The sequence below is a fragment of the Phyllobates terribilis genome, unplaced genomic scaffold (genome assembly GCF_046119375.1).
Source record: "Phyllobates terribilis strain yellow unplaced genomic scaffold, ASM4611937v1 Scaffold_3__8_contigs__length_932513732, whole genome shotgun sequence".
Lineage (NCBI taxonomy): Eukaryota > Metazoa > Chordata > Amphibia > Anura > Dendrobatidae > Phyllobates > Phyllobates terribilis.
The window spans coordinates 428,692,783-428,836,961 of NW_027362763.1; positions in this window are offsets into that span (position 1 = coordinate 428,692,783).

Below are 144,179 nucleotides of genomic sequence, written 5' to 3' on the forward strand. Positions count from 1 at the left end.
AAAATGTATGTGGGATGTACAATCAGAAAATTGAAAAAAAGAATTTCTGAATATGTCTCTGATATAAATAATGTTTCTACAAATAATCACAATATATCTCATGCTTCTAGGCACTTTATACTTCACCATAATAGAAATGTATCCTCATTCCAAGTTATGGGCATTGAGAGGGTTACTCCGAATCCTAGAGGGGGAGACTTAAGGAAATGTCTGCTAAACCGCGAGGCATATTGGATAATGAATCTCAACACCTGCAATCCCACTGGCCTCAATTTGCGGCGTGAACTTATGTATCACTATTGATATTTAAATTGCTTTTTGTATCGGCTCATCTACATGTGTGTTTTTTCTATGTAAATGTTTTTAGAATGTATTGCAGAAATTCTTCTTGTATGTGTCATATTAGATTATATTTTGTATGCTTTAATCATGTGCTTTTCGCTGCTCTGACAGCTAATCATGTGATTTTTATCTTTCATTGGATTGGTGTATTCTTTATATTTAATCACATCTGTTGATTAGTCATATAGCTTTGACAAAGGATGCATATTGCATTTGAAACGCGTTGCTATGGCTAAATATTTTTATATGGACTTGCCATTACTCAAATACAAAACTCTTTTTATCCACGATGGAAGCTGGAATGTATTACATAGCATACCTTACATAGCGGCAGACAGCCTGGCTGTTATGAGGATCATGAGTGGGGATCCTTATCACAAAAAGCTCCAGACCTTCCCTTCCCCACCCAGTGTCTGGATTTCAAAAATATATATATCCTTGGGATGAAGATACAGTTGAATACAATGATGGAGGAAAGAGTTGATGGCTCCCTTCTTCGCCATTCCGCCTGTGCATCAGATGCTGGCATCAGTGAATCGTGTCTGCTGCACAGAGCATCAGGATACACACTGCATAGATCAGTGTGTAAGGTATTTACAAAAATCCTTTAAATTGTAGAGTGTTCGAATTTGTGGGAACCTGTGAATTTCAGAAAATTCTACTCCAAGTTGATTCTCAGTGGAACAATCCACTCACTCTGCGAAGTGTTAAATGTCACATTTACGGTTACAGTTAAATGTCTAGATTTTGGGGAATTTTCTTTTATCTTTAAACAAAAAAAAAAAGATTTCCTGCTTCACAGAAAGGATTGAACAAGAAATGCAAAAACTCAATTAAGTCGCTTTTGACAAGCAAGCAGACCATCTCTGCCTCACAATTATTTCAATAATAAAATCTAGGGTCCTTGAAACACTAATGGTTTTTCTAAATGTTCTATTATTATTTTCTTTAACTTTCATAATAATAACACACATTATGACCATATTCAGTCCTTAAACCACATTCTTGTCTTCAAAGCTGTGTCCACTTATTCTTTCAGTGTCCAACTTTCAACTGATGACTATTCTGGGGACTGTAACCTGGCTATTACCCTCTAGAAAAAAAAACACTTGTCTTTTAGGGAAATAGCTGGAATCGTTTAGATTCTACACCTCAATCAAGCCACAACTAAACCAGTTGCAGCCATAAGGTTCCACACGCTAAGGCATGCGTTCCATGTCCATTTAGTCTTTCAATTTCCTTATCCCCTGTATCTTTTAGAACTATTTAATGTTCCTATGTCAATATCTTAGGCCGTTCAGAGATTTGATGATATATACTGTATATAAGTAAGGAATGGTCCTTTAGAGATTAGATCATAAGATTATGACTTGTTCATTGCAAAAATTGAATGCTCAAGAAATTATTTTGTATATCTTGCACATTTTATCTTATCCTTTTAGAGCATTAGTTCAGAGACTGATATCAGTTATATCAGTTTGCAATAGACAAGATGTTTGCACAAAGATCTGAGAATTGAAAGTAAAGCTGTCAAAACTCTATTACTCACCTACATATAAAACAAATAGTTTACCAATTCTTTTATAGAGGAAATTCCCAGCCGCCTGAGGCCTTATTAAACAGTTAGGAAAAGCTCTACACTGTTTATATTCATTCAATTAATTAAAGATGGCAAAGAACATCCAACTACAGAGAGAAGGAAATTTTATTTTATACAGATCATCAAACCTCTTGACTGACAGTGACAGAAACAGTACACAAGGGAAATGAGGAGTTTAATGCTGTATATCGGTTGGTATCTATAAATTAACCTTTAGACACTAAATGGCTTTACAAAAATTCTCTGAATATATTAAGTTAGACATATCTAAGGTGAATGCTAACAACATATTAACATTAATGAGCACGATGACATTTATTAGCCAATTAAAATATGACAATCAAAGGCAAATTATTCCTGCAATCCTCTAACTTGTCAGTCCCACATATGCTTTAATAATTATAAGAAATTGCCACATGATGCATAATATCATAGTATAATATTTCAGTAAAATATTTGGTCTTCACAAAGTTATTTAATTGTATGTCAAGTACCTTTTAGTAAGTTATCACGATTGCTTTTGGAAATTTGCATACAGTAAATGCAAAAACTTTTGTACTGCTGAAAATTTAGTCTATGGAGCCTTGCATTGCTCAGTAGTGTTTTCAGCACTTTTCTTTGTAGATATTGTAAGCCCATGCCCTCTTCTTGTACACAATATTTATATAAATATATATATATTTTTTTTTTATTAGAAAAAATGTCAACAGCCCTTCTCAAATATGCAATTTATGCTATATTTGTTCAAGGATATTAGGTCAAATAATTAACAGAACTGTATTAATAATATACTCATATAATTTTGATAATTTTATAAACTCATATAACTTTGATGTTTTGTCAGTGTAGATATTCAACTTTCCTGCTCCCTTACCACAAGCGGAAAAGGCCTGAGGAAAGACAATAACTCATAAATGCACAACATAAGATAAAAGTAGTATGAATAAGGCTTTTTGATTAATCTACCAAATTTTAATGGTCAATGGTAGACTTCTGTTTATTGAAAATGTGATTTGGCAGATTGATTTTTTTTAATTTGTGATATGCTAAGACTATCCATCTTTGGAATCATTGGCGACTTTGATCAGGCAAACTACACTACAGTAATTTTTATATGCACTTTAGACTACACTCAAGGTTTGTTTGTAGTCTTAATCTTGAAGACAGAAATGTGTAAATATTGGCTGTAGACCCAAATCAGTACCATGGATATATGTGCTCAACTATTTTCAGCAATCTCATAGTACAAAAATGAAGCAAACAGTCGGTCTTTGAAATCTTTTTAAGAAAATGTATGACTTTTTTATTGCTCTGTATGTAGATTTAGATTGAGAATTTTGTGAAATAATCTTAAAACTAGAATTTTGCTACTTTAACTTAATCTGGACAACTCTCATTCTGGCAAAACCTACTTCAACCTTTAACCCCTTTTGTTTAACCCACTTTTGTTTTTTCCCAAATTTAATATTTTTTTTAAATTCTTCCAAGAGCTATAAAAAAAATATTTAAATCAACATAAACGCAGGAAGATTTGTTTTTTGCAGGTCTCTTATCAACAGCTGAAAAGAGCTGCAGAAAGACAATAACTTAATAATTTAAGACATAATATAAAAATATGGTGAAAAAGCCTTTTTGATCAGTAGGAAAAAATTTTGATGGTTATTGGTCAATAGCTGCAGGAAAATTTGATTTTGGGCTGTTCAAGTTGTAGTTTTGAAGGATACTGTAATGCTCACGCCCGGGCTGAGCGGCGTGTGCGTGTGATTCCACTGGACCATGCCGGAGAGTGAATGCCTGGAGGGGCGCAAATAGGTATTCACCCGATCCGACCAGGGTCGCACGACGGCATACGACGCCAGTGCACCAAGGAGGAACCGAGCAGAGGGACCAGGTGCTACTCCAGGACAGACCCCGGACACGGCTGTTGACCCACACAGGGGAATACAGGAACAGACAGGTTAGACTGGCACACAAACTGGTGGGTATAGGCAGGCACGACTGGTATGCAGGCAGGCGGGTATGCAGGCAGGGGAGTACAGGCAAGCACGGCTAGAGTGCAGACAGGGAGGCACTAGCAGGTAGGAACACAGGCGGGATAGGACCCAGTACACACTGGGACTCAGGAACAGAACCACAGATGTGGCGGACAAACACAGCAGAGTAAGACCGCCCAGAGTGGTGAGCGAGAGCAGGGCAAGACGAGACCGCCTAGAGAGGTGAGCGAGAGTAGAGCAGGACGAGGTCGCCTGGAGCGGTGAGCGAGAGTAGAGCAGGACGAGGCCGCCTGGAGCAGTGAGCAAGAGTAGTCAGAGCAGAGCAAGACTGCCGGAGCAGTGAGCAAAGGGTCAGAGCAGAGCGAGACTGCTGGAGCAGTGAGCAAAGGGTCAGAGCGGAGCGAGACTGCCGGAGCAGTGAGCAAAGGGTCAGAGTGGAGCGAGACTGCCGGAGTAGTGAGCAAAGGGTCAGAGCGGCGCGAGACTGCCGGAGCAGTGAGCAAAGGGTCAGAGCGGAGCGAGACTGCCGGAGCAGTGAGCAAAGGGTCAGAGCGGAGCAAAACTGCCGGAGCAGTGAGCAAAGGGTCAGAGCAGGCCAGAACCGCCAGAGTGGTGAGCAAAGGCAGAGCAGGCTAGAACCGCCGGAGCGGTGAGCAAGGCAGAGCAGGCTAGAACCGCCAGAGCGGTGAGCAAGGCAGAGCAGGGGGACAGGGCTCTGTACACACGGAACAGACAGGAAGGGAAAGGCAGAACCTGATACCCATAGGGTACTTACAGTGAAGTAGCGAGTGGACCACTAACTCACAAACGGAAGTACAGTGACAACGAGCAGGAGTTAGGTACGAGTTCAGACTCTGCAGAAAAAGGAAAGGTACGGACATAGAGAAACACAGGAAACAGGCTAGAAGAGTATACAGACAAGAACAGACACAGTAGCAAGATACAGGAACGGGTCTAGGTATGCAGCCCCTAGAAGGCGGGAGGAACAGGCTAGGAGCGTGTTCAGAAAGGACAGACAAGATACAGGAGCGGGTCTAGGTATACGGCCCCTAGAAGGCAGAACGAACAGGCAAGGAGCGTGTTCAGACAGGCCTGGAAATACAGCCTCCAGGAAGGGCAGGCAAGCAATCACAGAAGGGGACCTGGCACATTCAGAGTGAAAGAGCACACTGAATGATACACAATGCTCAGGCAGGGATTCATTGGAGCAGCTGGGTTAAATACCAGGTGACAGACAGCAATAGGCTGAGGACGCACAAGGGGTGCGCCCGCAGCAGGTACAAGAAACAGGAAGTGATCCGGCGCCGCCCTTAAGCAGCAGAAACAGAGGCAAGCAGACAGCATGGAGGGAAGCCAGGCTAGCAGACTGGACTGGAGATCAAGTGCGCGCTCTTGCACAGTGAGAGATGGACCACTATGCAAGGACGCCGCCAGGTATGTTACAGATACCATTCACATTACCACATATTGTACTGAGGAATGATTAAAAAATGCTATTCTGTAATTGCTTTGGGGGTTTTGTATTCACATCATTCATTGTGCAGTAAATTGACCATAATTCTCCAGGTCAGCACAACTACTTTACAATTGCTTGTAAAATACATGTGTACAAAACACTGCAATACATTAGTATAAAACACTGCATTACTTTAGTATTACAGTGAATTAACACTTTACGAATCTCATAATAAGCCCAAAGGCTGGGCTTCATACGCGTTTCAAGTTGAAAGTGATATGAGCCTTCAGCCGACCCTGGTTGCACTGGTCACCCATTGAGTTAAGTGTGGTTGGAATGGGCAATAAAACGCAAACCCCTAGTATCTCTAACACTGGCATATAAGTAGTTAAGCAACTGTGTTCAGCAGTAGTTCCATTTGCTGCTGTTAGAAGCATGTACCAGGTGTATAACACAGCTTGCACCTGACATGATAAGATCAGGTTAACACATATAAATGGCTCAGCACAATGTGCATGATATAATGAATGGAAAGAGCAGCACCAAATTATCACCCATGAGAACAAAGAATTGGTCATGTTGAAATCCAATATACTGTACAAGATCCATTTTCCAACCAACACATTTTGTTTGGAGGCCTGTCTTGAAGTTTAGTAGTAAATAAACCATTTAAACATCATGTGGCAGAGCGTTCCAAAGTCTCAGTGTTCTTATAGTAAGGAATCTGCTTCTGTGATTATGATTAAACCTTCCTTCCCTTAGATGTAAATGATGCCCTCTTGTTCCCGTCGCAGGCCTAGGTGTAAAAATATCATTAGAAAGATCTCTGTACTGTTCCCTAATTTATTTTTGCATTGTAATAAGATCGCCCCTAAGCCTTTGCTTTTCCAAACAGAATAACCCCAAGTTTTATAATTACCTGTCTTAGTATTGCAGTTCACCCATTGTCTTAATAACGAGGACTGATCTTCTCTGCACCAGTTTTAGTTCAGCTATGTCCTTCTTATCCACTGGAGACCAAAATTGGCCTTCTAAGTGTGGCTGCACTAGTGTCTTGTATAGAGGCAAAACTATGTTCTCATCATGGGCATCTATTAGCCAATCCTGCTAAAAGCAGTGTAGTCTAACTTTTATCTCATGTGTACGACCAGCTTTAGTCTCATAGTACAATAAATAAATATGCAATGACGTATTTTTTATTTAGTTGTACAGTTTTTTTTGCAGCGAATTATAATGATATTTACTTAGTCTTCAGTTACCTTTCAATCCAATTAGAAAAAAAATCCAGTAATCAGTCGACCATTTATATATATTGTGCAGCCTTGCTTGCTTCTTTATTACTAGTAATAAAAGAAAGTCTAAGTCTTTTTAAGCTAAATATTGTTATTTCCAAGCTGTAAACATTTGTAGAATCCAACTGAATTATATTTTCTAACAACCCATTGTCATTATTTCCTACTTTTTATTATAGTCTGTCACACACAAGAGTTGAAATTTCAAGCAAAACACAAAAGCTTAGTTAGATGCATTTATATCTCACGATTAAATTGTGTGACAGTTATAAAAAAAAAAAAAGCCTGGAGAATTTGATTTGAAAAAAAGAAACATGAAAAGCTTCTATGCAGGCTGCAAAACTTGACCTTAGTAACATTTGCATTTCCATGCAATCAACCGAGTAATATACCGGAACGGAACAACGGCAGAACTCTTTCAACTATGTTGTTTTTGAAGTGACAATTCCATTTATTCAAGCTGTTATTCAAAGTTATGTTACAACAGCACAAAACATTCTCACATTTATACGAGTAATTTAGTTTTTATATTGCTGGACAACAAGAGCTAATGTGATATACTATAGTTCTTAAGACATACTTATACATGCAAACACTTTCTAAATAGGTTTTATATAAATCTTCTAGCATTAGCGTTTTATTTACAGAGTGACCCAGTTATTACTTAAATTGTCTTCGAAAAAGAATCCATGGTGCAGAATACTGGGATAGGACAAAGGACGGATATGCTAATAGAGAAACGGAAGAAGATAAGCAAACGGAGCAGAATAAATGAAGAAATAGAGGTCTCCAGGAAGGAGTTGCATTAGACTGACCTTTTAAAGAGAATCTGTCAGTTTGACAGATCTCATTAATTTAGGGCATATGTATGGAGCCAAATACAACTATACAAATGTTAACTGACATTGACTGATCTCCAATTCAACTTTGCTAGTGCTTGCTGACATTTAATGAGCCAGAATACAACTATATTAGTGCCTACTGACAGTTATTTGAGTCCTAATACAACGTTCTTAGTGCTTATCTGCTTTTAATGAGCTCTATTACAACTATACTAGACCTATCTAACATTTAATGTACCATAAGGCTAAAGCTATACACAGATTTTTTGTAACAAGCTCCTATAAACTTAACTATGATGCTACAACTGCTGTCCAAGGGGAACAAACTAGGCGAGATTAACTATGCAAAATGTAATTCTTTATAGAAAAAAATATGTCTTTATTGGGAAGGGTCATGGCCTAATAATTGATGTCATTTTTTATCAAGACTATTTCTAGAGTTATTATTTTTTAATAATAATAAATAATAATAAAAAAAAATCTCGAAGATATAACTTTTGTACTTTTCCATTTATTTCTGAAGACATTGTATAGTCTATGAAAAAAATGAAGGGGTGCCAATAATGGTGAGCAGCGCTGTATATATATATATATATATATATATATATATATATATATATATATATATATATCAGTACAGACCAAAAGTTTGGACACACCTTCTCATTTAAAGATTTTTCTGTATTTTCATGACTATGAAAATTGTACATTCACACTGAAGGCATCAAAACTATGAATTTACACATGTGGAATTATATACTTAACAAAAAAGTGTGAAACAACTGAAAATATGTCTTATATTCTAGGTTCTTCAAAGTAGCCACCTTTTGCTTTGATGACTGCTTTGCACACTCTTGGCATTCTCTTGATGAGCCTCAAGAGGTGGTCACCAGAAATGGTTTTCACTTCACAGGTGTGCCCTGACAGGTTTAATAAGTGGGATTTCTTGCCTTATAAATGGGGTTGGGACCATCAGTTGTGTTGTGCAGAAGTCTGGTGGATGCACAGCTGATAATCCTACTGAATAGACTGTTAGAATTTGTATTATGGCAAGAAAAAAGCAGCTAAGTAAAGAAAAGCGAGTGGCCATCATTACTTTAAGAAATGAAGGTCAGTCAGTCCGAAAAATTGGGAAAATTTTGAAAGTGTCCCCAAGTGCAGTTGCAAAAACCATCAAGTGCTACAAAGAAACTGGCTCACATGAGGACCGCCCCAGGAAAGGAAGAACAAGAGTCACCTCTGCTTCTGAGGATAAGTTTATCCGAGTCACCAGCCTCAGAAATCGCAGGTTTACAGCAGCTAAGATTAGAGACCAGGTCAATGCCACACAGAGTTCTAGCAGCAGACACATCTCTTCAACAACTGTTAAGAGGAGACTTTGTGCAGCAGGCCTTCATGGTAAAATAGCTGCAAGGAAAGCACTGCTAAGGACAGGCAACAAGCAGAAGAGACTTGTTTGGGCTAAAGAACACAAGGAATGGACATTAGACCAGTGGAAATCTGTGCTTTGGTCTGATGAGTCCAAATTTGAGATCTTTGGTTCCAACCACCATGTCTTTGTGCGACGCAGAAAAGGTGAACGAATGGGCTCTACATGCCTGGTTCCCACCGTGAAGCATGGAGGAGGAGGTGTGATGGTGTGGGGGTGCTTTGCTGGTGACACTGTTTTGGGATTTATTCAAAATTGAAGGCATACTGAACCAGCATGGCTACCACAGCATCTTGCAGCAGCATGCTATTCCATCCGGTTTGTGTTTAGTTGGACCATCATTTATTTTTAACAGGACAATGACCCCAAACACACCTCCAGGCTGTGTAAGGGCTATTTGACCAAGAAGGAGACTGATGGGGTGCTACGCCAGATGACCTGGCCTCCACAGTCACCAGACCTGAACCCAATCTACATGGTTTGGGGTGAGCAGGATCGCAGAGTGAAGGCAAAAGGGCCAACAAATGCTAAGCATCTCTGGGAACTCCTTCAAGATTGCTGTAACGTAAATAGAACCTTGAATTCTGCTGTCTACCAAAAAATTCTTAAGGAGAATGTCCGGCCATCTGTTTGCGACCTCAAGCTGAAGCGTACTTGGGTTATGCATGTAGTGCCGGCGTCCCTGCCCTCTGCTAGGCAGGGACGCTGTTCCCCTCACCGCTCTGCTCCGTGCCCGGCGTCCCTCTCCCGCTCTGCTGGCAACGCGCGCTCCTTCCCGGCCACTGTGCTTAGGGCGCGCGCGCTCTCCCTCCCTCTTAAAGGGGCCGCGCGCGCCGTCCTAAGGAGTCCCCGGCCAATGGCCGGAGGACTTTACCATATATAAGGCACCTCCTCCAAAATGGAGGTGCCCGAGCAATGTTGTTGCACTGTTCACTACTCTGCTTCAGCCCTCAGGTCCCGTTGCCAGTTACCTGCCAGATACCTGCCTGATACCTGCCAGCCTGCTGACTTAATCCTGCCTGATTATCTGCTACCTGCCTGCTAGTCTGAGGTCCGACGGTCTGCCTTACTACTCCTGTCAGTCTGTCTAAGGACCAGCCTGCCCGCTCACCTGGAGCGCACATCAGCCACCTGCCTGCTTGCCTGAGGTCCGACGGTCTGCCTTCCAACTCCTGTCAGTCTGTCTATGGACCAGCTTGCCCGCTCACCTGGGAGCGCACATCTGCTACCTGCCTGCTAGCGTACCTGGAGGCTCCGCCGTCACGTGCTGTGACCACCTGCCTGTCCAGTGACTCCTGCCCGCTCACCTGGGAGCGCTCATCTGCTGCCTGCCTGCTAGCCTACCCGGAGGCTCTGCCGTCACGTGCTGTGACCACCCGCCTGTCCAGAGACTTCTGCCCGCTCACCTGGGAGCGCTCATCTGCCGCCTGTCTGTTGGTCTTCCAGGAGGTTCTGCCGTCACATGCTGTGACCACCCGTTCATCCAGAGACTCTCGCCTGCTCACCTGGGAGCTCACGTCTATCATCAGCCGCCACAGGTCGTACCAACCCTTTACTTAGAGACTGCCCCGGTCACTTGCCGTGACCATCTGCCCGTTCATCCAGAGACTGCCTCGGTCACTTGCCGTGACCTCCAGCCCGTTCACTCAGAGACTGTCCCGGTCACCTGCTGAGACTTCCTGCCCGTCTTCCCTGGTCGCCACCCGCTCCCTTACAAGGACCGCCCCCTTGTATAGTAGCTCAGAGGTTCCGCCTCCCAGACCCGTTACAGTTTGCTCGGGCCCTGGAACCCGGTGGCACCCAAGCTCCCTCGCTCTCGGACCTGTGTCATGAACTGTCCCGTCAAAGGTCCCAACAGGAGTCCATCCTGGGTCACCTGCGGAATGTCAATACTCGCCTGGACACTCTGACTGCTCCACCAGCATCCTCCGCCAGTGCCATGTCTCGCAATCCGGCAGCTCCGCTGCCCACTAATCCATGGTATCTTACCCCGGACCCCGGCTTTCTGCACCTCCTCGCTTCGGAGGCGACTCCGCCCAGGCTCGGGGCTTCATAAATCAGTGCACCCTGCACTTTGAACTATTATCTCACCAGTTTAACTCCGACCGGGCCAAAATTGCATTCATCATGTCCCATCTCACCGGGGAGGCCCTGGCCTGGCTAAATCCTCTATGGGAGAGAGGAGACCCCCTGGTATCCAACTTGCCTGCTTTTCTCACGGCTTTCCGGAAAGTCTTCGACGAACCCGGACGGAAGACCTCATCCGCATCATCTCTGCTACGCCTCCGTCAGGAAAGTCTCACCGTGGGCCAATATGCCATACGGTTCCGTACCCTTGCCTCGGAGCTGGCCTGGGATAACGACGCTCTGGTATCCGTCTTCTGGGAGGGTCTGTCCGGCCGTATTAAAGATGAGCTTGCCGGCCGGGACATTCCTACCACTCTCGATGACTTAATAACTCTTGCCACCCGGATTGACCTACGGTTCCAGGAGCGTGCCAGAGAGGTCACCCGTGAGAGGAGATTACCACGTCTAGTTCCTACTTTTCAGAAACCCGTCACTCCTTCTGTCTCTTACCAGGTACACTCTCCTGAGCCTATGCAGGTCGACCAGACCAAGATGGTCAAGACCCGTCAGGACTTACGCCGTGCCGAGGGGACCTGCTTCTACTGTGGCAGTAAGGAGCACCGGATCCGTGCCTGCCCGGAGAGGTCGGGAAACGCCTGTGTCTAGGTTCGCTCAGAGAGGTCCACCTAGACAAGAATAAATCCTCTCCATCCCTGCTGTTGTCAGTTTCAATCGTCTACGGGGAGAACCGTTATTTCGAACTAGCCCAACTTGATTCTGGAGCAGCCGGGAATCTTATTTCACAGTCCCTGGTAGAGAAATACCGCATCCCCACCAAACCTCTGGCTGTACCTTTGTCTGTTGCTGCCGTGGATGGGGGGCTCTTACCACGCCCCATCCAACTCATCACCGAATCCATTACTCTGCAGGTGGGAATGCTGCATTCTGAAAGTATCTCCTTCCATATTCTGCCTGGACTCTCTCACGCCCTCTTGCTAGGTCTACCTTGGCTCCAGAGACATGCACCCGTTCTTGACTGGCAGACCGGAGAAGTCCTTCGCTGGGGACAGGGCTGCCATAAGACCTGTCTGGTTCCCGTTCATCCCGTCCGTCCTTCTCCTACCCCAGCTAATCTACCTGGACTTCCGATCCCGTACTGGTCTTATGCTGATGTCTTTAATAAAAAGGAAGCAGAGACACTACCCCCTCATAGACCATACGACTGCCCTATCGACCTGTTACCTGGTACTTCTCCTCCCCGTGGGCGTATTTATCCATTATCCGCTGCTGAGACCCGCTCGATGTCCGAATATATTGAGGAGAATCTGGCCAGGGGATTCATCCGGAAATCTACCTCCCCGGCGGGAGCAGGCTTCTTTTTCGTCAAAAAGAAGGACGGCTCCCTCCGTCCCTGTATAGACTATAGAGGCCTTAACCAGATCACGGTGAAGAATAAGTACCCCCTTCCGCTCATTCCGGAGTTATTTGATCGTCTGAGGGGGGCTAGAATCTTCACCAAACTGGACCTCCGTGGGGCGTACAACCTGGTTCGTATCCGTCAGGGGGATGAATGGAAGACGGCATTCAACACCCGGGACGGCCACTATGAATATCTGGTAATGCCCTTTGGCCTCTGTAACGCTCCTGCCGTCTTTCAAGAGTTGGTCAATGACATCTTCCGGGACCTTCTCTACTCCTGCGTAGTGGTGTACCTGGACGACATCTTGGTCTTCTCTCCGGATCTCCAGACTCACCGGAGGGACGTTCGTCAGGTCCTGCTCAGGCTCAGGCAGAACCATCTCTACGCTAAATATGAGAAGTACCTCTTTGAGCAGACCTCGCTTCCGTTTCTGGGCTACATTATCTCTCAGACTGGCCTACAAATGGATCCTGAGAAACTGACTGCCATCGAGAAATGGCCCCGACCGGAGGGGTTGAAGGCTATTCAGCGATTCCTGGGCTTCGCCAACTACTACCGCCTCTTCATACCACACTTCTCTTCCCGGACTGCCCCAATTTCCGCGCTCACCCGTAAGGGTACTAATCCCAAAGAGTGGCCGCCCGAAGCAGAGGAGGCCTTTCTTTCCCTAAAACAGGCCTTCTCTTCCGCCCCGGTGCTGCATCGCCCGGACGGCAACAAGCAGTTCTTCCTGGAAGTTGACGCCTCCTCCTCTGGAGCCAGAGCGGTACTTACTCAAAAATCATCTTCCGGGAGAATGGTAACTTGTGGCTTCTTCTCCAAACTCTTCTCCTCTTCTGAGCGCAACTATTCCATAAGAGACCGAGAGTTATTGGCCATCAAGCTGGCGTTGGAGGAGTGGCGTTACCTACTCGAGGGGGCTCTTCATCCGGTAATAATTTACACTGACCACAAGAACTTGGCTTACCTCCAGCATGCCCAGAGACTTAACCCGCGCCAAGCCCGGTGGTCCTTGTTTTTTGCTCGCTTTGATTTTGTTCTTCATTTTCGCCCGGCTGACAAAAACGTCAAAGCAGACGCCTTGTCCCGATCCTTTCTGGTGTCCGATCTCGAGGAAGAACCTAAACATATCATTGATCCCGCCAGAGTAATGCAGGTGGCTCCCGTGAGTCTAAATCGTCTCCCTCCCGGTAAGACGTTTGTTTCAGTACCTGATCGGGAGAAGATCCTACACTGGGGCCATTCGTCTAAACTAGCTGGCCACGCCGGTCAGAAAAAGACCCTCCAGCTTATTGCCCGGCACTATTGGTGGCCTACCCTACACAAGGACGTAATAGACTTTGTTTCTGCCTGTGTGTCCTGCGCCCGCAACAAAGTCCCGAGACATCTGCCAGCCGGACGCCTCCTTCCGCTTCCTGTGCCTGCTGCCCCCTGGCAACATATTGCTATGGACTTCATAACTGATCTCCCCGTCTCTGCCGGTTGTACGGTCATTTGGGTGGTCGCTGACCGCTTTTCCAAGATGGCTCACTTTATTCCCCTGCCAGGCCTCCCGTCTGCACCCGAGCTGGCTAAAGACTTTATCCGCCATATCTTCCGTCTTCATGGCCTGCCCCTCCACATCGTGTCGGATCGTGGGGTACAGTTCACCTCACGTTTCTGGAGAGCCACTTGTAAACTACTAGGTGTCACCCTGGACTTCTCTTCCGCTTACCACCCACAGTCCAATGGTCAAGTGGAGCGGATCAATCAGAACCTGACCAGTTACCTCCGGCACTTCGTTAATGCGCACCATTCTGACTGGGTGGATCTCCTACCATGGGCCGAGTTCTCTTATAATAATCACGAGAGCGAATCCTCCTCCAAATCCCCGTTTTTTGTAGTCTTTGGTCAGCATCCTCGGATTCCTTTTCCTGTCTCCACCTCTGTGGACAACCCGGCTGCGGAATCTCTCGTTAGCAAATTTTCCTCCATATGGGAGAGTACCCGGTCCGCACTCCTTCTGTCATCCGAGCGTATGAAAAGACACGCTGACAAAAAACGCCTGGATCCTCCACAATTTCGTCCAGGAGATAAAGTCTGGCTCTCATCTAAATATGTTCGACTCAAGATACCTTCTTACAAGTTAGGGCCCCGGTTCATCGGTCCTCTGGAGGTCATCAGTCAGATCAACCCGGTGGCCTATAAATTGAAACTCCCGGCCAACTTACGGATCCCTAACTCCTTCCATGTATCTCTCCTCAAACCCGTGGTGCTTAACTCTTTTTCCAAGTCTACAGGTACGCCTCCTGCTCCGGTTTCCGCTGAGGACGAGTTTGAGGTAGAGAACATTCTTGCCACCAAAAGGGTAAGAGGAAAGACCTTTTTTTCTGGTAGATTGGAAGGGGTTTGGTCCTGAGGAGAGAACGTGGGAGCCCCGGGAGAACATCCATGCCCCTCTCATCCTTGCTAAATTTCTGTCTGGCCTAAAAAAGGGGGGGCCTAAAGGGGGGGGTACTGTAGTGCCGGCGTCCCTGCCCTCTGCTAGGCAGGGACGCTGTTCCCCTCACCGCTCTGCTCCGTGCCCGGCGTCCCTCTCCCGCTCTGCTGGCAGCGCGCGCTCCTTCCCGGCCACTGTGCTTAGGGCGCGCGCGCGCGCCCTCCCTCCCTCTTAAAGGGGCCACGCGCGCCGTCCTAAGGAGTCCCCGGCCAATGGCCGGAGGACTTTACCATATATAAGGCACCTCCTCCAAAATGGAGGTGCCCGAGCAATGTTGTTGCACTGTTCACTACTCTGCTTCAGCCCTCAGGTCCCGTTGCCAGTTACCTGCCAGATACCTGCCTGATACCTGCCAGCCTGCTGACTTAATCCTGCCTGATTATCTGCTACCTGCCTGCTAGTCTGAGGTCCGACGGTCTGCCTTACTACTCCTGTCAGTCTGTCTAAGGACCAGCCTGCCCGCTCACCTGGAGCGCACATCAGCCACCTGCCTGCTTGCCTGAGGTCCGACGGTCTGCCTTCCAACTCCTGTCAGTCTGTCTATGGACCAGCTTGCCCGCTCACCTGGGAGCGCACATCTGCTACCTGCCTGCTAGCCTACCTGGAGGCTCCACCGTCACGTGCTGTGACCACCTGCCTGTCCAGTGACTCCTGCCCGCTCACCTGGGAGCGCTCATCTGCTGCCTGCCTGCTAGCCTACCCGGAGGCTCTGCCGTCACGTGCTGTGACCACCCGCCTGTCCAGAGACTTCTGCCCGCTCACCTGGGAGCGCTCATCTGCCGCCTGTCTGTTGGTCTTCCAGGAGGTTCCGCCGTCACATGCTGTGACCACCCGTTCATCCAGAGACTCTCGCCTGCTCACCTGGTAGCTCACGTCTATCATCAGCCGCCACAGGTCGTACCAACCCTTTACTTAGAGACTGCCCCGGTCACTTGCCGTGACCATCTGCCCATTCATCCAGAGACTGCCTCGGTCACTTGCCGTGACCTCCAGCCCGTTCACTCAGAGACTGTCCCGGTCACCTGCTGAGACTTCCTGCCCGTCTTCCCTGGTCGCCACCCGCTCCCTTACAAGGACCGCCCCCTTGTATAGTAGCTCAGAGGTTCCTCCTCCCAGACCCGTTACAATGCAGAAGGACAATGATCCAAAGCATATCAGCAAGTCCACCTCTGAATGGCTTAAGAAAAACAAAATGAAGACTTTGGAGTGGCCTAGTCAAAGTCTTGACTTTAATTCAATTGAGATGCTGTGGCATGACCTTATAAAGGTAGTTCATGCTCAAAAACCCTCCAATGTAGCTGAATTACAACAATTTTGCAAAGATGAGTGCGACAAAATTCCTCCAGAGCATTCTAAAAGACTCATCGTCATTTATTGCAAGATGTTTTATTGCAGTTGTTGCTCCTAAGTGTTGCCCAACCATTTATTAGGTTTAGGGAGAAATCACTTTTTCACACAGGGCCCTGTAGGTTTGGATTTCTTTTTCTATTAATAATAAAGACCTTCGTTTAAAAACTGCATTTTCTGTTTATTTGTGTTATCTTTGTCTAATATTTAAATTTGTTTTGTGATCTGAAACATTTAAATTTGACAAACATATAAAAGAATAAGGAATCAGGAAAGGGGCAAACATTTTTTCACACCACTGTATACTATAATAATAGTAAAGGGAATCTGTCACCACGTTTTTGCTACCTTCCATCTGAGAGCAGCATAATGTAAGAAAAGAAATTATGATTCCAACGATGTATCACTTAAAGGGGTGGTCTGAAGGCAAAGTATTTTTCCCTATTTTGTCCCATAATCTAAGCTTTTTTCTAATATATCAAACGTTTTAGAAGGGGGAACAAAACAAGGTTCAATTTATCTTTAACTTGAGCACAGCTCTGGAGTTCTCGTCGCCAGGCACACTGAACACTGATTGAGTCCGAAGGATCCATATTTACCTTCTGGATCACAACCTCCAGGTGGAGATATGGTGAACAGCCTACCACTCACTCTTCAGCTGTTCACATTATTATAATGCTATTAGCCTGCAGATTAACCACATATCTGCAGATTAATAGCGTTATTTATGGTGACAGGTTCCCCAAGATCCATGGCATTTCAGTCAAATGGAACCTTTAAAATGGGTAATGGCACTAGAGGATTATGGTAGTGAGAGATTGGAGCAGTTAGTTGACAGGTGGGACAGGACCGGCAATAGTTTACAATCTCTCTGTGACATTCAGGTCATGAGAAACTTTGAAGGACCCGCTCTTGGGCTTTGTTAATGCCCAGATGCCCATCCAAAACATGAGAATGGGCCAGATCTAAAACCCTATGCCTATAGAGACCTGGTACTAACAGTCACTCTATTACTTCCCTCTTCAGTTTAGTAACCTGTTTGAGGCAGTGAGAGGGATCATATGTGAGGGACGGTATGTTTCTCCTAGGATGTGCATAGAGGCATATTAAACCCGCTGCAGTGCATTGCAATCACAGACACAGCTGTGATTACAGTGCAGAATAGAAGTAAAGTTTAACCTTGGTCAAGCTATTTGGCAAAGTTGGATTTAAGAAAACCCGGCATGGGCTTTTATTCTTGGAGTGGACTACAGGATGGCAGTGGGGTGGTCCACTCCCTCTAGCCCGGGTCTTACAAGTAGCTCATGGCCACATATCCCTTTTAAAAACCTGCAGCAAAGGTTTAAGTGTGTCAGTGTTGGGATTGCTAGCAGCAGACCACGAAGCTGTGCAAGCCTGTGTGATGCTGAACACAGATCTATGAAGGCAACGTATCTGATGCACCCTAAGTGACACGGCCGTCTCCCACAGCAACAGGCTTTACACAGACTGTTCAGATATCCCGTCTGCGATCCGGAGGACTGACTTTGCATATGAGTTGTGGGTTTTGACAAATAAAGCCGTTTAAATTGGACTTTACTTGGGTCACTGCCTCATTTACTGCACAGTGTCAACACCGCCACACTACATTATGGTGGAGAATGCGAGCATTGTGAACGGAGGCATACCCCAACGCCAGCTGCATGTCTGTCATTAGGCCTGCCACTCTGCATTCCAGGCCCACAGACAAAATGGAGGAAATCCTGAGACAGTTGGTCCTCACACAGCAACAACAGCAACAGACTAATAACCTGTTGCTGCAGCAGATTGCGGCTCTGCGAGACACTCCACCAGCACCGACCCCGGAGCTTCGTGAGGCCCGGGACAAGGTCCATTCCGCATTGAGGAAGCTGAGTCCGGAGGGCGATGTGTAAGCTTTCCTCATCATCTATGAGCGCACAGCGGTGTGGGAAAACCTGCCAGCCGACCAGTGGGCTGAAGTGGTGGCTCCCTTCCTGATGGGTGACGCGCAGAAAGCCTACTTTTACCTCAGTTGGGAGGATGCCCAGGACTATGGGAAGCCAAAAGGTGAGATCCTTGCCCGACTGGGGGTTAATACCTATGTGAGAGCCCAACAGGTGTTTTCATGGACCTTTGTGGAGACCCGACACGCCAGGTCTTAGGCAAACAACCTGCTGCAGCTAGTAAAAAGGTGGCTCCAGCCTGAGACTTTGACACTGGCACAGATGGTGGAGAGGGTGGTGGTCGACCGGCTGATGAGAACTCTGCCAGCCGCTATACAGCGTTGGGTGGGGCAAGGGGACCCGGGCACTCTAGACCAGTTGGTTGGCCTGATCGAGCAGTACACTACCACACAAGGCTTTATATGGGACTCTGCCCCATTGCGGCTGTCACGCCGGACCCTGCAAACCCAGGAGCCGGGGAAAGGGTCACGTCCCTCTGCTGGGGACAGTCAGCCCCGAGCCCATGCAGAGGGGGTACCCCGGAGTGAGGGTGGCAGGAAACCTGTTTCCCCTAAAACAGGCTCAAGGACTAACAGGGCCTCCACTATTAGGTGCTGGCAATGCCAAGGGACTGGACATGTGGCTGCTAACTGCCCCCTGACTGTAGAACCCATGGACTGCGGGTTTACTCACTGGGTGTCCATGTATGCCCAGACAGTCGGCACCGCGAATGCAGACACGAAGAGCAGTGAACCCCAACTGTGTCAGGTACACATCAACGGGTACCCGACGGAGGCTCTCTTGAACTCAGGGAGCCTGGTGACACTTGTTCATGTGTCATTGGTTGCCAAGGACAGACCCAATGGTCGGAAATTCGGGGTTGTTAGCATACATGGGGACCTCCAAGAGTACCCGACAGCGGAGGTTAATTTTTACACCCCATGTGGAGAGATGAAACATGTGGTGGGAGTGGTGAAGACCCTTCCCTATTGGACTGTGTTGGGAAGAGACTTGCCCCTGTTCTGGTCCCTGTGGGAAAACAAAATGAACCCTCCCATGGTAAATGTCATTCTGGGTGTGGAACCCGAAGATCCTGAGTCAGGGATACCTGCCGTAGGGGTCGCCAAAATAGGGACAGAGTGTAACCCCGATAGGTTTCCCCTAGAGGTGTTGGCAGGAGAGGTCGAGGAGAGCCTGTCGATTCCAGAGCTTGTTAGTTTCCCCTGGTACATTTGAGACAGCTCAGCTCCAGGATCCCACTCTAGTCGGAGCACGAGAAGGGGTGGTAGAATAAATGGGGTGCCTCAGCAACCGGGTGCTTAGGCGGTATTTCCCAGCATGGCTGCCAGCCAGGAGTTATTATATAGGGTTGATAAAATCCGGGGTGAAATAGTGGAACAGCTGGTAGTGCCCCAGTCGTACCGTCGGGCGGTACTAGAGATGATCCACACACACATGCTGGGTGGTCACTTGAGCATAAAGAAAACACAAGAACGTATTCTGCAGCTGTTCTTTTGGCCCGGGATTTATGCCGAGGTGCAGAGGTATTGTGAGTCATATCCCGAGTGTCAACTTACCACACCCACTGCAAATTTTTGGAGTCCATTGGTACCTCTGCCCATTACAGAGGTACCATTTGAGCGGATTGCTATGGATCTTGTGGGACCTATAGTAAAATCCGCCCCTGGCCACCAACATATTTTGGTGGTAGTAGATTATGCCACCCGTTACCCAGAAGCAATAGCCCTTCGCCACACTTCGGCAAAACTTATCGCCCGCGAGCTGTTTGCAATGTTCTTCCGCCTTGGACTACCAAAGGAGGTCCTTACAGATCAGGGGACTCCTTTTATGTCCAAGGTGACAAGGGAGCTATGCAAGCTGCTCCAGATTAAACAGCTGCACACATCGTTGTACCACTCCTGACCGATGGGTTGGTGGAAAGATTTAATAAGACTCTTAAATCTATGCTAAAAAAGGTGGTCTGCAAGGAAGGGAGGGATTAGGACATGTTACTGCCCTACTTGATGTTCGCTGTCTGGAGGCACCACAGGCTTCCATGGGCTTCTCACCCTTTGAGCTATTGTATGGCAGGCATCCAAGGGGGTTGCTGGCCATAGCCCAGGAGACGTGGGAACAAGAGCCAACTCCGCATAGGAGTGTAATTGAGCACATGACAAGCATGCAGGATCGGATCACGGTGGTCATGCCTATAGTAAAAGAGCATCTAATGGATGCCCAGGCAGAGTTGCACATATAATAAAAGAGCCACGGTCAGGTCCTTTAAAGGACGAGTGCCTTTAAAGGGTTAGTGCTAGTGCCCACAGCAGAGAATAAACTCATGGCCTAGTGGCAAGGGCCATATGAAGTACGGGAAAAGGTGGGGGAGGTGAATTACCGAGTGTACCAGCCCGGAAAGAGAAAACTGGAACAACTGTATCATGTGAGCCTGCGAAAAGCCTGGAAAGACCGGGAATGTTAGTTTATGGATGCGACTCCGGTCGTACCGTTGGGGAATCCTCTGACACCAGCCAGGGATGTTGCCGTGGGTGAGGTTATGATGAGTGATGCTCTCACTAAGCAGCAGCAACGAGAGGCTCGGAATCTGGTTAAGCAGAATACTGACGTACAACTCCTGGCAAAAATTATGGAATTACCGGGCTCGGAGGATGTTCATTCAGTTGTTTAATGTTGTTGAAAAAAAGCAGATCACAGACATGGCAAAAGACTAAAGTCATTTCAAATGGCAACTTTAGGGTTTTAAGAAACACTAAAATAAATCAAGATTAAAGATGTGGTACTCAGTAAGGGTAATTTTTTTCAGACCAAGCAGAGGGAAAAAATTATGGAATCACTCAATTCTGAGGAAAAAATTATGGAATCACCCTGTTAATTTTCATTTCCAAAACTAACACCTGCATTAAATTAGATCTGCTCTTTTGTCTGCATCTAAAAAGGAGTGATCTCACCTTGGAGAGCTGTTGCACCAAGTGGACTGACATGAATCATGGCTCCAACACTAGAGATGTCAATTGAATCAGAGGAGAGGATTATCAAACTCTTAAAAGAAGGTAAATCATCACGCAATGTTGCAAAAGATGTTGGTTGTTCACAGTCAGCTGTGTCTAAAATCTGGATCGAATACAAACAACATGGGAAGGTTGTTAAATGCAAACATACTGGTAGACGAAGGAAGGCATCAAATCGTCAAGACCAGACACTTAAAGCAATATGTCTCCAAAACAGGAAATGCACAAAAAAACAAATGAGGAACAAATGGGAGGAAACTGGAGTCAATGTCTGTGACCGAACTCTAAGAAACCGCCTAAAGGAAATGGGATTTACATACAGAAAAGCTAAACATAAGCCATCATTAACACCTAAACAGAAAAAAACAAGGTTACAGTGGGCTGATTAAAAGCAATCGTGGACTGTGGGTGACTGGATGATAGTCATATTCAGTGATGAATCACAAATTTGCATTGGGAAAGGTGATGGTGCTGAAACTTTTGTTTGGTGCCGTTCTAATGAGATTTATAAATATGACTGTTTACATTGATATTTTGGACAGTTTTCTTATCCCATCAATTGAAAGGATGTTTGGGGATGATGACATCAGTTTTCAAGATGATAATGCATCCTGCCCTAGAGCAAAAACTGTGAAAACATTCCTTGAAATAAGACACATAAGGTCAATGCCATGGCCTGCAAATAGTCCGGATCTCAATCCAATTGAAAATGTTTGGTGGAAGTTGAAGAAAATGGTCCATGACAAGGCTCCAATCTGCAAAGCTGATCTGGCAACAGCAATCAGAGAAAGTTAGAGCCAGATTGATGAATAGTACTGTTTGTCACTCATTAAGTCCATGCCTCAGAGACTGCAAGCTGTTATTAAAGCCAGAGGTGGTGCAACAAAATACTAGTGATGTATTGGAGTGTTTTTTTGTGTGTTTGTATTTCATGAATCCATAATTATTTCCTCAGAATTGAGTGATTCCATCATTGTTTCCCTCTGCTTGGTCTGAAAAAAATTACCCTTACTGAGTACCACATTTTTTATCTTGATATCTTTTACTGTTTCTTAAAGCCCTAAAGTTGCCATTTGAAATTGATTTAGTTTTGTGCCATGTCTGTGATCTGCTTTTTTTCAACCACATTAAACAACTGAAAGAACATCCTCCAAGCCCGATGATTCTATAATTTTTGCCAGAGGTTGTATTCTCAGAACTGCCTGGCCAGATCTCGATGATCCAGCAGGACATTGAGCCTCGGGTAAGGGTACAAATGAAACCGTACTGTGTGCCAGAAGCCCGGAGACAAGCCATCGCAACTGTAGTAAAGCAAATGCTCCAGTTAGGAGTCATTGAGGAATCCAGGAGTGAGTGGGTTAGCCTTATTGTGCTGATTGCGAAGCCAGGTGAGTCATTACGATTGTGTAATGACTTCCGAAAATTGAATGAAGTGTCAAAGATTGACCTTTATCCAATGCCCCGGGTAGATGAGCTAATTGAGAGACTGGGGCAGGCCCAGTACTTCACCACGCTCGATCTTACCAAGGGTTACTGGCAGATGCCCCTGACAGAATCGGCGAAAGAAAAGACTGCCTTTATAATGCCGGAGGGTCTTTATCACTTTGTCATCTTGCCGTTTGGATTACATGGGGCTCCAGCCACCTTCCAGAGGTTGATGGACATAGTGTTAGAGCCTCACCAGAAGTACGCGTCAGCATATTTAGACGATATCATCATCTTTAGTACCGACTGGCATACCCACCTGTCCCAGGTACAAGAGGTGCTGGATTCACTCAGACTCACAGGTTTAACAGTGAACCCCAAAAAATGTGCGATAGGTCTCAAGGAAGCCTGGTACTTGGGGTACGTGATTGGAAGCAGGGTTATCAAACCCCAAATAAAGAAGATTGAGGCCATTCAAAACTGGCCCCGGCCTCTTACTACTAAACAGGTAAGAGCGTTCTTCGGCATCATTGGGTACTACCGTCGGTTCATACCTAATTTTGCTGGGAAATTGGCACCCTTAACCGATCTGTTAAAGGTTAAGAAGTCGGTTATGGTACGGTGGAACCCTCATGTGGAGGAAGCGTCCCAGTCCATGAATTCGGCATTGTGTGGACAACCGGTCCTCATTCAGTTCGCTACTGTACTGAAATCAAGATGAAGTTTTAATATATTCCTAATAAATGTGAAGTTTCATAGGCTCTGACATATATTTCCATGCGGGACTTTTCTATCTGCTGTTTGTCTCGCTCAAAACCCAGAACCACACTGCTGATAGCAGATAAGGTTAAATACGGTTTAGCTTGCAAAATTTTGCCATTATCATCTCAATCTGCTAATTGTAGATTTATAAAAATAAATATAGGTGCAAGTGCCTGGTGAACAATGACAGTATTCAGATCAGTGAGAGTGATGGGGTGTCAAATTTCTATTGAGTCCTAGAAAGCCTATCTAAATGTAAAAACCAAAGCTAACTTTATAGATTTGTTTTAGAAAGTTTAGTAACTTCTATATAGAGTTGAGCCAACCCACAGTGTTCGGGTTTGGTTCGGTTCGTGGAACACCGGTGTGTTCGCCGAACTGTTCGTCGAACTGTTCGTCGAAGGTGTCCAAAAGCTGACAAACTGCTCAAAAGACACAACTAACACATGGAAAAGTGACAAGTACATATAGTCATGCGAAAAGAAAAGAGGTGGAGGAGTAAAAGGAGGGGGAGACACAGATATAGGCATGTCATGCCCTTCTAAAATCAAGAAAGGCTGGAGTAAAAATCTAAAATAAGCCTACCAACACCCAGACATCGTGACAAGAAAATTAAAAAAATAAATATCTTTAGGTAGAATGGCGGTTCCATTCAGAACACTTTCCTTACAAGACGTAGTGGTATCCCCGTTGTGAGTTGTGCCAAAAAGGGAACCCAATACATTCGGACTAATCCACCATTTGTCATATCCAAGGGGCAGGTCCGTAAACGACAACATCGACGCGGAACCAAGTACAGTACTATATACTGTACATCCTTTGACAAGGCAATCAGGCGAATCAAGAAGCTGGGAAGGGTCACCCTAATGGCCAAAACAGACATTGATGCGGCGTTCCGGTTACTTACTACCTGTGCCTCTGAATAGTGTCCACCTATTGGGCTGCTTCTGGGAAGGAGCATACTATATAGATCGCTGTTTGCCCATGGGGTGGTCCAGATCCTGCTCACTATTTGAGGCGTTTAGTTGCTTCCTCAAATGGGTTGTAATGGACGTTTCTAAGGGGGCACATATTATCCATTACCTCGACAACTTCTTATGCCTGGGCCCAAAAGATTCGCCACAGTGTGAATACATGCGGTAGTCCACCTGTGAGAAGGAGAGTGCTGGAGGGAGAGCGGACACCACAGAGCCGAGGGGTTAGATGGTGAACGGAAGAAGGAAAGAGGGCGAGGGAGGTAAGGGAGTACAGTGGAAGGCCGACCTGAGCTCCCCCATGTTCCTGCTGGGCGGGGAACAGCCCTGGGAAGAAAAGCCGCTTGCGCATCCCTTTGAGGTTACGGGCGCGAGCAGGCAGAGGGACTACGCCAGAGTGCGAAGCCAACACGGCCAGTCCGTTCCTGCCCGTGTGACCTCCGTGTCGCTGGTTTTGTGCCAGAGCCGCGGTGGACCCTGACAGACAGCCCCCCTCTCCCAATACTGGTGCCTGTCCGCTGGTGGGTCGAGTCCTCCCGAGGTGGAGGCAGGTCTAAGCTCTGTAATTTAGATTGGCTCTGTAATTTGAATGAGTACACTTTAAATCCTTTTACAAGGATCTATTGGAGGGCAAGTCTGATGCCAGCAGCTGCGGTACTTCCTGTTTGGTCACTGGGAGGACTGCTGCTGAGGAGAGCGGCTGTGATTTTGGAGCTCCTGGGCCGTAAGGCTATTTTTTCCTGGAAGGGCCCCCCCTTAGATCCGGAGGAAGGAGGGTGGTTGGTGGACTATAGTGGGGCTTGTCCCCTGTCTCCCACCCTTCGGTTGATACCGGGGGTGGGAGTCCCATTATTTTTTTTGGACTGTGTGGACTTGCTGGGACTTTTATTTTTATTATTATTTCTATAGGCCTCCCCTGAGATGAGGGGTACCAAAAAGGCTAAAGTGGCCAAAGAGGCCAAGGCGGTGCAGCCGGAGAGAGTCGGCAGGGCGCTGGCTGCAGCTGGGCTGGGGGCAGAGGAGATCTCTCCTCCCAGATGGGAACCTGGTGCTTGCTGGGGTACAGCGGCAGTCCCCAAGGACTGGGGTGTCCAGGCCGCGGGGGAGCCTATAACCACCTATGGCTCCCGCCTCAACTTGTACCTCAGTGAGCACAAAGAGGTATGCAAGATCTTGCCCGGCAGGCTGCAAACTGCGCTTCGAAGAACCGGAGACCAGCCCTGTGGTCCCGAGTTGAAGAGCTGAAAAGTTCCATCACACTGGCGGAGGACAGGAAGGCAGAATTAGTGTCGAATGCGGGACCCTTCAAAGAGAAACTAATAAACGATGAAAGGTTCTGGGGGGCGCCAGTGGGGTCTGGTTGTCCGACCCAGGCAGAGGTGGAGGAGGCCAGGGAGCCTGCCAAGATCAAGGAGTCTGCCATGGAGGGGGAGGAGAAGCCGGACAGCCTGCCTGGGGACCTGGTAAGTGATCACCAGGTCACACATAGTGGGCTATTAGACCCTCACCAAGTCGCGCTCCCATCGGATGCCAGTAGTGTGGAGGATGATGGTGGGAGTAGTGACAGTGGTAGCGAGGGGGGTTACCTCATGCGCCCGATCCGGCGGCTCGAGTCCCCGGGAGTGGATTTCTCCCAGTTTACATTTGGGGGCGAGGGCTGCCTGGATGAGGCAACTGGGAAGGTGAGGAAGAAAAAAGGGAGGAATAAAATCAGAATGGAAGAAAAACTGGTGTATGTCCCCCTTCCTGGGACCCCCTGGTCCCACTATGTGCCCGCTTCCCACCCTGGCCTGGTTTCTGGTGTGGGCCCAGTGCAAGGGGGCGGGAAGAAAAATGTAACTATGGTGAAGGCTGCCATCTATGCTGGCTGTAGCATGGATAGGGGAAGGGTACCTAACATGAAGATGGTGCCGGAGGTCCGGCTGACCTGCGACCCCACCTTGGTGGGGGAGGTTGTGCTACCGGGGTCCCTGGCAAGTGTGTCATCTACTGGGTCTGCAGGGGCCCGGGGCCGGCCAGTAACAGCAAGGGGTCGGCTGTGATAGCCGCCGCCATCCTACCCCCGCCCGCACGCTCTGTGGAGGGGGCCGGCCAGCCGGTGCCCCCTGCTGGCCTGTTTCCACCTGGGGCTGCGGGGGCCTTGGCGCCGATAACATCAAGGGGCGAGAGGTCTGTCGTGGCTGAGGTACAGCTGACCATGTCCTGGACTGCACCACCGGCGGTGGGGGTGGTGTCACCGGGGTTCCCTGTGTGCCTGCCACCATCTGGGGCCATAGGGGCCTCGGCGCCGGCAGTGAGTGAGGGCGGGCGTTTGGGGGTTGAAACTGTGGCTACACAGCCGGCCGTGTCCTTGACTGCCACTTTGGCAGGGGGCACGGCACTGCCAGGGTCTGCAGAAGTCCCAGTGCCAGTTTTAAAACCCAGAGAAGCAATAACATCAGCAAAATCAGTAAAAACATTAAAAACTACAGTAGCAACTGTGGCCCCGCCCCCATCGGTGGGAGGGGGGTCACACCGTCGGGGGCCCCCGCTGGCATGGTCTTACCTGGGTCGGTGGGGTCCTCGGCGGTGGCTGGTCTCCTCAGGGGAAACGTTCTGCAGGCGGGAATGGAGGAGCAACGCTCTGCAGCAGCTCCCACTGTGGCGGCAAGCTCTGCTAAGACAGGGGGCGTGTCCAGCTTGGTCGGCAGCAGTGAGGGCTGTGGAAGGAAAGAAGAGACTACACCCAAGGCACCCATACCGCCAATTCCTAAGCCCAGGCTCCATAGGATAACAACAGCTGCTCCTAATCAGCACACTATGGTTAATGTGAGTAATATGAAATATAATAACAAAGGAGGGAATAATGAGACGGGGTCTGGTGTGAGAGTGGCAGGGGAGAGGCAGGATATGAGTGGGGGGAGAGGAAAATCGTGGGGGGGGGGGAACCAGGTTTATGGTGTGGATGGCGCCAATGGTGAAAATGGAAAAAATGGAGAAAATGGGGAATGTGTGGAAATGGATGAATGGCCAGTTTTGGGAGGGGGCAGGGTGAGTAGTGAGGCTGGTGATGCAAGGGGGGTGAATGGTGAGGTGAGGGCTGGTCCACCGTCCAATCATGTGAGGGGTGCCGGTGCTAATGGCGGCGCCGGAATGAATTTTTCACTGGCTGTGGCGGGTCTTCCTCACCTTCAGGCTCAGGAGAGGGAGATTTCCACCGCCATCTTGTGCAGGCCCTGAGGTGTGGGTATCGGACGATCCAAGTAGAGGGGAGGGATATGGACCTGTCCTTTTGGTTGGACAAATTTGGACAGGCCGCTTTCCAAGAGAAAAAGGGTGGAGAGACTGTATGGTCTCTCTCTACAGACGGGCGGGGGGTGTCCAGGAGAAATGTGGTCCGTCTCCGGTGGAGGGGTAATGATGCGTGCCCACCAAGATCAAGGGTAGTGAAGCTCCTCCTGGAGATGGGATCCAGGGCGAATGACATTTTTGCCCTGATACATCCTTTTGGCGCCTCCATCTTTGATGTTAGCTTTGTTTGGCCGGAGGGTATGGAGCTTTTCTGGTCGAACTATGAGCTGGCAAAGGAGACGCCCGGCTGGCGGGGTCTTGTCGCGGAGGCGATATCCCGCCAGAATGTCCCTAAGAAGGTGACCGTGCTGACGTGCAATGAGTCACTTTCGGGAGTCGATATCATGACCTGGCTCAGCAGGTACGGAGAAGTGGTGGAGGCACCAAAAAAGATCATGGATGAGGGCATTTGGTCAGGGGGGCTGGACCTTCATGGTGAGGTTGAAGAGGTCCGGCGGCACTGTCACCCACATCCCTTCCTCGGCTTTCCTTGGGAGGTGCGGTGATCCCACGCACTTTAGTGCAGCATGCAGGGTGCAGAAATGCACCTTGTGTGGTGGGATAGGCCTTCTCGCCGCCTCCTACGGTACGGTTTGGTGCCAACTGTTTGATGCCGTCGGGCATCCGTTCAGTCGCTGCCCTCGTTCCTTCGCCAACGCCGTCTTTGGTCAGGTGGAGGGTGGCCGTGCCGGGGTGGATCCCGGCGGTGCACCCTCTGCTGAGTCTGAGGCTGGTGGAAGCGGGGGGGCTGAAGGGCCAGTGAAGAACAAGAAGGTCTGGGGCCCCTCTTATCATCGGAGGCAGGAGAGGCGCCTGGTTGGGGAAGGGTAGGGGGATCCCCTGGTAACTGGGGTGATGACTGTCCCCTCTCCCGGGGCCTCGACCGGTGCCACTGAGGCCCTGGGGGAGGAGGCGCTGAGTGAGGAGACCAGGAGGATGGAGAGGGAGGAGGCGGCTGCGCTCTCAGATTCCTCCCAATATGAAAGTGTTGAGGAGGATGAGGACGCGTGGCCTACAGCAGAGGGTGACAGTGAAACCCAAAAAAAGAGGTGAAGGAGGAAGAGAAAGATCAATGGGAAGGGGGTTAAAAAATCTGCCCCCCCCCCTGACCAGCAAGGTGCCGGCGGAGGGCTCCACGATCTCCCCTCTGATCTCTGTCTCCAACAGGTTTGGAGTCCTCGAGGACCCTGATGTGGCGGGGGTTGGGGGCAAAGAGCCGGGGGAACCATCTGAGGGGCCTGTGGGGGACGGCAGAGTCCTTCCATCGGGGGGTATGCCATCTTCCTCTGGGGGAGGGACTGTCCCTGAACCTGGGGGTGAGGAAGAAAGGGGAGGAGGGGGTGATATGGATATGACAGTGTCCCTCAAGCGCCGTGAGCGTGACAACAAGGGGTCTTTGTCAGATGGTGAGGGGGGTGGAGGGAAGAAGAAAGCCATCTAATTCGATCACCCAATGGCTGCACCCACCCCGTTGACGCTGGCGTCCATTAATGTCGCCAGCATAAAATCAGATGCGGCTAGATTTACGGCCTTTGATTTTCTCACCCGGTTTGAGGCTGAAATTTTATTTTTGCAGGAGACCCGACTAACAGACATGGGGGCCATTCACAAGGCAAGGAGTGAGTGGAGGTGAGGGCCCTCATACTGGTCTCTTGCGGCCGAGCCGTATAGCGGGGTGGCGGTCCTTTTTAAGACCGCAGCGGTAGAATGCCGCAGGGTTTTCGAAGTAGAAATGGGGAGGTGCTTGGTTTTAGACGTCTTCATTGGGAGACAGGAGCTTCGGCTCATATACATCTATGGTCCCCAATCAAAGTGGGAACGCAAATGTCTCCTCCTGAAGATCAAGCCCTATCTTTTTATGAGTCGGCAGGTGGTCTTTGGAGGGGACTTCAACACCGTCACAAGATTAAGTGACCGGGGAGGCTCCAATGGCAGGCTGGCTTACGATAGCGTGACTCTAAATAGTATAGCTAGTGATGCTCGCCTGGTGGATGTCCACATCCGGCACACCCAAGGTCACAGTGGTTTCACCTATTATAGGGGTAGTTGTAGGTCTAGAATAGACAGGTTTTTTTTAAAGGAGGAGGCCGTCTCTTCAGCAGTGTCCGCTGTGGAGGTGGAATTCTCTGATCACTGTCTAATTTTCTTTTCCTTGAATGTTTCAGAAACCCCCCAGATGGGGAGAGGACCATGGAAGCTGAATTCATCACTGTTGGAAGAAGCGGAAGTGAGACAATCCTTTGAGGATTTTCTTCAGAGCCAGGTGCCACAGTTGGATCTGTGTAGCACTAAGTCTGAGTGGTGGGAGATGTTCAAAGATCGGGTTGCGAGTTTCTTCCGCCAGCTCTCTGGCCTCAGGAGCCTGAGCAGGTACCACCTGTACCAGAGCCTGAGGAGGAGACTCGAACAGCTCGTCTCGGCTGGAGGTGACTGTGAGGAAATCTCCAGAGTGAAGTCTTTGCTCAAGACTGAGGTGTCAGTATGATAGACACACATCTTTGGTTTTTGAGAGGGATTTCGGGAAGTACCGCTCGCCTGACCCCTACAGAAACTGTAAGATGTCAGTGAATCGTAAAGTAGTGACCGGCCTGATCGATGGTACAGGTTCTCTGAACAGATCCAAATCAGGGATCCTGGAAATCGTCAGGTCTTTCTACTCACGCCTCTTGGGAAAGAGGGAACTAGATCGAGACGTGGCGTCGACTTTCCTGGCCGAAGCTGTTCCTGAGCCAGGGGATGACCCCTCTCTCGGCGTTTTGACCGAGGCAATCGTGGAAGAGGAAGTGAGACTGGCCATTGATGGGTTTCGGCTCAAAAAATCGCCAGGTCCAGACGGCTTAACGTCTGAATTTTGTAAGACCTTTAGGGACTCTTTGGTCCCCCTCTTGATGAGTGCCTTTCCTCGGGTGCTCTTCCCCATTCAATGAGGAGGTCTGCCCTGATTATCCTGTCAAAGGGTAAGGACTCGTCCCGTAATGAGAACTGGCGTCCCATAGCGCTTCTCAATACGGACCGGAAGGTTCTGGCAAAGGTGCTTTCTAACCGGTTGGTGAAATTTGCACCCCGGCTCCTCTCAGGGTCCCAGCATTGCTCTGTTCCAGGCCGCAGCACATTTAGTGCGGTACCCGGTGTCCGAGAGTCAGTGGAGCAGGGTAGGGCTGGCCTCTGGAAGGGGTTTCTGCTGTCCCTAGAACAGGCAAAGGCGTTTGATCGGGTGAACCACGACTACTTCTGGTCTGTCCTTTTGAGGTACGGTCTGCCCGGGGAGTTCGTAAATTGGTTAAAGGCATTGTATGCAGGGGCTGAGACTTTCCCGCTGGTGAATGGTTGGTCTGGCCGCCCTTTTGAGGTGGAGTCTGGGGTTCGCCAGGGCTGTCCGTTGAGCCCGCTGTTATACATGTTCGCCATCAACCACTTTTTAAGGAGGATCAAGGGTGGACCATTGGTGGGAGTCTGGATGGACCAGGCAGCCCCGGAGGCCACCTTGAGGGCAGTGGCGTATGCCGATGATGTCTCCTTGTTTGTATCCTCGAAAGAGGAGGCGGACTGGGTGATGTCTGAGGTTGACCGCTACTCGGAGGCATCTGGGTCTAAGATCAACCAGGAGAAGTGTGAGAGTCTCTGGCTGGGGGGGGGACCCTATTTTTGGTCTCCCGGACACCCTCCCAGAACCCCAAGCCACAGCTAAGATATTAGGCATCAATTTTCTCCCGGGTGATTACCCCCAGCCAAATTGGGAGGGCAGGCTAAAGATCGCCGCTCAAAAGGTGGACCAGTGGAAGGGTTGGACTTTGACCCTAATGGAGCGGGTGAACCTGATCAAGGGTTACCTTCTGCCTTTGCTGAGCTATTTGGGCAGCGTTTGCATTTTCCCGGAACCTCTTTGGACACGGGTCTACGGCCTGTTTTTCCAGATGTTATGAGGAAATAGGCTCAACCTAGTCAAGAGGGAGGTCACGTATCGTACGAGGAGACTAGGCGGGTTGGGTATGGTCAACCCGGTGTTATTCTTAGTGAATGCTTTCCTTAAAGCTAACATAGAGAACCTCTGGCCAGAGAGGGCTCCTCCATGGGTATTCTCCTGCAGGAAATGGCTTCGACCCTTCTTCCAGGAATGGGAGTCAGGAGGGCGAGTGAAGGACCTACGTACACCGCACGGGCATCTCCCGGCTTATGCTATCCTGGTTTTGAAGGTGATCCGCTAGTGGGGTCTGGGAATGTGGGAGATCAGAACTATGCCGAGGAAATTTCTTGACAGAAAGGTTCTGTTGGCCCGTTTCCAGAAGCCTCTGGTCCTCAAGGATTGCCCCGGTTGGGATCTGGAGTGGGGGCTGAGGTTGCTAAATTCTACTCGGATCCCCTTGAAGTTTTGGGACTTGGCCTGGCGCTGCTTTCACGGGAGACTGTATGTAAGGGGCAATTTGAAATACAGGAATTCCGATGACCGGGGTTGCCCCAGTGAGGAATGCTGTGACGTGCTGGAAAGCATGGAGCACTTCCTCCTTCAGTGCCCCTTTAATACAGGGGTCTACAACAGGGTGGGTGCTTCCATAGGCTGGCCTAGGCTGGCTCGCCTCTCCTATCCGGAGTGGGCGTACGGAGCATTCGGGTCCCTGGGTGGCCGAGATCGGTGCACGTTATTTCTAGTTAATTTAGTGGTCAGGTTCTACACGTGGAATGCACGCTGTCTAATGTCCACTCAGCAGAAAACCCTCCCCATGGATGAGGTGGTTAGGAACATTCTGGGTGACCTCGGTAAAGTGCGCTCACTGGAATTTGACAGGCTGGGCACTAAGAAGGCCTTCAGTGTTACAGCAGTAGGGGCAGGTATTTAGGCAGTAGGGAGAGATACGCATAGGGACAGCTAGGGACAGAGGAGGGAAAGATAGTTAGGCACGCGGTGAGGTAGATAGAGCGATAAGGGCAGGGAGGAATAGATAGGGATAGGATTTTAATTAGGGACAGTTTTGAGATAGTGAGGGTAAGATAGGTTTATTTTTGTGTAGTAGGGAAAGTGCCTGTCTTTCCGGCTCCTGGTGGTGGGCTGTCAACTTCCACCGCAGTCTTTTGTTTTCGAAACTCTAGGCAATGTATGGGGCTCGCAAGCACCGAGCCATGGCTGAGAAATGTATTGTTTTTGGTGAGATGTAATGTTATGTCATTTTGTTCTGGGAGAAATGTGCACAGTTGTTAGTCGGCTGTGATAAATATTAGAGGAAAATTGCAGTAGTGGGGTGAAGGTAAACCCCACAGGTTAGCTTGATGGTAAGAGTAAATATGTGTTTTGAGGTGTTATATATGTTATATATGTGTTATATGTGTTATATATGTTTTAGGTGTTAAAGGTATGATCCTTTCTTTTGTGATAAGAGTTGGGGAAAAAATAAATAAATAAAATAAAATATATATATATATATCGGTGTATATAAATAAATGTGTATATATAGAGTGTGGATGGGATAAGTTTTAGTTATAGTTTGGTTTGGCGGATTGCCATATGAATTATGTTGGGGCGGTGGATCCGGGTTTTTTGTAGGTTGAGAAGTGAAGGAAGTGTGATAGAGTGTAATGCGGGCCCTTCTCTTTTTTTTCTCTCCTTGTCCTATGTCGGAGCCTGGAGGATGAAGGGTGAGGAGCTCGGGAGGAGAAGAAGGGTTAAGGAGTCAAAGAGAAGGAGAAGGAGAAGAAGAGGAGTAAGCTAAGGAGTGAAGTATAAACTAAAACTAAGGAGAGGAAAGGATCAGAGCAGAGCAGGCTGGGAAACTGACTTTTATTTACCCATGCCAGGACTCAAAAGAGACTCTAGGACTCAAAGACTCATGGACCCTATGCTCCCTCCGGTAAGGAAACTTTTTGACAGAGCCTGATGGACATCCGGTACTCCTAAAAATCTCTTTGAACTCTGCTAGGGTGTTTGTTTTTTTATTTTTGAGGTCATATGGGCCTTGTATAAGGTCTATAAAATTTATATGTTTTCTTTCCCATTTTAGTGTGGATTCAGATGAGGACATGTTTCGTTATGGTTTTGTGTTTATGGTTGGGTTGTGGTAGGGGAATTGGTTAAGTGTGGAATATGTATTTTGTATGGTTTTCTATTTTTAGAATAAAAAAAGAGTTCCAGCTCCAGTAGCGTCCACTAAAGCTGCTGCAGTTAAAAAGCTTTTATAAGGATCGAGCTTGGCGGTCCACCGCAAGGCGTGCTACCGCCAGTCCCAGCCCCTTTGCCTTGGGGCGCCTCCCCGATGCTCTTCACTGAGTGTCCTGGGGGCCCGAAGCATTTCCTTTGAAAAAATTAAGTGTCCAACCCACAGGTGGTGTAGCTTGCTTAATAGCTGGGATACTCCGCTGACTAGCAGACACTGCTACTAGGCCCAAAGTATTGCCTGGGCTAGATTTGTAATTAGATGTACAGGCGGTTGCTACTCCGCTGACTAGCAGACACTGAAGCTTTGGAGCAGACCTCTGATTCCCAGGCTATAGTATGAGTAAACAGCTCTTCAGACTCAACCATCTGTGTTACCCCAAGCCATAGTATATGTAGTTTCTTAAGGTTAAAAGGGGGGGGGGGGAGACCCGACCCACCTGGAATTGACGATGCCAACGTCATGTAAAACACAGCAAGGGGACTCCAAAAAGAGTCTCCATTTTTTCCAAAAATTGTGGCACAGACACCACTTAAGTGGCATCAATTGTCCCAGAGTTGCTTAAAATGGTTGGTGAGGTGATTTTCCAAAATCCTCAAGCTTTTAGTCTCCCCAGGATGACACAGGTGGGGCAGATGGTGATTGACCCGGCCCACTAGGACACATTGTAGCACAGTGAGCTTCACACTGCAACTTATGCTTCATATCCATGTGACGGTTCAAGCATAAAATACTCAAACTATTGTTTTTTTGGCGTCTACGCAGCTTTTGGTGACAAATGTTACAGATAACATGAGTTGGGTCATCCTTAGCGATCTCAAAAAGTGCCCAGGCTATGCAAGGTTTAGAGCCCTGCGACACTGCTACTAGCAATACTAGCAAATGATTGGCTGGGTTAGATGCAGTAAAAAATTGTTATTAGATACACAGGTGGTGCAGCTTTCTTCACAGCTGGGCTACTACGCCCAAAGTATTGCCTGGCCTAGATGCAGTTAAAAATTCTTATTAGATACACAAAGTATTGGTAGACTCTATACTAAATAAGGAAGGAGTCACTGACTGTGGTGGCCCCTCCGCGGGCCGTGGCGATTGGTCATCCCCTTTCGCTGCCCCTTACTCAACGAATTCACAAACATCTCCCATTGGTTTGGAGTCCCATTATGCCAAACAAAAACCATAGGCCCCACAACAAAGCTATCGTTCTTAGGCATCAAAATCGACACCACAGCAAGGTTGTTCCGCCTCCCATGGGAAAAAATACCAAAACATTACACCTGATCGAGGGTTTTTGCGCAGTATGGAAGGTAACACTACAGCAGATGCAAGTATTACTAGGTCTCCTCGTGTATGCGAGCCGGGTGATGCCAGTCGGAAGGGTTTTTTGTCGTCATTTATCGCCCGCAACAAAAGGGACATCAAAACTGAGTCATAGAATCAGAATCAGCAGGCAGCTACGGGCGGACTTAGCGGTGTGGAAAACCTTCTTATAATCATTCAACGGTCACATGTTATTTATGTCAGCAGAACAGTCCAACACTGAACTAAGATTATTCACCGGGGCGGCAGAATCAGCGGATATGCAGCGATACTAAATAACCAATGGTGCACAAGCTTATGGACAGAACAAGTGCTGACAAAAAAACAGACACTCCTGGAACTCTTCCCAATAGTGGTAGCAATAGAAATATGGGGCGCGAGCCTGGCTAACAAAATCATACGCTTCATAACAAAAAACACCAGCCTAGCGCACTGCATTAATAAGATGGCATCATTGTCTGTCCCAGTGCTAGGCCTACTACGACGGCTAGCATTCCTGTGCCTAAAACACAATGTATGGGTCCGCGCTAGCCACAATGCTGAGGGGTCTAACGCTGCTGCTAACGCTTTATCACAATTCAATTGGCAGATTTTCACAGAGCTCCTCCCCAATGCCCACCCATCGGGCAACAGTTGCCCACCCTCCCTATGGGATCTAGTGGCGAATAGTTGATGCCATTAATCAGAGCGTCAGTTGCCCCATCGACATGGCAAGCATATGGTAAGGCATGGGAAGAGTGGACACGACTAGTAGCAGGCAGACGGATTGACCAATGTGAAAAAGCCAGATTACAAGTCACCATAGAATTTCTCCACCAGCTAATGATGAGGGGCATATCAGGGGCGTCAGCGCAGCGGTGGCTGACGGGAGTAGCATTTCACTTCCAACTACTGAATTGGGGACATGTGACAAAGAGATTCATCATCAGACAATCCATAAAAGGGTGGAAAAGGGGTCAGCCAAGTCAGGAGTGTAGACGTCCCGTCCGGTGTCACTAAAACGGATTTCTCACATCATATCCCTAACACCATTAACATGACACTCACAATTTGAAGAAACACTACTGTCTACTGCATTTGCGATCGCCTTCTTCGGGGCGCTATGCATAAGCGAATTAGTCCCTCAATCCAAAATTACCACCAGTGGAGGCTTATTACACCAGGACGTAGTCATAGCCAATAATGCAATACGTCTACACATACGCCAATCGAAAACAGTTCCAGCGGGCAGGGGCACTTGGGTACTTCTACAACCCACAAACGGTACACCGAGTCAGGTAACAATAGTAAAAACATATATAACCATCAGATCACAAAGTAATTTCTTCCTATCACACATTGATGGAACGCCATTATCAAGATACCAGTTCCAAACTATATTTAATAAATGCCTAACATCGGCAGGGAACCACCCCAAAGATTACGGGACACACTCATTCCGCATTGGCGCGGCCATGGAAGCAGCAAGAGCAGGACTGTCAGAAACGGAAGTTCAGAGGATAGGGAGACGGCGATCCACGTGTTTGGCAAGATACATAAGACCGGACTTGTTATCCTAACGTGGTTTGTTTCTTTTACAGGTGACACTAAGCCAGCAGTGTGGGTGATAGGCCACTCGTATATATATTGGGCAGAAAAAAGGGAGAAAGTCCACCATGGCGGGAGGAAATTAGAGTTTCATAACACATATTTCAACTGGAGAGGTATTAGAGGCCTGCAATGGCCACAGGTACTAATGGAGGTAATCAAGGTAGGGAGAGAGGCAAGAGGTCCGGTCATCTTAGTTATACAGGCCGGGGGAAACGACCTAGGTCATCACAAGAGCGCATAACTAATGGCAATAATGAAACTAGACACTGAGCGCTTCAGAGAATTTTACACAAAACTAACTATAATATGGACAGAGATTGTGCCGATAGTGGTATGTCAAGGTGCGCGAGACATCACAGCCAACGAACGGACAAGGCGGGTAATAAATATTCGGATGGCAAAATGTAGAAGAGACAGAGGCGGTGTAGTGATACGACACCGACAACTGGAAGGACATAAAGAAGGCCTCATACGGCCCGACGGTGTTCACTTAATGGATATTGGACTGGACATATTCCTGTCAGGACTCGAGGACGGAGTGGAACAAGCGTTAAGGGTGATGGATGGGGGTCAGAGTCCTTCATACGAGTACGCAGGATCCTCCGTGGCCTGGAAATAGAAAGGACATGTTGGAGAGTTACACTTGTTGGCCAACTTGCCAGTGTGGAGACACAGGGCATGCTGCAACAAACTGAATTATTTTAGAAATAAAATGCCTTTCTAATGGAATGAGTATAAAGAGTTAATAAAGCTGTGACCGATCCTCACCCATCCAGTTGTAAGAGTTACATTATTGTATTGTCAAGGAAAGGGGGGCGGTAGGGGGGCTGAGCGTCTGGGTTTGGCTGGGGGTCCCCACAGTCTGCCTAGGCTAGATGCAGTTAAAAATTCTTATTAGATACACAGGCAGTGCAGCTTGCTTCGCAGCTGGGCTACTACGCCCAAAGTATTGTCTGGGCCAAATGCAGTTAAAAATTCTTATTAGATACACAGGCGGTGCAGCTTGCTCAACAGCTGGGCTACTATGCCCAAAGTATTGCCTAGGCAAGGTGCAGTTAAAAATTCTTATTAGATACACAGGCGGTGTAGCTTGCTTCAGAGCTGGGCTACTACGCTGGCTAGCAGACACTGAAGCTTTGGAGCAGACCTCTGAGTAAACAGCTCTTCAGACTCAACCATCTGTGTTACCCCAAGCCATAGTGTATGTAGTTTCTTACGGTTAAAAGGGGGGGGGGGACCCAACCCACCTGGAATTGACGATGCCAACGTCACGTAAAACACAGCAAGGGGACTCCAAAAAGAGTCTCCATTTTTTCCAAAAATTGTGGCACAGACACCACTTAAGTGGCATCAATTGCCCCAGGGTTGCCTAAAACGGTTGGTGAGGTGATTTTACCAAATCCTCAAGCTTTTAGTCTCCCCAGGATGACACAGGGGTAGAAAAGTCCCTGCGGATCCATGATTTGTTCATCTTTATGAACGTGAGTCTCTCTACATTCTCAGTGGACAGCCGCGTGCGCTTATCTGTCAGCACACCACCAGCAGTGCTGAACACACGTTCAGAGAGAACGCTTGCTGCAGGGCATGACAAGATCTCCAAGGCGTGAGTGGCGAGCTCCGGCCATTTTTCCAGATTGGAAGCCCAAAATGAGCAAGGGTCCAGTGACACAGTCATGGCTTCGATGTTCACTTGGAGATACTCCTGTACCATCCTCTCTAGGCATTGACTATGTGTCAGACTCCTTGTCTCCTGTGGCCTTGCAAAGGATGGTCTAAAAAAGTGGTGAAACGATTCCACAAAATTGCTGTTACTAGCAGATACTGTGTTACTGTTACGTTTTGAGTGATGAAGACTCGACAGTCCCACGGTTGGCAAGTTAGAACTGTGAGATTCTCCATGTGCACCACTGGTGTTTTGTGGAAAAGCACATGTAAGATTCTGCCACAGCCTCTGCTGATACTCCTGCATGAGTGAATCCCTTTCTATGGCAGGAATTATTTTGGCAAATTTACTTTTGTGCCAGGGAGTGTGGCAACCCAGTAGTCGGGATTACTTCGAATTCTGACAATCCGAGGGTCATGTTACAGGTAGTGCAGCAAGAAGGCACTCATGTGTCTAGCGTATCCAGGAGGACCAAGTCCTTGTTGTGTTGGTAGCGAGGTAAGAATCATGCTTCCTTCCTCTGCCCTCTCCCCCCAACCTTGCACAACAGAAATGTGATCAAGGTCTCCCTCATCTGATGAGTCTTCCATGCCCATCGCCAGTTCACCCTCCACTTCTTCCTCGGCTCCTGCACCTTCCTCAACAGTTTGGCTGCTACCGTGCGCCCTGGTTAATCCTTCTCCCCCACCCTCCCATGCCTACCGCCTTGGTGCTGCCGACCGTCTGGACCTTAGAGATGTTATCCCTTCCGCATATGACTCCTCATCTACTACCTCCAACTTCTCTTGTCCCACCACCTGACTCCGAATTCTGTTTAACGTGTGCTCCAGCATGTAAATCACCGGAATAGTCATGCTGATAATGGCATCGTCAGCACTAAACATCTTCGTGCCATTTCAAAACTGTGCAGAAGGGTGCATAGGTCCCTGATCTGAGACCACTCCTGCAGCGTGATTTGCCCCACCTCTGGATCTCGTTGGCCCAGGCTATACGTCAGAACATATTGCACCAGGGCTTGTCGGTGCTGCCACAGTCGCTGCAACATGTGCAAAGTTGAATTCCACCGTGTCGGCACATCGCTTTTTAGTCGGTGAACTGGCAGGCCCAACGACTTCTGCAGAGATGTAAGTCATTGAGCTGCGGGATGCATACAGCGGAAGTGAGCACACAGCGACTGTGCCCTCTGCAGAAGGCCATCTAGTCCGGGATAGTGGGTTAAAAATTGCTGGAGAACCAGGTTCAACACGTGAGCCATACAAGACACGTGTGTGACATTGCCCCGGTGAAGGACCGCACCCTGGTTTGCAGCATTGTCGCACACGGCCTTCCCTGGATGTAGGTCCAGTGGAGACAACCATTCATAAAACTGGGTCTCCAGAGATGACCACAACTCCTCAGCTGTGTGACTCACATTTCCCAGACATTTCAAAGTAAACACCGCCTGATGCCATTGAGCCCTGCTGCCAGCATAGTAAGGAGGTGTGCAGGATTCCTTCTGCCCAGTTAGAAAGTGTGTGGCATTATCAGACAGGTTTTGGGTGCAGGTGGAGGACCGAGAGGAGGTTGAGGAGACAGAAGCAGTGGAGGAACTACTAGATAAAGAGTATTGACGCACAACTCGTGAGGACGGCAAGACTTGAACAGCAGCCCCTTGTCAAGCTGTCACCATAGTTACCCAGTGCCCTGTCAGTGACATGTAATGCCCCTGTCCATGCCTGCTCGTCCAAGTGTCTGTGGTGAAATGCACCCTGTCAAACACAGAGTTTCTCAAAGAAGCGGTGATGTGTGCAACATGCTGGTGTATCTCAGGCACACCTTTCTTTGAGAAGTAGTGCCGACTGGACATCTGGTACTGGGGCACTGCGATGGACATAAGGTCTCGAAAATCCTCTATGTCCACCAGGCGGAAAGGCAGCATTTCTGTAGCCAAGAGCTTGCAGATGGTGAAATTCAACCTCTTAGCTTTCTCATGGCTAGAAGGAAATGGTCTTTTACTTGTCCACATCTGAGGGACCGAGGGCTGGCTGTTGTGCTTAGACGGGGTTGAATAGGGTGTCCCCGGCAAACTGCCGGTCTGTGAGGAAGATGGAGGCGGAAAAGTTAGGTTGCCTTGATCCAAAGGTGGTGCTCTCGATGTCGGAGAGCGCTCAACACCAGCTGGTGCTTCCACTTCCAAATGAAATGATGACCTGCCAATCACACTGGCTGTTGCGGGTAAAGAGGTGACAGATCTGCATCCAAAAACATGTGTGACTGCTGTCCCACCAGTCACAGAGGATGAAGAGGCAGCGGATACACAAGATGGGGCAGACGGTGGTTGGCCCGGCCCGCTAGGCCGCATTGTAGCACAGTGAGCTTCCCACTGCAACTTATGCTTCATATCCATGTGACGGTTCATGCATAAGGTACTCAAACTATAGATTTTTTGGCCTCTACTTAGCTTTTGGTGACAAATATTACAGATAACATGAGTTGGGTCATCCTTATAGATCTGAAAAAATGCCCAGGCTATGCAAGGCTTAGAGCCCATGCGACCTGAAGAGCCACCACGACTTGTGGTCAGAGGCAGAGTTGTGGTTGAGGATGCAGTTGTTGACGTGCTTCCAGTACTCCGTCTCTGTCCAAGAAGGCGCAACCTAACCTCGTCGTCAATAGCATCCTCCTCCACCTCCTCTGCTGAGCTCATCGACTGGCTGACTTTGGGTTGACAGTAAGTGGGATCTCCAACCTCGTCATCATCACCCTGTGTGTTCTCACACCCGTGGTCCTCAGAGCAAACCTCTTCCTGCCCTGACCGAAAAGTCAAGTTGTCGCTCCAATCAGGTATTTGAGTCTCATCATCGTCTTCATCATTGTCTCCACCAACAGGAGTTACAGTTTGGGAACGAGGGTCTACATTATGCTCAGAACCTTCTTCATCTGGTCTTGGATCCGACTCATAAAGATTCTGGGCATCAGTGCAGATCATTTCCTCGTCTGGATTAACAGAAGCTCTGGAGCAGACCTCCGTTTCCCAGGCTATAGTATGAGCAAACAGCTCTGCAGACTCAACCATCTGTGTTACCCCATACTCAGACGGGCAGCTGGAGACTTGGGAGCTGTGAAGAAGCAAGTGTGATTGGGGTAACACCTCTGAGGACTGGAGTATTTGTGATGTTGAAGTTGAGGTGGAGGAGAGCCTATTTGAAGGAGCACTTGATATCCGTTGAAGCACCTGCTGTTTTTGTGCCTCATCTGGAATTTGTAGCGATGGGCGTGTCCATAAGAAAGGGATAGGATCACATTGTCCACGAAGAGAAGTAGACATCTTAGTTTGGCTGGAAGATGGTCTTTCTTCTGCAGATGTTACTGTTGTTTTAACACCTACCCCACGGACACAACCTTTTTTCCCTTTCCAATACGCCTATTCCCCTTTCCACCAGCAGCAGGCCTTTTGCCACTCATTTTGGTGGTTAACTAATTAACAACTCTGTAGTTGTTTGCACAAAAAACAATGGATGGAAACCGAGCAGAGCTGAGTGGCCAAACTATAGTACTAGCCCAAAAGGATTGGCTGAGTTAGATGCAGTAAAACAATTTTATTAGATACACAGGTGGTGTAGCTTTGTACAGTTGGGCTACTACAATGAGTAACAGACACTGCTACAGGCCCAAAAGTATTTACTGGGCTAGATGCAGTAAAAAATTGTTATTAAATACAAAGGTGGTGTAGCTTGGTACAGATGGGCTACTCCAATGAGTAATAGATACTGCTACAGGCCCAAAAGGTTTTACTGGGCTAGATGCAGTAAAAAATTGTTATTAAAACAAAGGTGGTGTAGCTTGGTACAGATGGGCTACTACAATGAGTAACAGACACTGCTACAGGCCCAAAAGAATTTACTGGGCTAGATGCAGTAAAAAAATGTTATTAAATACAAAGGTGATGTAGCTTGGTACAGATGGGCTACTACAATGAGTAACAGACACTGCTACAGGCCCAAAAGTATTTACTGGGCTAGATGCAGTAAAAAATTGTTGTTAAATATAAACGTGGTGTAGCTTGGTACAGATGGGCTACTACAATGAGTAACAGACACTGCTACTATGCCCAAAAGTATTTACTGCGCTAGATGCAGTAAAAAATTGTTATTAAATACAAAGGTGGTGTAGCTTGCTACAGATGGGCTACTTCAAGGAGTAACAGACACTGCTACTATGCCCAAAAGGTTTTACTTGGCTAGATGCAGTAAAAAATTGTTTTTAAATACAAAGATGGTGTCGCTTGGTACAGATGGGCTACTACCATGAGAAACAGACACTGCTACAGGCCCAAAAGTATTTACTGGGCTAGATGCAGTAAAAAAATGGTATTAAATACAAAGGTGGTGTAGCTTGGTACAGATGGGCTACTACAATGAGTAACAGACACTGCTACTCTACCCAAAAGGTTTTACTTGGCTAGATGCAGTAAAAAATTGTTATTAAATACAAAGGTGGTGTAGCTTGGTAAAGATGGGCTACTACAATGAGTAACAGACACTGCTACAGACCCAAAAGGATTTACTGGGTTAGATGCAGTAAGAAATAGTTATTAAATACAAAGGTGGTGTAGCTTGGTACAGATGGGCTACTCCACTGACTTCCAGACACTGCTACTATTCCCAAAAGAATTTATTGGGCTAGATGCAGTAAAAAATAGTTATTAAATACAAAGGTGGTGTAGCTTGGTACAGATGGTCTACTACAATGAGTAATAGACACTGCTACAGGCCCAAAAGTATTTACTGGGCTAGATGCAGTAAAAAATTGTTATTAAATACAAAGGTGGTGTAGCTTGGTACAGATGGGCTACTACAATGAGTATCAGACACTGCTACCATGCCCAAAAGGTTTTACTTGGCTAGATGCAGTAAAAAATTGTTATTAAATACAAAGGTGGTGTAGCTTGGTACAGATGGGCTACTCCAATGAGTAACAGACACTGCTACTATGCCCAAAAGGTTTTTCTTGTCTAGGTGCAGTAAAAAATTGGTATTAGATACACAGGTGGTGTAACTTGCAACACAGATAGGCTACTCCACTGACTAACACACACTGCTAGAGGCCCAAAAGGATTGGCTTAGCTAGATTTAGCCAAATGCTGTGAAAAACACTTGCACAGCACTGGCACAGACCTGCCTGGGAAAAAGTGCTAGGAACTGCTATAACATAGCCCTCAAAAGGGCTGCAATTACAACTAGTCCCTACTGCCTAAACCTATCTGTCTATTTAAGAGCAAATTCGCTTGCAATTCACACAGTTACCAAGTATAGCGCCCACAGCAACAGCGGTGCCGTCTAACACTCTGCTTCAGCAGTGAGAAAATGGTGGTGACGGGGAAAATGGCTGTGTCTTATAGGGCAAGGACATGTGACATACGCAGCCAATGACACATGCCCTTGCTTGTGTGAAAAAAAAAGCACTTCGCTGTGTGTGTGCGCTGCTGATAGGCTGACAGACTGCACCTCCCCACTGTAAATGCGGGAAAGAAAAAATAAATGGAGATTGGCATTATTTCTGCAGAGATCCATCCCCTGCCCCTCCTCCTGCCCACTCTACACTGAAACTGTCTATTAACATTGATTAACAGTATTACTGTGAAAAAATCCAGTTGCGATTTTGGTGCACGAACAGCTATCGAACATAACCTCGAACAGCCGGATTTTTTGCAAATCGTTCGGGTTCGTTGAACGGCTCGAACACCGCCCAAAACAGCTCGAATTTGAGATTGGCGAACAGATCGAGTTGAACACCGCTCATCTCTATTAAGAAACACTAAAAGAAATCAAGATAAAAAATGTGGTACTCAGTAAGGGTAATTTTTTTTCAGACCAAGCAGAAAAAAAAATTATGGAATCACTCAATTCTGAGGAAAAAAATATGGAATCATGGAAAATAAGCACACAAAAGAACACTCCAATACATCACTAGTATTTTGTTGCCCCACCTCTGGCTTTAATAACTGCTTGCAGTCTCTGAGGCATGGACTTAATGAGTGACAAACATTACTCTTCATCAATCTGGCTCCAACTTTCTCTGATTGCTGTTGCCAGATCAGCTTTTCAGGTTGGAACCTTGTCATGGACCATTTTCTTCAACTTCCACCAAGATTTTCAATTGGATTGAGATCAGGACTATTTGCAGGCCATGACATTGACCTTATGTGTCTTCTTTCAAGGAATGTTTTCACAGTTTTTGCTCTATGACAGGAAGCATTATCATCTTGAAAAAAGATGTCATCATTCCCAAACATCCTTTCAATTGATGGGATAAGAAAACTGTCCAAAATATCAATGTAAACTTGGGCATTTATTGAAGATGTAATGACAGCCATCTCCCCAGTGCCTTTACCTGACATGCAGCCCCATATCATCAATGACTGTGGAAGTTTGCATGTTCTCTTCATGCAGTCATCTTTATAAATCTCATTGAAACGGCACCAAACAAAAGTTCCAGCATCATCACCTTGCCCAATGCAGATTCGCGATTCATCACTGAATATGACTTTCATCCAGCCATCCACAGTCTACTATTGCTTTTCCTTAGCCCATTGTAGCCTTGTTTTTTTCTGTTTAGGTTTTAATGATGGCTTATTTTTAGCTTTTCTGTATGTAAATCCCATTTCCTTTAGGCAGTTTCTTACAGTTTGGTCCCAGACATTGACTCCAGTTTCCTCCAATTCGTTCCTCATTTGTTTTTTTGTGCATTTCCTGTTGGAGACATATTGCTTTAAGTTTCTGGTCTTGACGCTTTGATGTCTTCCATGGTCTACCAGTATGTTTGCGTTTAACAACCTTCCCATGTTGTTTGTATTCGATCCAGATTTTAGACACAGCTGACTGTGAACAACCAACATCTTTTGCAACATTGCGTGATGATTTACCTTCTTTTAAGAGTTTGATAATCCTCTCCTTTGTTTCAATTGACATCTCTCGTGTTGGAGCCATGATTCATGTCAATCCACTAGTTGCAACAGCTCTCCATGGTGTGATCACTCCTTTTTAGATGCAGACTAACGAGCAGATCTAATTTGATGCAGGTGTTAGTTTTGGAAATGAAAATTTACAGGGTGATTCCATAATTTTTTCCTCAGAATTGAGTGATTCCATAATTTTTTCCCTCTGCTTGGTCTGAAAAAATTACCCTTACTGAGTACCACATTTTTAATCTTGATTTCTTTTAGTGTTTCTTAAAGCCCTAAAGTTGCCATTTGAAATGACTAGTTTTGTGCCATGTCTGTGATCTTCTTTTTTTCAACAACATTAAACACCTGAATGAACATCCTCCGAGCCTGGTGATTCCATAATTTTTGCCAGGGGTTGTATATGCCCAAATGCAAAATTTGTGAAGGGGATCCCATTCCCCACTTAATATGTAATTTATGATACTGGGGTCTTCTTATGTTGCAGAAAGGCTTTTGAGTCTTCTGAGGTACCACAATTCTGGTGCAACTGCTCACTGTGCACCAATAGCTACCTCCCTGAACTTTGTAACAGTGGATATCCGTTGTACTGCAGTAGATGCTTTACAAAAATGATGTCAAGGAACATTATTCCATGCTGATTTTAGTTGAGTTATTTTCCTTCAAATATAAGCCCCGTCAAAATATATGAAATGTGATTATTAAAAATGTACAGATTTCCAAAAGATCCAGAATATGTGATAATACATTTTCTGACCAGGCATCTTATCTAAATAAAACCAGGTTATGCAGAGATAGTGGCCACATGTAGCTGTCTTATCACTGTTACTGATTCTGACTTTGATCCCCTAAAATAGATTTATACCTTATATTTCAATTTGTAATTCCATTTTCATGTCTTCTCTATTCACTCCCCCCCCTACAGTGCAGGAAATTGTAATAAAATTCAAAATATTTATGTGGAATAGGTTTAGGATTTCCCACATGTCTTTTTCATATTTTATTTCTTATTTTTTTGCACTGGAGGTGTTATTTCAAGCTTTACTGCTGCTATACAGTGGATACGGAAAGTATTCAGACCCCTTTAAATTTTTCACTCTTTGTTTCATTGCAGCCATTTGGTAAATTCTAAAAAGTTCATTTTTTTTCTCATTAAAGTATACTCTGCACCCCATCTTGACTGAAAAAAAACAGAAATGTAGAAATGTTTGCAAATGTATTAAAAAAGAAAAACTGAAATATCACATGGTCATAAGTATTCAGACCCTTTGCTCAGACACTCATATTTGCCTGGAGAAAATTTTAATAAACATTCTTTCCAGGGTAATGACTTATATAGAAGACAAAATAAATAACCAAAACCAAAAATGCTCCTCCACACATCTTGACTGAAAAAAAACAGAAATGTAGAAATGTTTGCAAATGTATTAAAAAAGAAAAACTGAAATATCACATGGTCATAAGTATTCAGACCCTTTGCTCAGACACTCATATTTGCCTGGAGAAAATTTTAATAAACATTCTTTCCAGGGTAATGACTTATATAGAAGACAAAATAAATAACCAAAACCAAAAATGCTCCTCCACACCGTGGGCTATGTTCACACGTAGTGTTTTTGATGCACTTTTGCAATGCTTTCAATGGTGAAAAATGCATACACCAATAAATTTAATTTTAACATGTTACTACCTTATCTGGCCATGTGGTGTGTGAGACATGATCAGACATTTCCTGTTTCATTTATAAAAGAGGGACTCTGAAAGTCACAAAGCCTATTTTTGCAGGGCCATCAGGAGGCCCTTACCATTGTTAAAGGGCCAGCAGTAGGACCTCACTATTGTGAGAGGACCATCAGCTGGCTATGCTTTGGATAGCCGTATATTGCTACTGCAATACAACGTATCCCTCTGAGGTGGTCAAATTTTCTTTTTTGTATATATACTATATATTCTGTAAAGTTTGAAATTTGGATGTTCAGTAGTGATGAGCAAGCATGCTCGCTACTGCTCAGTGCTCGCCGAGTATTTCCGGGTTGCTCGGACGGGAACTCGGGTCCCCTCCCTGCATGTTTGCCACTCTTTAGAGAGCCAATGAACATGCAGGGATTGACTGCCATGCACTGTAATGCCGTAGCCATGTTGGTTGCGGGCATTACAGTGATTGGCTGGCTGCACAGCGTCATCAGGTCTATATCAGACCTGGCGCCGCCATGCTCGTCACAGTCACTCTGGATCAGACAGTATAGGGGGAGCTGCTGCTGTGTCAGGGAGAGATTTGATCGTGTATTAGGTAGTGTAGGGAGAAAAACCGTATATTACACATATCCATCTTAACAAACAGTCCTTCTGAGGACTAATCCATCTGCAGAGATATCAGGCAGGCAGGGTGTACAGGCAGGCGGTGTATATAGCAGACTGCAGTGCATATAGCACAAGAGGCTCCATTCCAATTCTGCCTTCTGCTGCTGTGAGATATTTCTATACAAAGGCCCAGGTCTCAGGGGCCAGGAATACTTTTCTTTGGATCTTAATCCTCAATAAATGCTTAAAAAGCAATCCAGAGAACACCGCTTTTCTGCGCCATTTGCTTGTTTTGGGAGAGGTGCTGCTGCGTCAGGGACAGATTTGCTTGTGTATTAGGTAGTGTAGGGAGAAAAACCAGAAATTACACATATCCATTTTAACAAACAGTCCTTCTGAGGACTAATCTATCTGCAGAGATATCAGGCAGGCAGGGTGTATAGGCAGGCAGTGTATATAGCAGACTGCAGTGCATATAGCACAAGAGGCTCCATTCCAATTCTGCCTTCTGCTGCTGTTAGATATTTCTGTACAAAGGCCCAGGTCTCAGGGGCCAGGAATACTTTTCTTTGGATCTTAATCCTCATTATTTGCTTAAAAAGCAATCCAGAGAACACCATTTTTTCTGCGCCATTTGCTTGTTGGCACTGCAGAATACAGCCAGGTCCTTTCTATATTACATAGTAACATAGTTTGTAAAGCCGAATAAAGACTTGCGTCCATCAAGTTCGACCTGTTAGTTCTGTAATTGCTAAAGTTGATCCAGAGGAGGGCAAAAACCCCAAATGATTTGGCCAATCTTCACCTGAGGAAAAATTCCCTCCCGACTCTGAAACCAGCAGTCAGAATAAATCCCTGTATCAACCTACTATTTTATTTTATTTTTAAGTATATGCTGAAATCTGCCTGGTATCTAGAAATGCATCCAGTCCCCGCTTGAACTGGTGTAGTGAATCCGACATTACCGTCTCCTCACTCAGTGAATTCCATATTCTCACTGCTCTTACCGTAATCCTATGCTGGTGCTGAAACCTTTTCTCTTCCAGTCTTAGTGAGTGCCCTCTTGTTACCGTAATATCCCTCCTTTTGAACAAATCCCGGGCAAGATCTCTATACTGTCCCCTAACATATTTCTACACATTTATTATGTCCCCCCTCAACCTTCTCTTTTCCAGGCTGAATAGTCCTAGTTTTGCCAACCTCTCTGGGTATTGCAGTCCCTCCATTCCCTTTATTAATTTTGTTGCCCTCCCTTGTACCTTTTCAAGCTCATTTATATCCTTTCTATATATTGGGGCCCATAACTGAGCACAGTATTCCAAGTGTGGTCTGACCAGTGCTTTGTACAGTGGAAGAACAATGTTCTCATCCTTTGCAGCTATATCTCTTCTGATACATCCCATTACCCTGTTTGCCCTTACAGCAGCGGCCTGACTTTGGGCACTCCAATTTAGTTTGCTATCAATCAAGATGCCCAAGTCCTTCTCCATCTCTGAATTCCCAATGATTTCCCATTCAGTGAGTACTGGTGACTTCCATTTTTCCTTCCCATATGTATGACCTTACATTTCTCCTCGTTAAACCTCATTTGCCATTTAATGCTCCACCTACCCAGCTTATCCAAATCCCTCTGTAGGTCTGCACTGTCCTCTTTTGTATTAATTGTTTTACATAACTTTGTGTCATCTGCAAATATTGATATTTTACTATTTATCCCGTTGACTATGTCGTTAATAAAGATATTAAATAACATTGGGCCTAGTACAGATCCCTGTGGTACCCCACTAGTGACGCTTGCCCAATCTGAGTATATTCCATTTATAACCACCCTCTGCCTTCTATCCTTTAGCCAGTTAGCTACCCACTTGCAGACATTTTCCCCCAGCCCCATCATTCTCATTTTGTATACCAGCCAATTATGTGGCACGCTATCGAACGCTTTTGAGAAGTCGAGATACACGACATCCACTGGTTCCCCCTGATCTACTCGAGAGCTAACCTCCTCGTAGAAGTTAATCAGGTTTGTTTGGCAGGAGCGATTCCTCATGAATCCATGTTGGTTCGGGATTAAAAGATTATTAGCATCAAGATGCTCCGTAATTGCCTCTTTAATGAAGCTTTCAAAAATTTTGCCCACAACGGACGTCAGACTCACCGGCCGATAGTTTCAGGCGTCACTTTTCGCTCCCTTTTTGAATATTGGCACTACATTTGCCTGTCGCCAATCAAGTGGCACAGACCCAGTCTCAACAGAGTCCTTAAATATAAGATATAGCGGTCTGTCTATCACATTACTTAGTTCCCTTAGTACCCGTGGGTGTATGCCATCAGGTCCTGGTGATTTGTTTATTTTAATGTTACTGAGGCGTTTCTGTACCCCAGCTTGGGTTAGATTTGTCATACTTAGTGGAGGATTAAGTTTGTCACTTCTCATTTCTCCTGTTAGTTCGATTTCCTTTGTGAAAGTTGTCGAAAAAAAATTATTTAATAGATTAGCTTTATCCTCATCTTTCTCTATGATTTTGCCTTCCTCACTTTTTATCGGTCCAATATTATCCGATTTAATCCTTTTACTATTTATATACGTAAAGAACAGTTTGGGATTTGATCTACTTTCCCTAGCAATACGTTTCTCTGTTTCCTCCTTCGCTATTTTTATTTGTTTTTTACAGGTTCTCGTTTTTTCCTTGTAACACATTAGTGCCTCCTTACTGTTTTCCTGTTTTAATCTCTTGAATGCCTCTTTTTTGCTATTTAACGCCCCTTTTACGTTCTTGTTCAACCATATTGGTTTCCTCTTATTTCTGGCCCTTTTATTCCCATACGGTATATATCTCTCGCACTGAGTATTCAGAATTCTTTTGAAGGTTTCCCATTTACTATTCGTATTCCTTTGATTAAGAACTTTGTCCCAGTCAATAAGTTGAAGGCTTTCTTTCAGCTGATCAAACTTCGCCCTCCTAAAGTTTAATGTTTTTGTTGTTCCCTTATTGATAACCCTACTGAAGGGCATTTTGAAGTCGATAATATTATGATCGCTATTACCTAGGTGCCCCCCTATCTGTACCTCAGTTATTCTATCAGGCCTATTAGTCAATATTAAGTCCAACACTGCCTTCCCTCTCGTTGGTTCCTGCACTAGTTGGGAGAGATAATTATCCTTAATATTTGTCAAGAACCTTTTTCCTTTCTGAGATCTACAGGTTTCTGTTTCCCAGTCAATATCCGGGTAGTTGAAATCCCCCATTACAATCACTTCATTATGTTTTGCTACTTTGTCTATTTGTCCTAATAGCAGATTCTCGTTCTCCTCTGTTATATTTGGTGGCTTATAGCAGACCCCCAGTAATATTTTATTATTATTTTTAGTTCCCTCTATCTCTACCCACATGGACTCGACCCCCTCTTCTCCCTCTCCTATATCTTCCCTTAGTCTGGGTTTTAGACATGACTTTACATATAAGCAGACTCCTCCGCCTTTCCCCTGTTTCCGGTCCCTTCTAAATAAACTATAATCTAATAAATTTACCGCCCAGTCGTAGCTATCGTCTAGCCAAGTCTCTGTTATACCTACGATGTCATACCTCTCCTCCGATATAAGCGCCTGCAGCTCATCCGCCTTATTGGTCAGGCTTCTTGCGTTGGTCAGCATGCAAGATAAAACTTTGGGGTTATTTAGCATCCTTCTCTTCTCTAACGATCTAACTGTACTATCCCCACCCCCCTCTCCACCCTCATTATATTCACTTCTCCCCTTCCCCCTTGCTTGCCTCACATCCCACCTATTTCCTTGGTTCCCCCCCCCGTCTCTAGTTTAAAAACTCCTCCAACCTATTAGCCATCTTCTTCCCCAGCACCGCTGCACCCTCCCCATTGAGGTGCAGCCCGTCCCTACGGTAGAGGCTGTAGCCGACCACGAAGTCGGCCCAGTTCTCCATGAACCCAAACCCTTCTGCCTTGCACCAAATCTTTAGCCACTTATTCACCTCCCTAAATTCCCGTTGGCGCTCCTGTGTGGCTCGCGGGATTGGTAGTATTTCTGAGAAAACTACCTTGGAGGTCCTTGCCCTAAGCTTCCTACCTAGGTCCCTGAAATCATTTTTAAGGACCCTCCATCTACCACTCACTTTGTCATTGGTGCCAATGTGGACCATGACCGCTGGGTCTTCGCCAGCCCCACCCAGTAACCTGTCAACCTGATCCGCGATGTGCCGGACTCGAGCGCCAGGGAGGCAGCACACCGTTCGGCGATCCCGGTCTTTGTGACAGATTGCCCTGTCTGTCCCCCTAATAATAGAGTCACCCACTACCAGAACCTGTCTTGCCTGCCCTACACTTCCCCCCTCCCCCTCATTACTGGAGCATACACTCCCCCGGCGGTCAGAGGATCTGTCGTGCTCCAATAATGCCGGTTCTGAACCAGCCTTCCTATACTTCTTCCCTCTATCCCTCCTAACTGTTATCCAGCTCCCTGCATGTTCAGCCTGCACTTCCCCTCTATGCTCCACCCCCAGTATTGACCCATTGAGTGTCTGCTCGGTGAGCAGCAAACTCCGTTCCATGTTGTCGATGCTCCTCAGTATCGCTATCTGAGCACTTAGATCCAGAATTTGGGCTTCCAAGTGCACGATATGCTCACATCTCTCGCAGCAGTATGGATCCTCGAGCGGTTGCTCACGGAATGCATACATTGCGCAAGATGTACACTGCACGGCTCCGGCCAACATGGACGTCATTCTAAATATGGGGATACAGTCAGTATATATATACAAGTACAAAATACAATTATTTATATATAGGTGTATGGACGGGGATCAATTAGGGATGTGCAAGTGTATCAATTAGATATCGGCGGGGGATCAGTTAAGTATCAAGTATGGACGGGGGAATCAGATAAGTAGGTCAGGTGGATTAATTAAGTAAAAAGTAAAGTAAAGAAAGAATGAAATACAGTCAGCAATTCAGTCCTAAGACTTCCCTTCCAAACTCCCTGAATCCAAAGTCACTGAAAAACAAGTCACACACTTACTTTCGTTCGCACTTACGCTCCAGACACACGCAGCTCGTTCACACTCACAAACTAAGAGATTTAAAGAGTTTTTTTTTTTTTTCTTCCTTTTCCAGCAATGTACCCTTCACCTCAATGCACTTCCAAAGGGAGCGCTAGAAATCCAGCTATTTAAAACAGTTTTTTCTCCATCAAACGGAACACATATACCTTGTCAGAAAATACTGCCATTTCTGGCCTCCATTAAAAATTTCCTTTAGTGTGTCAATGAAGCAATTCACACCAGTTTGCTGTTCAGACTAGTTACCTACAGGCCAGGTATTTAAAACTGTGTTTTCTCCATTACACGGATCACATATATGTTGTCAGAAAATACTGCCATTTCTGGCCTTCATTAAAAATTTCCTTCAGTGTGTCAGTGAAGCAATTCACATCAGTTTTCTGTTCAAACTATTTACCTACAGGCCAGGTATTTAAAACTGTGTTTTCTCTGTCAAACGGATCATATATACGTTGTCAGAAAATACTGCCATTTCTGGCCTCCATTAAAAATTTCCTATAGTGTGTCATTGAAGCAATTCACCGCAGTTTGCTGTTCAAACTACTTACCTACAGGCCAGGTATTTAAAACTCTGTTTTCCCTATCACACGGATCACATATAAGTTCGATCCAAACTCAGTCATTTGTAGTGAGCGTGGAAGATACTGTCCTCCATTTAAAATGGGCAGGGAACGTGGTAAGGGACGGGGAACTGGATTTGATGATAATGGTGCATGCAGAGGCCGAGAACAAGGCCATGGAAAGCCGGAATTATGCCACAACAAACACCCACATCTTCTCACCTGACCTTCCTGTCCCAATTTCTAGGGGAAAGCAGCACACTACTATTGAACCCAGAGCTGTGTCAAAAGGTTGTTGGTTGGATAGCGGATAATGTTTCCAGTCACTTAGCCACCACCACCACCAGCTTGTCTTCCACACGGTCAAGTCTCAGTAGCCGTGAGTCAGGACCGCATATTCCTCACCCTGATCCTCCTTCCTCCCACCATGCCGAGTACCCAAAGACAACTGATACCACACTTGGACACTCTGAAGAGCTATTCACTTTTCCATTTATAGATTCGAGCCTCTCGTCTGGTCCACTTGAAGCGGGGCAAGAGGAGATAGCGCCTAGCGATGCCCAAATATTTGAGCAGCCACGGTCACACGAAGGTGACGGTGGGAAAGTGTCACAAGAGGTCGACGATGATGAGACACAATTGCCAGAAAGTCAGGAGGAGGACCAGGGTGTGGAAGTGGAAGACTAGGTGGTGGATGATATAGTAAGTGACCCAACCTGGCAGGAGGACATGCAGAGCGAGGACAGCAGCACACAGGGGGAGGGAAGCAGAGCACCCCAACAGGCAGGAAGAAGCAGTGTGGTGGCTGCAGACAGAAGGCAGGCAACTGATCCCCGTAACACCAACACAAAGGAAGTTGTCAGTACAACTGTTAGGTCTTCCCGAGTCTGGTTGTTTTTTAAAGACTCTGCCGATAACCCCAAAAAGGCCATTTGCACCACCTGCCAGGCCAGCATCAGCAGGGGTGGCAAAGTGACCAGCCTGACCACCACCAGCATGATCAGGCACATGGCAGTAAAGCACCTGACTTTGTGGGCCGAACTCCAGGGTCCAGGAACAGTGTCTGCAGGTGGCACCATTGCTTCTTCCGCTGTTGTGCATGCAAGTTAATCCCCTGTCCATGGTGCATGCTAAGATGCCTCCTGTCCTGCACCTGTCGTTGCACTCTCTCAAGTAGCAGCATGAGGAAGCATGTCCATGTCCTTGTCCCAGCGCAGCATTCAGTTGTCCATACCCCAGTCCTTGGAATGCAAGCGCAAATATGCAGCCAACACCCCACAGGCCACACTACTAAATTCTCACATTTCACGACTGCTTGTGCTCGAAATGTTGCCTTTTACACTCGTGGAGGCGGAACCATTCCGCAACTTGATGGCGGCGGCCGTACCTCGGTACTCGGTCCCCAGCCGCCACTATTTCTCCAGGTGTGCCGTCCCCGCATTACACAAGCACATGTCCCAAAACATTAGCCATACTCTCAACAATGCAGTTACCTGTAAAGTCCACCTAACCACGGACACGTGGACAAGTGCTTGTGGGCACGGATGGTACATCTCGCTGACGGCACACTGGGTTAACATAGTGGAAGCCGGGACCCAGTCGGACGTTGGGACGGAACACGTCCTCCCGACGCCAAGGATGGTGGGCCCTAGGTCAATCAGGGTTGCCCCCACGGTCTACAGCTCCTGCACCTCACCCTCCTCAGCCCCCACCTCCTCTTCAGCCTCCATCTCCGAAATGACCACATCAGTCACAAGCTGGAAAGACTGCAGCACTGCCTCGGCCAAGCGGCAACAGGCTGTGCTGAAGCTAATATGCTTAGGTGAAAAACCACACAATGCTGAAGAGTTGTGGACAGCTCTGAAAGAGCAGGCAGATCTGTGGCTCACACCGCTGAACCTAAAGCCAGGCATGGTCGTGTGTCTCAATGGCCGGAACCCAGTGGAGGCTCTGAGGCGAGGCGAGCTCACACACGCCTGGCCCATGTGCTTAACCTCGTGGTTCAGCGGTGTCTCAAGTCCTACCCGGAGCTGCTGGATCTGCTTGTTAAAGTACACCGATTGTGTGCCCATTTTAGAAAGTCAGCTACAGCTTCTGCCGCCTTTGCAGTGTTTCAGTAGCGCTTGTAGCTTCCAGCTCACAGACTGATGTGAGATGTCCCCACGTTTTGGAACTCTACACTGCAGATGTTGGGAAAGATTTGTGAGCAGAAGAGGGCAGTTTTTGAGTACCAGCATCATACCAGCACCAGGCCATCAGTTTTCATTTCAGACTCCACACATAAGACCTCAGGAGTGGACATGGATGTTAGACATATGTACCATCCTCCAAAACTATAAGGACTCCACCAAGATGGTGAGCGGCGATGATGCCATAATTAGCGTCACCATCCCGCTTCTCTGTCTTCTGAAATGCTCTCTGCTCACAATAAAAGAGGATGCATTTCAGGCTGAGCATGATGAGATGGAACAAGGAACCATACAGGGTGATTAAACACAGCAAGCCTCATCTCATCCCAACGTGGATTGGGTGACAATGAGGAAGAGGAGGAGGAGGAAGGACAAGAGCTAGTTTCATGCACTATAGATGGTACTACCTGCACAGCTGTCATACCGTCTGTTCAGCGTGGTTGGCAAGAGGACAGAGAGGAGGAGGAGGAGGAGGAGAGCATGGTCAGTCATCCTCTTGGGGAGGACACGGAAGTCTTGCCTGTTAGTAGTTTGGCACGCATGGCTGAGTATATGTTACGCTGCCTTTCCCATGAACCTCGTGTTCTCAAAATTTTGGGTGACAGTCATTACTGGTTCATGACACTTCTAGACCAACGCTACAAGGAGAACTTTATATCTCTTATTCCTGAGGCGGACAGGTCTACAAAAATGGGGCAGTACCAGAAGGCCCTTGTTGCGGAACTATTAAAAAATTCCCACCTGAAAACGCTGGCGGCAGAGGGCACACTTCATTGGACAACCAAGGAGTACAGGCGAGAGAGACACAACTTCAATCCAGCAGAGGCAGGGGAACACTGTCAAAGTTCTGGGAGAGTTTTCTCAGACCCTCCCATTGCACAGGCCCTGAGGCGCGGGGTACTCTCACAAGGAGTGCAAAGTTTGGGAAGATGCTGAGGGAGTACCTTGCCGACCATTCCAATGTACTCTGTGATTCCTCTGTGCCTTATAATTATTGGGTAACCAAGCTGGATACGTGGAATGAACTTGCTCTCTATGCCTTGGAGGTCATGGCCTGCCCTGTCACCAGTGTTTTATCAGAGCGGGTTTTTAGTGCCGCTGGTGGAATTATAACTGATAAGAGGATACGCCTGTCAACTGGAAATGTTGACAGGCTGACTCTTATAAAAATGAACAAGGGCTGGATTGGGCCTGACTTCTCAACACCACCGAATGATAGCAGCGTAACATAAACTCAAATCCAGTGTCTTTTCTTGGGAGGTGTATTCCCATGCACCTTCTCACACCCACACATGGGTATACGCTTCCTGATTTTGTCTATTTGCTCTTGTCCTCCTCCTTCTCCTCATCCTCCACCACCATATCACCAGGGTGACCGTGGTCCGTGATGCAACACCCACATAATTTTTTTAAAGGGTGTTTATGATGCCCGCGAAAATTTTTTTTATACAGTATGTTCATGTATACCCCCCAGGGGTAAATATTTGTCAGCCCATACACTTAGTGCATGGGCATTACAAGTATAGGAGACCCACTCCTTTCTAATGGGAACATTTTTTTATGAGGCCCTCCTCCACGTCTCTTCCAAGGGGCATTGAAGTGCCTCCAAATTTTTGGAAGCCCTTGCAGTCACTGCATAATCCAACACTATGGGAGACTCTCTCCTCTCTAATGGGAATTTGTCGTTACTGTTGCCCTGCTCTGTGTGTCTTTAAATTCTTAGTGGGGTTTTTCCTAAAATTGGTCAGCTGTTGGACTCACTGCATACCCTTAAACTGTATAGCAGACCCTCTCCTTTCTAATGGGAACATGTCGTACCTTGTTACTGTGGCCCTGCTCTGTGTGTCTTTATATTCTTAGTGGGATTTTTCCTAAATTGGTCAGCCATTGGACTCACTGCATACCCTATAACTGTATAGCAGACCCTCTCCTTTCTAATGGGAATATGTCGTACCTTGTTACTGTGGCCCTGCTCCATGTGTCTTTAAATTGTTAGTGGGGTTTTTCCTAAAATTGGTCAGCCGTTGCACTCACTGCATACCCTATAACTGTATAGAAGACCCTCTAATTTCTAATGGGAACATGTCGTACCTTGTTACTGTGGCCCTGCTCCGTGTGTCTATAAATTCTCAGTGGTGTTTTTCCTAAAACTGGTCAGCCGTTGGACTCACTGCATGCCCTATAACTGTATAGCAGACTCTCTCCTTTCTAATGGGAACATGTCGTACTTGTTACTGTGGCCCTGCTCTGTGTGTCTTTAAATTCTTAGAGGGGTTTTTCCTAAAATTGGTCAGCCGTTGGACTCAGTGCATACCCTATAACTGTATAGCAGACCCTCTCCTTTCTAATGGGAACATGTCATACTTTGCTACTGTGGCCCTGCTCTGTGTGTCTTTAAATTCTTAGTGGGGTTTTTCCTAAAATTGGTCAGCCATTGGACTCACTGCATACCCTATAACTGTATAGCAGACTCTCTCCTTTATAATGGGAACATGTTGTACTTGTTACGGTGGCCCTGCTCTGTGTGTCTTTAAATTCTTAGTGGGGTTTTTCCTAAAATTGGTCAGCCGTTGGACTCACTGCATACCCTCTAACTGTATAGCAGACCCTCTCCTTTCTAATGGGAACATGTCGTACCTTGTTACTGTGGCCCTGCTCTATTTGTCTTTAAGTTCTTAGTGGGGATTTTTCCCAAATTTTGGCAGCCCTTGCAGTCACAGCATGGGCATTAACACTATAGGAGACCCGCTCCTTTATAATGGGAAGTTTTTTTTTACTGAGACCCTCCTCTATGTCTCTTCAAAGGGGTATTGGGTTGCGTCCAAATTTTTGGCAGACCTTGCAGTCACTGGTTACGCAATAACAGTATAGGAGACCCACTTGTTAATAATGGGAACAACAAAGCATAGCCGGCTGATGGCTCTCTAACAATAGCTAGGGCCGACTGCTGGCCTTTTAAGAATAGTAAGGGCCGTCTGATGTCCCTGTAAAAATAGGCTTTATGACTTTCAGAGTCCCTCCATCATAAATAAAAAAGGAAGGTGTCTGATGATGTGTCACATACCACATTGCCAGATAAGGTTGTAAAATGTTAAAATGACAATTCCCGGTGAATGCATTTGTCTTAAAAAATACCATAAAAAAACCCAAAACAATAGGATCTTTCTTTAGTATAAAAAACAGCATCACCAATTTAACCTCAAAGTAATCACATTGTTCAGCTCATGCACCTCCTCCTCCATCTCCGAAATGACCACATCAGTCACAAGCACTGCAGCACTGCCTTGGCCAAGCGGCAACAGGCTGTGCTGAAGATAACATGCTTAATGCTTAATTGCCAAACTGCCCAGCGCTGCAGAGTTGTTGAAAGCTGTAACACAGCAGCCTGATCTGTGGCTCTCACCGCTGAACATACAGCCAGGCATGGTCGTGTGTAACAATGGGCGGAACCTGTTGATGGAGAAATGACAGCCGAGGTAGATACGGTTTCCCTCTATGACAGTCCTTTCACTGAGCTAAAGAATATGGCTGTGCTGAAATACAACTCCCACTGAGAAGCTGTTTAAGATTGAAAAACATTGTACCCACCAGAGGATTTAATTCTGAGGGCTAACCTTTCTCCCCTGCTCAAGAGCCCCATAGCAGCTGCAAAGTTAGTGCTATCATGAACTCTCCTGAGGTAGAAGCCAAGTCACACCAGAGGATTCTCTCGTGGGCCCGTCCAACCCTGCCGAGAAGCAGTCCTGGCTAAGAAAAGTGTGTGGGAAGATTCCCGGACACTCTATGGCTGCTTTTTTACTGAGGAGGAAACACACGCAAACATTGGGAGAACATGTAAAGTCCTTGCAGATGTTGTCCTTGCTGGGATTTGAACCCAGGATCCCAGCGCTGCAAGGCTTCAGTGCTAACCACTGATCCAATGTGCTGCCGTTCACCCTCTAATATCTAACAAGCTGGAGAAACTTGCACATATTGCCACTCTATCTTCAGCTCCTTTGTGAGAAAATGTATTTGGGCAGCCACTCAGCCTACCAAATAAAATTCCTGAGAAGGAAATTGGGGATGGCTTTGCTACTGGTACTGGGGGCAGTGCTAATACAATGGCGTCATACTATAGTTTGCTGAAAATATTCCAGGCTGATAGGAGGCAAGAAAATTCCCACAGAAAAGTACCAGCAGTAATGTTCAGGCCAGATTTCAAGTGCAAGCAGCTTTAGAGGACTTCCTGGGAGAAATGACACGCAGGGTATGCCAGTCCTTTCACCGAGCTAAATACAACTCTTAGCAAAAAAAGTTGTGGACTGGCTCCGTACCGTCCCTGGCCACATTCACCTGTCCACGTGTTTGTGGTTAGGCGGTCCATCCCAGTAAGTGCACTAGGGAAGGCACGGGTAATGTTGTGTGACCCGTGCTTGTGGAAGGCGGAGGCGATACCGGGAAATATAGTGGCGGCTGGGGACCAAGTATGGACACCCGGCCGCCGCGGGCATGAGGTTGTGAAAAGCTTCAGCCTCCATGAGCTTAAAAGGCCCCATTTCAAGTGCAAAGAGCTGCCCAGAAATCTGGCAGTTTAGTGTTGCGGCCAGTGGGTGGGTGGCTGGCTGGCTGAATACTTGCACTTGCATTCCAAGTAACAGAAAACTAAGCAGATGGTGGCCTCTATCAACATCATGAACTCACCTTGGCACTATGAACTATCCTGAAGGAGAAGCCAGGGCCCGCCGGAGGAGTCTCTGCTTCTCTGGTGAGCCTGTCCAACACTGCCGAAAAGCAGCCCTGGCTAAGAAAAGTGTAGGGGAAGGTTCCCGGACACTCTAAGGCTGATTTTTTAAAGTGGATTGGCCATGCTTATGCATGTTATTTCTCAAAATGCATTACAGATCAGGCCATTGTCCAACTCTGTATTTAAGAAATTAAATACGCAAGGAAAGATGTGTGTGTGCCAAAGCAGCACCGACAAGTGCGAGTTGATGTTGGACGGGCTGCCATTGCTTCTGCAACAAGCTCAATTACAAGACTTCCTGGGAGAAATGACACGCAGGGTAGATACGGTTTCCCTCTACGCCAGTCCTTTCCCCGAGCTAAATACAACTCTTAGCAAAAAAAGTTGTGGACTGGCTCCATACCTTCCCTGGCCACATTTACCTGTCCACGTGTTTTTGGTTAGGCAGTCCTTCCCAGTAAGTGCACTGGGGGGGGGAGGGGTAATGTTGTGGGACCCGTGCTTGTTGAAGGCAGAGGCGATACCGGGAATTATAGTGGCGGCTGGGGACCGTGTATGGACACCCGACCACCGCCGGCATGAAGTTGTGAAAAGCTTCCGCCTCCATGAGCCTAAAAGGCCACATTTCAAGTGCAAGTAGCTGCGCTTGCATTCCAAGGAATGGGTTAGGGACAGCTGAACTCTGCAGTGGGACAAGGACGTGGACGGTGATTGTTGCAAGTCTGCAACAACAGATGCATGGCAGGAGGCATCTTCGCATGCGCCAAGGATCACTTATGATGGGCACACTTTTAGGCAGTGACCTGGGAGTCAGAGATGCTTCCAGAGGTCTTCCCCATGCTGTTCCCATGTCTTTTCAGCACTGTATGCATGTGTCTGATGATGTGTCACACACCACATGGCCAGATAAGGTTGTAAAATGTTAAAGTGACATTTCCAAGTGAATGCATTTGTCTTGGTTGAAAGAAATTCAAAAGTGCAAAAACGCATCAAAAACACTACGTGTGAACATAACCCAAGTTGTGGAGGAGTATTTTTGTTTTTGGTTATTTATTTTGCCTTATATACAAGTCATTACCCTGGAAAGGATGTTCCTTAACATATTTCCCAGGAAAATCCATTTCAGTTTAGTTTTTGTATGTTTTATTGTGAGTCCGTAAAAGTGGCATAATACTCTGACCACGCTGCTGACAGCAGTGATCTGGGAGTCAGAGATGCTTCCAGGGGTCTTCCCCATGCTGTTCCCATGTCATTTGAGCACTGTTCACATCGATTTCGGCAATTTTTAGGTCCTCTGCAGATGGCCAGGGGGAGCCGCCTGGAAAATGCTTGAGTTTCCCATAGACTTACTTTGGGCTCGTTGCTCAGGTCGAGCACCCGAATATTCCAATTTGCTCGACCCGAGCAATGAGTACCCGAGCATTTTAGTGCTCGCTCATCACTAATGTTCAGCAGGCGACCCTCATAATTTATGGATGTCCAGCAGGCAGCCCTCACAATTTTTAGAGTGCCAGCAGGTGGCCTCCACTATTTTTAGATGGCCAGCAGGCATCTTGGGGACAGGTGAGACCAAGATAGAGCTTTTTGGTAACGCACACCATTCAACTGTTTACTGTAAATGGAATGAGACCTACAAATAAAAGAACACAGTACTTCTAGTCAAATATGGTGGAGGTTTAAAGATAATTAGGGGTTGCTTTGCTGCCTCTGGCACAGGATGCATTGACTGTGTGCAAGGCATCGTGAAATGTGAAGATTCCCAAAGGATTTTGGGTCGCAATGTAGTGCCCAGTGTCATAAAGCTGGGTTTGCATACTAGGTCATGGGTCTTACTGCAGGAAAATTACCCCAAACATACTTCCAGAAGCACCCAGAAATGGATGGAAACAAAGCACTGGAGAGTTCTGAAGTGGTATTTCCAGCTCCAGTAGCGTCAAATCTCCCACCACAACCTCTTACATTCAAAAGCTACAGAGAAACTGCAAATGGACACATTAAATCAGGAATTTTTTTTAAGTATGATTAATTTCTGTCAAATTTGAAAAATTTCTGCCAACTTTGATGAGTTTCTGTCAACCTTTCATTTCTGAGTACAGATCACCGTAAAAATTATGAATTGGTCAATGAGTGCATGGAAAGCATCAATCAAGTTATGCACTGTGGAAGATATGTATGAGACCGGAATATGAACCCTCATTTCTAGCTGATGATACCTAGCACCTGTCCCTATTGTAAAAGCAGCTAACAGCGGTATCAATAGGGAATTGAATTTTTGTTGCTGTTGTTGTTGCAGCACACAGTATAAGGCATAAATCCCTGGCTGAATTCGTGTAATACGATATCCATACTGCAATAGCTCACCTGCACACAAATTTCAGATAAGAGAGGTAATATTGTAGAATACAAAATAGGTTTTAATCGGCTTCAAAGAGGTTTTTTTGGTACATTGCAGTATAAAACTGTGTAGGAATGCAAGCCACCCTGCCTAATTTGATGAATTTCTGAGTGCAGATTATATTAAAAAACATGAATCTGTTGATGATTTTTGGAAAAAAATCAATCAAGTTATTAGACAGTGTAAGAGATGTATGCAACCAGAATGAACACTCATTTACAGCTGATGATAGCTGCATTTAGAATAGAAACAAGTGCTAGGTAACAACAGTATCAAGAGTGGATAGATTTTTTTTGTTTGCTGGCAGCAGCAAAAGTATAAAGCAATAATCCCTGTCTGGATGCGTGTAATATGCTATCCATAGTTCGATAGCTCACCCGTACACAAATTTCAGATAAGAGTTAATATTGTAGAATATAGAATCGATTTGAATTGGCCATCACATTATTTAGAAATGGGTTTCCTACACTGTTATTGCATATGCAGTAAGTGCAAAGGCTGCACTGCAATACCAATTTGAAGAGACATAGTGGAGGGCCTCAGTGAAAAATAGATTTTCCATTATTAAGGACTGGGTCTCTTATAGTGCTATTGCGTATGCAGCAAGTTCACGGGCTGCCAAAAATTAGGGTGCACTCCATTACCGATGTGAAGAGACGTAGTGGAGGGCCTCAGCAAAAAAATGTATTTTCCATTACTAAAGAGTGGGTGTCCTATACCGTTATTGCATATGCAGCAAATTCTAGGGCTGCCAAAAATTAAGACACACTTCAATACCAATTTGAAGAGACATAGTGGAGGGCCTCAGAAAAAGTGTTTTTAAAATTATTAAGGAGTGGGTCTACTATACTGTTATTGCGTATGTAGCAAGCTCAAGTGCTGTCAAAAATTAGGACGCACTTCAATAACAATTTGAAGAGACATAGTGGAGGGCCACAGTAAAATAAATATTTTCCATTATTAAGGAGTTGGTCTCCTAAACTGTTATTGAGTATGCAGTAAGTGCAAGGGCAACCAAATATTAGGATACACTCCAATACCAATTTGAAGAGACATAGTGGAGGGCATCAGTAAAAAATGTATTTTCCATTATTAAGGAGTGGGTCTCCCAGACTGGTAATGCCCATGCACTAAGTGCATGGGCTAAAAAACATTTACCCCTGGGGGGTATACATATATAGGGGTATACATATATATATTATATAGAATGTTAGAGGTAGGCCTCTAAAAATAGGTCTTACAGGCATCATAAACACCCTTAAAAAAATTATGTGGGGGTAGCATGATGGTCACTCTGGTGATATGGTGGTGAAGGATGAGGAGAAGGATAAGGAGGAGGACGACATAAAATAGACAAAATTCTGAAGTGTATATCCATTTCTGGGTTTGAAATGTGCATGGAAATAGACCACCCAAAAAAAACACTGGATTTGAGTTTATGTTTTGTTGCTATCATCGGGTGGTGTTGAGAAATCTGGCCCAATCTAGCCCTTGTTCATTTTGATAAGAGTCAGTCTGTCAGCATTTTCAGTTGACAGACGGATGCCCTATCAGTTATAATATAGAAAAAAATAGAGAAATTCTCCAGCAAAGGCAAATAATTAAAAACTCATCTTTATTATAGAAAAGTAAAAAAATAGATGCACTGGTCACCATGGGACATAAAGTAGAGAACAAACAGAAAACTAACGCGTTTCAGCTAGAAGCCTTAATCATGGTATGCAAATGAGACTACATTGCTTTCTTATATACCTACAAACCCAAAGAAAACCTACAGGGATCTGGATAATCATGTCCCGTCTAGGCCATGGGTTTTGGATCAATTCCAGGAGCTTGTGGAAAGAGAACTACATTTAGTAGATCAAGAAAGCAAAATGGTCAATGATAATCTTTCATCAACAGAAAGAATTGCACTTGCTGAATTGGAAAAAAAATTAAGTTCTTTTGATTATACCTGCTGATAAAGTGGGGGAATAGTTTTTCTTAATGCCTCCCTATATCGTAGAGAAAATGTCTGTTCGTAATGATAAAAACTAATCGAACTAAAATATTTTTATCAGAATTATCCAGATTATTAAATGAAGCAGCTTGCACAGGAGCGATTAACATCAAGCTTTCAGATTATTTGTATATTGAACATCCTACAGTCCCAATTTATCACTATCTCCCTAAAATTCACAAATTAACCCCCCCCCCTCTCTTTAGACCCATTATTGCAGGTATTAAGGGCTTAGGAGAGAAACTGGGAGAATGGGTTGATCTATTCTTACAACCTTTTGTCAGATCATTGCCGGGATTCATTAGAGATACCAAGATGCTTATTTCGTCTGTAAACAAATACACTTGGTATGGGAATTTCAAATGGCTCAGCTGTAACATGATTCATTTATATTAATCTATTCCCCATAATGTTGCTATGTCCAGTTTAAATTTTTTCCTAAAGAAACACAGTACATATAAAACGGAAATCCAGGATTTTCTTCTTTCATCGGTTTCCTTTTTTGCTTTCTCTCAATTATTTCACATTTGATGGACAGTTTTTTCTCCAGACATGGGGAGTTAGCATGGGAGGGAAATTTTCCCCTTCCCTAGTCAACATTGTGGTTGCAGTTTGGGAAGAATGATGTCTTTTTTCATGTAATAATAATTTTGGTTATCTTATTGAATTTTATGGTTGTTACATCGACAATTTAATCATTATTTGGAAGGGATCAAGTATTGAAATTGAGGAATATATTTCATTTCTTAATAATAATGAATTTAATTTATCACTTACCTATAAAACATCCACTGGTAGTACTGATTATCTAGATGTTACCTTATCAGGGAATATTGACATAGGGAAAATTGATATTTCGCCATATAGGAAAATAACTGGTAGTAACTCTATTCTTTTGGCAAATTCTTGCCATCCACACCATGTTGTACAAAATATCCCGGTGGGAGAATTGATTAGAACAAAACACAGTTGTTCTTCTGACATGAGGTATAAAATACTAAGTCCAAAAAAGTTTTAAATAGATTAAAAAAACGAGGCTATACTAATCGTGCTTGTCCAAAGCAGAACATATAGTCAGTAAAATAGATCGTAAGGAACTATTGTTGGAAGGTCGCAACAAATGTAAAAATAATAATTGTGACTCTATTACCTTCACAACCCAGTATAGTCCCCAATACATGACTATTGAAGACATCATTTCCCATGTTGAATGATGATCCAAAACTTGCCGAGGTCCTAAAAAATTATATATTAGATATTAGATATGTAGCAAAAAGGGCTCCAACTTTAGGCAATATTCTCTCCCCTAAGCTATTCCATACTAATAAACAGGTAACACAACATACGTGGCTCTCACTAAAAGGGTTCTATAGATGTGGACACTGTCCTTGCAAAACATGTATGTATGCTGATAACGAAAATATTTAATTCAAATCCATACTGACAAATAAAGAATTTAATATTAACAGCTTCATCTACTGTAATGCCACAGGTGTCATATACCTAGTAGAATGCTCAAAATGTGCACTCCAATATGTTGGCTGCACAGTGGGACCTCTTAAAAATTGCAGGCACCTATCAGATGCTATTAATCCCACTGAATGCAATATTTCAGTGGTGTCTAAACATTTCTCTCAGATGGAGGAGATTTTAGTCCAATGAAAATTTCTGGTATAGAAAAAGATTTCAGGCCAATAAGAGGGGGAGATTTAAAAAGGAAGATATTAAATAGAATGGATTTTGGATTTTTAAATTAAGTACTAGAGTTCCCTACAGTTTAAATACTCACCAGGATTTGATATTACAATATAACTGACTAATGGGATTTTTGTTTGTCCTTTTTTGTATATATTCTAATCTGTAATACATTTAGCAAAAATGTCTACAGACACATGTTCAATAAACAAACACCCCCATAGGGATGTGTTGCATTGGAAATTCCACACGGCAGGTGTAGCAGGTTCAATACATATCACAACACATATCCTATAGAAAAAGCATGTACAAAAGAACCACCTGGATATGTAAACCATATCAACTCTTCATTACAACAGATTATACAAACATTAAAATCACATGAAAAACATATAAACATAGAGTTAACCATTCTATGGCACCACAATACCAATAAATGCCATCAGCATACAGATCTTCATCAGTCATCAATAAATACCCCCTACAAGGTCTGGTATTAATAAAATCATCCTAGCTGAATCAAGCCCCTAAACCCTTTTGGGCCATAACGTATATTAAAGTTATTTAGAGTAATACCTTGACACGGATGTGGTGCCAGTCTCAGATCCTTAAAAAATAAATGACGTACGTTTCGGCCAGCACCTTCTTCAGGGTCTGGCTGGAAAAAGGTGCAGGCCGAAAAGTACGTCTCTTTTTTTTTAAGGATCTGGGACTGGCACCACATCCGTGTCAAGGTATTACTCTAAATAAGTTTTATATAAATTATGGCCAAATAGGGTTAAGGAGCTCAATTTAGCTAGGACGATTTCATTAACCCCTTTACAGCCTGGGAGTAGTTAGTACGCACCAGGCTGTAACCCCGGGTTCAGTGAGGGCTCCGGCGCTGAGCCCGCACTGAACCGGGCACATGTCAGCTGATTATTACAGCTGACATGTGCCTGCAACAACCACGGGTGGAATCGCAATCCACCCGCGACTGTTAACATGTTAATTGCCGCTGTCAATCTCTGACAGCGGCATTTAACAGCGCCGCGCCGGAAGCGCTTCACTTACCCCGCCCATCGGTGACCCGGCACGTGATCGCGGGTCACCGATGGGTGGTCATGACAACCCTGGGTCTGCAGCAGACTCCAGTGGTTGTCATGAGCTGATCGCTATGAGCGCCACCTAGTGGTCGGCGCTCATAGCACAGGAGCATTTCTGCTGCATACAGGGAATCTACTCGTCCCCTGTATGTAGCAAAGGCAATCAGACAAGTGCTGCTTCTAGTCTCCTATGGAGACTATAGAAGCAAGCAAAAAGTGAAAAAAAATCGCCCGATCTATCAATATAAAAAAAGAATTAATCCGATCGGTAAATGGCATAATCAGAAAAAAATTCTAAATGCCAGAATTACGTTTTTTGGTCGCTGCATAATTGCAATAAAATGCAATAGCGGGTGATCAAAACATCAAATCTACCCCAAAATGGTATCAATATAAACTTCAGCTCGGCGCGCAAAAAATAAGCCCTTATCTGGCTCCATATCCCAAAAAATGGAGATGCTACGGGTCTTGGAAAATGGCGCCATTTTTTTTTGTGCAAATTTTGGAATTTTTTTTCACCACTTAAATAAAAAAGAACCTATACATGTTTGGTGTTTATGAACTCATAATGACCTGGAGAATAATAATGGCAGGTCAGTTTTAGCATTCAGTGAACGTGGTAAAAAAAATGAAAAAAAAACATCTGTGGTATTGCACTTTTTTTGCAATTTCACCGCACTTGGAATTTTTTTACTGTTTTCCTGTACACGATATGGTAAAACCAGTAATGTCGTTCAAAAGTAAAACTCATCCCGCAAAAAATAAGCCCTCACATGGCCATATTGACCAAAAAATAAAAACGCTATATCTCTGGTAACATGAAAATGCAAAAACAGAAAATCCCAGGGCGGCGAAAGGGTTAATACCAGACCTTGTAGGGGGTATTTATTGATGACTGATGAAGATCTGTATGCTGATGGCATTTATTGGTATTGTGGTGCCATAGAGTGGTTAACTCTATGTTTATATGTTTTTCATGTGATTTTAATGTTTGTATAATCTGTTGTAATAAAGAGTTGATATGGTTTATATATCCAGGTGGTTCTTTTGTACATGCTTTTTCTATGGGATATGTGTATGTAATACATTGTAGTATGTTTTTAGATGTTTTTAGATGTTCTATTGCCCTACAAACTAATGTTTGCCAAACTTTACCAGGATTACCACCTTCAGAGTTAATTTTCTGGTGTGATTGATTAACTGGTTTATCCAGATCCCTGTAGGTTTTCTTTGGGTTTGTAGGTATATAAGGAAGCAATGTATTCGCATTCACATATCATGATTAAGGCTTCTAGCTGAAACACGTTGGTTTTCTGTTTGTTCTCTATGTCCCATGGTGACCAGTGCATCTATTTTTTAACTTTATATAATAAAGACAAATTTTTAATTATTTGCCTTCAGTGGAGGATTTCACTATTTTTTTCTATATGATTCTACGTTCAAGACTAGGACGGCTCCGTGCGAGGCTTCACAGATGAATCTGGGGATCTACAACTTGGTGAGCTGACATTTCCCTCCCTAATCTCCTCTGTTCCATATCAGTTATAATAACCCCGGCAGCATTAAAAAACGCTTCAACAAAACGCTAGTGGCAAGGAAGCCAGGACCTCCAAGATGTAGAGAGACAGTTTATGCCACAAGTTCAGCTTAGATACCCAATATTTGCAAGGCAAAGAGGAATCACAGAGTATGGTGGCACAGCCAGCAAGATACTCCTTCAGCATCTTCCAAAACTTTTCCCTTCTTGTCAGAGTACCCGCATCAGGGCCTAGGTGCTGGGAGGGTCTGAGGAAACTGTCTCAGACCTTTCATAGTGTTCCCCTGCCTCTGCTGAATCTGGTTTGTGTCTCCTTCGCCTGTACTTCTTTCTTATCCATGGAACTGTGACCTCTGCCGCCAGTGTTGTCAGATGGGAATTTATTTAATAATTCTTCAACAAGGGCTTTCTGGTACTGCAACATTTTATTAGACCTCTCCGCCACGGGAAGGAGTGATAGAAAATTCTCCTAGTAGCATGGGTCTAGAAGTGTGACCAACCAGTAATTACTGTTGCCCAAAATGTTTACAACGCAAGGGTCATGGGAAAAGCAGCGGAACATAAACTCAGCCATGTGTGCCAGACTGCAAACTGCTAAGACTTCCTTGTCCCCACCAAGAAGACAACTGTCTATAATCTCCTCCTTATCCTCCTCCTGTTCCTCCTTCTCTTCAGGCCATCCATGCTGAACAGATGGTATGAATGTGGTGTGGGTAGTACCATCTGTGGCATAGGGAACCTGCTCCTCCTCATTATCACCCAATCGGTGTTGAGAAGAGATGAGGCTGGGCTGTGTAGCATCACCCTGTATAGTTCCTTGCTCCATCTCATTGTGCTTCACCTGCAATGCCTCCTCTTTAAATGTGAGCAGCAAGCTTTTCTGTAGACAAAGAAGTGGGATGGTGATGCTAATTATGGCGTCATTGACAGTTACCATCTTGGTGGAGTCCTCAAAGTTTTGAAGAATGGCACAGATGTTAGACATCAATCACTCTTCAGCTCTTATGCGAGGAGGCTGACAGGAATACCGACGAGCTTGTTGAAGCTGCAACTCAACAACTGGCCTCTGCTGCTCACAAATTCTTCCCAACATATGCAACGTTGAGTTCCAACGTGTGGTGACATCGCACACCAGTCAGTAAGCTGGAAGCTGCAAATGCTGCTGAAGCACTGCCAGGGTGGTGGAAGCTGAAGCTGACTTTCAGAAATGGGCACACATTTGGAATTCTTTCACAAGAAGCGCAGGCAGTTCTGGGCAGGTTTTGAGAAACCGCTGAGCCACTAAGTTGAGCACATGAGCCAGGCATGGTACACGTGCGAGGTTGTCAAGCTTCAGAGCCACCACATGGTTCCCAATATGGTCACACATGACCATGCCTGGCTGTAGATTCAGCTGTGAGAGCCACAGATCTACCTGCTCTGCAACAGCTTTCAACAACTGTGCAGCAGTGTGCGGTTTGTCACCTAAGCAGATTATCTTCAGCATTGCCTGTTGCTGCTTGGCTGAGGCAGTGCTGCAGTGCTTCCAGCTTGCGACTGATGTAGTCATTTCGAAGATGGAGGCTGAAGAGGAGGAGGTGCATGAGCTGTTGAATGTGGGGGCAACCCTGATTGACCCAGGGCCTGCAATCCTCAGCGTCGGAAGGATGTGTTCCGCTGCACTGGGACAAGGACGTGGTTGCTAGCGTTGGTGGTTGCAAGTGTGCAATGACAGGTGTAGGGTGGGAGGCATCTTTGCCTGCCTCTTGGATAGAGGATTGGCGTGCACACACAACAGTGGAACAGACAGTGGTGGCACCCGCAGACACCGTCTCTGTACCCTGGCGTTAAGCCCAGCTATTTGGGTGCTTTGCTGTCATGTGACTGAGTATAAAGGTGGTGGTCAGGCTGCTAGTTTTTCTGCCCCTGCTGATGATGGCATCTTAGATGTTGCAAATGGCCTTTTTTGGATTAACTAGACGGACTTAAAAAAGAGTCAGTCTCGGGAAGACCTAACAGATAGACTGGCAACTTCCCTCGAATTAGTGTTTTGGAGAACAGTTGCCTGTCTTATGTCTGTGGCCACCCCACTGCTTCTTACTTCCTATTATGGTGCTGTGCCTCTCTCCCCCTCTGATCTTCTGTCCTTGCTATGTATGTCACCTTGCCAGGTTGGGTCAGTGACTTCATCGTCCATCAACTCATTTTCCACGTACGCACCCTGGGCCTCCTCCTGAGTTGCTGGCAATTGTGTCTCATCATCCACCTCTTGCGACAGTAATTGCACTTTCCTACCATCACTTTTGTGTGACTATAGCTACTCAAATATTTGGGCATCACTACATGCGATCTCCTCTTGTCCCGCTTGAAGCAGACCGAACGTGAGGCCCGAATTTATAAATGGAAATGTGAACAGCTCTTTGGAGTGTCCAAGTGTGGGATCAGTTGTCTCCGGGTACTTGGCATGGTGGGAGAAAGGAGGATAAGGGTGAGGAATATGTGGTCCAGACTCACTGCTATTGAGACTTGACCGTGTGGAAGACAGGGTGGTGGTGGTGGTGGCTAAGTGACTGGAAGCATTATCTGCTATCCTACCAACAACCTTTTCACACTGCTCTGTTTTTAATATGTTCTTCAGTCCATCCCCTGCTAATTGGGACAGGAAGGTCGAGCGACAAGATGTGGGTGTTTGTTGTGGCACAATTTCAGCTTGCCCACGGCCTCGGCCCCGTCCTTTGCATGCACCATCACGTCCACTTCCCCTTCCCTTGCCACACACATTGCCCATTTTAAATGGAGGACAATATTTTCCACGTTCACTACAAATGGCTGGATTTGTAACCGCAGTGATATGTGATATGTGTGACGGAAATTTTAATGGAGGCCAGAAATGGAATAACTTTCCGAAGGGAACAAACTATGAAAGGTATTATTGCCCCCAGCAACCTAAAACAAATTGGTCAGGGGGAACATCAAAAAATGGATCATAGAAAAAAATCTTAATATTAATAATAAAAAAGGAGTCATCAAATGCCATATTAAAAAATGCTGCTGTTTTAAATTATCGATCATAATGCCGACTCCATATTGTCAAATAATAGGGGAGAACAAATCCAAATTAAACAAAGGCTTTCCTGTGATAGCGACTTTGTAGTAAATGTAATTACTTTTACCTGTGGCCTTCAATACATGGGTCGTACCACACAGACACTCAGAACACGTATGAATGGCCACAGGCACAACCCAAAAAATGGATTCTTGAAGCATAGTCTATCTAGACATTTATGCTTTAAACACAATAAAAAATTTCATATAACTGTGACACCAGTCGAACAAATACCAGCTGATTTTTCAAATTGTGTGGAAAGACTGAACTGAAAAGAATGCTTTGGGATATTTATACTAGGGACGCTGTACCCTGATGGGCTGAATGACATTATGGAAGGTGTATAAGAAAATATGCAAAGGTTATTCTAAGATAAAAAAGTCTTATATTTATATTCATATATAAAAAATAATTTTTAATAGGGTTTCATAAGTGTAGTTTTCTAGTGTTTTAAAAGTGAGGTACAGTATTTATTGTGTTTTTTTGGGGGGGATATTAATTTTTAAAGGTTTTTTGACAATATTCATTTACATATCTTTTAACAAAGTATTTAACATAAGCGTTATGAACTAGTATATTTTATAATTTTAGATTTTTTGTGGATTGATGAATTGGATTTTATAGTATTACTGATGTCTAAGGGAATGGGTGTGTCTGCTTTGTCTGGAACACAGCCCCCACACAAAACTGTGCTTTTGCTTCCTTTAAGAAGCGGTTGTATCTTAAAAATTTCTGAGAATATACCTGAGGAAGACATAATCTTGTCGAAACGTGTTGTATTTACTTGAGAAATAAAGATTATTTGGAGAATATATACCCACAGTATTCACTGGCTTCTTGGGTGCACATTTTGCCTGGATGAACATTATTGTTAAAACAGTCCTTATCTACAGTGGTGGCAAAAAGTATTGGCACCCCTGCAATTCTGTCAGATAATACTCAGTTTCTTCCTGAAAATGATTGCAATCACAAATTCTTTGGTATTATTATCTTCATTTAATTTGTCTTCAATGAAAAAACACAAAAACAATTGTCCTAAAGCCAAATTGGATACAATTCCACACCAAACCTAAAAAAGGGGGTGGACAAAAGTATTGGCACTGTTTGAAAAATCATGTGATACTTCTCTAATTCGTGTAATTAACAGCACCTTTAACTTACCTGTGGCGCCTAACAGGTGTTGGCAATAACTAAATCACATTTGCAGCCAGTAAACATGGATTAAAGTTAACTCAACCTCTGTCCTGTGTCCTTGTGTGTACCACATTGAGCATGGAGAAAAGAAAGAAGACCAAAGAACTGTCTGATAGTGTTGAGCCACCCCCGTAGTGTTCGAGTTCGGTTCGGTTCGTCGAACACCCGTGTGTTCGCTGAACTGTTCGTCGAAATGTTCGTCGAACACCTTCGAACACCGTTAAAACCAATGGCAGGCAAACAAAAACACATAGAAACACATAGAAAACACCTTCAAAGGTGTCCAAAAGCTGACAAACTGCTCAGAAGACACAACTAACACATGGAAAAGTGACAAGTACATATAGTCATGCGAAAAGAAAAGAGGTGGAGGAGTAAAAGGAGGGGGAGACACAGATATAGGCATGTCATGCCCTTCTAAAATCCAAAAAGTGAGAAGCCGAGACGGCCAGTCCGCTCCTGCCCGTGCCACCTCCGTGTCGCCGGGTTTGTGCCAGAGCCGCGGTGAACCCTGACGGCCAGCCGCCCTCTCCCAATACTGGTGCCTGTCCGCTGGTGGGTCGAGAGAGCCCCCCTGTGGTGGAGGCAGCTCTAAGCTTTTTAATTTAAATTGTCCCTCTAATTTGAATGAATACACTTTAAATCCATTTACAAGCATCTATTGGAGGGCAAGTCTCATGCCAGCAGCCGCGTAATTCCAGCTCCAGTAGCGTCCACTAAAGCTGCTGCAGTTAAAAAGCTTTTATAAGGATCGAGCTCGGCTGTCCACCGCAAGGCATCCTAGTGCCAGTCCCAGCCCCTATGCCTTGGGGTGCCTCCTGATGCTCTTCACTGAGTATCCCGTGGTTCCGAAGCATTTCCTTTGAAAAAATTAAGTGTCCAAACTACAGGTGGTGTAGCTTGCTTAACAGCCGGGATAATCCGCTGACTAGCAGACACTGCTACTAGGCACAAAGTATTTCCTGGGCTAGATGCAGTTAAAAATTTGTAAGTAGATACTCTCGTTGGATGCTGAGAAAGCATTCCATAGAGTCTCCTGGCACGCCATATATGATTCTCTTAAAAAGCTTGGGGTAGGGGTCTAGGGGACCCTTTTATAGCCAAAATCACGGCCCTGTATCACAATACGTCACCTAGGCTGAAGATAAATGGAACTGTAGCACCGAGGGCTCGGTTGCTACAGACGTATTGCACCTCACCCAGAGGTGTGATATCTCACTCTCAGATAAGGATGGAGTGTGGATCAGGACCCGACACCTGCATGCATTGCACCACATTGCCGTGGGGCAGGGCGACCAATATGCCCCTGAGATGGGCACGACAGTCCCTGTCCCTGGCTGGAGTGGGGGGAGGGAACACTGAGGAAGGGGAACCCTGCAGTGCAGGAGCAGGGAGGAAACAGTTCCTGGGTGCATTGAGAAGGGAGTATAAAAGGTGGGCACCATCTTAGTTCAGTGCAGAGAAGTCTGAGCAGAAGTGGCAGGGAGCAGGGGCTCTGCATGAGCTCTGCTCCGGAGGCGGGCCTAGTAACAGAGGCCCAGGCCTGCAAGAGGGAGAAGGAAGGAAGAGGAGCGGAGAAGGCTCCAGGAACGAGGAATGAAGGGATCCCAGGGGTGCGGACGGGCGAGTCGCCACCGCACGCCCGAATCCACCTGCGTGGAGGGGTCAGGCCAAAGGGGGAGACCGGTCCCCGAACTAGTGGAGGCAGGAAACGACCCTCAGCTAGAAACCGGAGGCTCTGACATTTTATGCGGCGCAGCCCCTTGCTCCACCCGCTAGGAAGGCACCACATAGGGTCAGGGAAACTGGCACCAAGTTTACCAAGAGGAGGCCCGAGGCAGCCGGACAGAAGTGTTGGTAAGAAAGGCCAGACAAAGGACACACAAAGGGGGTCCTGTGAAGCGCTCCAAAGTTATCTGGGAGTTGTCTGAGCCCCTCACCTGGTGAGCACAGTACGACGTGGGCAGCCGTTACCTGTAGACGTGGTCTGGATAATAAGAACTGTGAGTAAAGGCCCTGAACTGCATCACTGACTCCGTGTCGTTACTGCTGCTGCCCTGCACCATCACCCCCATCCTCCGCATACACTGCCCTGAGGCTATACTCCTCCCGTGGGGAGTTATGCTACGCTCTGCTGCACCCACAACACCAGCCTTAGCGGTCTGCCCTGTAGCGGCGGTTCACTCTGACCGCAATCCACGGGTGGCGTAGTCGGACATTTAAACATCAAAACCACATAAATAGTTCCGCCACTGGTTTGACCGCCCTGAGCCACGGAACCGGATCGCCGCCACGAAGACTCCAACCACCAGCATCCACCAAAAAGGGTCCGGCTCCGGGTGTCCCAAGGCCCAGGGGGTGCGTCAGAACATTTTCATCACCTTTCACAATCACCAATGGGACAAGGCAGGGATGTCCTCTGTCCCCTCTCTTATACATCCTAGTGACGGAGCACCTGCTCTCATCAATTCGCCATAACCCCAATATTAGGTGGATTGAGGTGGGAGGCACCGAGTACAAGTGCTCTCTATTTGCTGATGATGTCCTAGTATATATCACTCAATCACTCAATCACATATATCCATCCCTGCTGTTATGGCTGAAATAGATCACTTTGTTACATGGTAAAATTTTAAAATCAATGCAGCGAAGTCTGAGGCCCTCGATGTCTCCCTCCCTAAATCCATATAGGATTCCATCCAGTCCAACTTTCCCTTTGCCTGGCCCTCACAGGGTATCAAATACTTAGGAATTCCTATTCATAGAGACCTCTCCCATCTATGTTATCTTAATTTTGGGCCCTTTATTGAACAATTCCATACAGACCACGGTTGGCAAGTTAGAACTGTAAGATTCACTACGTGAACCACTGGTGTTTTGTGGAAAAGCACATGTACACCGCGTTCCAAATTGTTATGCAAAAAGTGTTTAGGAGTGATAAGGGAAGAATTTGTTTGTTTGTCAGTTAAACTCATTGATGGTGATGTGTGTCAGGGCTCTTTATATCACTGTAAGCAATTGCAGACACCTGTGCTAATTAGTTTGGCAGGTGTGTCCAATGAAAGGCAAGACTACTTAAGAAGGCTCTCTCACATTATTAAGCAGCCTACATTTTCTGCCAAAATGGGAAAGAAAAAGGATGTGTCGGCTGCTGAGAAGCCTCAAATTGTGGAGTGTTTAGGTCAAGGCATGACTACAATCAACATTGTGCGATGATCAGGATGAAGTGTCTTGGCAATCAAGAAGTATGTAGCTGATTCACAGTACACACGTGTGCGTGCTGATAAGGGCAAATTGAGGACTCTTTCCTACAGGCAATTACGTCAGGTTGAAAGAGCAGCGGCAAAAAAGCCTTGTCATAGCAGCAGACAAGTTTTTGAAGCTGCTTGTGCCTCCAACGTCCCCCGAACAACAAGATGCAGGGTCCTTCAGAGGTTTGCAGCTGTGCATACGCCATCCTGTCGACCTCCTCTATCCACTTCACACAAGCAGAAACGGCTCCAGTGGGCCAAACATTACATGAAGACTGATTTCAAAACTGTTTTGTTCACGGATGAGTGCCGTGCAGCGCTCGATGGTCCAGATGAATGGAGTGGAGGATGGCTGGTTGATGGACACCCCACGCAAACACGGCTACAGCGCCAACAAGGAGGAGGTGGAGTAATGTTTTGGGCTGGAATCATGGGGAGAGAGATTGTCGGCCCCTTTAGGATCCCTGAAGGCGCTAAAGATGAACTCCATAATGTATGTGGATTTTCTCAAACAGCACTTCCTGCCATGGTTCAAGAAGAAGAACCGTGTATTTCACAGCAAGATCATTTTTCTGCATGATAATGCACCATCTCATGCTGCACATAAAACATCTGCATCTCTGGCTGATATGGGCATAAAAGGGGACAAACTTATGGTGTGACCCCCATGCTCCCCTGACCTCTACCCCATTCAGAACCTTTGGAGCATCATTAAAAGGAGTGTCTATGATTGCGGGAGGCAGTTCACATCTAAGCAACAGCTCTGGGAGGGTATTCTGTCCTCATGCAAAACAATTGAAGCAGAAACCATCCAAAACCTGACAAATTCAATGGACGAGAGAGTTCAGAAGCTCCTTTCGAACAAGGGGTCCTATGTGAAAATGTAACATCACCTAGAATAAAGTTTTGAGTTGAAAACTGTTTGATTTCAGTTTCTAACAACCTGCTAATGCTTATAATTTCAAAAATGACCATTTTTTTGGTCTTTATTAAAATGAAAAGGTTGATCGAAAAGTTTGGGGGATCTAAGAGTGTGGCAACCCAGTAGTCATGATTACTTCGAATTCTGACAATATGAGGGTCATGCTGCAGGTAGTGCAGCAAGAAGGCACTTATGTGTCTTGCGCATCTCGGAGCCCCAAAATTATTTTCCGGGCTAGATGCAGCTAAAAATTATTTTTAATTTTAAATCTGGTGAAGCTTATTATAGATGGCCTAATAGGATCAGTGCTGCACACTGCTACAAAACCCAAATTATTTTCCAGTCAAGATACAGATAAACATGATTAGTAATTTGAAAGCTTAAAACGGTTGGTAGGGTGATTTTAACCAATCATCAAGCTTTTACTCTCCCCAGGATGACACAGGGGTAGAAAAGTCGTTTCGGATCCATGATTTGTTCATCTTTATGAACGTGAGTCTGTCTACATTATCAGTGGAGAGCCGCGTGCGCTTATCTGTCAGCACACCACCAGCAGCGCTGAACACACGTTCAGACAGAACGCTGGCTGCGGGGCATGACAAGATCTCCAAGGCGTAAGTGGCTAGCTCCGGCCATTTATCCAGATTGGAAGCCCAAAAAGAGCAAGGGTCCAGTGACACAGTCGTGGCTTCAATGTTTACTTGGAGATACTCCTGTACCATCGTCTCTAGGCGTTGACTATGTGTCAGACTTCTTGTCTCCTGTGGCCTTGCAAAGGATGGGCTAAAAAAGTGGTGAAATGATTCCGCAAAATTGATGTTACCAGCAGATACTGTGGTTCTGTTACGGTTTGAGTGCTGAACACTTGACGGTCCCACGGTTGGCAAGTTGGAACTGTGAGATTCACTACGTGCACCACTGGTATTTTGTGGAAAAGCACATGTAAGATTCTGCAACAGTCTCTGCTGATATTCCTGCATGCGTGCATCCCTTTCTATGGCAGGAATAATTTCTGCAAATTTACTTTTGTACCGGGGATCTAACAGTGTGGCAACCCAGTAGTCAGGATTATTTCTAATTCTCACAATTCGAGGGTCATGTTGCAGGTAGTGCAGCAAGAAGGCACTCATGTGTGTTGCGCATCCAGGAGCACCAAGTCCCTGTTGTGTTGGTGGCGAGGTAACAATCATGCTTTCTTCCTCTGTCCTCTCCCCCCAACCTGGCACAACAGAAATGTGATCAAGGTCTCCCTCATCTGATGAGTCTTCCATCAGTTCGTCCTCCACTTCTTCCTGGGCTCCTGCACCTTCCTCACTAGTTTGGCTGCTACCATGCGCCCTGGTAAAATCATCTCCCCCACCCTCACATGCCTGCCGCCTTGGTGCTGCCGACCGTCCGGACCTTGCAGATGTTAGCCCTTCCGCATACAACTCCTCCTCCTCTACTTCCTCCACCTCCACTTGTGCCACCACCTGACTCCGAATTCTGTTTAACATGTGCTCCAGCATGTAAATCACCGGAATAGTCATGCTGATAATGGCATCGTCAGCACTAAACATCTTCGTCGCCATTTCAAAACTGTGCAGGAGGTTGCATAGGTCCCTGATCTGAGACCACTCCTCCAGCGTGATTTGCCCCACCTCTGAATCTCGTTGGCCCAGGCTATACGTCAGAACGTATTGCACCAGGGCTTGTCGGTGCTGCCACAGTCGCTGCAACATGTGCAGAGTTGAATTCCACCGGGTAGGCACATCGCATTTTAGCCGGTGAAGTGGCAGGCCCAACGACTTCTGTAGAGATGTAAGTCGCTGAGCTGCGGGATGCGAACGGCGGAAGTGAGCACACAGCGACCTTGCCCTCTGCAGAAGGCCATCTAGTCTGGGATAGTGGGCTAAAAATTGCTGGACAACCAGGTTTAACACGTGAGCCATACAAGGCACGTGTGTGACATTGCCCCGGCGAAGGGCCGCACCCAGGTTTGCAGCATTGTCGCACACGGCCTTCCCTGGTTTAAGGTCCAGTGGAGACAACCATTCATGAAATTGGTTCTCCAGAACTGACCACAACTCCTCAGCTGTGTGACTCACATTTCCCAGACATTTCAATGTAAAAACCGCCTGATGACGTTGAGCCCTACTGCCAGCATAGTAAGGAGGTGTGCAGGATCCCTTCTGCGCAGTTAGAAAGCTTGTGGCATGACCAGACAGGCTTTGGGTGCAGGTGGAAGACCGAGAGGAGGTTGAGGAGGCAGAAGCAGTGGAGGAACTTTGACATAAAGAGAATTGACGCACAACTCGTGGGGACGGCAAGACTTGGACAGCAGCCCCTTGTCCTGCTGTCACCATAGTTACCCAGTGCCCAGTCAGCGACATGTAACGCCCCTGTCCATGCCTACTCGTCCAAGTGTCTGTGGTGAAATGCACCCTGTCACACACAGAGTTTCTCAAAGAAGCGGTGATGTTGTGTGCGACATGCTGGTGGAGCGCAGGCACACCTTTCTTTGAGAAGTAGTGCCGACTGGGCATCTGGTACTGGGGCACTGCGACGGACATAAGGTCTCGAAAATCCTCTGTGTCCACCAGGCGGGAAGGCAGCATTTCTGTAGCCAAGAGCTTGCAGATGGTGAAATTCAACCTCTTAGCTTTCTCATGGCTAGGAGGAAATGGTCTTTTACTTGTCCACATCTGAGGGACCGAGGGCTGGCTATTGTGCTTAGACGGGGTTGATAAGGGTGTCCCCGACAAACTGCCGGTCTGTGAGGAAGATGCAGGCAGACATGTTAGGTTGCCTTGATCCAAAGGTGGTGCTATCGATGTCGGACAGCGCTCAACACCAGCTGGTGTTACCACCTCCAAAGAAAATGATGACCTGCCAATCACGCTGGCTGTTGCGGGTAAAGAGGTGGCAGGTCTGCGCCCCAAAACAGGTGTGACTGCTGTCCCCCCAGTCACAGAGGATGAAGAGGCCGCGGATGCACAAGATATGGCAGACGGTGGTTGGCCCGGCCGGCTAGGCCGCATTGTAGCACACTGAGCTTCCCACTGCAACTTATGCTTCATGTCCATGTGCCGGTTCATGCACGAAGTACTCAAACTATGTATTTTTTGGCCTCTACTTAGCTTTTGCTGACAAATGTTACAGATAACACGAGTTGGGTCATCTTTATCGATCTGAAAAAATGCCCAGGCTATGCAAGGCTTAGCACCCATGCGACCTGAAGAGCCACCACGACTTGTGGTGAGAGGCAGGGTTGTGTTTGAGGATGCAGTTGTTGACGTGCTTCCAGTACTACGTCTCTGTCCAGTAAGGCGCAACCTGACCTCGTCGTCACTAGCATCTTCCTCCACCTCCTCTGCTGACCTCATCTCTTGGCTGACTGTGGGTTGACAGTAAGTGGGATCTCCGACCTCATCATCATCACCCTGTGCGTTATCACACCCGTCGTCCTCAGAGCCAACCTGTTCCTGCCCTGACAAAAAACTAAAGTTGTCGCTCCAATCAGGTATTTGAGTCTTATCATCGTCTTCCTCATTGTCTCCACCAACAGGAGTTACAGTTTGGGAATGAGGGTCTACATTATGGTCAGAACCTTCTGCGTCTGGTCCTGGATCCGACTCATAAAGATTCTGGGCATCAGTGCAGATCATTTCCTCGTCTGGATTCACAGAAGCGCTGGAGTCGACCTCTGATTCCCAGGCTATAGTATGAGTAAACAGCTCTGCAGACTCAACCATCTGTTCTACCTCATACTCAGACGGGCAGCTGGAGATTTGGGAGCTGTGAGGAAGCAAGTGCGATTTGGGTGACACCTTTGAGGACTGGAGTATTTGTGATGTTGAAGTTGATGTGGAGGAGAGCCCACTTAAAGGAGCACTTGATATCCGTTGAAGCACCTGCTGTTTTTGTGCCTCATCTGGAATTTGTAGCGATTGGCGTGGCCGTAAGAAAGGGATCTTATCACATTGTCCGCTAAAAGAAGTAGACATTTTAGTTTGGCTGGAAGATGGTCTTTCTTCTGCACCTACCCCACGGACACAACCTTTTTTCCCCTTCCCAACACGCCTATTCCCCTTTCCACCAGCAGCAGGCCTTTTTCCACTCATTTTGGTGGTTAACTAATTCACAACTCTGGAGTTGTTTGCACAAAAAAACAATGGATGGTAACCGAGCAGAGCTGAGTGGCCAAACTGTGGTATTAGGCCAAAACTATTGGCTGGGTTAGATGCAGAAAAAAATTATTTTTAATTTGCAACCTGATGGAGGTCAGTATAGATGGACTAATAGACCAAGTCCCACACACCGCTAGAAGCCCAAATATTTTTTCAGAGCTAGATGCAGAAATTTTTTTTATTCAATTTGCAACCTGATGGAGGTCAGTATAGATGGACTAATAGACCAAGTCCCACACACTGCTAGAAGCCCAAATATTTTTTCAGAGCTAGATGCAGAAAAAAATTATTTTTAATTTGCAACCTGATGGAGGTCAGTATAGATGGACTAATAGACCAAGTTCCACACACCGCTAGAAGCCCAAATATTTTTTCAGAGCTAGATGCAGAAAAAAATTATATTCAATTTGCAACCTGCTGGAGGTCAGTATAGAAGGACTAATAGAACAAGTCCCACACACTGCTAGAAGCCCAAATATTTTTTCAGAGCTAGATGCAGAAAATTTTTTTATTCAATTTGCAACCTGATGGAGGTCAGTATAGATGGACTAATAGACCAAGTCCCACACACTGCTAGAAGCCCAAATATTTTTTCAGAGCTAGATGCAGAAAAAAATTATTTTTAATTTGCAACCTGATGGAGGTCAGTATAGATGGACTAATGGATCAAGTCCCACACACTGCTAGAAGCCCAAATATTTTTTCAGAGCTAGATGTAGAAAAAAATTATTTTTAATTTGCAACCTGATGGAGGTCAGTATAGATGGACTAATAGAACAAGTCCCACACGCTGCTAGAAGCCCAAATATTTTTTCAGAGATAAATGAAGAAAAAAATTATTTTTAATTTGCAACCTGATGGAGGTCAGTATAGATGGACTAATAGACCAAGTCCCACACACTGCTAGAAGCCCAAATATTTTTTCAGAGCTAGATGCAGGAAAAAATTATTTTTAATTTGCAACCTGATGGAGGTCAGTATAGATGGACTAATAGACCAAGTCCCACACACCGCTAGAAGCCCAAATATTTTTTCAGAGCTAGATGCAGAAAAAAATTATATTCAATTTGCAACCTGCTGGAGGTCAGTATAGAAGGACTAATAGAACAAGTCCCACACACTGCTAGAAGCCCAAATATTTTTTCAGAGCTAAATGAAGAAAAAAATTATTTTTAATTTGCAACCTGATGGAGGTCAGTATAGATGGACTAATAGACCAAGTCCCACACACTGCTAGAAGCCCAAATATTTTTTCAGAGCTAGATGCAGAAAAAAATTATATTCAGTTTGCATCCTGCTGGAGGTCAGTATAGATGGACTAATAGAATGATGCTATGCCCAAAAGATTTTACTTCACTAGGTGCAGTAAAAAAATTGGTATTCTATACACAGGTGGTATATCTTGCAACACAGATAGGCTACTCCACTGACTAACACACTCTGCAATAGGCCAAAAAGGATTAGCTTTGCTAGATTCAGCCAAATGCTGTGAAAAAAACTTGCACAGCACTGGCACAGACCTGCCTGGCAAAAACTGATAGGAACTGATGTAACCTAGTCCTGAAAAGGACTCCAATTACAATTAGTCTTTACTCCCACAATCTATCTATTTAAGAGCACAGACCTGCTTGATAAAAGTCGTAGGAAATGCTGTTATCTAGTCCTTAAAAGGACTGCAATCACAACTATTCCCTACTCCCAAGCTATCTGTATATTTGTGCGAAAATTGGCTTGAAATTAACAAGGTATAGCGCACACAGCAACAGCGGTGCCGTCTAACACGCAGCTGCAGCAGTGAAAAAATGGTGGCGACGGGGAAAATGGCTTGGTCTTATAGGGCAAGGACATGTGACATACACTGCCAATCACACATGCCCTTGCTTGTGTGAAAAAAAGCACTTCGCTCCGTGTGTGCACTGCTGATAGGCTGACAGATTGCACCTCCCCACTGCAAATGCGGGAAAGAGAAAAAAAAATGGAGATCTTCATTGTTCCTGCAGAGATCCATCCCCTGCCCCTCCCCCCGCCCCGCTGTACACTCAAACTGCGTATTAACATTAATTTTCATCATTACTGAGAAAAAATCCAGTTATGATTATGGTGCACGAACAGTTATCGAACATAACCTCGAACAGCCGAATTTTTCTCAAATTGTTCGTGTTCGCCGACCGGCTCGAACACCGCCCAAAACAGCTCGAATTTGAGATTGGCGAACAGTTTGAGTAGAACAACGCTCATCTCTACTGTCTGAGGACTTGAGAAACCAAATTGTGAAGAAGCATGAGCAATCTCAAGGCTACAAGTCCATCTCCAAAGCATAAGGAGAAAGGATTACCAGCTTCATGAATAGTTAAAAAATAGGTTTCTTTATTGTGAAAAAAGCTCTTTAAAAACAGATTCTATAGTCACATAGTATAGCCAGGGCAACGCGTTTCAAACGCTAAAGATGCGTTCTTTGTCAAGACTGGCTTACAAATGGCATACCCATGGTATATAAACCATTTTTCACCAATCGCATACAAAATGGAAGTCACATGATACATAGATTTGCATACAAAAATATAAAACCAATTTGCAGAGTAAATGCATAGTAAAAACAATCAAATGACAAAGAAGAAATCACATATGCATAGAAAAATTACTAGCTATAATGGAACAGTAGTTCCCTCCGTAAATTTAGTCCATTTGGTTGGCAAGTGTTCAGGTGATACATCCAAAATGCTTCTCGATCAAGTAGGCGTCTCCTACTATCCCCGCCCCGAGGATCAAAGGTAAGTTTTTCAATGCCAAAGACCTGAAATGAGGATGTCTCTATTATGCTGCTCAATAAAATGTCTGAAGGCACAAGAAATGTTATGATTAGTGACATTAAGAATATCAGGAAGATGTTCTGCCACTTGCTGTTTTAATATTCTTATAGTCCATCCCACATATAACAGATCGCAACTGGCACATCTTATGATGTAAACCACATAATTACTGTTGCAATTCAGATAACTTTTTATATTGTGTGTTTCACCAGAATCAGCATTAGTGAAGTTTTTAGTGATTTTTACATAGCGACAAATGCCGCATCTGGTGTAACTACACTTGTAAAACCCTTTACAGTTAAGCCAGGTATGCCGTTTTTGTTGATTATTTGGGCAACTAGATGCCAATAGACCCCCTATTGTTTGCGCTTTTTTTGCCACCACCAAAACTCCAGAATCAAGAATTTTAGATAATACAGTATCCTCATATAAAATAGAAAGATGTTTCAGTATTACATTTTTAATCAGTTGAAATTGTGAACTATATCTAAAGGAAATAACATTTCGATTTTTTTGTGCTGTAATATCATTGCGATTAATCCTTGCCCTAGACAGATCAATTAGATCCAGTCTATTTTTACTGTCCACAATTTTTTCTGCTCTCTTTAAAGACCAATCCGGATAACCCCTTGATTTCAATTTATTTTTACACCTGATGAATTCTTCATCCAATTTATTTGCATTGTTACAGTTACGTTTGATTCTTGTCAGTTCCCCCACAGGTATAGCTTTTATAGTATGGCGTGGATGTCCGCTTTTGGCATGTAGAATGGTATTCCCAGATATGGGTTTGGAAAATGTGGAAGTAGTGATGGAACCATCAAGGATCTCCAATTTTAGATCAAGAAATGATATACACTTAGAATCAAAGGTGTAAGTGAAAGAAAGATTGAATTCATTGTTATTTAAATACTTGATGAATTCAGGTATGGCAGACACATCCCCACTCCAAATAAAGATCAAATCATCAATGTATCTGCCATACCAGAAAACATCACGAGCCCATGGATTGGCGAAGGTGTACAATGCAACATATTTCCAATGGGACATTACCATATTTGCCAACGATGGAGAATAGCTAGATCCCATGGATACTCCTCTACATTGGAGATAAAATTCCTGATTGTACATACAAAAATTATTAGTCATTATTAGTCATAAGATATTGTGTATAAGACAAAAGATAATTAATTAAATCCAAGGTATAGTTACTATACCTATTAAGATGGAAATCCAATGCTTGCAGAGCGACATCATATGGTATACTTGTGTACAAAGAAACTACATCACACCCCAACTATGTATATCCCTCCTGCCATGTGATATTTGTTAATTGGTCCAGAACGTCTCTTGAATCTTTAAGAAAACCTGCAGATCTCTGCACTAACGGTTGAAATAATGTATCCATTCAATTACCAAGATGCTCTGTAACAGAATTAATATTAGAAATGATTGGCCTCATTGGGGGGGATTGATGCCCCTATGTGTCTTGGGTAGACCATATAAAAGTGGTAGCATGGGATGCTCAACAATGAGAAAGTCTTTTTGTTTAGCTGTAATAACCCCCAAAACAATACCTTCGTTTATTATAGCATGGGTTGTTATTTTGTAATCTGTGGAGGGATTTGATGGAATTTTTTTGTAAGTAGTTGTATCAGACAAAAGCTCCAACATTTGGTTGTGATACATTTGGTTGTGATACATGTCTGCATCCATAACTACTACTAGTCCGCCTTTATCTGACATCTTAATAATGACATCCTCCATCCGTTTTAGTTCCTGTAATGCCTTCATTTGTTTTTTGTTCAAATTACTTTTTGAGCTGTTATTCTCCATCTGCATATGGAGATTTTTTAGTTCACGTTGAATAGTTTCCTGCAATTTATCCATTGCTCCCGTTCTCGATTGTATAGGATAAAAAAAGGATTCCGCCCTGAAAAAACCTCTGCTAAATTGATGCTAGGTTGTGAGGAGCAATTTTCCTTTTCCAAATCTTGAAGGTGTAGTAATGCTGATTGTTTAGAAAATAGCAAAAGGCAATGCTACTCACCAGCCAAGGTTTCAAGAAAAAATGCACACCAGGACACGGCCGGCCCCCTTTTGTTAGAAGGAGGTAACACAGGTGCAGAATGCTAATGACCTTGTGAGTGGGGGCTTCACAACTCTGCGATGCACGGATAGGGTGCCGGGCATCCCGCCTAGTCGAATAGTAGGGGCGTATAATAGGATGCTGGCTAGGCACGGTGCCGCGAGTGTGTGAATTGCACCCTACTGAAAGTTTCATCTGTGTGCAGTTTTAGTGCTGGGCAGTCGCCCCTCCAGTGAGAGTGGGTGAGGGCGATTGTTCATTAGCATTCTTCACCTGTGTTACCTCCTTCTAACAAAAGGGGGCCGGCCGTGTCCTGGTGTGCATTTTTTCTTGAAACCTTGGCTGGTGAGTACCATTGCCTTTTGCTATTTTCTAAAAATTCTGTCTATTGTTCTGGCTATGCTGTCTGTTTTTAATATTAGAGTAGGGACTCGCAAAACCGTGAGGACCCTTGACGATGGGTTGCGAGCTTACGTATTTTGGCCAAAATATCAACTAATACCTCATATGATATTTTTTGCACTTTTTTTATCTGCTAGGGCACGGCCAGGCCCAGTAATGGTGACCTTGTGAGTGGGGGCTTCACAACTCTGCGATGCACGGATAGGGTGCCGGGCATCCCGCCTAGTCGAATAGTAGGGGCGTATAATAGGATGCTGGCTAGGCACGGTGCCGCAAGTGTGTGAATTGCACCCTACTGCAAGTTTCATCTGTGTGCAGTTTTAGTGCTGGGCAGTCGCCCCTCCAGTGAGAGTGGGTGAGGGCGATTGTTCATTAGCATTCTGCACCTGTGTTACCTCCTTCTAACAAAAGGGGGCAGGCCGTGTCCTGGTGTGCATTTTTTCTTGAAACCTTGGCTGGTGAGTACCATTGCCTTTTGCTATTTTCTAAAAATTCTGTCTATTGTTCTGGCTATGCTGTCTGTTTTTAATATTAGAGTAGGGACTCGCAAAACCGTGAGGACCCTTGACGATGGGTTGTGAGCTTACGTATTTTGGCCAAAATATCAACTAATACCTCATATGATATTTTTTGCACTTTTTTTATCTGCTAGGGCACGGCCAGGCCCAGTAATGGTGACCTTGTGAGTGGGGCTTCACAAATCTGCGATGCACGGATAGGGTGCCGGGCATCCCGCCTAGTCGAATAGTAGGGGCGTATAATAGGATGCTGGCTAGGCACGGTGCCGCGAGTGTGTGAATTGCGCCCTACTGCAAGTTTCATCTGTGTGCAGTTTTAGTGCTGGGCAGTCGCCCCTCCAGTGAGAGTGGGTGAGGGCGATTGTTCATTAGCATTCTGCACCTGTGTTACCTCCTTCTAACAAAAGGGGGCCGGCCGTGTCCTGGTGTGCATTTTTTCTTGAAACCTTGGCTGGTGAGTACCATTGCCTTTTGCTATTTTCTAAAAATTCTCTATTGTTCTGGCTATGCTGTCTGTTTTTAATATTAGAGTAGGGACTCGCAAAACCGTGAGGACCCTTGACTAGTGTTGAGCCACCCCCGTAGTGTTCGAGTTCGGTTCGGTTCGTCGAACACCCTTGTGTTCGCCGAACTGTTCGTCGAACTGTTCGTCGAACACCTTCGAACACCGTTAAAACCAATGGCAGGCAAACAAAAACACATAGAAACACATAGAAAACACCTTCAAAGGTGTCCAAAAGCTGACAAACTGCTCAGAAGACACAACTAACACATGGAAAAGTGACAAGTACATATAGTCATGCGAAAAGAAAAGAGGTGGAGGAGTAAAAGGAGGGGGAGACACAGATATAGGCATGTCATGCCCTTCTAAAATCCAAAAAGTGAGAAGCCGAGACGGCCAGTCCGCTCCTGCCCGTGCCACCTCCGTGTCGCCGGGTTTGTGCCAGAGCCGCGGTGAACCCTGACGGCCAGCCCCCCTCTCCCAATACTGGTGCCTGTCCGCTGGTGGGTCGAGAGAGCCCCCTGTGGTGGAGGCAGCTCTAAGCTTTTTAATTTAAATTGTCCCTCTAATTTGAATGAATACACTTTAAATCCATTTACAAGGATCTATTGGAGGGCAAGTCTCATGCCAGCAGCCGCGTAATTCCAGCTCCAGTAGCGTCCACTAAAGCTGCTGCAGTTAAAAAGCTTTTATAAGGATCGAGCTCGGCTGTCCACCGCAAGGCATCCTAGTGCCAGTCCCAGCCCCTATGCCTTGGGGTGCCTCCTGATGCTCTTCACTAAGTATCCCGTGGTCCCGAAGCATTTCCTTTGAAAAAATTAAGTGTCCAAACTACAGGTGGTGTAGCTTGCTTAACAGCCGGGATAATCCGCTGACTAGCAGACACTGCTACTAGGCACAAAGTATTTCCTGGGCTAGATGCAGTTAAAAATTTGTAAGTAGATACTCTCGTTGGATGCTGAGAAAGCATTCCATAGAGTCTCCTGGCACGCCATATATGATTCTCTTAAAAAGCTTGGGGTAGGGGTCTAGGGGACCCTTTTATAGCCAAAATCACGGCCCTGTATCACAATACGTCACCTAGGCTGAAGATAAATGGAACTGTAGCACCGAGGGCTCGGTTGCTACAGACGTATTGCACCTCACCCAGAGGTGTGATATCTCACTCTCAGATAAGGATGGAGTGTGGATCAGGACCCGACACCTGCATGCATTACACCACATTGCGTGGGGCAGGGCGACCAATATGCCCCTGAGATGGGCACGACAGTCCCTGTCCCTGGCTGGAGTGGGGGGAGGGAACACTGAGGAAGGGGAACCCTGCAGTGCAGGAGCAGGGAGGAAGCAGTTCCTGGGTGCATTGAGAAGGGAGTATAAAAGGTGGGCACCATCTTAGTTCAGTGCAGAGAAGTCTGAGCAGAAGTGGCAGGGAGCAGGGGCTCTGCATGAGCTCTGCTCCGGAGGCGGGCCTAGTAACAGAGGCCCAGGCCTGCAAGAGGGAGAAGGAAGGAAGAGGAGCGGAGAAGGCTCCAGGAACGAGGAATGAAGGGATCCCAGGGGTGCGGACGGGCGAGTCGCCACCGCACGCCCGAATCCACCTGCGTGGAGGGGTCAGGCCAAAGGGGGAGACCGGTCCCCGAACTAGTGGAGGCAGGAAACGACCCTCAGCTAGAAACCGGAGGCTCTGACATTTTATGTGGCGCAGCCCCTTGCTCCACCCGCTAGGAAGGCACCACATAGGGTCAGGGAAACTGGCGCCAAGTTTACCAAGAGGAGGCCCGAGGCAGCCAGACAGAAGTGTTGGTAAGAAAGGCCAGACAAAGGACACACAAAGGGGGTCCTGTGAAGCGCTCCAAAGTTATCTGGGAGTTGTCTGAGCCCCTCACCTGGTGAGCACAGTACGACGTGGGCAGCCGTTACCTGCAGACGTGGTCTGGATAATAAGAACTGTGAGTAAAGGCCCTGAACTGCATCACTGACTCCGTGTCGTTACTGCTGCTGCCCTGCACCATCACCCCCATCCTCCGCATACACTGCCCTGAGGCTATACTCCTCCCGTGGGGAGTTATGCTACGCTCTGCTGCACCCACAACACCAGCCTTAGCGGTCTGCCCTGTAGCGGCGGTTCACTCTGACCGCAATCCACGGGTGGCGTAGTCGGACATTTAAACATCAAAACCACATAAATAGTTCCGCCACTGGTTTGACCGCCCTGAGCCACGGAACCGGATCGCCGCCACGAAGACTACAACCACCAGCATCCACCAAAAAGGGTCCGGCTCCGGGTGTCCCAAGGCACAGGGGGTGCGTCAGAACATTTTCATCACCTTTCACAATCACCAATGGGACAAGGCAGGGATGTCCTCTGTCCCCTCTCTTATACATCCTAGTGACGGAGCACCTGCTCTCATCAATTCGCCATAACCCCAATATTAGGTGGATTGAGGTGGGAGGCACCGAGTACAAGTGCTCTCTATTTGCTGATGATGTCCTAGTATATATCACTCAATCACATATATCCATCCCTGCTGTTATGGCTGAAATAGATCACTTTGTTACATGGTAAAATTTTAAAATCAATGCAGCGAAGTCTGAGGCCCTCGATGTCTCCCTCCCTAAATCCATATAGGATTCCATCCAGTCCAACTTTCCCTTTGCCTGGCCCTCACAGGGTATCAAATACTTAGGAATTCCTATTCATAGAGACCTCTCCCATCTATGTTATCTTAATTTTGGGCCCTTTATTGAACAATTCCATACAGACCACGGTTGGCAAGTTAGAACTGTGAGATTCACTACGTGAACCACTGGTGTTTTGTGGAAAAGCACATGTATACCGCGTTCCAAATTATTATGCAAAAAGTGTTTAGGAGTGATAAGGGAAGAATTTGTTTGTTTGTCAGTTAAACTCATTGATGGTGATGTGTGTCAGGGCTCTTTATATCACTGTAAGCAATTGCAGACACCTGTGCTAATTAGTTTGGCAGGTGTGTCCAATGAAAGGCAAGACTACTTAAGAAGGCTCTCTCACATTATTAAGCAGCCTACATTTTCTGCCAAAATGGGAAAGAAAAAGGATGTGTCGGCTGCTGAGAAGCAACAAATTGTGGAGTGTTTAGGTCAAGGCATGACTACAATCAACATTGTGCGATGATCAGGATGAAGTGTCTTGGCAATCAAGAAGTATGTAGCTGATTCACAGTACACACGTGTGCGTGCTGATAAGGGCAAATTGAGGACTCTTTCCTACAGGCAATTACGTCAGGTTGAAACAGCAGCGGCAAAAAAGCCTTGTCATAGCAGCAGACAAGTTTTTGAAGCTGCTTGTGCCTCCAACGTCCCCCGAACAACAAGATGCAGGGTCCTTCAGAGGTTTGCAGCTGTGCATATGCCATCCTGTCGACCTCCTCTATCCACTTCACACAAGCAGAAACGGCTCCAGTGGGCCAAACATTACATGAAGACTGATTTCAAAACTGTTTTGTTCATGGATGAGTGCCGTGCAGCGCTCGATGGTCCAGATGAATGGAGTGGAGGATGGCTGGTTGATGGACACCCCACGCAAACACGGCTACAGCGCCAACAAGGAGGAGGTGGAGTAATGTTTTGGGCTGGAATCATGGGGAGAGAGATTGTCGGCCCCTTTAGGATCCCTGAAGGCGCTAAAGATGAACTCCATAATGTATGTGGATTTTCTCAAACAGCACTTCCTGCCATGGTTCAAGAAGAAGAACCGTGTATTTCACAGCAAGATCATTTTTCTGCATGATAATGCACCATCTCATGCTGCACATAAAACATCTGCATCTCTGGCTGATATGGGCATAAAAGGGGACAAACTTATGGTGTGACCCCCATGCTCCCCTGACCTCTACCCCATTCAGAACCTTTGGAGCATCATTAAAAGGAGTGTCTATGATGGCGGGAGGCAGTTCACATCTAAGCAACAGCTCTGGGAGGGTATTCTGTCCTCATGCAAAACAATTGAAGCAGAAACCATCCAAAACCTGACAAATTCAATGGACGAGAGAGTTCAGAAGCTCCTTTCGAACAAGGGGTCCTATGTGAAAATGTAACATCACCTAGAATAAAGTTTTGAGTTGAAAACTGTTTGATTTCAGTTTCTAACAACCTGCTAATGCTTATAATTTCAAAAATGACCATTTTTTTGGTCTTTATTAAAATGAAAAGGTTGATCGAAAAGTTTGGGGGATCTAAGAGTGTGGCAACCCAGTAGTCATGATTACTTCGAATTCTGACAATATGAGGGTCATGCTGCAGGTAGTGCAGCAAGAAGGCACTTATGTGTCTTGCGCATCTCGGAGCCCCAAAATTATTTTCCGGGCTAGATGCAGCTAAAAATTATTTTTAATTTTAAATCTGGTGAAGCTTATTATAGATGGCCTAATAGGATCAGTGCTGCACACTGCTACAAAGCCCAAATTATTTTCCAGTCAAGATACAGATAAACATGATTAGTAATTTGAAAGCTTAAAACGGTTGGTAGGGTGATTTTAACCAATCATCAAGCTTTTACTCTCCCCAGGATGACACAGGGGTAGAAAAGTCGTTTCGGATCCATGATTTGTTCATCTTTATGAACGTGAGTCTGTCTACATTATCAGTGGAGAGCCGCGTGCGCTTATCTGTCAGCACACCACCAGCAGCGCTGAACACACGTTCAGACAGAACGCTGGCTGCGGGGCATGACAAGATCTCCAAGGCGTAAGTGGCTAGCTCCGGCCATTTATCCAGATTGGAAGCCCAAAAAGAGTAAGGGTCCAGTGACACAGTCGTGGCTTCAATGTTTACTTGGAGATACTCCTGTACCATCGTCTCTAGGCGTTGACTATGTGTCAGACTTCTTGTCTCCTGTGGCCTTGCAAAGGATGGGCTAAAAAAGTGGTGAAATGATTCCGCAAAATTGATGTTACCAGCAGATACTGTGGTTCTGTTACGGTTTGAGTGCTGAACACTTGACGGTCCCACGGTTGGCAAGTTGGAACTGTGAGATTCACTACGTGCACCACTGGTATTTTGTGGAAAAGCACATGTAAGATTCTGCAACAGTCTCTGCTGATACTCCTGCATGCGTGCATCCCTTTCTATGGCAGGAATAATTTCTGCAAATTTACTTTTGTACCGGGGATCTAACAGTGTGGCAACCCAGTAGTCAGGATTATTTCTAATTCTCACAATTCGAGGGTCATGTTGCAGGTAGTGCAGCAAGAAGGCACTCATGTGTGTTGCGCATCCAGGAGCACCAAGTCCCTGTTGTGTTGGTGGCGAGGTAGCAATCATGCTTCCTTCCTCTGTCCTCTCCCACCAACCTCGCACAACAGAAATGTGATCAAGGTCTCCCTCATCTGATGAGTCTTCCATCAGTTCGTCCTCCACTTCTTCCTGGGCTCCTGCACCTTCCTCACTAGTTTGGCTGCTACCATGTGCCCTGGTAAAATCATCTCCCCCACCCTCACATGCCTGCCGCCTTGGTGCTGCCGACCGTCTGGACCTTGCAGATGTTAGCCCTTCCGCATACAACTCCTCCTCCTCTACTTCCTCCACCTCCTCTTGTGCCACCACCTGACTCCGTATTCTGTTTAACATGTGCTCCAGCATGTAAATCACCGGAATAGTCATGCTGATAATGGCATCGTCAGCACTAAACATCTTCGTCGCCATTTCAAAACTGTGCAGAAGGGTGCATAGGTCCCTGATCTGAGACCACTCCTCCAGCGTGATTTGCCCCACCTCTGAATCTCGTTGGCCCAGGCTATACGTCAGAACGTATTGCACCAGGGCTTGTCGGTGCTGCCACAGTCGCTGCAACATGTGCAGAGTTGAATTCCACCGGGTAGGCACATCGCATTTTAGCCGGTGAAGTGGCAGGCCCAACGACTTCTGTAGAGATGTAAGTCGCTGAGCTGCGGGATGCGAACGGCGGAAGTGAGCACACAGCGACCGTGCCCTCTGCAGAAGGCCATCTAGTCTGGGATAGTGGGCTAAAAATTGCTGGACAACCAGGTTCAACACGTGAGCCATACAAGGCACGTGTGTGACATTGCCCCGGCGAAGGGCCGCACCCAGGTTTGCAGCATTGTCGCACACGGCCTTCCCTGGTTTCAGGTCCAGTGGAGACAACCATTCATGAAATTGGTTCTCCAGAGCTGACCACAACTCCTCAGCTGTGTGACTCACATTTCCCAGACATTTCAATGTAAAAACCGCCTGATGACGTTGAGCCCTACTGCCAGCATAGTAAGGAGGTGTGCAGGATCCCTTCTGCGCAGTTAGAAAGCTTGTGGCATGACCAGACAGGCTTTGGGTGCAGGTGGAAGACCGAGAGGAGGTTGAGGAGGCAGAAGCAGTGGAGGAAAAATGACATAAAGAGGATTGACGCACAACTCGTGGGGACGGCAAGACTTGGACAGCAGCCCCTTGTCCTGCTGTCACCATAGTTACCCAGTGCCCAGTCAGCGACATGTAACGCCCCTGTCCATGCCTACTCGTCCAAGTGTCTGTGGTGAAATGCACCCTGTCACACACAGAGTTTCTCAAAGAAGCGGTGATGTTGTGTGCGACATGCTGGTGGAGCGCAGGCACACCTTTCTTTGAGAAGTAGTGCCGACTGGGCATCTGGTACTGGGGCACTGCGACGGACATAAGGTCTCGAAAATCCTCTGTGTCCACCAGGCGGAAAGGCAGCATTTCTGTAGCCAAGAGCTTGCAGATGGTGAAATTCAACCTCTTAGCTTTCTCATGGCTAGGAGGAAATGGTCTTTTACTTGTCCACATCTGAGGGACCGAGGGCTGGCTATTGTGCTTAGACGGGGTTGATAAGGGTGTCCCCGGCAAACTGCCGGTCTGTGATCAAGATGCAGGCGGACATGTTAGGTTGCCTTGATCCAAAGGTGGTGCTATCGATGTTGGACAGCGCTCAAGACCAGCTGGTGTTACCACCTCCAAAGAAAATGATGACCTGCCAATCACGCTGGCTGTTGCGGGTAAAGAGGTGGCAGGTCTGCGCCCCAAAACAGGTGTGACTGCTGTCCCCCCAGTCACAGAGGATGAAGAGGCCGCGGATGCACAAGATATGGCAGACGGTGGTTGGCCCGGCCGGCTAGACCGCATTGTAGCACACTGAGCTTCCCACTGCAACTTATGCTTCATGTCCATGTGCCGGTTCATGCATGAAGTACTCAAACTATGTATTTTTTGGCCTCTACTTAGCTTTTGCTGACAAATATTACAGATAACACGAGTTGGGTCATCTTTATCGATCTGAAAAAATGCCCAGGCTATGCAAGGCTTAGCACCCATTTGACCTGAAGAGCCACCACGACTTGTGGTGAGAGGCAGAGTTGTGTTTGAGGATGCAGTTGTTGACGTGCTTCCAGTACTACGTCTCTGTCCAGGAAGGCGCAACCTGACCTCGTCGTCACTAGCATCTTCCTCCACCTCCTCTGCTGACCTCATCTCTTGGCTGACTGTGGGTTGACAGTAAGTGGGATCTCCGACCTCATCATCATCACCCTGTGCGTTATCACACCCGTCGTCCTCAGAGCCAACCTGTTCCTGCCCTGACAAAAAACTAAAGTTGTCGCTCCAATCAGGTATTTGAGTCTTATCATCGTCTTCCTCATTGTCTCCACCAACAGGAGTTACAGTTTGGGAATGAGGGTCTACATTATGGTCAGAACCTTCTGCGTCTGGTCCTGGATCCGACTCATAAAGATTCTGGGCATCAGTGCAGATCATTTCCTCGTCTGGATTCACAGAAGCGCTGGAGTCGACCTCTGATTCCCAGGCTATAGTATGAGTAAACAGCTCTGCAGACTCAACCATCTGTTCTACCTCATACTCAGATGGGCAGCTGGAGATTTGGGAGCTGTGAGGAAGCAAGTGCGATTTGGGTGACACCTTTGAGGACTGGAGTATTTGTGATGTTGAAGTTGATGTGGAGGAGAGTCCACTTAAAGGAGCACTTGATATCCGATGAAGCACCTGCTGTTTTTGTGCCTCATCTGGAATTTGTAGCGATTGGCGTGGCCGTAAGAAAGGGATCTTATCACATTGTCCGCTAAAAGAAGTAGACATTTTAGTTTGGCTGGAAGATGGTCTTTCTTCTGCACCTACCCCACGGACACAACCTTTTTTCCCCTTCCCAACACGCCTATTCCCCTTTCCACCAGCAGCAGGCCTTTTTCCACTCATTTTGGTGGTTAACTAATTCACAACTCTGGAGTTGTTTGCACAAAAAAACAATGGATGGTAACCGAGCAGAGCTGAGTGGCCAAACTGTGGTATTAGGCCAAAACTATTGGCTGGGTTAGATGCAGAAAAAAATTATTTTTAATTTGCAACCTGATGGAGGTCAGTATAGATGGACTAATAGACCAAGTCCCACACACCGCTAGAAGCCCAAATATTTTTTCAGAGCTAGATGCAGAAAATTTTTTTATTCAATTTGCAACCTGATGGAGGTCAGTATAGATGGACTAATAGACCAAGTCCCACACACTGCTAGAAGCCCAAATATTTTTTCAGAGCTAGATGCAGAAAAAAATTATTTTTAATTTGCAACCTGATGGAGGTCAGTATAAATGGACTAATAGACCAAGTCCCACACACTGCTAGAAGCCCAAATATTTTTTCAGAGCTAGATGCAGAAAAAAATTATTTTTAATTTGCAACCTGATGGAGGTCAGTATAGATGGACTAATAGACCAAGTCCCACACACCGCTAGAAGCCCAAATATTTTTTCAGAGCTAGATGAAGAAAAAAATTATATTCAATTTGCACCCTGCTGGAGGTCAGTATAGAAGGACTAATAGAACAAGTCCCACACACTGCTAGAAGCCCAAATATTTTTTCAGAGCTAAATGAAGAAAAAAATTATTTTTAATTTGCAACCTGATGGAGGTCTGTATAGATGGACTAATAGACCAAGTCCCACACACCGCTAGAAGCCCAAATATTTTTTCAGAGCTAGATGCAGAAAATTTTTTTATTCAATTTGCAACCTGATGGAGGTCAGTATAGATGGACTAATAGACCAAGTCCCACACACTGCTAGAAGCCCAAATATTTTTTCAGAGCTAGATGCAGAAAAAAAATATTTTTAATTTGCAACCTGATGGAGGTCAGTATAGATGGACTAATAGACCAAGTCCCACACACTGCTAGAAGCCCAAATATTTTTTCAGAGCTAGATGCAGAAAAAAATTATTTTTAATTTGCAACCTGTTGGAGGTCAGTATAGATGGACTAATAGAACAAGTCCCACACGCTGCTAGAAGCCCAAATATTTTTTCAGAGCTAAATGAAGAAAAAAATTATTTTTAATTTGCAACCTGATGGAGGTCAGTATAGATGGACTAATAGACCAAGTCCCACACACTGCTAGAAGCCCAAATATTTTTTCAGAGCTAGATGCAGAAAAAAATTATATTCAGTTTGCAACCTGATGGAGGTCAGTATAGATGGACTAATAGAATGATGCTATGCCCAAAAGATTTTACTTCACTAGGTGCAGTAAAAAAATTGGTATTCTATACACAGGTGGTATATCTTGCAGCACAGATAGGCTACTCCACTGACTAACAGACTCTGCAATAGGCCAAAAAGGATTAGCTTTGCTAGATTCAGCCAAATGCTGTGAAAAAAACTTGAACAGCACTGGCACAGACCTGCCTGGCAAAAACTGATAGGAACTGATGTAACCTAGTCCTGAAAAGGACTCCAATTACAATTAGTCTTTACTCCCACAATCTATCTATTTAAGAGCACAGACCTGCCTGATAAAAGTCGTAGGAAATGCTGTAACCTAGTCCTTAAAAGGACTGCAATCTCAACTATTCCCTACTCCCAAGCTATCTGTATATTTGTGCGAAAATTGGCTTGAAATTAACAAGGTATAGCGCACACAGCAACAGCGGTGCCGTCTAACACGCAGCTGCAGCAGTGAGAAAATGGTGGCGACGGGGAAAATGGCTTGGTCTTATAGGGCAAGGACATGTGACATACACTGCCAATCACACATGCCCTTGCTTGTGTGAAAAAAAGCACTTCGCTCCGTGTGTGCGCTGCTGATAGGCTGACAGATTGCACCTCCCCACTGCAAATGCGGGAAAGAGAAAAAAAAATGGAGATCTTCATTGTTCCTGCAGAGATCCATCCCCTGCCCCTCCCCCCGCCCCGCTGTACACTCAAACTGCGTATTAACATTAATTTTCATCATTACTGAGAAAAAATCCAGTTATGATTTTGGTGCACGAACAGTTATCGAACATAACCTCGAACAGCCGAATTTTTCTCAAATTGTTCGTGTTCGCCGACCGGCTCGAACACCGCCCAAAACAGCTCGAATTTGAGATTGGCGAACAGTTCGAGTAGAACAACGCTCATCTCTACCCTTGACGATGGGTTGCAAGCTTACGTATTTTGGCCAAAATATCAACTAATACCTCATATGATATTTTTTGCACTTTTTTTATCTGCTAGGGCATGGCCAGGCCCAGTAATGGTGACCTTGTGAGTGGGGGCTTCACAACTCTGCGATGCACGGATAGGGTGCCGGGCATCCCGCCTAGTCGAATAGTAGGGGCGTATAATAGGATGCTGGCTAGGCACGGTGCCGCGAGTGTGTGAATTGCACCCTACTGCAAGTTTCATCTGTGTGCAGTTTTAGTGCTGGGCAGTCGCCCCTCCAGTGAGAGTGGGTGAGCGCGATTGTTCATTAGCATTCTGCACCTGTGTTACCTCCTTCTAACAAAAGGGGGCCGGCCGTGTCCTGGTGTGCATTTTTTCTTGAAACCTTGGCTGGTGAGTACCATTGCCTTTTGCTATTTTCTAAAAATTCTGTCTATTGTTCTGGCTGTGCTGTCTGTTTTTAATATTAGAGTAGGGACTCGCAAAACCGTGAGGACCCTTGACGATGGGTTGCGAGTAGTGTTGAGCCACCCCCGTAGTATTCGAGTTCGGTTCGGTTCGTCGAACACCTGTGTGTTCGCCGAACTGTTCGTCGAACACCTTCGAACACCGTTAAAACCAATGGCAGGCAAACAAAAACACATAGAAACACATAGAAAACACCTTCAAAGGTGTCCAAAAGCTGACAAACTGCTCAGAAGACACAACTAACACATGGAAAAGTGACAAGTACATATAGTCATGCGAAAAGAAAAGAGGTGGAGGAGTAAAAGGAGGGGGAGACACAGATATAGGCATGTCATGCCCTTCTAAAATCCAAAAAGTGAGAAGCCGACATGTTCAGTCCGCTCCTGCCCGTGCCACCTCCGTGTCGCCGGGTTTGTGCCAGAGCCGCGGTGAACCCTGACGGCCAGCCCCCCTCTCCCAATACTGGTGCCTGTCCGCTGGTGGGTCGAGCGAGCCCCCCTGTGGTGGAGGCAGCTCTAAGCTTTTTAATTTAAATTGTCTCTCCAATTTGAATAAATACACTTTAAATCCATTTACAAGGATCTATTGGAGGGCAAGTCTCATGCCAGCAGCCGCGTAATTCCAGCTCCAGTAGCGTCCACTAAAGCTGCTGCAGTTAAAAAGCTTTTATAAGGATCGAGCTCGGCTGTCCGCCGCAAGGCATCCTACTGCCAGTCCGAGCCCCTATGCCTTGGGGTGCCTCCTGATGCTCTTCACTGAGTATCCCGTGGTCCCGAAGCATTTCCTTTGAAAAAATGAAGTGTCCAAACTACAGGTGGTGTAGCTTGCTTAACAGCCGGGATAATCCGCTGACTAGCAGACCCTGCTGCTAGGCACAAAGTATTTCCTGGGCTAGATGCAGTTAAAAATTTCTAATTAGATACTCTCGTTGGATGCTGAGAAAGCATTCCATAGAGTCTCCTGACACGCCATATATGATTCTCTTAAAAAGCTTGGGTAGGGGTCTAGGGGACCCTTTTATAGCCAAAATCACGGCCCTGTATCGCAATACGTCACCTAGGCTGAAGATAAATGGAACTGTAGCACCCTGAGGGCTCGGTTGCTACAGAGGTATTGCACCTCACCCAGAGGTGTGATATCTCACTCTCAGGTAAGGATGTAGTGTGGATCAGGACCCGACACCTGCATGCATTACACCACATTGCCGTGGGGCAGGGCGACCAATATGCCCCTGAGATGGGCACGACAGTCCCTGTCCCTGGCTGGAGTGGGGGGAGGGAACACTGAGGAAGGGGAACCCTGTAGTGCAGGAGCAGGGAGGAAGCAGTTCCTGGGTGCATTGAGAAGGGAGTATAAAAGGTGGGCACCATCTTAGTTCAGTGCAGAGAAGTCTGAGCAGAAGTGGCAGGGAGCAGGGGCTCTGCATGAGCTCTGCTCCGGAGGCGGGCCTAGTAACAGAGGCCCAGGCCTGGAAGAGGGAGAAGGAAGGAAGAGGAGCAGAGAAGGCTCCAGGAACGAGGAACGAAGAGATCTCAGGGGTGCGGACGGGCGAGTCGCCACCGCACGCCCGAATCCACATGCGTGGAGGGGTCAGGCCAAAGGGGGAGACCGGTCCCCGAAACTAGTGGAGGCAGGAAACGACCCTCAGCTAGAAACAGGAGGCTGTGACATTTTATGTGGCGCAGCCCCTCGCTACACCCGCTAGGAAGGCACCACATAGGGTCAGGGAAACTGGCGCCAAGTTTACCAAGAGGAGGCCCGAGGCAGCCGGACAGAAGGGTTGGTAAGAAAGGCCAGACAAAGGACACACAAAGGGGGTCCTGTGAAGAACTCCAAAGTTATCTGGGAGTTGTCTGAGCCCCTCACCTGGTGAGCACAGTACGACGTGGGCAGCCGTTACCTGCAGACGTGGTCTGGATAATAACAACTGTGAGTAAAGGCCCTGGACTGCATCACTGACTCCGTGTCATTACTGCTGCTGCCCTGCACCATCACCCCCATCCTCCGCATACACTGCCCTGAGGCTATACTCCTCCCGTGGGGAGTTATGCTACGCTCTGCTGCACCCACAACACCAGCCTCAGCGGTCTGCCCTGGAGCGGCAGTTCACTCTGACCGCAATCCACGGGTGGCGTAGTCGGACATTTAAACATCAAAACCACATAAATAGTTCCGCCACTGGTTTGACCGCCCTGAGCCACGGAACTGGGTTGCCGCCACGGAGACTACAACCATCAGCATCCACCAAAAAGGGTCCGGCTCCGGGTGTCCCAAGGCCCAGGGGGCGCGTCAGAACATTTTCATCACCTTTCACAATCACCAATGGGACAAGGCAGGGATGTTCTCTGTCCCCTCTCTTATACATCCTAGTGACGGAGCACCTGCTCTCATCAATTCGCCATAACCCCAATATTAGGTGGATTGAGGTGGGAGGCACCGAGTACAAGTGCTCTCTATTTGCTGATGATGTCCTAGTATATATCACTCAATCACATATATCCATCCATGCTGTTATGGCTGAAATAGATCACTTTGTTACATGGTCAAATTTTAAAATCAATGCAGCGAAGTCTGAGGCCCTCAATGTCTCCCTCCCCAAATCCATATAGGATTCCATCCAGTCCAACTTTCCCTTTGCCTGGCCCTCACAGAGTATCAAATACTTAGAAATTCCTATTCATAGAGACCTCTCCCATCTATGTTATCTTAATTTTGGGCCCTTTATTGAACAACTCCATACAGACCACGGTTGGCAAGTTAGAACTGTAAGATTCACTACGTGAACCACTGGTGTTTTGTGGAAAAGCACATGTACACTGTGTTCCAAATTATTATGCAAAAAGTGTTTAGGAGTGATAAGGGAAGAATTTGTTTGTTTGTCAGTTAAACTCATTGATGGTGATGTGTGTCAGGGCTCTTTATATCACTGTAAGCAATTGCAGACACCTGTGCTAATTAGTTTGGCAGGTGTGTCCAATGAAAGGCAAGACTACTTAAGAAGGCTGTCTCACATTATTAAGCAGCCTACATTTTCTGCCAAAATGGGAAAGAAAAAGGATGTGTCGGCTGCTGAGAAGCAACAAATTGTGGAGTGTTTAGGTCAAGGCATGACTACAATCAACATTGTGCGATGATCAGGATGAAGTGTCTTGGCAATCAAGAAGTATGTAGCTGATTCACGGTACACACGTGTGCGTGCTGATAAGGGCAAATTGACGACTCTTTCCTACAGGCAATTACGTCAGGTTGAAAGAGCAGCGGCAAAAAAGCCTTGTCATAGCAGCAGACAAGTTTTTGAAGCTGCTTGTGCCTCCAACGTCCCCCGAACAACAAGATGCAGGGTCCTTCAGAGGTTTGCAGCTGTGCATACGCCATCCTGTCGACCTCCTCTATCCACTTCACACAAGCAGAAACGGCTCCAGTGGGCCAAACATTACATGAAGACTGATTTCAAAACTGTTTTGTTCACGGATGAGTGCCGTGCAGCGCTCGATGTTCCAGATGGATGGAGTGGAGGATGGCTTGTTGATGGACACCCCATGCAAACACGGCTACAGCGCCAACAAGGAGGAGGTGGAGTAATGTTTTGGGCTGGAATCATGGGGAGAGAGGTTATCGGCCCCTTTAGGATCCCTGAAGGCGCTAAAGATGAACTCCATAATGTATGTGGATTTTCTCAAACAGCACTTCCTGCCATGGTTCAAGAAGAAGAACCATGTATTTCACAGCAAGATCATTTTTCTGCATGATAATGCACCATCTCATGCTGCACATAAAACATCTGCATCTCTGGCTGATATGGGCATAAAAGGCGACAAACTTATGGTGTGACCCCCATGCTCCCCTGACCTCTACCCCATTCAGAACCTTTGGAGCATCATTAAAAGGAGTGTCTATGATGGCGGGAGGCAGTTCACATCTAAGCAACAGCTCTGGGAGGGTATTCTGTCCTCATGCAAAACAATTGAAGCAGAAACCATCCAAAACCTGACAAATTCAATGGACGAGAGAGTTCAGAAGCTCCTTTCGAACAAGGGGTCCTATGTGAAAATGTAACATCACCTAGAATAAAGTTTTGAGTTGAAAACTGTTTGATTTCAGTTTCTAACAACCTGCTAATGCTTATAATTTCAAAAATGACCATTTTTTTGGTCTTTATTAAAATGAAAAGGTTGATCGAAAAGTTTGGGGGATCTAAGAGTGTGGCAACCCAGTAGTCATGATTACTTCGAATTCTGACAATATGAGGGTCATGCTGCAGGTAGTGCAGCAAGAAGGCACTTATGTGTCTTGCGCATCTCGGAGCCCCAAAATTATTTTCCGGGCTAGATGCAGCTAAAAATTATTATTAATTTTAAATCTGGTGAAGCTTATTATAGATGGCCTAATAGGATCAGTGCTGCACACTGCTACAAAGCCCAAATTATTTTCCAGTCAAGATACAGATAAACATGATTAGTAATTTTAAATCTGGTGGAGCTTATTATAGATGGCCTAATAGAATCAGTGCTGCACACTGCTACAAAGCCCAAATTATTTTCCAGCCAAGATACAGATAAACATGATTAGTAATTTGAAAGCTTAAAACGGTTGGTAGGGTGATTTTAACCAATCATCAAGCTTTTACTCTCCCCAGGATGACACAGGGGTAGAAAAGTTGTTTCGGATCCATGATTTGTTCATCTTTATGAACGTGAGTCTGTCTACATTATCAGTGGAGAGCCGCGTGCGCTTATATGTCAGCACACCACCAGCAGCGCTGAACACACGTTCAGACAGAACGCTGGCTGCGGGGCATGACAAGATCTCCAAGGCGTAAGTGGCTAGCTCCGGCCATTTATCCAGATTGGAAGCCCAAAAAGAGCAAGGGTCCAGTGACACAGTCGTGTCTTCAATGTTTACTTGGAGATACTCCTGTACCATCGTCTCTAGGCGTTGACTATGTGTCAGACTTCTTGTCTCCTGTGGCCTTGCAAAGGATGGGCTAAAAAAGTGGTGAAATGATTCCACAAAATTGATGTTACCAGCAGATACTGTGGTTCTGTTACGGTTTGAGTGCTGAACACTTGACGGTCCCACGGTTGGCAAGTTGGAACTGTGAGATTCACTACGTGCACCACTGGTATTTTGTGGAAAAGCACATGTAAGATTCTGCAACAGTCTCTGCTGATACTCCTGCATGCGTGCATCCCTTTCTATGGCAGGAATAATTTCTGCAAATTTACTTTTGTACCGGGAATCTAACAGTGTGGCAACCCAGTAGTCAGGATTATTTCTAATTCTCACAATTCGAGGGTCATGTTGCAGGTAGTGCATCAAGAAGGCACTCATGTGTGTTTCGCATCCAGGAGCACCAAGTCCCTGTTGTGTTGGTGGCGAGGTAACAATCATGCTTCCTTCCTCTGTCCTCTCCCCCCATCCTCGCACAACAGAAATGTGATCAAGGTCTCCCTCATCTGATGAGTCTTCCATCAGTTCGTCCTCCACTTCTTCCTGGGCTCCTGCACCTTCCTCACTAGTTTGGCTGCTACCATGCGCCCTGGTAAAACCATCTCCCCCACCCTCACATGCCTGCCGCCTTGGTGCTGCCGACCGTCTGGACCTTGCAGATGTTAGCCCTTCCGCATACAACTCCTCCTCCTCTACTTCCTCCACCTCCTCTTGTGCCACCACCTGACTCCGAATTCTGTTTAACATGTGCTCCAGCATGTAAATCACAGGAATAGTCATGCTGATAATGGCATCGTCAGCACTAAACATCTTCGTCGCCATTTCAAAACTGTGCAGAAGGGTGCATAGGTCCCTGATCTGAGACCACTCCTCCAGCGTGATTTGCCCCACCTCTGGATCTCGTTGGCCCAGGCTATACGTCAGAACGTATTGCACCAGGGCTTGTCGGTGCTGCCACAGTCGCTGCAACATGTGCAGAGTTGAATTCCACCGGGTAGGCACATCGCATTTTAGGCGGTGAAGTTGCAGGCCCAACGACTTCTGTAGAGATGTAAGTCGCTGAGCTGCGGGATGCGAACGGCGAAAGTGAGCACACAGCGACCGTGCCCTCTGCAGAAGGCCATCTAGTCTGCGATAGTGGGCTAAAAATTGCTGGACAACCAGGTTCAACACGTGAGCCATACAAGGCACGTGTGTGACATTGCCCCGGCGAAGGGCCGCACCCAGGTTTGCAACATTGTCGCACACGGCCTTCCCTGGTTTCAGGTCCAGTGGAGACAACCATTCATGAAATTGGTTCTCCAGAGCTGACCACAACTCCTCAGCTGTGTGACTCACATTTCCCAGACATTTCAATGTAAAAACCGCCTGATGACGTTGCGCCCTACTGCCAGCATAGTAAGGAGGTGTGCAGGATCCCTTCTGCGCAGTTAGAAAGCTTGTGGCATGACCAGACAGGCTTTGGGTGCAGGTGGAAGACCGAGAGGAGGTTGAGGAGGCAGAAGCAGTGGAGGAACTTTGACATAAAGAGGATTGACGCACAACTCGTGGGGACGGCAAGACTTGGACAGCAGCCCCTTGTCCTGCTGTCACCATAGTTACCCAGTGCCCAGTCAGCGACATGTGACGCCCCTGTCCATGCCTACTCGTCCAAGTGTCTGTGGTGAAATGCACCCTGTCACACACAGAGTTTCTCAAAGAAGCGGTGATGTTGTGTGCGACATGCTGGTGGAGCGCAGGCACACCTTTCTTTGAGAAGTAGTGCCGACTGGGCATCTGGTACTGGGGCACTGCGACGGACATAAGGTCTCGAAAATCCTCTGTGTCCACCAGGCGGAAAGGCAGCATTTCTGTAGCCAAGAACTTGCAGATGGTGAAATTCAACCTCTTAGCTTTCTCATGGCTAGGAGGAAATGGTCTTTTACTTATCCACATCTGAGGGACCGAGGGCTGGCTATTGTGCTTAGACGGGGTTGATAAGGGTGTCCCCGGCAAACTGCCGGTCTGTGAGGAAGATGCAGGCGGACATGTTAGGTTGCCTTGATCCAAAGGTGGTGCTATCGATGTCGGACAGCGCTGAACACCAGCTGGTGTTACCACCTCCAAAGAAAATGATGACCTGCCAATCACGCTGGCTGTTGCGGGTAAAGAGGTGGCAGGTCTGCGCCCCAAAACAGGTGTGACTGCTGTCCCCCCAGTCACAGAGGATGAAGAGGCCGCGGATGCACAAGATATGGCAGACGGTGGTTGGCCCGGCCGGCTAGGCCGCATTGTAGCACACTGAGCTTCCCACTGCAACTTATGCTTCATGTCCATGTGCCGGTTCATGCATGAAGTACTCAAACTATGTATTTTTTGGCCTCTACTTAGCTTTTGCTGACAAATGTTACAGATAACATGAGTTGGGTCATCTTTATCGATCTGAAAAAATGCCCAGGCTATGCAAGGCTTAGCACCCATGCGACCTGAAGAGCCACCACGACTTGTGGTGAGAGGCAGAGTTGTGTTTGAGGATGCAGTTGTTGACGTGCTTCCAGTACTACTTCTCTGTCCAGGAAGGCGCAACCTGACCTCGTCGTCACTAGCATCTTCCTCCACCTCCTCTGCTGACCTCATCTCTTGGCTGACTGTGGGTTGACAGTAAGTGGGATCTCCAACCTCATCATCATCACCCTGTGCGCTATCACACCCGTCGTCCTCAGAGCCAACCTGTTCCTGCCCTGACAAAAAACTAAAGTTGTCGCTCCAATCAGGTATTTGAGTCTTATCATCGTCTTCCTCATTGTCTCCACCAACAGGAGTTACAGTTTGGGAATGAGGGTCTACATTATGGTCAGAACCTTCTGCGTCTGGTCCTGGATCCGACTCATAAAGATTCTGGGCATCAGTGCAGATCATTTCCTCGTCTGGATTCACAGAAGCGCTGGAGTCGACCTCTGATTCCCAGGCTATAGTATAAGTAAACAGCTCTGCAGACTCAACCATCTGTTCTACCTCATACTCAGACGGGCAGCTGGAGATTTGGGAGCTGTGAGGAAGCAAGTGCGATTGGGGTGACACCTTTGAGGACTGGAGTATTTGTGATGTTGAAGTTGATGTGGAGGAGAGCCCACTTAAAGGAGCACTTGATATCCGTTGAAGCACCTGCTGTTTTTGTGCCTCACCTGGAATTTGTAGCGATTGGCGTGGCCGTAAGAAAGGGATCTTATCACATTGTCCGCTAAAAGAAGTAGACATTTTAGTTTGGCTGGAAGATGGTCTTTCTTCTGCAGATGTTACTGTTGCTTTAACACCTACCCCACGGACACAACCTTTTTTCCCCTTCCCAACACGCCTATTCCCCTTTCCACCAGCAGCAGGCCTTTTTCCACTCATTTTGGTGGTTAACTAATTAACAACTCTGGAGTTGTTTGCACAAAAAAACAATGGATGGGAACCGAGCAGAGCTGAGTGGCCAAACTGTGGTATTAGGCCAAAACTATTGGCTGGGTTAGATGCAGAAAAAAATTATATTCAATTTGCAACCTGATGGAGGTCAGTATAGATGGACTAATAGAGAAAGTCCCACACACTGCTAGAAGGCCAAATATTTTTTCAGAGCTAGATGCAGAAAAAAATATATTCAGTTTGCAACCTGATGGAGGTCTGTATAGATGGATTAATAGAACAAGTCCCACACACAGCTAGAAGCCCAATATTTTTTCAGAGGTAGATGCAGAAAAAAATATATTCAGTTTGCAACCTGATGGAGGTCTGTATAGATGGATTAATAGAACAAGTCCCACACACAGCTAGAAGCCCAATATTTTTTCAGAGGTAGATGCAGAAAAAAATATATTCAGTTTGCAACCTGATGGAGGTCAGTATAGATGGACTAATACAACAAGTCCCACACACAGCTAGAAGCCCAATATTTTTTCAGAGGTAGATGCGGAAAAAAATATATTCAGTTTGCAACCTGATGGAGGTCTGTATAGATGGATTAATAGAACAAGTCCCACACACAGCTAGAAGCCCAATATTTTTTCAGAGGTAGATGCAGAAAAAAATATATTCAGTTTGCAACCTGATGGAAGTCAGTATAGATGGACTAATACAACAAGTCCCACACACAGCTAGAAGCCCAATATTTTTTCAGAGGTAGATGCAGAAAAAAATATATTCAGTTTGCAATCTGATGGAGGTCTGTATAGATAGACTAATACAACAAGTCCCACACACAGCTAGAAGCCCAATATTTTTTCAGAGGTAGATGCAGAAAAAAATATATTCAGTTTGCAACCTGATGGAGGTCAGTATAGATGGACTAATACAACAAGTCCCACACACAGCTAGAAGCCCAATATTTTTTCAGAGGTAGATGCAGAAAAAAATATATTCAGTTTGCAACCTGATGGAGGTCTGTATAGATGGATTAATAGAACAAGTCCCACACACAGCTAGAAGCCCAATATTTTTTCAGAGGTAAATGAAGAAAAAAATATATGCAGTTTGCAACCTGATGGAGGTCAGTATAGATGGACTAATACAACAAGTCCCACACACAGCTAGAAGCCCAATATTTTTTCAGAGCTAGATGCAGAAAAAAATTATATTCAATTTGCAACCTGATGGAGGTCAGTATAGATGGACTCATAGAATGATGCTATGCCCAAAAGATTTTACTTCACTAGGTGCAGTAAAAAAAATTGGTATTCTATACACAGGTGGTATATCTTGCAACACAGATAGGCTACTCCACTGACTAACACACTCTGCAATAGGCCAAAAAGGATTAGCTTTGCTAGATTCAGCCAAATGCTGTGAAAAAAACTTGCACAGCACTGGCACAGACCTGCCTGGCAAAAACTGATAGGAACTGATGTAACCTAGTCCTGAAAAGGACTCCAATTACAATTAGTCTTTACTCCCACAATCTATCTATTTAAGAGCACAGACCTGCCTGATAAAAGTCGTAGGAAATGCTGTAACCTAGTCCTTAAAAGGACTGCAATCACAACTATTCCCTACTCCCAAGCTATCTGTAGATTTGTGCGAAAATTGGCTTGAAATTAACAAGGTATAGCGCACACAGCAACAGCGGTGCCGTCTAACACGCAGCTGCAGCAGTGAGAAAATGGTGGCGACGGGGAAAATGGCTTGGTCTTATAGGGCAAGGACATGTGACATACACTGCCAATGACACATGCCCTTGCTTGTGTGAAAAAAAGCACTTCGCTCCGTGTGTGCGCTGCTGATAGGCTGACAGATTGCACCTCCCCACTGTAAATGCGGGAAAGAGAAAAAAAAAATGGAGATCTTCATTGTTCCTGCAGAGATCCATCCCCTGCCCCTCCCCCCACCCCGCTGTACACTCAAACTGCGTATTAACATTAATTTTCATCATTACTGAGAAAAAATCCAGTTATGATTTTGGTGCACGAACAGTTATCGAACATAACCTCGAACAGCCGAATTTTTCTCAAATTGTTCGTGTTCGCCGAACGGCTCGAACACCGCCCAAAACAGCTCGAATTTGAGATTGGCGAACAGTTCGAGTAGAACAACGCTCATCTCTAGTTGCGAGCTTACGTATTTTGGCCAAAATATCAACTAATACCTCATATGATATTTTTTGCACTTTTTTTATCTGCTAGGGCACGGCCAGGCCCAGTAATGGTGACCTTGTGAGTGGGGGCTTCACAACTCTGCGATGCACGGATAGGGTGCCGGGCATCCCGCCTAGTCGAATAGTAGGGTCGTATAATAGGATGCTGGCTAGGCACGGTGCCGCGAGTGTGTGAATTGCACCCTACTGCAAGTTTCATCTGTGTGCAGTTTTAGTGCTGGGCAGTCGCCCCTCCAGTGAGAGTGGGTGAGGGCGATTGTTCATTAGCATTCTGCACCTGTGTTACCTCCTTCTAACAAAAGGGGGCCGGCCGTGTCCTGGTGTGCATTTTTTCTTGAAACCTTGGCTGGTGAGTACCATTGCCTTTTGCTATTTTCTAATGCTGATTGTTCCTGAAAATTTAGAGTCCGAAATTCATTAGTTATTTTGTCATGATCTATATTGTTAGGTGCAGATTCAGTCTCATAAAAAAAATGTCTTTTTACCGTCAGGTTTCTTACAAATTTATTGACATCTTTCAAGGTCCCAAAGAGATCAAATTTTCTATCAGGTGCAAAATTCATTCCATAGGATAGAACTTGTATTTGTTCACTTGTGAGCTGGTGTTTGGATAAATTCAGGACATTCTTTATTGGGGATGAATCACATGTTACTTTCTGTAGCGAGTTGTCATTCTTGAGGTGCTTGGAATGTTTCCGTCCACCTCGTTTGCGTTTCTTCTGCGTTTTTTTATATTCTGGTAATAGGAAAAATCCTTAGTTAAGTGACTGGAATCTGAGTCATTAGTGTTACTATCCGATATATCTGGATCGGATGAACTAAAACTGACATGTGATTTCTGTGGAGTTTTTTTTATTATTAAAGGAAGGTGTACGTTTTAGTATTGATCTGGGTGTGTGGACTTTTTCCCACCTTCCCCATTCATACACCTGATCCAGCTGGTAGTCATTATTGTCTCTGATGAATTTAGATTTTTTTCTCAAAGTAATAACTTCTTCTAACTTCGAGACATTGACATATATGTTTTGCATTTTGTTCTCAAAAATAGTTTTATCAAAACGCTCTTTGAGTGAATTTTTAAGGGATTCGATATCAGTGTTTAATTTTGACAATTTAAATTCTTCCTCTGCAATAATCAGTTTGATCAGCACTATAGAACAGTCTGAAAGTGCTTGATTCCACTTGTTGACAAAAGCAGGGGAATAAACTGTAGTTGGTACTTTTTTTAAACGAAGTCCTCTAGGTATCATGTTTTTAGAAACATAATTTTCGAGGGTTTTATGATCCCACCATATTTTTGTTTCACTCATAATTAATTTTTCTATGTCATAGTTACATAGTACATAGTTACATAGTTTATAAGGCCGAAAAAAGACAAGCATCCATCCAGTTCAGCCTATTTCTTGTGCACTGCAGCTATTCCGCAGCGTTGATCCAGGGGAGGGCAAAAAAAAACCATGTGGTATAGGCCAATTTACATCATTGAGGAAAAATTCACTTCCCGACACCAATCTGGCAGTCAGATTAAATCCCTGGATTAATTAACTATCCTAAGCATAAGATGTAATTTTATTGTTCTCAAGAAAGGCGTCCAGTCCTCTCTTGAACTCATTAAGTGAGTTGGACATCACCACTTCCTCTCCCAGAGAGTTCCAGAGTCTCACGGCTCTGACCGTAAAGAATCCCCTTCTATGCTGGTGCAGGAACCTCCTTTCCTCCAGATGCATAGTGTGCCCCCTCGCCTTTGTCACCATCCTTGGTATAAACAGGTCATGGGAGAGATCTCTGTACTGCCCCCTGATGTATTTATACATGTTTATGAGGTCTCCCCTAAGCCTTCTCTTTTCCAATGTAAATAGGCCTAATTTTGACAACCTCTCTGGGTATTTTAGTCCCTCCATTCCCTTTATTACCTTAGTCGCCCTCCTTTGTACCCTCTCTAGCTCCAATATGTCTTTCCTGAGCACCAGAGCCCAGAACTGTGCACAATATTCTAAGTGCGGCCTTACCAGTGCTTTATACAGAGGAAGAACAATGTTCTCATCATATGCCCCTATTCCTCTTCTGATGCATGCCATGACTCTATTTGCCTTCGCAGCTGCTGCCTGACACTGGGCACTCCAATTTAATTAGCTATTAACCAAGACGCCCAGGTCCTTCTCCATGTCAGATTTCCCCAACGGTTTCCCATTTAATATGTATGGGTGACTGCTGTTTTTCTTTCCCATGAGCATGACCTTACATTTATCGGCATTGAACCCCATTTGCCATTTTTTGGCCCAACTCCCCAATTTATCTAAATCCTCCTGTAGCTGTGCCCTATCCTCATCTGTATTAACTACTTTACAAAGTTTAGTATCATCTGCAAATATTGCTATTTTACTATGCAACCCTTCCACTAGATCATTAATAAATATATTAAATAATATAGGGCCCAAGACAGACCCTTGAGGCACCCCGCTAGTAACCCTGATACACCCTGAGCTTACTCCATTGATAACCACCCTCTGCTTTCTATCACTCAGCCAGCTATTTACCCACTTGCACACATTATCCCCCAGACCAAGCATTCTCATTTTATATACCAACCTTTTGTGTGACACGGTATCAAACGCTTTGGAGAAGTCAAGGTATACAACATCCACTGACTCTCCTCGGTCCAGCTGTGAGCTCACCTCCTCGTAGAAGGCGATCAGGTTTGTTTGGCAGGAGCGATCCCTCATGAATCCATGTTGATATGGAGTTAGACAGTTATTATCATTAAGATATTCTACAATACCATCTCTAAGAAATCCTTCAAAAAATTTACCCACAACAGACGTTAAGCTGACTGGTCTATAGTTCCCAGGGACACTTTTAGACCCCTTTTTGAATATTGGTACCACATTTGCTTGGTGCCAGTCTAGTGGGACAGTCCCTGTCCCTAAAGAGTGCTTGAATATAAGATACAGCGGTCTGTCTATCACATTACTTAATTCTTTTAGTACCCGGGGGTGTATGCCATCTGGGCCTGGTGACTTGTCTATTTTGATATTATTTAGGCGTTTCTGAACTTCCTCCTGGGTTAGGTGGGTGATATTTAGCGGAGGGTTTACTTTATCACTCTGCATTTCCTCCGATAAATTGTTTTCTTTTGTGAAAACAGTGGAGAGGAAGCTATTGAGTAGGTTTGCTTTACCCTCATCGCCCTCTATGATTTTACCCAGATTATTTTTAAGTGGGCCAACTCCATCAGTTTTAATCCTTTTACTGTTTATATAGTTAAAGAACAGTTTGGGATTCGTTTTACATTCCTTGGCAATTAGTCTCTCTGTCTCCTCTTTTGCTATTCTTATTTGTTTCTTACAGATTTTGTTTTTTCCCTATAAGATATTAGCGCTTCCTCGCTGCCTTCTTATTTAAGTTTACCGAAAGCCCTTTTTTTGTTTTTCATTGCCCTCTTGACTTCCTTATTTAGCCACATTTGCTTCCTCCTATTCCTAGCCCTTTTATTCCCATAAGGTATGTACCTTCTACAGTGACTATGTAGGACTGTTTTGAAAATTTCCCATTTTCTATCCGTGCTCCTATTACTAAAGATACTATCCCAGTCTATAAGGTGAAGGGCATCTCTTAGCTGATCAAACTTTGCCCTCCTGAAGTTCAGTGTTTTTGTGACTCCCTTGCTGGGCACCCTACTGAAGCACACGTGGAATTGTATAATGTTGTGGTCACTATTTCCCAGGTGCCCCCCGACCTGCACCTCAGTTATTCTGTCTGGCCTGTTAGTTAATATTAAGTCTAAAAGGGCCGTCCCTCTAGTTGGTTCCTGCACAAGTTGTGACAAATAATTGTCTTTGATAATTGACAGAAACCTGTTTCCTTTCTGAGATCTACAGCTTTCGGTTTCCCAGTCTATATCGGGGTAGTTGAAGTCCCCCATAATAATCACCTCGTTATTTTTTGCTACTTCGTCTATTTGTCTCATTAATAGGCTTTCCGTGGCTTCTGCTATATTTGGTGGTTTATAACAGACTCCTATGATAATTTTATTATTGTTTTTTGCCCCATGTATCTCCACCCATAAGGACTCGACCTCCTCATTTCCCTCCCATACATCCTCCCGTATTGTAGGCTTTAGACACGTCTTTACATATAGACAGACTCCACCCCCTTTCCGATTTCTTCGATCCCTTCTAAATTCATCAGATAATTTTGTTGGTAAACTACTGCTGGAATTTGTGTCCAACGAAAATACTTCCACTGCTTTGCGAGCTCTATTTTCATTGATATCAGTCATATTTGGACTATTACAATACGTCTTTGTGAAAAATAAAAAAAAAACTCTTTTTTTGAAATGTCCAAAAAAATAAGCTTAAATAAGCATAATTTCTTCCAACTTAGAATTAGTTCTCAGGAGTGTACGGTGATAAAGTTCAACAGTGGAGTAGTAATAAGGTAACACCAGCTCACCTGAGCAATGACATCCTGAAGCATAGGTGCGATGAACCATTCGCAGTAGTTCCACAGCATAAGGAGAAAGGATTACCAGCTTCATGAATAGTTCAAAAAATAGGTTTCTTTATTGTGAAAAAAGCTCTTTAAAAACAGATTCCATAGTCACATAGTATAGCCAGGGCAACGAGTTCCGAACGCTAAAGATCTCCATCTCCAAAGACCTGAATGTTCCTGTGTCTTCCGTGCACAGTGTCATCAAGACTTTTAAAGCCCATGGCACTGTGGCTAACCTCCCTAGATGTGGACGGAAAAGACGGGAGATTTCAACGCAAGATTGTGCGGATGGTGGATAAAGAACCTCGACTAACATCCAAACAAGTTCAAGCTGCCCTGCAGTCTGAGGATACAACAGTGTCAACCCGTACTATCTGTCTGCGTCTGAATGAAAAGGGACTGATTGGTAGGATAACCAGGAAGACCCCACTTCTTACCCCGAGACATAAAAAAGCCAGGCTGGAGTTTGCCAAAACTTACCTGAGAAAGCCTAAAACGTTTTGGAAGAATGTTCTCTGGTCAGATGAGACAAAAGTAGAGCTTTTTGGGAAAAAGCATCAACATAGAGTGTACAGGAAAAAAAAAGAGGCATTCAAAGAAAAGAACACGGTCCCTACAGTCAAACATGGCGGAGGTTCCCTGATGTTTTGGGGTTGCTTTGCTGCCTCTGGCACTGGACTGCTTGACCGTGTGCATGGCATTATGAAGTCTGAAGACTACCAACAAATTTTGCAGCATAATGTAGGGCCCAGTGTGAGAAAGCTGGGTCTCCCTCAGAGGTCACGGGTCTTCCAGCAGGACAATGACCCAAAACACACTTCCAAAAGCACTATAAAATGGTTTGAGAGAAAGCACTGGAGACTTCTAAGGTGGCCAGCAATGAGTCCAGACCTGAATCCCATAGAACACCTGTGGAGAGATCTCAAAATGGCAGTTTGGAGAAGGCACCCTTCAAATATCAGGGACCTGGAGCAGTTTGCCAAAGAAGAATGGTCTACAATTCCAGCAGAGCATTGTAAGAAACTCATTGATGGTTACCGGAAGCGGTTGTTCGCAGTTATTTTGGCTAAAGGTTGTGCAACCAAGTATTAGGCTGAGGGTGCCAATACTTTTGTCTGGCCCTTTTTTGAAGTTTTGTGTGAAATGATCAATGATTTGATTTTTGCTTCATTCTCTTTTGTGTTTTTTCCTTGCAAGCAAATTAAATGAAGATAATAATACCAAAGAATTTGTGATTGCAATCATTTTCAGGAAGAAACTGAGTATTATCTGACAGAATTGCAGGGGTGCCAATACTTTTGGCCACCACTGTATGAACTGCTAAAATATTTACAGCCATAAATGTTTATCTCTCCCATAGTAAAAGCTCTGCTTTTCATCACCTGTCTCATCTATTGCATTATTTCTGTGCCATATTGTGTATAAATATGTAATTCTTCATATTTTGGGTTAAACTAGCCTGATGAAGAGGCCTGAGTAGTCTCAAAAGCTTGCAACCTGTTACCATATTTTCAGTTAGCCATTAAAAGGTATCAACCACTGAAGACGCTCAAATCAAAATATTTTCCTTTAAAACTAAAATTGTTCATCAGTTGTGCCTACCACCACTAATTTATTGGTTTATACACAGTCTTGCTACTCTCTGGCGGTTCATTGCATATCCATTACCAACCAGAGACACCCCTGGAAGATAGCTTTTACCCCTTCAGACTTCCTTGTGGCACACGCGCGCACTATATTCTAACTACATCAGGTAAAATCATATGTTATAATGCAGTAATGTTTTGCATTTGTCTTTGAAGTACCTTCTCACCCACTTTACATCCCTCACATCTTTCCTACAGTCAAAAGGGACCACCACCTTAATGGATCATTTAAGAGTCTTCCACCTTCCCCTCACCCACCATCAGGTAAAGTGTCAGCGTGCTTACTGACAATTTGGTTCTCTCTAATACTAATATATATCTAAACTAAATTGATTTTATTTTAGGGGTGATCTTTCTTCGTGATACCTGCCCTCCTAAGGCACACCAAGCCTAACCAGGAGGAACCCTCAGAACAAACGCCCCCTCTTTTACTCCATCTCACTGCATCCCCCTGTGTACCACTTTCGCTACTCCGAGCCACTGAGGGGATACCATTTTATCACCTAGTTTTTATTAATAAAATGATATTTTAATTTATCCTCCCACTGTACTCTTTTTCAACAGGCCTATATCCAGCGCGAGTGCTTACACAGTATATATTTTATCCATATTTTACCCAGACATTTGTAGCCAATGTCTCTCTTGCTGCAGGTTCTATAGTCCCACCTACCAGCACCACTCATACATTATATATTCTGAAAAATTACTTGAAATTACGATTATCCTTTAAACACAACAAATATCAAAACACAGCTGTAGTCCTTTAGCTTGTATTCATATTTTTAAGAACTGCTATTAATATTATGAGCAAACAAAGCAAAGTAAGCTCTTCATTATACATATGAATGAATCAGTAAGATTGCTTTATTACTTCAGACCCCATTAAATCAGCTGCTTGAGAAGGGAAAATGCTATACTTTGCACAAACAATACTTATTTATGTTGAAGCTAAAACTTCTTTAGCTTTCTTTTTTATTTCAACCTGAAAATGTAGTTAATATATTGAATCCAATTCACACATAAAGAAAATGGTAACATATACTGTATGTGTTCCTGAGGTTTGCATAGCTGATAATGATGAGTGAGCATACTCGCAAGTACTCTGTACTCGCCTGAGCATCTCAGTACTCGAGATGCTCGGAGCTCGCTGAGTACTTGCGAGATGATCGGGCGGATGCTCAGGTCCCCTCCCTGCATGTTTGGTGCCCTTTAGGGCGCCAATCAACATGCAGGGATTGCCTGCCATTCATTGTAATGCCGCAGCCATGGTGGTTGTGGCATTACAGTGATTAGATGGCCACACAGCGTCATCACATCGATTTCAGACCTGGCTCCGCTGTGCTCGTCACAGTCACTCCGGAATCAGGCAGAGTAGGGAGAGGTGCTGCTGAGCTAGGGAGAGATTTGCTTGAGTATTAGGAAGTGTAGGGAGAAAACAAGTACATTACACATATCCATCTCAACAAACAGTCCTTCTGAGGACTAATCCGTGTCCAGAGATATCAGGCAGGCAGTGTATATAGGCAGGCTAGCAGGGTATATAGCAGACTGCAGTGCATATAGCACAAAATGCTCCATTCCAGTTCTGCCTTCTGCTGCTGTTAGATATTTCTAGAAATAAGCCCAGGTCTCAGGGGCCAGGAATAATTTTTTTTTTGGATCTTAATCCTCATTATTTGCTTCAAAAGCAATCCAGAGAACACCATTTTTCTGCACCATTTGCTTGTTGGCACTGTAGAATACAGCCAGGTATTTTCCATATTACAGCGCTAAAAACCCAGCTATTTAAAACTGTGTTTTCTCCGTCACACGGATGGATCACATATACGTTTTCAGAAAATACTGCCATTTTTGGCCTCCATTCAAATTTTTTTTCACTGTGTCAGTGAAGTTTTTGACACTGGTTTGCTGTTCAAAATAGTTACCTACAGGCCAGGTATTTAAAACTGTGTTATCTCTGTCACACGGATCACATATAAGTTTTCAGAAAATACTGCCATTTCTGGACTCCATTAAAACATTTTTTCAGTGTGTCAGCAAAGATTTTGACACAGGGTTGCTGTTCAAAATAGTTACCTACAGGTCAGGTACAGTGTTGAGCCACCTCCGTAGTGTTCGGGTTCGGTTCGGTTCGTCGAACACCGGGATGTTCGAGGAACTGTTCGTCGAACTGTTCGTGGAACACCTTAGAACACCGTCGAACACCGTTAAAACCAATGGCATGCAAACAAAAACACATAGAAAACAACTTCAAAGGTGTCCAAAAGCTGACAAACTGCTCAGAAGACACTCTCTTAAAAAAATCCGGCCGGCAAATTCAGCAGCGGCATACACCGGTACCCGACAATTTAGACAAGAAGGAATAGAGCATCACACATAGATTAGATAGATAGAAACATGTCAGTCACACATATAAGAAGCACAGTGACAGTGTTGGTTACTGCACTTGTCATTTAGTGTAAAGGATTTATAAAAAAAATATTAGTGTTTTCATGCACCGTCTCTTTAAAAAAGCCGGCTGGCAATTCAGCAGCGGTACCCGGCAATTTAGAACAGAAAGAATAGAGCTTCACACATAGATTAGATAGATAGAAACATGTTAGTCACATATATAATAAGTACAGTGACAGTGTTGCTTACTGTACTTGTCATTTAGTGTAAAGGATTTATTTAAAAAAATAATATTGTTTTCATGCACCGTCTCTTTAAAAAAGCCGGCCGGCAATTCAGCATCTGTACCCGACAATTTAGAAAAGAAAGATAGAGCATCACACATAGATTAGATAGATAGAAACATGTCAGTCAGATATATAATAAGTACAGTGATAGTGTTGGTTACTGTACTTGTCATTTAGTGTTAAAATAAAGGATTTATTAAAAAAAAAATTAGCGTGGGGTTCCCCGTAATTTTAGTCTCTAGCGGAGGTTAAGTAGACCACTGGGGCAGATGTTTGAAGCCTGGGAAGGGGGTAATACCCACGGAGCTAGCCATATCAGCCCCCAGCTGAATACCTAGCCTTTACTAGCTATTAAAATGGGGGACCCCCCAAAAAAATGACGTGCGGTCCCCCCTATTTTAATAGCTAGCAAAGGGTAGGCAGACAGCTGGGGGCTGATATTAATAGCTCAGGAAGGGTGCCATGAATATTGGCCCCCTCCCAGGCTACAAACACCAGCCGTCAGCCGCCCCAGAAATGGCGCATCCATAGGATGCGCCAATTCTGGCACTTAGCCTCGCTCTTCCCACTGCCCTGTAGCGGTGGCAGTGGGGTAATAGGGCTGGGGTTGATGTCAGCTTATAATGCCAGCTGACATCAAGCCCAGGTTAGTAATGGAGAGGCGTCTATAAGACACCCCCATTACAAACCCCATAGCGAAAGTTAAAAAAAACACAAACACCCAGAATAAAGTCCTTTAATTGAAATAAACACACAATTCTTTATTGTTCTAAATTAAACCATACTTACCGTCACGCCCATTCCATCTGAAGCCAACGATATCCTGCAATAAAAATAAAATAATAAACCAACATCATCCTTACCTTTCGATGGTTCCGAGGACAGCTCCAGCTCTGCTACATCGAGATGACAGGCTGGACCGCAGCAGAACGCTGCCATCCAGCCTGTCAACCCGCAGACACTGAGAAGAGCAGGTTGCTTGCGCTCCTCAGTGTCTCGCTTTGACGGCATCCAGATGAGCCGAGGTCATGTCCAATGATCTCAGCTCACCTCATGCACGTCACTGACAGCGTGGGAGAATTCTCCTGCACTCAGCGCTTCAGCGTGAGAATTTTCCCACGCTGTCAGTGACGTGCATGAGGTGAGCCGAGTTCATTGGACATGACCTCGGCTCATCTGGATGCCGACACAGAGAGACACTGAGGAGCGCAAGCATGCCTGCTCTTCTCAGTGTCTGCAGGATGACAGGCTGGATGGCAGCGTTCTGCTGCGGTCCAGCCAGTCATCTCGATGTAGCAGAGCTGAAGCTGTCATGGGAACCATGGAAAGGTAAGGATGATGTTGGTTTATTATTTTTCTTTTATTGCAGGAGATCGTTGGCTTCAGCTGGAATGGGCGTGATGGTAAGTATGGTTTAATTTAGAACAATAAAGAATTGTGTGTTTATTTCAATTAAAGGACTTTATTCTGGGTGTTGTGTTTTTTTTAAATACTTTACTAGAAATTCATGGTGGTCATGTCTAATACTGGCGTGACCCCATGAATTTTGGGCTTAGGGCCAGCTGATAATACCAAGCTGGCCCTAACCCCTTTATTACCCAGTGAGCCACCGCACCAGGGCCCTGGATGAGTTGGGTACAGCGCTAGAAGATGGCGCTTCTATGAGCGCGCCATTTTCCGGGGTGGCTGCGGACTGCAATTTGCAGCGGGGGGGGGCAGAAAGCTTGGGCCTCCCTGCACTGCAGATTCCAGCCCCCAGCTGCCTAGTTGTACCTGGCTGGACACAAAAGTAGGGCGAAGCCCCACGTATTTTTTTTTTAATTATTTCATGAAATTCATGAAATAATTAAGAAAAAAAGGCCTTCCCTATATTGTTGTGTCCGGCCAGGTACAAATAGGCAGCTGGTGGTTGGGGGCAGCCCGTTCCTGCCTGCTGTACCTGGCTGGACACAAATATAGTGCGAAGCCCCACTTCAATTTTTTAAAATTATTTCAGGAAATTCATGATAATAATTAAAAAAAAATTGACGTGGGGCTTCGCACTATATTTGTGTCCAGTCAGGTACAGCAGGCAGGAACGGGCTGCCCCCAACCACCAGCTGCCTATTTGTACCTGACCGGACACAACAATATAGGGAAGCCCTTTTTTTAAAAATTATTTCATGAAATAATTTAAAAAAAATTGACGTGGGGCTTCGCACTATATTTGTGTCCAGCCAGGTACAGCAGGCAGGAACGGGTTGCCCCAAACCAACAGCTGCCTATTTGTACCAGGCCGGACACAACAATGTAGGGAAGCCCTTTTTTTCTTAATTATTTCATGAAATAATTTAAAGAAAATTGACGTGGGGCTTCGCCCTGTTTTTGTGTCCAGCCAGGTACAACTAGGCAGCTGGGGGCCTGAATCCGCAGCGCAGGGAGGCCCAAGCTTTCTGGGCCACCCCCGCTGCAAATTGCAGTCCGCAGCCACCCCGGAAAATGGCGCGTTCATTGAAGCGCCATCTTCTGGCGCTGTACTCAACTCATCCAGGGCCCTGGTGCGGTGGCTCACTGGGTAATAAAGGGGTTAGGGCCAGCTTGGCATTATCAGCTGGCCCTAAGCCCGAAATTCATGGGGTCACGCCAATATTAGACATGACCACCATGAATTTCTAGTAAAGTATTTAAAAAAAACACAACACCCAGAAAAAAGTCCTTTAATTGAAATAAACACACAATTCTTTATTGTTCTAAATTAAACCATACTTACCGTCACTCCCATTCCAGCTGAAGCCAACGATCTCCTGAAATAAAAGAAAAATAATAAAGCAACATCATCCTTACCTTTCCATGGTTCCCATGACAGCTTCAGCTCTGCTACATCGAGATGACAGCTGGACCGCAGCAGAACGCTGCCATCCAGCCTGTCATCCCGCAGACACTGAGAAGCGCAGGCTTGCTTGCGCTCCACAGTGTCTCTCTGTGAGGGCATCCAGATGAGCCGAGTTAATGTCCAATGAACTCAGCTCACCTCATGCACGTCACTGACAGCGTGGGAAAATTCTCCTGCACTCAGCGCTTCAGCGTGGGAGAATTCTCACGCTGAAGCGCTGAGTGCAGGAGAATTTTCCCACGCTGTCAGTGACGTGCATGAGGTGAGCTGAGTTCATTGGACATGGGCTCAACTCATGCACGTCACTGACAGCGTGGGAGAATTCTCCTGCACTCAGCGCTTCAGCGTGAGAATTTTCCCACGCTGTCAGTGACGTGCATGAGGTGAGCCGAGTTCATTGGACATGACCTCGGCTCATCTGGATGCCGTCACAGAGAGACGCTGAGGAGCGCAAGAAAGCCTGCGCTTCTCAGTGTCTGCGGGATGACAGGCTGGATGGCAGCTTTCTACTGCGGTCCAGCCTGTCATCTCGATGTAGCAGAGCTGAAGCTGTCGTGGGAACCATGGAAAGGTAAGGATTATGTTGCTTTATTATTTTTCTTTTATTGCAGGGGATCGTTGGCTTCAGCTGGAATGGGCGTGATTGTAAGTATGGTTTAATTTAGAACAATAAAGAATTGTGTCTTTATTTCAATTAAAGGACTTTATTCTGGGTGTTTGTGCTTTTTTTTTACTTTGACTATGGGGTTAGTAATGGGGGTGTCTTATAGACGCCTCTCCATTACTAACCTGGGCTTGATGTCAGCTGGCATTATAAGCTGACATCAACCCCAGCCCTATTACCCCACTGCCACCGCTACAGGGCAGTGGGAAGAGCGAGGCTAAGTGCCAGAATTGGCGCATCCTATGGATGTGCCATTTCTGGGGCGGCTGACGGCTGGTGTTTCTAGCCTGGGAGGGGGCCAATATTCATGGCACTCTTCCTGGGCTTTTAATATCAGCCCCCAGCTGTCTGCCTGGCCTTTGCTAGCTATTAAAATAGGGGGGACCCCACGTCAATTTTTTGAGGGGTCCCCCATTTTAATAGCTAGTAAAGGCTAGGCATTCAGCTGGGGGCTGATATTAGTAGCCTGGGAAGCTCCGTGGGTATTATCCCTTCCCAGGCTTCAAACATCTGCCCCAGCTGTCTGCTTAACCTCCGCTAGAGCCTAAAATTACGGGGAACCCCACGCCAATTTTTTTTTAAGTAAATCCTTTATTTTAACACTAAATGACAAGTACAGTAATCAACACTGTCACTGTACTTCATATATATGTGACTGACATGTTTCTATCTATCTAATCTATGTGTGATGCTCTATTCCTTCCATTCTAAATTGTCGGGTACCGCTGCTGAATTGCCGGCCGGCTTTTTTAAAGAGACGGTGCATGAAAACACTAATATTTTTTTTAATAAATCCTTTACACTAAATGGCAAGTACAGTAATCAACACTGTCACTGTACTTCTTACATATGTGACTGACATGTTTCTATCTATCTAATCTATGTGTGATTCTCTATTCCTTCCATTCTAAATTGTCGGGTACCGCTGCTGAATTGCCGGCCGGCTTTTTTAAAGAGACGGTGCATGAAAACACTAATATATTTTTTTAATAAATCCTTTACACTAAATGACAAGTACAGTAAGCAACACTGTCACTGTACTTCTTATATATGTGACTGACATGTTTCTATCTATCTAATCTATGTGTGAAGCTCTATTCTTTCGGTTCTAATTTGTTGGGTACCGGTGTACGCCGCTGCTGAATTGCCGGCTTTTCATGTTTCACTGTGAGCACAGTTCCCATCGATTTGGGCAATCACTCTAATGCCACAACCACCATGGCTGTGGCATTACAGTGAGTGGCAGACAATCCCTGCATGATTGGTGCTCTAAATAGCGCCAGACATGCAGGACACGCTTTTGGTGCACGAACAGTTATCGAACATAACCTCGAACAGCCGAATTTTTTGCAAATCGTTCGGGTTCATCGAACAACTCGAACACCGCCCAAAACAGCTCGAATTTGAGATTGGCGAACAGTTCTAGTCGAACACTGCTCATCTCTAGTCAGGTATTCAAAACTGTGTTTTCTCCGTCACACGGATCACAGAAAATACTGCCATTTCTGAACTCCATAAAAAAGGTGTTTCAGTGTGTCAGCAGAGTTTTTGACACCGGTTTGCTGTTCAAAATAATTACCTACAGGTCAGGTATTCAAAACTGTGCTTTCTCCGTCACACGGATCACATATACTTTTTCAGAAAACACTGCCATTTATGACCTCCATTAAAAATTTGTTTCAGTGTGTCAGTGAAGCAATTGACACCAGATTGCTGTTCAAAATAGTTACCTACAGGCCAGATATTTAAAACTGTGGTTTCCCCGTCACACGGATCACATATAACTTCGCTCCAAATTCAGTCATTTGTAGTGAGCATGAAGATATTGTCCTCCATTTAAAAGGGGCAAGGTACGTGGGAAGGGACGGGGAACTGGACGTGATGGTGATGGTATCATGCAGAGGCCGAGGCCAAGGCCGTGGGCAAGCTGAAATTGTGCCACAACAAACACCCACATCTTCTCGGCTGACCTTCCTGTCCCAATTCCTAGGGGACCGCAGCACACCACTATTGAACCCAAAGCAGTGCCAAAAGGTTGTTGGTTGGATAGCGGATAATGCTTCCAGTCACTTAGCCGCCACCACCACCACCCTGTCTTCCACACGGTCAAGTCTCAGTAGCCGGGAGTCTGGACCGCATATTCCTCACCTTGATCCTCCTTCCTCCCACCATGCCGAGCGCTCGGAGACAAATGATCCCACACTTGGACACTCTGAAGAGCTGTTCACATTTCCATTTATAGATTCAGGCCTCTCGCCCGGTCCACTTGAAGCGAGGCAAGAAGAGATCGCATGTTGCGATGCCCAAATATTTGAGCAGCCACGGTCACATGAAGGCGACAGTGGGAAAGTGTCACAAGAGGTGGACGATGATGAGACACAACTGCCAGAAAGTCAAGAGGAGGACCAGGGTGCAGAAGTGGAAGACGAGGTGGTAAATTATATAGTAACTGACCCAACGTGGCAGGAGGACATGCAGAGCGAGGAGAGCAGCACACAGGGGGAGGGAGACAGAGCACCCCAACAGGCAGGAAGAAGCAGTGTGGTCGCCACAGACAGAAGGCAGGCAACCGTTCCTCGTAATACCAACAAAAAGTAAGTTGCCAGTACATCTGTTAGGTGTTCCCGAGTCTGGTTGTTTTTTAAAGACTCTGCCGATAACCCCAAAAAGGCCATTTGCACCACCAACTGCCAGGCCAGCATCAGCAGGGGTGGCAAAACGACCAGCCTGACTACCACCAGCATGATCAGACACATGGCAGTAAAGCACCTGACTTTGTGGGCCGAACCCCAGGGTCCAGCAACAGTGTCTGCGGGTGGCACCATTGCTTCTTCCGCTGTTGTGCATGCAAGCCAATCCCCTGTCCATAGTGCATACGAAGATGCTTCCTACCCTGCACCTATCATTGCACACTCTCAAGTAGCATCATCAGGAAGCATGTCCACGTCCTTGTCCCAGTGCAGAATTCAGTTGTCCATACTCCAGTCCTTGGAACGCAAGCGCAAATACGCAGCCAACGCCCCACAGTCTACACTACTAAATTCACACATTTCACGACTGCTTGTGCTCGAAATGTTGCCTTTTAGGCTCGGGGACATGGATGCATTCCACAACCTGATGGCGGCGGCCATCTCTCGGTACTTGGTCCCCAGGCGCCACTATTTCCCCCGGTGTGCCATCCCCGCATTACACAAGCACGTGTCCCAAAACATTAGCTGTGCCCTCAACAATGCAGTTACCAGGAAACTCCACCTAACCACGGACACGTGGACAAGTGCTTATGGGCAGGGACGGTACATCTCACGTTCGGCACACTGGGTTAACATAGTGGAAGCCGGGACCCAGTCGGACCTTAGGAAAGAACACGTCCTCCCGACACCAAGGATTGCGGGCCCTGGGTCAATCAGGGTTGCCCCCACAGTCTACTGCTCCTGCACCTCATCCTCCTCAGCCTGCTTCTCCTCCTCAGCCTCCATCTTCGAAATGACCACATCATTCACAAGCTGGAAGCACTGCAGCATTGCCTCAGCTAAGCAGCAACAGGCTGTGCTGAAGCTAATTTGCTTACGTGACAAACCACACAATGCTGAAGAGTTGTGGACAGCTCTGAAAGAGCAGGCAGATCTGTGGCTCACACCGCAGAAACTGCAGCCAGGCATGGTCGTGTGTGAAAATGGCCGGAACCTGGTGGCAGCTCTGAGGCGAGGCGAGCTCACACACGTACCATGCCTGGCCCATGTGCTTAACCTCATGGTTCAGCGGTTTTCCAAATCCTACTCGGAGCTGGCGGATGTGTTTGTTAGAGTACGCCACCTGTGTGCCCATTTTAGAAAGTCACCTACAGCTTCCGCCTCCCTTGATGTGTTTCTGCAGTGTTTTCAGCTTCCGGCTCACAGACTGGTGTGTGATGTTCCCACGCATTGGAACTGTACAGTGCAGATGTTGGGAAGGATTTGTGAGCAGAAGAGGGCAGTTGTTGAGTACCAGCATCAACAAGGCCGTCGGTTTTCAGTTCAGACTCCACACATAAGACCTCAGGAGTGGACATGGATGTCAGACATATGTACCATCCTCCAAAACTTTGAGGACTCCACCAAGATGGTAAGCGGTGATGGCACCAAAATTAGCATCACCATCCCGCTACTCTGTCTTCTGAAATGCTCTCTGCTCACAATCAAAGAGGATACATTGCAGGCGGAGCACGATGAGATGGAGCAAGGAACTATACAGGGTGATTATACACTGCCCAGCCTAATCTCATCCCAACGTGGATTGGGGGATAATGAGGAAGAGGAGGAGGAGGAAGAACAGGAGATAATTTCATGCGCTATAGATGGTAATACCTGCATAGCTGTCATACCATCTGTTCAGCGTGGATGGTCAGAGGACAGAGAGGAGGAGGAGAGCATGGTCAGTCATCCTCTTGGTGAGGACACGGAAGCCTTGCCTGTTAGTAGTCTGGCACGCATGGCTGAGTTTATGTTACACTGCCTTTCCCATGACCCTTACGTTCACAAAATTTTGGGTGACAGTCAATACTGGTTGAGGACACTTCTAAACACACCATACAAGGAGAACTTTATATCTCTTATTCCTGAGGCAGACAGGTATACAAAAATGGGGCTGTAGCAGAAGGCCCTTGTTACGGAACTATTAAAAAAATTCCCATCTGAAAACGCTGGCGGCAGAGGTCACACTTCGTTGGACATCCAAGGAGTACAGGCGAGAGAGACAGAACTTCAATCCAGCAGAGGCAGGGGAACACTCTCAAAGTTCTGGGTGAATTTTCTCAGCCCCTCCCATCGCACAAGCCCTGAGGCGCGGGGTACTCTCACAAGGAGTGCAAAGTTTGGGAAGATGCTGATGGAGTACCTTGCCGACCGTACCAACGTCCTCCGTGATTCCTCTGTGCCTTATAATTATTGGATTTCCAAGCTGGATACTTGGAATGAACTGCCTCTCTATGCCTTGGAGGTCCTGGCTTGCCCTGCCACCAGCGTTTTATCATAGCGGGTTTTTAGTGCCGCTGGTGAAATTATAACTGATAAGCGCATCCGCCTGTTAACTGAAAATGCTGACAGGCTGACTCTTATAAAAATGAACAAGGGCTGGTTTAGGCCAGACTTCTCAACATCACCGAACGATAGCAGCGTAACATAAACTCAATTCCAGTGTCTTTTCTTGAGAGGTGTATTCCCATTCACCTTTTCACACCCAGACATGGGTATACGCTTCCTGCTTTGAGCTATTTGCTCTTGTCCTCCTCCTTCTCCTCATCCTCCACCACCATATCATCAGAGTGACCGTGGTCTGTGATGCAACACCCACATAATTTTTTTAAAGAGTGTTTATGATGCCCGTAAAAAAAATATATATATATACAGTATGTTCATGTATACCCCCCAGGGGTAAATGTTTGTCAGCCCATGCACTTAGTGCATTGGCATTACAAGTATAGGAGACCCGCTCCTTTCTAATGGGAACATTTTTTTTATGAGGCCCTCCTCCACATCTTTTCCAAGGGGCATTGTAGTACCTCCCAATTTTTGGCAACCCTTGCATTCACTGCATAGGCAAACACAATGGGAGACCCACTTCCTAATAATGAGAACATTGCTTTCAGGAGGCCCTCTGACCTCAATGTCACTTCCAAGGGGCATTGGAGTGCCTCACAATTTTTGGCAGCCCTTGCATTCACTACATAGGCCAACACTATGGGAGACTCACTTCCTAATATTTGGAATGTTTTTTTATGAGGGCCTCTACGTCTCTTGCAAGAGGCATTGGAGTGCCTCCAAATTTTTGGCAACCCTTGCATTCACTGCATAGGCAAACACAATGGGAGACCCACTTCATAATAATGGGAACATTGTTTTCAGGAGGCCCTCTGACCTCCTCGTCTCTTTGCAGGGGCATTGGAGTGCCTCCAAATTTTTGGTAACCCTTGCAAACCCTTGCATTCACTGCATAGGCTAACACTATGGGAGACCCATTTTCTAATAATGGGAGCATTTTTTCTTGAGGCCCTCTACGTCTCTTCCAAGGGGCATTGGAGTGCCTCCAAATTTTTGGCAACCCTTGCATTCACTGCATGGGCAAACACAATGGGAGACCTGCTTCCTAATAATGGGAACATTGTTTTCAGGCGGTCCTCCGCTAAGTCTCTTCAAAGGGGTATTGGGGTGCATCCAAATTTTCAAAGTGGTATTGGGGTGCGTCAAATTTTGGACAGCCTTGGCACTCACTGCATATGCAATAACAGTATAGGAGACCCACTCTGCAGTAATGGGAACAATAAAACATAGCGGGCTGATGGCTTAATAAGAATAGTGAAGGCCGACTGCTGGCTCTATAAAAATAGATTTTGTGACTTTCAGAGTCCCTCCTTCATAAATGAAGCACGATGTGTCTTAATATATCTCACACACCACATAATAAGGTTGTAAAATGTTAAAATGACAGTTCCTGGTGAATGGATTTTGTCACTGTTGAAAGCAATGCAAAAGTGAAAAAACGCATCAAAAATGCTACGTGTGAACATAGCCCAAGGTGTGGAGGAATATTTTTGGTTTTGGTTATTTATTTTGCCTTATATACAAGTCATTACCCTGGAAAGGATGTTCCTTAACATATTTCCAAGGAAATATGGGAGTCAGAAATGCTGCCAGGGTTCTTCCCCATGCTGTCCCCATGTCATTTGCGCACTGTTCAAATCGATTTGGGCAATTTTTAGGCCTCTGCAGACCGCTGGGGGGAGCCACCTGAAAAATGCTCGAGTTTGCCATAGACTTACATTGGGCTCGTTGCTCGGAGCGAGCACCCGAGTATTCCAATGTGCTCGACCCGAGCATCGAGCACCCGAGCATTTTAGTGCTCGCTCATCACTAAGAGCTGACAAAAGTCTCATTATGCATTTAGTAGATAATAGAAACAAATGGCACTATTGAAGTTTATTAATTGTAACAGCTTTAGGCAAATAGAAATTTGTAGGGAAATTATATTTTTTTCTAGCCAATCAGATCACTCAGATTCAGATGAGAAATGTACTTTGTTGGGACTAAGATAATAGACTTAATGCTACACTAACTTTTCAAGAAAATTAGCAGGATACTTTTCTCTTCTAATTTCATATACTGTAGGACTCTTGCAGACTTGCAGAAAGGCTCAATAAAAATGATCTACACTATGTTTAACATTAAATTGTGTAATAAGGTAAAATAATTAAAATATAGAAATATATGATAGGAAAATAACTTACTGTTTAAATCAAATTTTTATAGTAAATGGTTAATTTTTATAGTTAAGGGTTATACTGATTCTAATAAGTTATCATTAAAACCTATCCACAGGATAGGTGAATACTAATAAGTCAGTGGGGCAGTCAAGTTAGACTCTACCATAATCATGAAAACAAAAAAGAATAAAAATATCTAAGAGAAAAAAAAGGTAAATAATAGAGAGAACAGATAATAAAAATTTGTTTTAGTTTAGGTTTTTTAGTTTTTAATATAGCAAATGAAATTATACATTCCCTTTGTGCAGCAAAGTCTTCCATCCTGGAAATCTGAACTTTTTATCACTACATGTAATTTTCCAGTTGATTAATAATAAATGCTCAGTTCCAGAAATCTCTTCTAAAATTTGACTGCAGAGTCATGTTGGAGGTCAAAGTGAAATTTCAGAAATACTTGTACTATTCCAACTGATGGAAATGCAATAACCTCAATGTTAATTATTTTGTCACTTTATAAGACAGAAAAATAAACTTCTGATTTGATTTTTTATCTATGCTGTGCTGTGAAAAAAATGATTTTGCGAGCCTGAATAAAATGTTCATATAAAGTACACTACTATCCATTGAAATTGGTTATCTATGGTCAGTCTCCAGATTATCTATCCTTGTAAATCTTTATCTACCGTACCTATATAATTTATATATATATATGCTAAATTGAATTGCACCACAGTAGAAAATAATGCACTTATTTATATTACCTTATGGTATTATATACAGCTTAGGAATTGTGAAAACATTTTTACACAAAAAAAGATTAATTGCCACATTTCAAAATAATAACAGTCAGTTGATGTTAAACAATTTTTCAGAACAGAAAACCAACGTATGGATATAATGTAATTGCGAAATCAATCATATCCTGATGATACAACAGCAGCAAATATATATTAAAAAGCTCAAGGTTATGCATTGACTTTGTGTGTTTGCTGTATATGAATAGTTCAGCAAATATAGGAACAATTTTTTAAAACATGTTTGTATTATTTTAGCCTACTCTGGAAATATATTAGTAAATTGACAACTGGGTGTTACCATTTCCCTATTTAAAAGGGCGGCACTGATTGAAGAGCGTCAGTTAGTTGTCAAAGTAATAATAATTTTCCATGGAGAATGATATAGTTAAAGTACAATGGAACAACTTTAAGGAAATTAACTATTATCTCATTGTGAAAACTATAATTTATGTTAGAGAACTGACAGGTCTTCTTTTAACTGTGAGACAGAGTGTGTGGCAAAGTCGTGTCCAAAGTCTGTATTTCCACAAAATGCCTAACATCCTTAGATTAAACACCCATGGTCTAGGTTCATCAGAAAAAGGATTATTTATTGCATTAAAAATCCCTGTCTTGGAATCCCTTACTGTTAAGGATCAGGTAGAGTAATTCTTTAAAAACCTATAGATTCATCAAGTCACTCTCTCTGCATGGGAAAAAGAGTGGGTTCTTTAAACTTATGATGAAACTGATCTACACATCATATGAGATTGCATGGATTGCATTGTTTTGTGTGTATCTTGTGCACAAGTAAAAGGCTGCACTCATACCTGACATCAGGATAAACTTCATGTGTAGTTAAAACCATAGATGCATAGGACGGGCAGGTAGTTAACAATGACCTGACTGTAAGTTCCATAAGAAAAAAATAAAATTGACCTGGATAACCCCTTTGAACATTGCATGTCATATCCAGTTAATACGGATGAGCAGATCTGACAAGATTCAAATCTGCCAAATCACAGATTTTGCAAGGAAATGTAATTGGCTGTGAAGTTACACTCTGGACTACAGTGACTGAAGGAAAGGTAAGGAGTAAGGTATTTTTTTTAACTGTTTTAACTGTCTTTGGTTCAGCAAAATGGTGACTCAGGCAGACATTCATTTTGCTCAATTCAGGCAGGTAGAATTGTGACGCCTCTACTCAGAAAGCCAGTGTTTTACCCTGGGTGTTGGGGGACTCGGTGTCGGGCCCTGTGATGGAGAGATGGGGTGCAGCCATGGCCCGGGCCCAACCCGTGCTCAGGGCCGTCACATTAGAAAGAGATGATGTGGGCTTGTCCGGGTTGAGTGGCTGATTAACGACTACGCCACCTGTGGAGTCTGGTGAAGGATCACCAGCGCCTCTGCAGTCCGCCGAGGCCCGGTGTCATGGCGGCTAAAGTTATTACTGCTCCCCACAGGCGGAGCAAGGCCTCAGGGCAGGCAAACAGGATGAAGGGGGGGTTGTAGTAGCGCGGGGAGTACGGGCACCGCGTCGCGTGGTATGGCGCGTAATGAACAGTCCGGAGGCCATAGGGGTGAACTTCCAAGGCTTTACTCACTCAGAGATGTTAGCGGGAAGGCGACTCCCTGCTCCTCGCGGAGTCCTGCGGCCACCAGGGACGGGGGTCCGACTACCTCCGAGGAAGTCCAGTGTTTGGTAGCGACCCTACACCAGAGTGTTCCTGCACTACAGACTTCACCCTTTCCCGTCTGTGCGTGTGTAGATAGGCCGGGTCTCCCTCTGAGCTCCTCTCAGGACTAGGGCACGGGTGGCAATTCCTCTCCATCCGATGCCCAGTGGGATCCTCAGGGCCTAACCGGGCTTTCCCATCCTGGACATAGAGTACCAGGTCGGGTGTTGGAGGCCGGTACCTCTCTTGCAGCCGGAATCCCTCTGAATAGATCAGGTAGGCGAGGACAGGTGGCGTACTCTGCTCCGTCTGCATCCTCCCCGGGACCCATTTGCTGGGGAGCCACACTCTAAAGCTCCCGGGCCTTATTTATCCTGGTCTTCGGCCGCGTTGAGACATTCCTTGCCTGCAACCTACCTCTCGTCCCAAGGCCAGGGTACGAGGGCTGTGTCCCTTACCGGCGCAGGCCCACACAGGATCTGCGCTCCCGGAGGGAGGTCACATTACACACAGTATTCTGACAGCACAGTAACACCAACTAATTAACTAGGGAGAATTAGCAGAAGGACCAAGAACCAAGATGACCTTTTATTAAATATGAATTCTAAAGTGCAACTAACTTGTAAGTCCTCCACCCTCACCCACTAACTGGTTCCTACCACTTTGTGTTCCCCAGTCTCCCTGTAACCAGGGGAGCAGCACCTAGTGCATACTAGCTCCCTCTGGTGGAGAAAATGTGGTGTTGGATGCAAAAGGCTGGGTCACAACCATCACACTGGCCTTACCTCAGAGGAGGAACACCACACTCCATTGGAGAAGTGCAGCATTCCTGTGGCGGTCGAACCCTCAGGGGCGCCACAGAATTGCAAAAGATTTGTATTCTGGAGAATATATAGTTTTGTAAAATTTGAGTAGAATTCAATTTCACTCCAATAAATTTGCTTATCTCTACTGGACAATCTACTAGTCTGAATTAAAGCAAAACCAAAAATATGCTTTGGCTTATAAGGTGATATACGTACAATGTGTAAGAGCTAGTGATGAGCAAACGTGCTCGCCACTGCTCGGTACTTGCCCGAGCATCACACTGCTTGAGATGCTCAGCGCTCTGAGAGTATTTCCTGGTTGCTCGGGGGGGAGCTCGCGTCCCCTCCCTTCATGTTTGGCGCTCTTTAGGGAGCCAATGAACATACAGGGATTGCCTGCCACACACTGTAATGCCGTAGCCATGTTGGTTGTGGCATTATAGTGATTGGCTGGCCACACAGCGTCATCAGGTCTATATAAGACCTGATGTCGCCATGCTTGTCTCATTCTACCCCGGAAACAGGCAGTGCAGGGAGAGATGCCACAGTCAGCCACAGTGATTTTTGGGTTCTTCTTTTCCTCTCTCACCAAGGCTCTTAACATAGTTTGTAAAGCCGAATAAAGACTTGCGTCCATCAAGTTCGACCTGTTAGTTCTGTAATTGCTAAAGTTGATCCAGAGGAGGGCAAAAACCTCAAATGATTTAGCCAATCTTCACCTGAGGAAAAATTCCCTCCCGACTCTGAAACCAGCAGTCAGAATAATTCCCTGTATCAACCTACTATTTTATTTTATTTTTAAGTATATGCTGAAATCTGCCTGGTATCTAGAAATGCATCCAGTCCCCGCTTGAACTGGTGTAGTGAATCTGACATTACCGTCTCCTCACTCAGTGAATTCCATATTCTCACTGCTCTTACCGTAAAGAACCCCTTCCTATGCTGGTGCTGAAACCTTTTCTCTTCCAGTCTTAGTGAGTGCCCTCTTGTTACCGTAATATCCCTCCTTTTGAAGAAATCCTGGGCAAGATCTCTATACTGTCCCCTAACATATTTGTACACATTTATTATGTCCCCCCTCAACCTTCTCTTTTCCAGGCTGAATAGTCCTAGTTTTGCCAACCTCTCTGGGTATTGCAGTCCCTCCATTCCCTTTATTAATTTAGTTGCCCTCCTTTGTACCTTTTCAAGCTCATTTATATCCTTTCTATATATTGGGGCTCAAAACTGAGCACAGTATTCCAAGTGTGGTCTGACCAGTGCTTTGTACAGTGGAAGAACAATGTTCTCATCCTTTGCAGCTATACCTCTTCTGATACATCCCATTACCCTGTTTGCCCTTACAGCAGCGGCCTGACTTTGGACACTCCAATTTAGTTTGCTATCAATCAAGATGCCCAAGTCCTTCTCCATCTCTGAATTCCCCAATGATTTCCCATTCAGTGAGTACTGGTGACTTCCATTTTTCCTTCCCATATGTATGACCTTACATTTCTCCTCGTTAAACCTCATTTGCCATTTAATGCTCCACCTACCCAGCTTATCCAAATCCCTCTGTAGGTCTGCACTGTCCTCTTTTGTATTAATTGTTTTACATAACTTTGTGTTATCTGCAAATATTGACATTTTACTATTTATCCCGTCGACTATGTCGTTAATAAAGATATTAAATAACATTGGGCCTAGTACAGACCCCTGTGGTACCCCACTAGTGACGCTTACCCAATCTGAGAATATTCCATTTATAACCACCCTCTGCCTTCTATCCTTTAGCCAGTTAGCTACCCACTTGCAGACATTTTCCCCCAGCCCCATCATTCTCATTTTGTATACCAACCTATTATGTGGCAAGCTATCGAACGCTTTTGAGAAGTCGAGATACACGACATCCACTGGTTCCCCCTGATCTACTCGAGAGCTAACCTCCTCGTAGAAGTCAATCAGGTTTGTTTGGCAGGAGCGATTCCTCATGAATCCATGTTGGTTCGGGATTAAAACATTATTAGCATCAAGATGCTCCGTAATTGCCTCTTTAATGAAGCTTTCAAAAATTTTGCCCACAACGGACGTCAGACTCACCGGCCGATAGTTTCCGGCGTCACTTTTCACTCCATTTTTGAATATTGGCACTACATTCGCCTGTCACCAATCAAGTTGTACAGACCCAGTCTCAACAGAGTCCTTAAATATAAGATATAACGGTCTGTCTATCACATTACTTAGTTCCCTTAGTACCCGTGGGTGTATGCCATCAGGTCCTGGTGATTTGTTTATTTTAATGTTACTGAGGCGTTTCTGTACCTCAACTTGGGTTAGATTAGTCATACTTAGAGGAGGATTAAGCTTGTCACTTCTCATTTCTCCTGTTAGTTCTATTTCCTTTGTGAAAGTTGTGGAAAAAAAATTATTTAATAGATTAGCTTTATCCTCATCTTTCTCTATGATTTTGCCTTCCTCACTTTTTATCGGTCCAATATTATCCGATTTAATCCTTTTACTATTTATATACGTAAAGAACAGTTTGGGATTTGATCTACTTTCCCTGGCAATACCTTTCTCTGTTTCCTCCTTCGCTATTTTTATTTGTTTTTTACAGGTTCTCGTTTTTTCCTTGTAACACATTAGTGCCTCCTTACTGTTTTCCTGTTTTAATCTCTTGAATGCCTCTTTTTTGCTATTTAACGCCCCTTTTACGTTCTTGTTCAACCATATTGGTTTCCTCTTATTTCTGGCCCTTTTATTCCCATACGGTATGTACCTCTCCCACTGAGTATTCAGAATTCTTTTGAAGGTTTCCCATTTACTATTCGTATTCCATTGATTAAGTACTTTGTCCCAGTCAATAAGTTGAAGGTTTTCTATCAGCTGATCAAACTTCGCCCTCCTAAAGTTTAATGTTTTTGTTGTTCCCTTATTGATAACCCTACTGAAGGGCATTTTGAAGTCGATAATATTATGATCGCTATTACCTAGGTGCCCCCCTATCTGTACCTCAGTTATTCTATCAAGCCTATTAGTCGATATTAAGTCCAACACGGCCTTCCCTCTCGTTGGTTCCTGCACTAGTTGGGAGAGATAATTATCCTTAATATTTGTCAAGAACCTTTTTCCTTTCTGAGATCTACAGGTTTCTGTTTCCCAGTCAATATCCGGGTAGTTGAAATCCCCCATTACAATCACTTCATTATGTTTTGCTACTTTGTCTATTTGTCCTAATAGCAGATTCTCATTCTCCTCTGTTATATTTGGTGGCTTATAGCAGACCCCCAGTAATATTTTATTACCTTGTTTGGCTGGACGGCCAGGTCTAGGAAGACTTTTAGTGGTCCCAAACTTCTTCCATTTAAGGATTATGGAGGCCACTGTGCTCTTAGGAACCTTGAGTAATGCAGAAATTCTTTTGTAACCTTGACCAGATCTGTGTCTTGCCACAATTCTGTCTCTGAGCTCCTTGGGCAGTTCCTTTGAGCTCATGATTCTCATTTGGTCTGACATGCACTGTGAGCTGTGAGGTCTTATATAGACAGGTGTGTGCCTTTCCAAATCAAGTCGTATCAGTTTAATTAAACACAGTTGGACTCCAATGAAGGAGTAGAACCATCTCAAGGAGGATCACAAGGAAATGGACAGCATGTGAATTAAATATGAGTGTCTGAGAAAAGAGTCTGAATAATTATGACCATGTGATATTTCAGTTTATCTTTTTTAATATATTTACAAAAATGTCTACATTTCTGTTTTTTTCAGCCAAAGTTGGGTGCAGAGTGTACTTTAATGAAAAAAAAATGAACTTTTTAGAATTTACCAAATGGCTGCAATGAAACAAAGAGTGAAACATGTAAAGGGGTCTGAATACTTTCCATAACCACTGTATATATACTGTATATATATATATATATATATATATGTATATATACTGTATCAGAGCTAGGAAGGCAGGCAGTGTATGTGGCAGACTGCAGTGCATACAGCACAAGAGGCTCCATTCCACTTCTGTCTGCTCCTGCTGTTACAGATATACAAGTATCAGGGGCCAGAGATAATTTTTTTTTATCTTAATCCTGATTATTTGCTTAATCCAGAGAACACAGTTTTTCTGCTCCATTTTCTTGTTGCCACTGCAGAATACAGCCAGATCCATTCCATATCACAGAGATAAAAATCCACAAATTTGTATTGAACGTGGAAAATATTGGCCTCCATTTAAATTTTGTTGCAGTGTGTTAGTGAAGTTATTGACACCAGGTCACTGTGAAAAATAGTAACCTACTGGCCAGCTAAGTAAAACTGTGGTTTTCCGTCACACGCATTACATATAAGTTCACTCCAAATTCAGCGATTTGTGGTCTCTATTTAAATTTTGTTGCAGTGTGTCAGTGAAGTTATTGACACGAGGTCACTGTGAAAAATAGTAACCTACAGGCCAGGTATTTAAAACTGCTTTTCTCTCTCACATATCACTGCGGTTCAAATCCAGCCATTTGTAGTGAACGTGGAAAATATTGTCCTCCATTTAAAATGGGCAACGTGCTTGGCAAGGGACAAGGAAGTGGGCGTGATGGTCATGGTGCATGCAGGGGACGAGGCAAGGCCGTGGGCAAGCTGAAATTGTGCCACAACAAACACCCACATCTTGTCGCTCGACCTTAATGTCCCAATTAATAGGGGACCGCAGAACACCACTATTGAACATAGAGCAGTGTGAAAAGGTTATTGGTTGGATAGCAGATAATGCTTCCAGTCACTTATCCACCACCACCACAACCCTCTCTTCCAAACGGTCAAGTCTCAGTAGCCATGAGTCTGGACTGCATATTCCTCACCCTGATCCTCCTTCCTCCCACCATGCCGAGTGCCCGGAGACAACTGATCCCACACTTGGACACTCCAAAGAGCTGCTCACATTTCCATTTATAGATTCTGGCCTCTCTCCCGGTCCACTTGAAGCGGGGCAAGAGGAGATCACATGTAGTGATGCCCAAATATTTGAGCAGCCACAGTCACATGAAGGCGACAGGGGGAAACTGTCACAAGAGGTGGATGATGATGAGACACAATTGCCAGAAAGTCAGGAGGAGGACCAGAGTGTGGAAGTGGAAGATGTGGTGGTGGACGATGAAGTCACTGACTCAACTTGGTAAGGTGACTGTAATAATTATAATGGATACCACAGGAGTCTCTTTGCTTGGAACAAAGATACTACAGAACACAGTTTATAGGTGTCAAAGTTTATATTATAAACACACGGTGTTTCAAACAAGTGCAGACGAAAACTCAAAGGCCATAAACACTCAGGGGAAAATGCAATCAGCAGAGCAGTCTGTAAAGCACAGTTCACACTAGAGGATGCTAGAAAACAAGTAAGTCTTTATCAAGTCTATACACAAATGTATATATATATGCAAGGAAGTACATACATATATATTAGATAATCCAGGGAGGCCTGTGTAGGAAGTCCCTGATAGTGCAGCACAGAACCGTGCTCTGCAGCTATCTAATGAAGGTGAGTCAGAGCAGAAACCAGCTTACTTGTTAGCAAAATGCAGGTGAGGACTGAGGCTCTGAGGAAGCAGCACGAGCAGCCAGGAGAAGGAGAACTGCTGGTAACAAGTGAATGCAGCAGAATCTCTGAGAGCAGGTAACAGGAGATGCACAAAGGTCTGCAGGGGAGAGCAGGAAACTAGGAAACCACCAGGAACAGGTCACAGGCAGAATACTCTAGCACTGACTAGAGGCTGGGGTGGAGTTATAAAGCAGGAAGACAAGGGGCACATGAGACAAAAGACACCATCATGAAAGAGTGCAAAAATGGCCAAAATGTAATCAAAAATATTCAAAGTCCTGACAGTGACATGCAGAGCGAGGACAGCAGCACATAGGGGTAGGGAGGCATAGCACCTCAACAGGCAAGAACAAGCAGTATGTTGGCCGCAGACAGAAGGTGGGCAACCGTTCCCCGTAACATCAACACGATAGAAGTTGCCAGTATGACTGTTAGGTCTTCCCGAGTCAGCTTGTTTTTTAAAGACTCTGCCGATAACCCCAAAATGGTCATTTGCACCACCTGCGAGGCAAGCATCAGCTGGGGTAGCAAAACTAGGAGCCTGACCACCACCAGTGTGATCAGGCACATGACAGAGCACCTGACTAAGTTGGCCGAACCCCAGGGTCCAGCAACAGTGTCTGCGGGTGACACAACTGCTTGTTCCGCTGTTGTGTGTGCATGCCAATCCCCTGTCCATGGCACATGCCAAAATGCCTCCCGCCCTGCACCTGTCATTGAACACTCTCAACTAGCACCATCAGCAAGCACGTCCATGTCCTTGTCCCAGCGCAGCATTCAGTTGTCCCTGCCCCACTTTTTTGAACTCATGCGCAAATACGCAGCTAACGCCCCACAGGCCACACTACTAAATTCACACATTTTGCGAAAGATTCTACTCAAAATGTTGCCTTTCAGGCTCATGGAGATGGAAGCTTTCCGCAACCTGATGATGCTGTCACTCGGTACTCGGTCCCCAGCCGCCACTATTTCTCCCAGTATGCCGCCCCTGCATAACACAAGCAAGTGTCCCACAACATTAGCCATACCCTCAACAATGCAGTTACTGGGAAAGTCCAATTAACCACAGACACGTGGACAATTGCTTGTGGGCAGGGACGGTACATCTAGCTGACGAGACACTGGGTTAACATAGTGGAAGGCGGGACCAAGTCGAACCTTGGGATGGAACACGTCCTCCCCATGCCAAGGATTGTGTACCCTGGGTCAATCAGGGTTGCCCCCACATTCTACAGCTCCTGCACCTCCTCCTCCTATTCAGCATTCATCTCCAAAATGACCACATCAGTCACAAGCTGGAAGCACTGCAGCACTGCCTCGGCCAAGCGGCAACAGGTTGTGCTAAAGTTAATATGCTTAGGTGACAAACCATACAATGCTGAAGAGTTGTGGACAGCTGTGAAAGAGCAGGCAGATCTGTGGCTGACACCACTGACTAGTGTTGATCCACCCCCGTAATGTTCGGGTTTGGTTCGGTTCGTCGAACACCAGCATGTTCGTCGAACGGTTCGTCGAACACCTTCGAACACCGTCAAACACCGTTAAAACCAATGGCAGGCAAACAAAAACACATAGAAACACAAAGAAAACAATGCTTGCGCTCTACATTGTCTCTGAAGGATGACAAGCTGGATGGTAGCGTTCTGCTGCGATCCAGCCTGTCATCTCAATGCCATCCCAGCGTGGGAGAGTTCTCCTGCTCAAGCGGTGAGCGCAGGAGAATTTTCCCATGCTGTCAGTGACGTGCATGAGGTGAGATGACTGAACAGAAAGAATAGAGCATCACACATAGATTAGATAGATATTATATATGTGACTGATATGTTTCTAAGTACAGTGATAGTGTTGGTTACTGTACTTGTCATTTAGTGTTAAAATAAAGGATTTATTAAAAAAAAATGGCGTGGGGTTCCCCGTAATTTTAGTCTCTAGCGGAGGTTAAGCAGACGGCTGGGGCAGATGTTTGAAGTGTGGGAAGGGGGTAATACCCACGGAGCTTCCCAGGCTACTAATATCAGCCCCCAGCTGAATATCTAGCCTTTTCTAGCTATTAAAATGGGGGACTCAAAAAAAAAATGACGTGGGATCCCCTCTATTTTAATAGCTAGCAAAGGCTATTCAGACAGCAGGGGGCTGATATTAATAGCCCAGGAAGGGTGCCATGAATATTGGCCCCCTCCCAGGCTAGAAACACCAGCCTTCAGGCTCCCCAGAAATGGTGCATCCATAGGATGTGCCAATCCTGGCACTTAGCCTCGCTCTTCCCACTTCCCTGTAGCAGTGGCAGTGGGGTTATAGGGCTGGGGCTGATGTCAGCTTATAATGCCAGCTGACATCAAGCCCATGTTAGTAATGGAGAGGTGTCTATAAGATGCCCCCATTACTAACCCCACAGTGAAAGTTAAAAAAAATACAAACACCCATAATAAAATAATTTAATGGAAATAAAGACACAATTCTTTAATGTTCTAAATTAAACTCTACTTACCGTCACGCTCATTCCAGCTGAAGCCAATGTCTTCTGCAATGAAAGTAAAATAATAAACCAACATCATCCTTACCTTTCCATGGTTCCCAGGACGGCTTCAGCTCTGCTACATTGACATGACAGGCTGGATCGCAGCAGAAAGCTGCAATCCAGCTTGCCATGCCGCAGACACTGAGAAGCACAGGCATGCTTGCGCTCCTCAGTGTCTCGCTGTGACGGCATCCAGATGAGCCGCGTTCATGTCCAATGAAATCAGCTCACCTCATGCACGTCACTGACAGCATGAGAGAATTCTCCTGCGCATGCGGTCCCGGCAAATGACATCACCACTTGAGCAGGAGAATTTTCCCAAAAATTTTTACATGGGCTTCTCCATATTTTTGTATGCCAGCCAGGTACAGCATCCAGGAATGGGCTGCCCCCAACCCCCAGCTGCCTATTTGTACCTGGCCGGACACAACAATATAGGTAAGCCCTTTTTTTTTTTATTATATCATGAATAAAAAAAAAAATACGTGGGGCTTTGCCCTATTTTTGTGTCCAGCCAGGTACAACTAGGCAGCTGGGGGCTGGAATCCGCAGTGCAGGGAGACCCATGCTTTCTGCCCACCCCCCCTGCTGCGAATTGCAGTCCGCAGCCACCCCAGAAAATGGCACGTTTATAGAAGCGCCATCTTCTGGCTCTGTACCCAACTCATCCAGGGCCCTAGTGCGGTGGCTCACTGGGTAATAAAGGGGTTAGGGTCAGCTCTGAGGCGAGGCGAGCTCACAGATGTACCATGCCTGGCCCATGTGCTTAACCTTGTGGTTAAACGGGTTCTTAAAACCTAACTGGATCTGCTGGATCTGCTTGTTAACCCCTTTACCCCCGAGGGTGGTTTGCACGTTAATGACCAGGCCAATTTTTACAATTCTGACCACTGTCACTTTATGAGGTAATTACTCTAGAACGCTTCAACGGATCCCCCTGGTTCTGAGTTTCTTTTTTCGTGACATATTGTACTTCATGACTGTGGTAAAATTTCTTCGATATCACTTGCATTTATTTGTGAAAAAAACAGAAATTTGGCGAAAATTTAGAAAATTTTGCAATTTTCAAAATTTGAATTTTTATGCCCTTAAATCAGAGAGATATGTCACACAAAATAGTTAATAAATAACATTTCCCACATGTCTACTTTACATCAGCACAATTTTGGAACCAAAATTTTTTTTTGTTAGGGAACTGCAAGGGTTAAAATTGACCAGCGATTTCTCATTTTTCCAACAAAATTTACAAAACCATTTTTTTAGGGACCACATCACATTTGAAGTCACTTTGAGAGGTCTTTATGACAGAAAATACCCAAAAGTGACACCATTCTAAAAACTGCACCCCTCAAGGTGCTCAAAACCACATTCAAGAACTTAATTAACCCTTCAGGTGCTTCACAGGAATTTTTGGAATGTGGAAGAAAAAAATGAAAATGTTACTTTTTTCACAAAAATGTTAATTTAGACCCAATTTTTTTTATTTTCACAGATGTAATAAGAAAAAATGGACCCAAAATTTGTTGTACAATTTCCCCTGGGCACGCAGATACCCCATATGTGGGGAAAAACCACTGTTTGGGCGCACGGCAGGGCTCGGAAGGGAAGGAGCGCCATTTGACTTTTTGATTGTAAAATTTGCTGGAATAATTAGCGGACGCCATGTTGCGTTTGGAGAGCCCCTGATGTGCCTAAACAGTGGAAACCCCCCACAAGTGACCCCATTTTGGAAACTAGACCACCCAAGGCAGCTATCTAGATGCATAGTGAGAACTTGGAACCCCTAGGTGCTTCACAAATTGATTCATAAAAATGAAAAAGTATTTTTTTTCCACTTTTTCATTTTTATGAATCAATTTGTGAAGCACCTGAGGGTTCCAAGTGCTCACTATGCATCTAGATAGGTGCCTTGGGGGGTTTAGTTTCCAAAATGGGGTCATTTGTGGGGGAGCTCCAATGTTTAGGCACACATGGGGCTCTCCAAACGCAACATGGTGTCCGCTAACAAATTGAATGGAAAATCGTCTCAAATTGTTAGCGGACACCATGTTGCGTTTGGAGAGCCCCTGTGTGCCTAAACATTGGAGCTCCCCACAAGTGACCCCATTTTGGAAACTAGACCCCCCAAGGCACCTATCTAGATGCATAGTGAGCACTTGGAACCCCCAGGTGCTTCACAAATTGATTCGTAAAAATAAAAAAGTGGGAAAAAAAACACTTTTTCATTTTTACGAATCAATTTGTGAAGCATCTGGGGGTTCCAAGTGCTCACTATGCATCTAGATAGGTGCCTTGGGTGGTCTAGTTTCAATAATAGCGTCACTTGTGGGGGTGCTCCAATGTTTAGGCACACAGGGGCTCTCCAAACGCAACATGGTGTCCGCTAACAATTTGAGACGATTTTCCATTCAATTTGTTAGCGGACACCATGTCGCGTTTGGAGAGCCCCTGATGTGCCTAAACAGTGGAGCTCCCCCACAAGTGACCCCATTTTGGAAACTATACCCCTCAAGGATTTTATTAAGGGGTATAGTGAACATTTTGAACCCAGAGGTACGACACAGAATTTGATGAGATTAGGTCATCATATTGAATAAGTTGTCATTAGTCTTGAGCTCAAGTGCTCGCTACTTGAGTTTGCATCGGGTACTCAGGTATGCACCATGTATCATGGGTACTCAAGTGAAATGCTCGAGTCCCCGCCTGCATGTTTCACAGTTATTAGACACTCCAAAAAAAACATGCGGGGATCGCTCGTGCATGGCAGGCAATCCCCGCAAGGTTTTTTGGCCGTGAAGCATATGGGGCGGAGACTCGAGCACCCGCGATACTCAGTGCATACCCGAGCACCCGATGCAAACTCAAGTAGCGAGCACTTGCGTTCAACACTAGTTGCCATATCGTCATCTTTTTTTTTTTTTTACTTTTGAAAAAAAAAAAACAACCCCAACTCTAACATTAGCACAACCCCAACCCCAGCCCTAGCGTTTATTTTTTACGCCATTCCTCGTGCGGTATAAGTGATGAGATTACTTTATTCTTCGGGTCGGTGCGATTACAGCGATACCAGAATCATATCGGGTTTTTATGATTGACAGCTGTCACACACTAAAAGACACATATTTTGTAAAATCTAGTTTTTGCATCGCCATATTTTGGCCGACATGGTCATGTGATGGCTTGTTTTTTGCAGGATGAGTTGACGTTTTTATTGGTGCCTTTTTCAGGCATGTGACATTTTTTGATCGCTTTCTATTCCAGCTTTTGGGAGGCAGAATAAACAAAAAACAACAATTCAGGAATTTTGTTTTTTTACATCTTTTTATTCTGCTCCTGGTGTGGTAAAATTGATAAGGTAGCTTTATTCTTCGGGTCAGTACGTTTACAGCAGTACCACATTTATATCGTTTTTTATGTTTTGGCGCTTTTACACAATAAAAGCTATTTTATAGAAAAAAATATTTTTTTGCATCGCTTTATTCTGAGAGTTGTAACTTTTTGATTTTTCAGATGATGGAGCTGTATGATGGCTTGTTTTTTGCAGGACAAGATGACGTTTTCAGTGATACCATTTTTATTTATATTTGTCTTTTTGATTGCGTGTTATTCCATCTTTTGTTTGGCGGTATGATGATAAAGCATTGTTTTTTGCTTTGTTTTTTATTTTATTTTTTTACCGTGTTCACTGAAGGGGTAAAATAGTGGAACAGTTTTATAGGCCAGGTCGTTACGGATGCGGCGATACCAAATATGTGTACTTTTATTGTTTGTTTGTTTTTTTTTCATAATAATATTTATTGATGGGTACATTATATTTTTATTTTTAGTGGATTATTATTATTATTTTTTTTTAAATATTTTTACGATTTTTATTTTTTTTTTCACTTTCTGAGAGTTTTTTTACTTTTTTACTCTGTC